A 144179-nucleotide genomic window follows, 5' to 3' on the forward strand; every position below is an offset into this window, starting at 1 on the left:
TCATATGGTAGTTTACTATTAGCTATTCTTATGAATCAAAAAAAAATTACAGGATCAAATCCACTAACCATTCCTTATGCATCTCATGCTGGCTTCTCAAGCTCCTCTAAGTCTTGATTATTGTCAAACAATGACCATGGATATACTACCCTTTGGTCAACCATCAAATAGTTCGGTAACGTGGTGATATCTTGGTCAAGAATTTAGCTTAACTTCTTAGAACTAAAAATTATTTTAGATTTTTGAGTCAGTCTTTATAATTTGATCCGGTTAGACTTTTAGTTTCAAAAATACAAGCTAGAGGGTTAAAAGCTGATATTTTATTCTTACAGAAAGTAAAGATTCTAGTTAGATTTTTATATTTATTTTAAAATATTTATTTTAAAATTATTTTTATAAATAAATATACCTTTCATTATTTTTTCTAATCTCTTACACTCCTCGAATAGAGAAACGAAAATCTTTCATGACTAGAATTTCAAGTAAGTATTGCAGTCCCACCAATTTGAGTATTACCTCACCTAACAGTTATTGATGATACATAAATCAATAAGTGGATAACTCTTGTCTAATATTTCTCAAGCAAGTTACAGCCATGTTCGGTATCTAAGTCATGTAGGTCTTATCTGATAGTTATTAGCCTAATTTCTTAGTTAAGTCAGACCCACCATTCAAACGCATAGGCAAAGCCATCATTTGATCCCTCATCTAATAGTTATTAAGTCCAACCTCATCTTTACCCTGTAGCATCTCATGCTAATACAGTGGTTGCATCTTTTTGATGTAACTAAACTATTGTGATCAGTCAAGAACAATCAACACCAATAGGATACCTACACATCTACAATGATGGAAGACTGCTCAACTTAATATATTTTGAAAAATTTTAATTCAGATATCAAATCATGATTATTTACATCTAATGTAAATAAAATCTATAAATATAAATATTAAAATCAGTGATGATCACGAATGCATGGGATTCAAGCTTGAGCCACTGAGCCGAATCGAGATCTATGGGTCAAAGATACAAGCACAAGCACATCAACTGATTTGATCGTCTTCAACTCTTTGAATCGATCTGAAGCACATCCTTAATCTCATCACGATCAACACCTTGATCTAGCCTCAACCAATTGCTCGACTCGACCTGTGTTTATTGTATGCTTTAGGCTTGCAATTGATCAACCATTGACATGCAACCAATTACATGACACAATCCATAAAATACATACCATGAAAAATTAATTAATTACAATCTTTGATTATATGAGATATGCAGATCTCCAAATTACATAAATCTGATGATGCTCACAGACACCAAAAAATAAATAATTTTACATAAACAAGATCCACAAACATGATATATCATAGAGACAAGAAAAAGGGTCACAATCCTATGATCATCACCATATGTATCTTATACATAAAATAGAAAATTTCAGATTTAGGTATTACGCTGATCATTTAATATTAATTCAAATAGATATCATATGATCTCATCATAACAATTGTTTGATCTTATCGACCATCGATATTAGCTAATCAAATCAGCCAACAAGATCAGATTTATGCTATCTGAATCTCGTTAAATGATCCATAAATCATCACATTCATGATCTTGTCTATTTGTGATCAATCATTACCAAAAGATTTTATGATAACAGCAATGAAGTAGGATCTATAATACCCAAATGAGCAATCTAATCTTAAAACATATGAGGGTGGCTTTGATACCATGGTCAGAAACTAGGGATTGATTAATATGCATAGTGGAAGCATAAAATAAAATTTTCAATTAATCATGAAGTGGAATAAAAATTAATTTTTAGATCGATTATGATGCGAGATCTCATCTCGAATCAACCCCGAATACCTCATAGTTATTCAGATTAAGATTAAGATAAAGGAAGATCAAATCTTCACCTTTGCGTGGATAGTTATTCACTATAATTTGATGACTGTGAATATCTTTATAGTTCTTTAAAGGCATACAAGTATCCAACCTCTACAGATATCCACACGAGATCGTCATCTGATCAGAGTATCTAATCTCACGATGGTGCTAACTCTCTCGTAGAAATTCTCTTTGATGATGGATTTATTTTTTTCTCTTTGCTGAAAATTCTTCTCAAGAATTTCAGCATTTTCTATTCACAGATCATGCTTCCCACGCAAATAGATCAAGAATCTTTCTTAATCATTTTTTGATTTTCTTCTCAAGAAAATTCAGCACCTCAGTCTTCTTGATTTTCTTCTCAAGAAAATCAACATGCCTCTCTATCTCTTTTCTTTCTTGCATGTGGCCAACTCTTGGGCATGGAACTCTTTTCACGTGTGAAAAGATGGCGCATCCAACTCCCTTGAACATGCAAAACCCTCTTCACCCAACTCTTGGAGCATGAAACCCTTGGCACCCAATTCTCAAGCATGAACTCTTTTATGTGAGAAGCCTTGGGACGTGAAACCACTTTCAAGAGAAGGAGAGAGAGATTAAGGGCGTGAGAGCCTTTTATGCATGCAACCCCTTGGGCGTTAGATATCTCAACATGATCTCATCAAGAGGTGCATCCCTAGGTTTGTCTACATTAAAACTCCTTTGAATGTGAGGAAGTGGCGCATGAAAGACTAGAGATGTTAGGTTCCTTCTTAGATAAGGATTCTACACTTTAACATGATCAAAGAGAGGCATGAGGAATTATTGGCATGAAAACAAGAAGGCATGGGATAAGAGTCTTGAGAGAGAAGGACTCTCTCTTGGACGCATGCCCTCTTGCCTTTTAGCATGAGAAAAATATGCGGGGCACCATCTCATGAGAGAAGAGTCCTTCTGCTTGTTAATCACCTTAAGGGATAGAATCCTAAAGGGCTAGGACTTTGACCAAATCAAAATCTTTATCTCATAAGGAATAAACTTTGATCAAATCAAAATTCTTATCTCATAAGGAGTCCCATTGTCTTTGGATTCGATCATATCAACTCTTTGATATGTCAAATTAAATCCAACCATCTGATTAGACATAACCTCTTATGTGTAATCCTATAGATTCTAGTCGTCTAATAATGAAAAATATTGTGATCTCTATCAACAATATCATTGAAACTCTTTTCAATAGATTGAAACAATTTCAACTCACTCAATGAGAATTATTGATCATCAAAATAATTCTCATAAGTCTCATAATCCACCAGTGACATCTAGTAGCATATAGTAGCATTCTAGTAGAATGGAATGGATAAACCTCTACATGCAGTTATTGTATGATACAATCTTTCTATCGCGAGTCTTGATAAGATGGAGGTTTATAAAATTTTTCATCAAACTTCATCATCTGTCATATGTCAAAAATATTCAATTTAAGTTCCTAATGTGAAAACTATGAAAACTCTTTTCCATCATTCACACTATCCTGACCAAGACTTTCTAAACTCGATCTCATAAATCACACAAGACTAACATCCTTATCTATCAAGAAAGATAGATTCCATCTAGGTACACATTCTACCGCTACAATGAATCTATTGCAGCCATCATGCACCGTAAGGACCAATATGGCTAGGGACCAAGTGTATAAATAGTCAAACTATAGCAACCTCATTATGATTAGCCAAGGCACCACAAGTCAAAGGATTAGTCATACTACTGCAACATCAAGCAAGTCATTGATGAGTGGGTAGATATCCAAATGACTTCTTATGCTGGTCGTGCTCAGTACTCTTATTCTCTAATAATTTTATGCATTCTCACTTTAATGTCCTCACACTATAGACTCAAGACTCATCTATCCTAAAAAAGAAGCGATCCGTATACCAATCTATCTGAATCAATCACCATTCCTGTGATGAACCATTGATCAGAAGCATTTAAAAATTAATCACCAATGATGCATACATTAAATTTTCAACTCTTCAAAATATATGTTATCATTTTATTAATTCCTTAAATGATTCATGGACACATAAACAACATGAATAGAATAAATAATCTAGTTATGAAAATATTAAATATAAAATTATCTTAGAATAAATATATATGTCAGTCTGATTGGCTTCTCGGACATACATCTAACATGCATAACTTCTAGTCCAGTCAAAGTGTTTTCCACAATGCTTCGTCCAAGGACGAAAGCTCCTTGTTTAGTCAATACCAAGGATGGAAGTATAGGCTTCAATCTATTTACCAAAAATTTGGCCATAGTTTTATAAATTTATTGCACAAACTGATAGATCGAAAATCACTTACACCAACTACATTAATTTTCTTAGTGATCAAGGAGACAAAAGTTTCCTTCCAACATCTTGGCATGCATTCTTGATTGAAAACATACTTGATTGCCTCTACCACCTCCTTGTGTACAATGTGCCAAAAATTATGAAGAAAAAAAGCTTGAAATCCATCCAGACCTGAAGCTTTATCTAAGTGCATTTCCTTCACTATTTCATTAATCTCTTCATTCGTCACAAGTCTTGTAAGATTTTCATTTTATGTAGCTGTAACTACGACCAAAGCTAGAGGTGAATCCTCTACTTCAACCTCAAACTAGCTTTGCCATTTATGTTGAAAGTGGGTCAACAAAATGGTCCTTATATTTTCCTCTTCCCATACTAGAGTGTCACAAGGGTCCATAATCTTAGAAACTCTATTTTGCCTTCTTCTTAATGTGGTGGAGCGATGAAAGAATTTAGTATTTGCATCCCCACGCTTTAGCCAAGCTATCCTAGATCTTTTTCCTCCAAAACATTTTTTGGATGTATAAGTTCTTGTGATATTGCCTTAGCAAAAACAATAATTGACTATGTTCCTATTCAGATAGCCCGTTTAATCTCTTCTTTCATTTAAAACTGATATTTGTCCTCATTCAACTTCTGGCCCAATGGAAATATGTTTCCAAGAGATTTTTTCCAACTCTTAAGTGCTACCTTTGTTTTGTGAAGTAGTTTGGATAGCCTAACCATCGGAGAACCAGACAAATGGCCCCGCCATGCCTCCGCCATCTTTTGCCAAATACCATCACAACATAACCACATTTTTTTCAAATTTAAATGGGATTTGTCCTTGTTTTCGATCCACTAAGATACATAATAGCAAAGGACAATGATCAGAGGTGAATCAGGTTAGTGTTGTAGTTTGGACTCTAGGTATAGATCAATCCAACTTTGAGTTGCAAATTGCCAATCCAACATTTTCCACTCTTGCTCTTCCCTGCCTGTTATTACACCAGGTAAAGGAAGGCTCAAAGAACCTCAAATCCATTAACCCTATTTATCAGAGGAAATTATAGAACTCTCTAATCTCCTGATCCACTTGAAAAGGCTTACCTCTTTTTTGTCTTCCACATTTAGAATGCATTTAAAATCACCAATTCAAATTAAAGGCAGTCCCAACAAAATAGCAAATATCATTTGGCCCCATACACATCTACACTTCAACCCACAGGTACTAGAATGTATAACTTCCATTATTGTCTATAAGAGGTTGATATGATGCCAAAAGCAACCTATCTGTTTGTATGAACAAACTCAGCCTACCCTAAAGCAATTCCCCAAGCGATGACTAATCCCCTAGAAAAGACGACTAGTCGAGATCATATATACACCCCATGCCAATCCCATCATTGACCGAATATGACCAGAGGCTTCCATAGATAGCCTTATTTCTAGGAAGCAGCAAATATCTGGTTGATACTATCGCATCATATTCTTAGTGTAGTTAACAAAGGGAGGCTTAGCTGCCCCCCTACAATTCCACACCAGTGCCTTCATTGTAATATAGGTGGAAAGATAGACCCCCCTCATCATCCGAGGAAAAGCCTATTAGTTGCATTAATTTACTAGTACCTTAACAAGAGAAGATACACAACCTGCCTCTTGCTTCTGACTTGAAGAACTCCCCCATTAGATGTGTGTTCTAGTATGATCCTTAACTAAGATACATGGGTACGATGTTTACCTATTTTCCCACCATAGTTTAGGAGTAGCACCTTTCTTGTTGATGACTGTGTACATTCCATGTTGAGCTTTGTCTCCTGTTGCACCATAGCTAACCCCCCAATAGGTCTCCAGACCTCCCTAACACTTGATGAATTCTTAGCTTGCTTTGGGGAATAAATCACTATTTGCATTCCAAAGTCTTTCAGCTGAGATCCTTTCTCACAAACTATCACCTTTGATTGTGAAGGGGACTCAGATCTAGGAGAGCTTCCTTTATAAGAGGTCTTGGTTGGCAACCATTTTCGCTTTCCTTTCACTGCTTCAAACCCAGATAATTCAACTTTTGTAAAGGAAGACAAACTCAGTTTTATCGGTTGTGTAGTAGACTCACCCTCCTCATGCATTAAAGCAGCAAAACAGGATCCAATTTCATGGCCAGCATTATTAGATGGTTTAGATTTGACCGATGATACATGCTTAGATTGTTTTCCCTACTTCATCCATGAGCTTGGATTTTGCCTGCCCTATTTTGGTGGAGTCAGTGATCTCTTAGAATCTTCTAGTATCTAAGTGGTCACCAGCATCTTGGATGCTCTAATCCAAGGTCCATACACTGGTTTTGACCAAAGATGCTCATATTTATCAAGGCACCCACAAGTCTTAGAGTCTTGTACAATTTTGCCCCAAGTGCAGCAGATCTCAAGTAAATCTTCATGTACAAATTTTTGCCATAAAACTTCCTTATTGACCATCACTTTGGCACCCAGACAGATGACTTGGGAGGTATCAATGAGGACACATATGCAAGTGAAGCCCATGCATAAGGGTGATTTTGTCTACTCATCAAGGAACAAGGGTTTACCAACAACAATAACTATCCTTAAGATGTTGTCTTTCTCTCAAAGTTCTATATGTAGATCTAGCATCCTAATCCAAACCCTAGCCTATCGGATCCCATCCTAGCTAGGTCTGAAATTAGGTCGCCATCCTTCCAAAGCCATAAGTTTTCTGGCTAAAGAACAAGGCCCTTTCTCTAGCACCTAGTCCTTATCCTCCTCTGATGGTAATCTGAACAATAGGATGCCCTCAAAAAGAGTGGAGACATGAAACTCCCCACTTAGATTCCACCTGAGTTTAAGCTCTTTTTGGACAAATTTCAAAGAAAAGCTTCTCCCCAAAAATCTACTTAGAAGAGCATATTTCAATTTTGAGCAAGCTTAATTGACCTCATCCAGTGAAAACATGATGACACGGGAGAACCTTTCCTCTGGTATTGTGATGTCCTCCTCTATAGCATGTGACATTTTTCAACAAAAATGCCATGAGCCATGCACTACTTGTGCCCAAGATTGATCGACGTCAGCATTAGAGCCTCCTCTGCCTATTGATCCAAAAGTCAATGCTTGATTCTGCTCCATATCTTGCCATTTAGACTGGCCAAACAACTCTCCATGGAGGCATTGTTGCTCTACATCAATCCCCACTCCCCCTGGCCCCCTCTCCCCCCACCCCAATAAGGCTTTAGGGAAAACCCAAGCTATGTTTTTCCCCTTTCGCACTCATTTCAACCTTATATATCTTGACATTTTTCAACAAAAATGCCATGAGCCATGCACTACTTGTGCCCAAGATTGATCGACGTCAGCATTAGAGCCTCCTCTGCCTATTGATCCAAAAGTCAATGCTTGATTCTGCTCCATATCTTGCCATTTAGACTGGCCAAACAACTCTCCATGGAGGCATTGTTGCTCTACATCAATCCCCACTCCCCCTGGCCCCCTCTCCCCCCACCCCAATAAGGCTTTAGGGAAAACCCAAGCTATGTTTTTCCCCTTTCGCACTCATTTCAACCTTATATATCTCCTTTAGTGATCATTACTATGAAGAACAACTACTAGAAAAGATTATTAGTGTAGAGACTGAGAACACAAATCATATGGGCGAGCACTAGAGAAAAACTTATGGGACAAATCATATTTTGCCATGTTTCTTCTAACACCAACCTTAAAGAAAAAACCTAAAGTTAAAGACTCATCTTACTAATCGAGTCAATGGTCTCATAATTAAAAATAAAAAAGCATAGTATTCACTTTCTTTCTCATTTCCCTAATATGCTTTTTATGGATACATACTATATGGCCAAGTAATATACACTAAGCAAATTAATATCAAGCAAGTCATATATATCTTCAGATAAATTAATATATAATTAGAATATAGAGTTCATCAATACATAATATATAACCAGTTGACATACACTTAACAAATTAGTCATCTAGCAATCTAATATACACCCCAATCAAATTGAAACACTATTTTTAGAATATTATGTTCATCAATATATACTACATGATATGGTGATACACACTCATCAACTTTCTAATACATACTATAAATTTCTTTAGTACACACTTAGCGGTAATCCAATATATACCTTTAGATAAATTAATATACAATTTCTAGAATATGGAGTTCACGAATATATAGTACATGGCCATGTAATACATACTTGACAAATTAGTCATCTAGTAATCAAATACATATTCCCAAGCAAATTAATACATAGTTCTCAGAATATTATATTCATCAGCACATACTATATTATATGATAATATAGTTACTCATCGACTTTCTAATACATATTGTAAGCTTTTTTGATACATACTAAGTCATGATTTAATATACATCTCTAGATAAATCGGTACATAATTTTTAGAACATGATTTTTACCTCAGCTATGTATTAGACACATGTATGTATCAAAGAAACTTATAATATATAGCAGACAATCAATGAATTATATCACCAGATCATGTAGTATATACTAGTGAATATAATATTCTAGAAATTATGTATTAATTTGCTTGGAGGTGTATATTGGTTGCTAAACAACTAATTTTCTAAGTATACATTATTTGATTGTATACTGTATATTAGTAAACTTCAAACTCTAGAAACTGCATATCGATTTATTTGAAGGTGTGTATTGACTTGCTTAATGACCAATTTGTTTAGTATATATTACATTTACTAATAGTAGCTCATATCTTTTGGAATGCATGCTTGCAATTTTCATTTTTCATGATTTCCTACCATATCTTTTGAAGGGTTGTTATAACATCATGAAGGCTTGGCCATTCCAGTGATTTCAAAGGAGGTCCAATATATCATACGCTAGAGCCTAGCACCTTTATTTTTTAAATAATGAAATTTATATAATAAATCCTAGAGAAAGAATGCAAATCTTCAAATGCTCCAATTTATCCGGGATGGAAAATATAGAGGACACTGTGATGGAAAATGAGGGGTCAAGAAACATGGAAGAAAACACGCAAACAAAGTAGAATAAAAGTCACAGGCACGTTAGATAAATATGGGGCTGACATCCTATTTTGACACATGTCCTCTAATGTCCATCTCAAAGCAAAAGCTCAAAAGTGAATAAGTCCCAACAGAGTTGTGATTAAGAAAAAAATGATATTATCTTTCTTTCTTATTTTTCAAAACATATTTTTCAGAAGCATATACCACATGACCAAGTAAGACACATTAAACAAATTAATTATTAAATAAATCAATATATATTTCTAGATAAATCAATATATACGTTCCAAAATATAGAGTTTACTGGTACTCAATATATGGTCAGATGATATATACTTAACAAATTAGTTATCTAACAATATAATGTACATTCTTCAAGTAGAATGATATATAGTTTCTAAAATATTATATTTATCGGTACACACTATATGATCAGATGATACATAATTGTCAACTTTCTAATACATACTACAAATTTTTTTGATATAATTAAACAGTGATCTAAGACACCTCCGAATAAAAAGCATGTGATGAAAACTGTAAATCGATTTACTTGAAGGTATATATTGTTAGGTATATATCAAAGTATATCAAGAAGTCAACAAGTATATATCTCCTAATTATGTACTATAAATTAGTGAACATGATTTTATAGAAATTATATATTAATTTATTTGGGGTATATATTTGATTGCTAAATAATTAATTTACTAAATATGTATCACTTGAACATATATTATATACTTGTGAATACCATATTTTAGATACTATACATCTATTTCTCTAGATATATGTATTAACTTGCTAGATGAATAATTTACTTCATATGGATTATCTAACCATATAGTATGTATTGATAAAAAGCATATTTTGGAAATGAAGAAGAGAAAAAATACCACATATGTTTTTTTTTTATATATACTTTTTTTATCATGGGATTAATGATTCGATTAATAGAAAAAAAAATTTAATTTTGGGCTTTTGCTTTAAAATGGGCACCAAAAGAAACATGACAAAATAGAATGTCCACCTCAAATTTCCCCATATGATTCTTGTTCCCTCGAGCACAGACACACTAAGGGAGTGAGAATAGAATAGATATTAATGACAAGTACTCGTATAACAGCCATCATTTGGCCTCTTTTTTTTCCCAATATGATGGACATTAAGGGAAATAACAAGTAGGACTGAAACCAAAATAGATATAGATCGAATATCATCATACCTATATTTATATTTATTTTATCTAATAAATATAAATATTGATATAAATATTATTTAAATATAAAAATTTATATCTATATTTATTTTTAACGGATATAGATACATCTCGAATACTGAAAGTATAGATATAATTATAAATATTACTTAAATAATTAAACTTCATGATTACAAAATCAAAGATATTACTAGATAGATGATAAATCAAATTAATAATATATTTATATAATTATATATTTATTTTAAAAATTAATAATTATTATATAAAATTATATAAAATTATATATATATTTGAATATTCGGATACAGATCGAATGGTTGTCTATACATACCTATATTCATATCTATTTTTCTTTGATGGATATAAATACAGATATGAATAGTAATCAGATTCTCAAATTTTTATCCATATTCAAATTGATATAAATATAAAAATGGATCCAAATAGATAATGTCCATATCATTTTTATCCCTAATAATAAGTGTTATTTAGCACCAGTCCCTAATCCTTACATAAAATAACTTTGCTTGAAATTCAAATTTTTATACCAACCTTTTACCCTGAAAAAGTGTGACGTGTCAAAAGAATCATTTCTTATTGATTAAAAAGTTAATTTAGACGACAACAACATCACCCTTACAATTTTGTGATTGTCGGAGGTTTTCAATTGTAGCATCTTGTGACGCCATCATGGTAAACTTTATCTGAATACTTAAACAATTCCGAATAAGGAAGGTGGGGCAAACAACAACTGATATAACCGTAACGTCGGTCAAGGCTCAGAAAGGATCCGTTGGAATGTAAGGAACTTGGGAAAGGTGATAAGGTGCTTAGCTGCATGCATGACTATGGCTGGCAAGATTTTAAATTTCATAAGATGAGACTTTCAATTTTTTTCATGAAATGGAACACATCATCATCCCACCCCATCTTGATATTTAGGATAAAAAATATCCCAACATATTTTGATCGAGATAGTAAAATACTAATAAGATGTCCTGACACATGAAATGATACTCTATCCTAATATCCTGCGGAACATCCAACTTGAATCCTTGATGACTAATATGTTTGGAATAAAATCTAAAGGGCTTTCCCGACGGACAATAGATGCATGCACACAAGGGCACAACATGAACAAGATTATCAATAAAGTAATCCAGCACTGACTAATGGCTATGAAACGGCACAAACCAGTATCATGCAAACTATGCATCATTCATCATTAATTCAGACAGACGGGGAGAGGGAGAGAGAGAGAGAGAGCTGATTCCTGATTGAAAGATATCGGATTTTGAGATCCCGTTTCCTCCATGTTGTTAACCAAATTAACATTTTTAAAAATTGATATAAATTTGATGAGCGTTGTTTCGAATACTCTCAAAACAACCATGAAATGCACTTATAAAATGAATTAGAACAATATACACAGGCAGCAAATAAAGTGTGATCTAATGCACCGTAAATTACATCAGATCATTGACAAGGCTGGGCAAAGGTTAATTTATTACACCAACACTAGAAAGTCGATGTACCCCAAAAATCCAATTGAACATGAAGAATGTTCACCAACCAAACAATTCCAACGTACAATGATAAACTTAATATAAGTTCATGCTACCTGTCAACAAATGTGGAATAAATGATAAAATCCTGAACCGAACATTTTCTCTGTTGGTTGTCAGTGCCTTGATCTGAAAAGACGGGGCCGATTGGTGAACACGCGACCATTGGCTCTCACAAACGCTGCTACACCAAAACTCAGGCCAGCCCAAAAAAGTGAGAACACTAAATGGCGAACATCATTTCGTGCTGCAAAAGAAATAGACAACATCAGATAATTCTCAGGTAGCTTGATCACGTAAAACCTAAACCAGAAAGAGTTCCACCCAACTACTTCAAAGTTCTCAAAGACATTATAAACTGAAAAAGTTACTTGAAAACTCCTTATCGTTGACCTTGTTGATCACGTGAACTCCAGAGCCATAACCACACCCTATGTGAAGCACAAAAAATTGATCTTATAAACTAACATGTCTAACTGCTAATATCAGTTTTGCACTAGGAAGCCGTTAGCAACCATTCAGAATTAAGTGTACTTTTGATTATCCCTATGGCCGCAAACAGGTTGTGTCAGACTAGGGCATGCTTAACCCCAAACTGTGATTTTTTTTTTCCCTAGAACAGATGGATTAGATCCATTGATTATAAGTCCAGCCAACCAAATCAGAAAATAAAGAGTGTTAAAAAGGAGGTGTCGCCTCACAATCAGACCAAAGAGCTCTGCCTGAATGATTCGATGTAGGGCATCATCTAGTCTGTCAGTCGGTTCATCTCCTTATAATTATGTGAAGCATTGGAGACAAATAAAATAGAAAGGAACCATACGTGTGTAAGCAATAGAAGCCTCACACTAATTGAACTCTGATTCAAGATCCAACCCACCACTGTTGTTGAATCACCTTCTGAGAGAATACTACTAGCTCTCAATACCAACCTCACATACATAAGATCCTCCCACACTCTCTCAGTCCAGCCCCTGAAATTGTGATATCAAATAACTATGTGCCACCAGCAGCTACTAAGTTAGAGTCTGGTCCCCCTGATAACAAATGCTCCGACACCACAAGTGCCTCCATCAATCACACTACCATCAAAGTCAACCATGAGGAAACTAGGGGATGGGGGCTCCCAAGAGATGGAAACTGCACGGGGAACATCTGCCGTTGAAAGAGAGTCCCAGTAGTCTCTAGCTGTCCAGGCATGTTTAGTGGTTTGCAATTTAATAATTTCCCTAACCCTTTCTAAAACAGATCTTGAAGACAAGTTCTGATTTTCAACAACGCGACCATTGCATGCTCACCATATATTATGAGATATAAGCTAACTAAATGCACATGATTCTTCCATTCTACTTCTGCTTTCTTTCAAAAACTTAGAAAAAAAGTCAATGGCTTGTTTTCATATTCAAGTTATGATTACGGACTCATATCCAACCCATTAGCTGATAGGGTCAAGTCAGGTGGATCCATGGAAAGGATTTTAGACCAAGTGGGTCATCTGATTCAGGTTGGGGTCAAGTATGACCTAGTCGCAACCCAAAGTGTTCACGTTTGGTTTATAACGGATCAGGATTAAGATTCAGACTCTTGTATAGCTAAAATATATAATTAAATATAAAATCACTAAAAATTTATCAATAAACCTAAAAAAAGGCAACTTAAACTTGAATTTTCATTCAAAGTTTTAAATTTCATCCAAGTAATTGATCATTCTTAAGTTTACAAAATACAATTTTTAATATACCCACACACACCCACACAACACACACACACACACACACACGTAATATATTGATATGCTTAAGGACATTATAAATAAGAATCCATCAAGACAAAAAGTAGAATACAAATGGTTACATATATAACTAGGTGAAAATACATGAGAAGAGATGTGGTTGTTGAGATGGAAAGAAATTAGTTTAAATTAGAGTTCATTCAATGAAATAGAAATGATATTTAGAGTCAAGGACAAGGAGGTTTATATAATTTGGGTTTTTGGATCAGGCCAATCAGGTTCTGGTCGGGACGGACCCATCTTTTGTTGACTCAAATTAGACTCAGATGATATACCGATGTGGTCAGGATAGATCGAGTCAGTTGGAAAAATACAAAATCTGACCCAACCCAAACTTTGGATCAGGTCCAGTTGTTGAACCCAACCCAATCCATGGGCCTTCAAATATGGATCGGATTGGGTCTAATATGGTCAGGATTGGGTCAGGTCATAGGTCAACTCAACCCATTTATAGTTCTAATCATCCGAGAAATTTTGCATATAAACCATTGCTTTCTCCCTTATATGCATATAAATCCTTCCCTTACTGCTATTCACAATTCACATGCACTATTAATATTATACTAGTTACCCTATACATCCTTACCCTCAACTGTGACCAAAAAGAGCGACACAGACAAATAGAGTAACCACTTTTCCTTGATAAATTATAAGGCTGTATTTGGTTGTACAACAATCCAAGTTAGTTCAATTAAATGGAGTAAGCTGGAGGGGGGAACAGGAGGGTTAAATTATTCCACGTTTTCATTTGGAGTTATTCGAGCGAGGTAAAAGGGTTAGGAATAGAAAAAGTAGAGCATCTAGTGTAACAATTTTTTTTTAAATATCCATTCCATCATCCTAGAAAAGTAGTTCATCCAAGATCCACAAAACCGGTACCAGGACCCATACTAGTCAGCAGTCGGTTCGACCTAATATGGAATGAATGAAGCAGTTTGGTCCGATTCAGCAAACCGAGTCACATCATTTTTAAATAAAAGTAATAAACAACCTAAAACTCACCTAACAAAACAACTTGCTAAAAATGCATACCTTCTCTCCACTCTTCCTCAAAATTTTTCTTTCTTATTTTTTCCCAAATTCTCATCCCCTAAAACCTTAGAACAACAATGGGCTCTGATCCCGCTTCCACTTGGATCAGTTGACTCTGCAAAAGTTTCGCATAAAAATTATGAATCATCCGGATCAGCTCTCTTGGACTAGATCTCTACGAGATTCTTTTACCTCTAGTTCCCGAACAAACACAAACCTCTTCCAGCAGGGCAGAGCTAGGCTGTGGGTTACATGTCCTCTCTCATCTTATCATATTTGGATGGCATGCAGGGGCTAACAGTGTGAGAAAGAAGATCATCCGAACTTGATGACATTAGCAGGAGGAGAGGACGATACACGAGATAGAAGATTAGGTGGGTGTTTGATAGCATCAAAGGAGCTAAAGAAAGGGATGAATGGGAGAAGAGCTCCCGATGCCACATGTATTTAGATTTTGTTAAATCCTTGATTGGATCCAAGTTAAAGGAGATGTGCCCCCTTGACTAGGGGGAGGAAATCAAGTCAGGTCAGACTAGATACAGATCGGTCAGCAAAAATCTATCCACCCAAATCAAACTTTTTATTAAACAGATGAAAAATCCAAATTTGTCAAAAAGGTAACCTAACCCGATCCACAATAGTTGAATCAAGTTAAAAGGGTTTAATGGATAATAGAAAGGTCAAAAAATCTGTCAACCCGAACTAACCTTTTTATTAGGAGGTCAAAATCCAAATTTTATTAAGCAGGTAACCTAAAGTGATCTATGATAAAATGAATCAAGTTAAATGGGTTATATGAGTTGAGCATTGCCACTCCTACCTCTAACCCCGTCTCATCATGTCATTGTGCTTTTCAAAACCATGAGGTGGATTGGATGGCCTTGATGTTCTTTTGCACAAAAGATCTAACCTGAACCCTTTGACAATGGGCCATGGCATAACAAATACCAGCAAAAGCGGCCAAGTGGTGGATGTGGGAGAAAGAGGTGACTTTGAAGACCTTACCACGGAAGAGTCCAAAATGTTGAGATTCCCATCCAAGAAAAAAGCACTATAGCAAGAAGGATCATTCGTCATGCCTAAAGGATGGCCATATAAGTCAATTTGCGGTTGAGATGCCATCATAGCACTTTTAGAGGTGCAGGAGAAATAGGTTACATAAAGCAAAGGGTTATAGTAAGGAGGATATAGAGCTGGCTAAGAATGCAAAGATTTGTTCTCAAGTAGATCCACCATAAGAGAGGAGGTTTTAGTGGAAGGAGCGAGAGGTTTTAGTGCAAAAGAATCAATATTCTTGAAATGTATAGTATCAAGTGATTGAAGTTGACAGGAAGGGGTAAACCATATATCACTAGTATTATAATGAACATTTATGTTACAAAAGGCAAAAAAGGTAGGATTTATATGTAATAATGGAAAATCATGGGGTTATATACAAAAAGACCAAGAAACTAAACAAAGTTTAAAATCGAAAGATGCACTTGAATTATAATATGCATCATAAAATCTTTCGCATCTATCACCCATTTAAGTTTCATATATAAATTTGTTGTAGCCATAACTTCTCAAAAAATTGAACAAAAGAACCATTAAATGCTAGATATACTATGAGGAGAAAGAAAAGGTAGAAAACTGCTCAAATGATTGTATTTCTAGAAAGCAAGGTTGCCAAATTGACCCAAATCACCCGGCTTAGGGTGTACGATCAAACCAGTGCGGAACTGGCCCAAGATGGTTGTTTGGGTTGGTAAATGTCCTGATCCAACCCAAACCAAGCAAAACCACCTAGTTGCACGGGAGGCCTTCTCTCTTTTCTGCAAAAAGAGAGCTTTATGGTAGGTTCTGTGAGGAAAATCAGGGAAGAAGAATAATCTGTCATTTTTTAGCTTAAATCCAAGCTAAATCAGGCACAATCTGCTCCCTGCTCTTCATTCTCATCTTTTTTTTTTTTAAATTTTTATGCCTAAAATAGGCTAAAAATTGTTCAAATCATGGAATTTTCGCATGATTTCATGATATATTGTGGACTCGAGGGTGATTGAGACATTGAAGAAGAAATCATGATTTTTTATTGATTGTGTAATTTTTATTAAAAATATAGTTTTGGATTAAAAGCAAGATTTTAAATCCCGTGAGACGGGGCTATCCCGATTTTTTCATGGAATGAGATGTGCCGCCGTCCCGCCCCATCCCGACACTTGAGACAAAGAATGTCCCAAGGCATCCCGATCGGGATACTGGGACACTAACGGGATGGCTCTTTCCTGACACGGAATGGTATCCTGGCCCGGCATCCTGCAGAATATCCCGCTGGGACCTAAATCCTTGATTAAAAGAAATAAAATAATGCTAAAAAATTTATAAAAATGGTAGCAATATAAATTACCTTCTAAATTTATGTTTGATTGCAATATAAATTGTTGTTTTAGAATATGTTATTCACATGTTTTTTAAAAAAAAAATTATCACAATCACATTCAACTAAATGTGCTTAATAATCTACAAATGTCCCTCACCAGATGACTAACTTTTACATTGTACGTGCAAACTCCATACACTTTCCTTCCAAACTTATCTGATTTATACAAAGTTCTCCAAAATGCTTGAAGCATATTTTGTTGGCAAGTGGAAGTAGGCCATGGACCAATAAGGAGATACAAAGATCTACCGTGCTTGGAGTCAAACTTTAAGAGCTAGTGTGTCTAAATATGCATAATACCATCAAGGGCCTAATGTATTGCAGTTAGAATACACTAAACCATATCATACATTTAAATCTAAACCTTAGTGATAAGCCTTAATGCATCACATAGGGAAAGGCATAGCTGGTATTCTTTCGTTGGGGGCAAACTACACAATGACATCCCTAAATTTTAACTTATAGAGTCAAGCAATCACTTTCTAGACAAATAAGTTTGATATAAATTTTATATAAATTTGATTCATTTCGGATAATGTCTCGAAACATGACACTTGAAATCAGCTGACTAAGAAGCACATGGACAATATTAGATTTTACAGAAATGACAAGCCTGAGAAAGACCAATGTTGTTTTATGGGGTAAGGAAGATGAGTTGATGGGTTTTTCTTGCAGTCATTTTCAAGTAGAGAAGTAGAGAGGAAGTCTACAAAGCCAAAAAGAAGGATCTATTTTAGCTCTTTTCTCTTGATAGCTGGTAGTATTATATCATTTTCTGAGATTTTCTAAAGCGGAAGGCTAGAAACTTTGGATGATGGATAGGAGCAGCGTATATAAGGTAGTAATTGGGATAAGGTGTGATAAAGGAAACAAAAAAAAAAGATCTCTAAGGAAGGTGGTTCTGGTAATGTGCCAAGGGAATGATATCTAGGTGGAATGGAAGTCTTCATTCAACCACATCACATTCCCCATTGGTATATCTTAGGTTGGGGATATGCAGTTCGCCACTAGGCCTGTTCAAGTTCATTTGGCTCCACCGTTGCATGCGAGTTAACCTAATAAAGATTAGAGTGTAGGCAAAGACTCAAGTCTTCAGAAGATAGTTCAAAATGATGAAGTAGAATTGGGGTCAAGAGGTATCTGTTCACTTAGTAAGGTATCTAGGTTATACTAGTGTTGGGTTGGTAGTTGTTTTTGTATGGAAAGACAGCTAAGATGTACTATGATCAATATTGAAAAAATAGACAAGATAGAACAAAGCAGGCCAATAAAAAATAATCACACATATAGCAGACATAAGAAATTGCATGGTTCACTTAAGCCGGGTCACATAAATGATCCAAAGAGGTGAAGAAATTCAATTAAATTAATTCCTTGAATCAAATCAATCCACTTCCTTGGAAGAACCAACTTTTCTTTTAGTAAAGATTATGGATAACACAAGATATTCCTGTTAGAGTAATGGAGAAGAATGACACTTCTTGGTATACACCAATCCACCCTTTCTCCAAGCCCACCTGCTCTCTATCCTCCACAAAACCATAAACCTGGGCTTCTTTTGTATTTCCCAATTAGAGGTGGACTAGGAACTGGTTGACTAGACTTCAGGGTGGATCAATCAAGTGAAATCAAAAAATGGGTCCAAGAAAGGCAGAACCAGGACCTATGCCAGTCAGCTGGCGGTACGAGATGGTACGGATCCATACCTGACCAGACCGGCGGGAATAGACAGAGGAGAAAGGAACTGAGGAAAATAAAGAAACAAAGAGATAGAGAAGGGGGAAGAAAAAAAAAGAAGGGAGAGGAAGCTGTCTAAGAGGCCACCAAAGGGCCTCTGGCTGGCTGCGAAACAACACAATCAATGCCTGCGGCACCGCGCACGGGATTTTTTTTAAAAAAAATCCGAATTATGGTGAAGCCAACAAACCCATTGCTGGCTTCACTATTTTTAACTTTTTTAAAAAAAATTCTCAAACAATGAAGCCAACAATGAATTTGCCGACTCAAGTTATTCATCGGCATTTTTAAAAAAACACGATGAGGGAATAGGGGCAGTCACTTCTGTTCCACGGCCGCAGTTTTCCGCCGCTCGGTGACCACGATGGCTATCCGATGCCCTCTGATAGCCTCTTCGCCGGCTGCACAACCCTCCGATACCATCGGTCCCCCCTCTCTCTCGTTTAAATGCCATATGACACCGAGCTGCAGAGGCCTCCATGGCTCTTTAGCGGCCTCGACGGGCCATCACCGGCCTTCAACGACGGCATCCCATCTTCCCCTCCTCTCTCTCCCTTCCTCTCAAGGTTTTAAATCCCGTGGGATAGGGCTTATCCTGCTTTTTCCATGGAACGGGACGCGTCGCCGTCCCGTCCCGACACTTGGGACAGAGGATGTCCCAAGGCATTCCAATCGGAATGCTGAGATGCGAGCGGGACAGCCTGTCCCAACACAAGGGATAGTACCCCATCCCGATGTCCCACAGGACATCCCAGGATGTCTCGCTGGGATCTAAATCTCTGTTTCCTCTCTTTCCCTCTTCGTTGTCCGATGTTTCGATTTACCTATCCGAATTGTCCTGATTTGTCGCCAATACGGCTCAAAACACCCTGAACCGTCCAATTCAGGACGATTCGACGAACCTTGGATGGATCCTTAGACATTGATGTGATCAACCTCCTCTAAATTGCTTACAAACCAAAAATCATGTGCTTTGGAGACCCCTTATCTGATGCATCAAGTGGTTAAAAAAGGAAAATTTGAATAATGCTCATTTTTTTACCACTTGATGCACATGCTAGGGGTCTCCAAATAAATTATTTTTTAGTCCTTAAGCAGTTTAGAAGAAGAGGTATTGAAGCTCCATCTTGTGATTTTAATTGACCGGATCTTTGTTGAAATGTAGTCAACTGGATCCTACTCAACCACTCTCTTTTTATTTGTTGGACAAGTGGTGGTTGCATCTATTACTAATCTATGTCAACGTCATTATCATCATCAAGGTTTGCAGTCTCAATAATGGACTGCACGCCAATAGGTGACCAGTATGGTATAGTACTCATACCACATCAAACTACACTGGTATACCAACATACATAAATACTATATATTTTATTTATAATATATATGTGTATATGTGTGTGTGCGTGTGTGTGCGCGCGCGCGCGTGTGTATATATATGTATGTATGTATGTATGTATATGTATGTGTATACACACACACACACAAATAATATATGCTTCCCTTATTTAGTTTTGAGTGGAAAATAGGGTTTTGTGAGTTTGTTTTGATTATTAAATGAAATATACCTTTTTTTGGTTACATCTCTAAAAGGATGGCATAACTATATAATACACGTTAAATTTATTAAGTATAACATTGAAAATATAAAATATATACATTAAAATAGGAAAAAGTATATTTTCTCAACCAATATTAAGCACTAAATCTCTAATTAATCTAGGAGTTGCTTCAAAGTTGGCCTTTTATTCAAGAAGCAATTAATATGCCAAAAATTAATCAAACTGCTGAGAGAAAAATAACAGACAGCATGCTAAACCCCAAGAATGATACTAATTTTTGGAATCTAGCATTTCCATTATTTTTTCTATTAATTTTTTATCAAAAAATATGTTTTGTTATGAAAACAACAGACACCATGCTAAACCCCAAGAATGATACTAACTTTTGGAATCTAACATTTCCATTATTTTTTCTATTAATTTTTTATTCAAAAATATATTTCAAATAACAAAATATCAAAAAAAAAAACAAAAAAAGCCACACCATTGCATAGATATGACTAAGATCCATGATATATCATGAAATCATGCCAAAATACAAAATTTTGGCATAATTTCCCCATATTTTTTCAATTTCCACCATAGGATGTAACAGAAAAAGAAATGGAAGATGGAATCTAGGAAACACCTTGCTAAACATTGGATCTGCCCACTCTGCTTACCTTTCCACTTGCCCTGTCTTTCTCCTCTCTTGCAATGCTCATGGGTGAAATTGAGGAAGAAAAGAGCATGGTTACCTTATCTCTTTCAATTACTACGAAAGAGGTGCTAATTGAGCCCATACTAGAGCCTTACTAGGCCAAATTGCTCAAAATTGAGTGACTCTAGGCGATTCAGCACAATAAGTACCAATCCACACCAGTTCGAGCCCTATTTCATGCCAAGACCACAAATCATCCTGGTTTGTGGTTGGTACAGGATGGTGCATCAATCCTTGATCATCACTAATTGTGATGTCTTTGGTATTTCCTCCATTATTATGACTACATCAGCAAGCATTTCGATATGATCTAGGTCCTCTCACATACTTTCTTGGAGCAGCCTCTATCTTCTTCAATTGTCATCATTCGGACAACTAAATGGGATCAAATGCTTGATGCAAAACATCTTCATACACCTGTGGAACTTGAACCAAACTATCATGATTTGATGGCTTCCCTCTTTCAAATGACACTCACACCAATCAACTTCACAACGACCTACAATAATAACATGACTGCAGATCACATTTGTCATTTATCAAGTTTCTTTATGTATGCATTGACCCACTATACATTTCAAGGCCATCAAATGCCTTCTTTGTTATATGAGAGGCACATTTTTTGTTTTGGTCTGACTAAATTTCACATGTGAGAAGTAACATAAATAAGTTCAAGGGCAGCAACAAATTAAGTAAATCACTGCATTTATCATGACCAACTGGAACTTTGGAATGATAAAAGTGGCATGTTCAACTATGACCAGCCAGGGTTGAACATGGTTTACTATGATTAAGCTCATCTAGTAATGGCATATCACAATCAATTAATGGTAAGAAACAAAGATAAAAGTTTGAAGATGATCGCTCTAATTTTTGGGTAATTGGCTTCAATTTTTCCAAAGCAAAGCCCTTACTTGATATAGAAGAAACATATGCATCTCAGTCACATTAGTTGCTTGGGTCCAACTTTGTAGATTGACTACTTAAGATACATGACTTCCCTTGTCAACTGGTTAAGCTACAATTTTTTTTTATGAGCAACATATTAATTATCTGGTACGAGCACACTAGGTGTATGAAAACACAAACAACAATTGATTTCTTGATGAAGTGCTCTAGTTCCTGGACAAAATTGCCCCTTATACACTTAAATTATTTTTAAAAAAAATTGAGGAAAAGAGGATGTAATTTCTTTCACACACATTCTATCAGTAATTGATCAACCACAGTAAGTAAAACGTATTCAGTAGGCAAATAAGCTGAATATTTTATTGGTACAGATATCTTATGACGAGACAACTAATTAATATGCAACATTAAACAGGAGTAAAGTTATGGTCATCTCACCTTGTCTAAGTGACATCATTGCAAACATAAGTCCAGCCAAAACCAGTGCGAAAGCCAGTCGGAAGGACTGCAAATGAGAAAATCATAATCTAAAGTAGTTTAGCTGAATAACGAAAAACAAATATTACCTAGAATTTCAAGCTTCCAATCCAGGAATAAAAAGACCACATTGATAGGCATAGATGTTGAGAAAAGCAAAACACGAAAGACAAATACGAGATCAATAGATGCAACTTCTCCTGCTTGTCTGTCATGCCAAAAGAAGCGAGCTGAAAATAAATGTCATTTTACTCGAAACAAAAGAAAAGCAGCGAACAGGAAAAAAAAGAAAAAGGCATACAATATCCAATTTCTTTAACATTCATTTAGAAGAATAGAAATGAGAGATGAAGCATCAACATTCTTAAGAAGGGAGTGGGTGGATGAGAAACAGCAGAAATACAGACTAACAAGGTGGTTGGAACAAGGAAAAAGGGGTAAAGATATGAAGAGCCAGCAAGCCGCAGAGAGAGAGAGAGAGAGAGAGAGAGAGAGATGTCGAAGATATTAATTTTCATTATAAAAACTGGAATTCCATAGTGCCATATAGAAAAGCACTAACCTGCTTGACGACTTAATCCTAATGACACTAAGGGTCTGCTTACACAATCTCAATAAGTTAGACTTGCCTTACGGAGATTTACACAGCTCTTTTGTGATCACTTCTACATTTGTTACTTAACAACAAGCAAAATATGCAAAACTAAAATCAAAATAGTAAATCCAGAATTTCCATCCATGTGCATTACTTCTTTAGTTAAAGAAACACATCCTTGAGGTTAGGAGCTTAAACAGTTCAATCTGCCTTCTGCCTTGTATACACTTTATCTAAATGATGCAACTTTGTGAAATATTTTGTTAATGTAATCTTGACTGGATTGGCATGGCTAAGTTATTTAGACAATGTTTCATTCTAAATATAAAGTTTCTCTATGATGATACATACTGGCTCTAGTACCAGCATGCTACAACTTATTTACAATTTTGCTAGTAATTTTGAACGCATCATGTAAAAATGTATTTTGGGCTTTAATGGACTGATATGTAATAAATCATCTCAATGGGTCTTGCTCATTTTAATTTAGTATATTCATGTTAAAACTTTGTAGATCCCAACAATTAACAGTAACGACAAAGTTGTCGAATGCCTCAATAAAGCAAAAAACAGTAGTTTGTCAATAGCTGGTGTGCCAAAACCTGCCCCATCCTTCTTTCTTGTATTTGTTCTTTTTGTGTCTTTTGATGACATTTAACCAAATGTAAACCTGATTTTCCCAGCTTTCGGTGTGTGTGTAATTGACATATCCCAATACACTTATCTAGGATCAAATATACAGCAAAGAATCTACACATTGAGCATTGTGAAGTATCAGAATGCTCTTTATTTGAAAGTTAGTAACATAACACGAATGTTTTCAGCATTTTTCACTACAGTTTGAATTTTGAAACATGTTTGTACTATGATTAAATTTTAAATTTAGTTCTCTCTCTTTCTCTCTGTTTTCTTCTTATTCTTTTTTTTTTTTTGTTGCCAAGATCTACAACACATCCATTTTAAGATCTCTTCTTCTAGTTAGACTTCTCTTTAAAATGCCCAAAGCAGAGAGAAATGAGACTGCTGTTGATGTATGACCATCCAAGGATGTCACTGTATGCCTGAAGGTATAAGGGATATCTTCATTTGGTTATTCTTGACCCCAGAACCTTCCTTTCAAAGCATGATAAATATATTACCATAGGATAGGGCTCTAATGGTGTTTCTATACCCTAACATGGCTCATTTAGAGTTTTTCAATCAAAATTAAGAAAATATGTTCACGGATGTCTGCTGATCTTTTTGTATCCATGGATCCAAATCTATCTTAATATCTTGCATATATCACAATTCCTAAGTATCAATGACTGCAAGAATTTGCTTGCCATTGGCTACCAATTCAATGTTTCTAGAGTAACAGGAAAGAGAATTACTATTTCAGAGTTTATAACCTCCTAAAGTAGACTAATAAGTTTATAACCATGATGAATGGGTCAAAAAGCAATTTCAATGCTACTGGCTTGATAAGCTTTGTCCACATGTATCAATAGATAATGCCCCAGACACAATGGATCATGGTTCGCCGAACCAGCCTGAACCGGATGGTTTGGAGGCATACCAAACCGTACCGGCGGCTACCCAGTGCGGTTTGGATGTCCGATTCAGAATGCCAGCGAAAACAAAACGAGAGAGGAAAAAAAGGAAGAGAGAGAGGAGAGGGAAGGAGAGGGTAAGGCCAGCGGTGGCTCACCGAGACTAGTAGATCTTTGTGGTCCTCCATTAGAGACTGAGAAGAGAAAGAGAGGGAGAAGGGAGGGGAGAGGAGGGAGGGGAAGGCGACGGATAGGCCATCGGAGGGCCGTTGAGGACGCTGGACAGCCCAAAACCCTACCTAAAAAAATCCGACAAAATAGTGAAGCCGGCAATGAGTTACGAAACAGGGACGAAATCCTATACTTCGAACCCATAGTGCCCGAGGGGGTTTGGGCCACCCGACAGCCATGGCAGGCACCCGATGGCCCTTCGTCGACCTCCCCGCCGCCCTCTCCTCTCCCCTCTCTATCTCTCTTCTCAGTTTCTCTCGCGGAGGACTGCAGAGCCAAGAGACCTCGGCAATCCTCCGGCTGCCTATGCAGCCCTCCGCTGGCCACCGTATGTGTCTCCGCTAGCCACCCATTCTCTCCCTCTCTCCCTCCCCGCTCTCTTTATCTCTCTTTTCCTCCCCGATTCATCTCCATTTCCATATCGATTCGGATCCTACACAATCCAATACGGGGGCATACCGACTCGTACCATTGACCAACCGACATAAGGTACGGTTCCAGATCGGTGATCCTTGCTATGGATAAATATAGAAACTTGGATTGTGGGGTTAAATGATTACATTCCCAATAGTGTATCTAATAGGACTCTCAAACAAATCCCACCATAATAGCATTGGAAACAGGCTTATGTTATGGAGCTTAATTAAATATGGAGGTACTAAAAGCTTTAAAGGATGTTTGACAATCCTGTAGGATTGGGCCAATTTGAGTCTGCACAATGAACAAGTTTAACATACTCTAGCAAACTCCACAACACTTCCCTCTTGCTATTTTGAAGCATAAAACAATAACATGCTACTTCCTTCAGTAGCATCCATTTCTATCATTCTTAACAATAATCTCCATCACTTACAATTAAGAATAGCAATTAATAATCTAATATTTTGCAATTTAGACATGTGAACATATTTTAAAAGCTACCAATTTTTAGCATTACTCCCCTCAACATACATTTCAAAGAAGACGCAAATAATTTCACATTTGATATCAAAAAACACATCACCATGAACACATGACTCAATACTAAAAAAGGTTAGCACTTAAGCACAAAAGTAGTTTTGCAATTTATATAAGAGAGAAAACCTTTAACTGTTAATTTTTTTATATTTTCCATTCCAAAAAATATTTTTTTTTGCTGATATAAACTTGATTAGTTTTTCCCTATATGTCCAAGCATATCATTAGTGTTCTGAATTAATATTAGATGCATATGCCTCATGCTAGCAGTTCATAGTGATGCCAGAACAAAAGGAACAAAAAAGAAAGTCGTTTCTTTGATGGTTGTGATGGTTGGCCACCCAATAGTTTCCTAGTATGTGTGCAGGACAGTGGATTGTCAAGACAAAACATCTGCTACCCCCGAGTGTTGAGATTCAGGGCAGTCCTGTTCCATGGAAAAACCAAGACAAGCCCATCTCATGGTATTTAAAATCTTGGTACTCTTGGCTAATCTTTCCACATTCCCTTGCTTGTAATGGGTCCTAACATAAGAAGGTAGGGGTGCCACACCCACCTTAATTATTTTCTCTTATATAACACCAGCACTGTAACCCTACAAAAGGTAGGAGTGTCACTCCGACTTGTAATCCCCATTCCCAACTGGCATCCAAACTACACCCTAATCAAGGTTTTAAATCCTATGAGACAGGGCTGTCTCGGTTTTCCTATGGAATAGGATGCATCGCCGTCCCACTCCATCCTTACACTTGGAATAGAGGATGTCCCAAGGCATCTCGATCGGGACGCTGGGACGCTAGCGGAACTGTCCTGTCCCAACACATGGGATGGTACCCCATCCCGGTGTCTCGCTGGGACCTGAATCCCTGACCCTAACCAATTGATGAATGGATCAGGTGTAGGTATGAAGTTAGATCCATTGAAAATTTCAAGTCAGATCTGAGTTTCATGTTTTTATGCTCGACCCAACCCAGTCCCAACTAATTACATAGTTTATACATATAATATTAGTTTTATTTATATACCCTCCAATTTCTAAACTCGTCGTGTACGGAACTTCATTCCATAGATCAAGAATCACAAGAATAGGATGGTACTGCTAGCGCCAAGGTCTATCATACTCATTCATACCGTCCTAATATCGTATCATATTGATAAAGTCCCATTACGATACTGCATTTGGTTCAGTATATGAGCCGAACCAATTCGTAACAGTCTGAACTGAGCATAATCACCCCATACCAACTGCTATCATGGTTGGGACTTGGGAGAAAGAAAAAGTCTTGAGAGCCTATCTCAATACCATGCATACCCTAACACACCGTCCATACCATACCAAACTAGTAACATACTGATGTTGTTTCTAGTATTGGTTTTGCAGATCTTGGCCAGTACTGTAATGTTCCAATGCAAAACCAACACCTATACAGGTACCAGAATGCTAAAACCACCGGTATGGCTGATATGGTGTGAACCGATCGTATTTTATCGACAGAAATGATCAATATCCACAGTTTTTTATTCCTTCAATGTTTTCAATTTTGGTACATACCATTGGTATAAAATACCAGTACTTTACAATACCATAATGTTTTGATGCAAAATTCAGTAATGGTATTTAGAACCTCTGGTTCTGTACTTTAATGGGGTAAAGAGAAGATTAATCATATGTTACAATGTTTTCAGTTGTTCATACTTGACTTACTGTATCATTTTAATTTTTGGCTAATGATTTTTATATGACTGACAATCAATCAAGTGTTGGTCATAATTTATTTTTTAAAGCATATAATTGGATGTTTTATTGATAAACTTCTTAAAGCATGGAGAGTTTTAGCTTGATTAATTGTTCACTATGTATAGTCCGTTACCAGATAGGAACCAAGATCTACACAAACTCAACCCAAAGATTTAATGGGTTTCATGATATTCTAATCAAGGTTTTAAATCCCGTGGGATGGGGCTATTCCAATTTTTTCATGGAATGAGATGCACTGCCGTCCCGCCTCATCCCGACACTTGGGATAGAGGATATCCCAAGACGTCCCAATCGGAACGGTGGGACGCTAGTAGGACGGCCCTATCCAGATATATGGGATGGTTTCCCATCCCGGTGTCCCGCGGGACGTCCCATTGGAACCTGAATCCTTGATTCTAGTTACCCCAAATAGACCCTAACCTGATTTTTCATTAAGCCTAGCATGGAGCAAAATTTAGACCCACAGCCCCAAATGGGTCTGGGTTTGTTCTAAAAACCAGACCCTATCTGACCCGATAACACCCACAAAAATGGAAACTTGGTTTTGGACTTAGCTCGTAAATTGAGATCATCAAAACCTAGATTAGAGGCTTAGGATTTCATAGAGGTGAGGAGCCACTAAGCATTATCCATTTCTTATCCCCTTTCCTACTTTTGGTACTGTTTTTTCTCCTTAGGTTTTGAATCAACATCTTCCTGTCTAGCCTTATTGTTAATTTGAATCTCTAACTTGAGTTCCATGCCCATCTCTATTATCAAAAATTTAACTTTTGCACTGTTGATATTTCAGGGAATCCCATGATGACCACAACATCACCCAAAATGGCCACCAGAAGGTGAAATTTGGGTTCCTTAGCCCAACGTACATACCCAAGCCCCTCTCTAATGCACAAATATAGAGACACATCAACTGATCCTCACATGCTCCTCCCATTAAAACCTGGTTCCTTCACCATGAAGGGGTCCAATCACAAATCACACACCACAACCAGCCTGTAATCAGACCTAAACTGGCTCATGCTGTAGTATCCCTGGTCGATATGTGGGCCATAAGCTTGATCTGCTCTGCCACCATTTGCATCGACCTACAACCTTTACTGAAAAAGGCTGGCCAAAAGGGGTAATCTGGAGTCCTTGGCCTTTCTTAAGTACCCAAGTCCTCCCCAACACAACCAATCTGGGTCTAGACGCATGACCATGCAGACCCTCACTAAAAAACTGTAAAATTAGTAAATCAGCCCTATCCATCTTCATTTTAAACCCCAAATAGAATTTCTCTAGGTTATCCTGTGTCACATAGTTTGTATTATTTCTAGTAAAACCAACTTCAAATAACCAATAATCAGCATATTAATGCACTTTCTAAGAGATTTAGTAATTAAAAACATAATTCACAATTCAATGGTAAGGTTTTCGTGAATTTTAAGCAAACAACATTGTGTATACGCACCGCGTAGCTCTCCAAGCCAGCTGCTTTGGTTGCAGGAGCCATATCTCGACTAAGAGAAACAATGTAATGCCCTTGTAGTAGATCAATAGCGTCCTTACGACCCATGCAACAATAAACAAAATCTTATAAAGGTAATAGTTGAATTATTCCATGGGTACATGCAGTTACAGAATGAGATCTTGTAAGAACATTCATTATTTTTGTTGGAAACAAATGAAAGATTCATAATGTTTTGCAGACAAGAAATTCCAAGAGGATAAATCATTTTTGAAAAGTATGCAACTTACGTGTTCTTATAAATGAAGATAACATGTAAATGAAAGAAATACTTTGTTGATGAACAACCAGATTCCACTTACATGTATCCTTCTAATAAATATACATGCTGATGTTTAGTTTCTCACTTACAAATTAACAAATATTTTTCTTGATCCTTTCTTCCCTTTGATAAGGACAAGTGGTACTTACTTTTAAGTTTTCCCCAATAAAAGAATGTAAAAAATTTACATGTTTTTGAGATTGTTTTCTTTATAAGAAACAGTTTTCAACAAATAGTTTCTGCCTTTATGGCAAGGTGTATCTTTTGCCTCAGATTATAAGGGAACCTTATGTAAGAATATGTGATCTTATATGAATTATTTGAACTCTTTTCTAGAATTACGTGTTTCGGTCCACTTATGGTATCTCATTTCTTATTGGGAACTCTAACTCTGTTATTCCAGTAAGAAAAATGTTTCATGCGTGAATTTTCGAATAATGAGATGATTCACATGTAATGCTTTAAGGTCATTCATTTTAAATGGAAACTTAAATTAACTTAACCATCATAAAGTTACTTATTGATTTGTGCAGTTCATTCCTCATATTATAAACCTATTCAGAATCACTAGCCATTGATAGACTATGCCTCTTTAAAAGAAAGGCATCAGTGATTTAAAGGCTGCTTTAGTTCAAATGATTGTTAAAGTAAAATTGAAAATATAACAGTTCTGTTCTGTTTGAATGTATGGTTTTATGTCCAATAGACCATGCTTGGACAAGATTTATTTAAGATTCTTTTGCACAAAACACTCCCATTGCAGAAATAATCACACACAAAGTCCTCTCTTCTACGTATTTCAGGATGAGAAACCCCCTTTCCTAGAAATTCCCTGATAAGACCCTGCAGTAACTTTCCTTTAGACATAATGAAATACATATAATTTTTTACTCCATTACTCCTATCACTCAGCCCTTTGAAGCATTTAGCTAGTAGACTATATTACTCCTGAACACTATCATCTTCAAATTGGAGAGAGAATCATGGCATTTATTATAAGAATAGTGCCAGCAAGGAGCCTAAATTTGACAAAGATGACACTGAGAAGCACAAGTTGCTCGCTAGCTACAAGCTTCAAAGGACCAAGTGATGCAAGAAGTGGGAAAATGAAATAAATATTCCACTATGGCTTGTGAACAGCTAACTTGGGGTTCTATCAAGGAACTTCTAGGGTAAGAGAGGAACTGACCTACAAATATATTAAAGATACAAGTAAGTTAATCCTCAAATGGAGTTGTTACAAGTAAATTAACACATGAGTTGAGACTTATGGTTCGTGATACACTTGTAGTTGTTCTGTTCAAACATGTCGTTCATCCAAGAATGGTTCAAATGCTAATGTTGCTTTAGTACCCATATTGGGTCAAGTACAATGGCACACCCTTCGAGGTGTGACAATATCCCTATTGTTGCCTAACACAATGGCATGTTTCAAGGCTCCTCTCCAATATTGGACATGCAAAGATACCCAGACAAGCATCTCACACAATTATATTAATAGAGACAACATTCAAGCCAATCTCAAAAGATGGAAAAAAATGATTAACAATTAGCATTAGGATTGACTAAAGCGCAGAGTTAGAGCAAAAAAAGGGGGTTTAATCAATTCGCCAATATTATTGCAAAAGAAACAACAATTTTGTGTTCTAGTCCACTATCAATTCGTAAAACAACCAATTAGAAATGAGCAACAAAATAATGATATAGCTACATAAAGCCATATGCTCCAATATGACGTAGAAACATTTGCGTTCTAAATAGTGTAGATTACAAAACTTACTGCTGCCCAAATAATCAAAAACTTTTAACCACACAATGGAAATTCAAGAAGTAGAACTGCACCCAAGTAAAAGCCTCTGGACTATAACACTCCCCAAACATCTTACAAATTAGTAAAATGAATTACGAAATTCTGATCATGTGAAAAAGCAGAACTGTAAGGCTGGAAAGAATGAAAGATCTTTACAACTATAGTAAACAATATGACATCAATACATATAAACTATAGTTGGATTGCGAAATTATATAAAACATAACTAGCTATACACCTGTTTGGTCCCATCAACAAAGTTGTTCAAGTAATATCGAGCTAGAGCATTCCATCCATCTTTTATAATACCTTGAACTGTACGCTTTCCATGCCTTGCATGCCAAAATAAAGTAAAAAAATGAATAATTACGGTAATATCTATAATAGAAAGAACAAAATATTAACTTATCAAGTGGAAAAGTTTGATTAAATTTTGTCTTATTTAGTGGAATCTGATACACACATATGATGCATGTACATACACATGCATGCATGCACACATTCGTGCGCAGACATATATACTGTCTAAAATCTGAATGTTTATAAATAAAGCGGAAGATGTATATTATCTGAATCAAGGTTTTAAATACCGGTACCAGACCCATGTCGGTTGCCAATCGATATGGTACCGTACGGTACCATACTGTACCATATGGTAACGTACCGACAATAAAAAAATCAAAAAAAATCCCACCCATCAGCACAAAAAGAAAAAAAAAAAAAAAAGAGGAAACTTGGCCGGTTCGGCCTTGTACCGTACCAAACCGGACTGAACCAATCCGAATCGCGTGGTTTCGGTCGGTTTGGCCTTGAAACGTCGGTTCAGTATGGTTCAGAGTGTTTTTCGAAAAAATTAGCCGGAACCGGACCGGTTTCCTATCGGTACGGTATGGTATGAGATGTACCGACTGGTTCGAGCCGGTACGGAATACTATAATCTGAATGATCACATCATGTTAAACAAGCATACCAGTAGAGTAGGATACATATTATTAGAAGATCCACAATGTTGCTATGAAATTGATAGTGTTCATATATACTGAAGCCTGATTTGCCTTGTGAAAAACACCCAGTGAAATGGAACTGCTTATACATGTACAAGCACAAGTTAACAGTTGATTCCCAATGAGAGAGCAGTATGCTTTATCCAATTGGCATTATCACTAAAATCCATATATGGTTATACACATTCTAAGAATCTCAGTCTTTATGATAGACTGCACCTTATAAAATTTACCATCTAATTACACCTAAATTTGGTTTAGTTTTGTAAGATACTCTAGCATAATCATGAATGCTAATAGTACAATGGTTACAAAATAGTAGATGAAGTTGAAATGCCAGGAAAGGATGCACCGACAGTAGTTAACTTGGGCAAACTCCTTTTATGGCATCTTCAAGAAAACAATGTTCTTGCTTAAAGTTAATAAAGATGATCATCACTAAACCTTCTAAGAAAAAAGTTACCTAACAAAATCTCCTTTCAAGGCAGGAGTCCCAGAGTATTGGATGCTTATATCATCACCATGATTAGCCCACACTGGAATGAAGAACTTCATTACAATAAATTTAAGGCCATCTAATAGCAAAACTATGAAAACAAATAGAGTACAATATTATGCTTAACCCAATTTATAGCTGATAACGATTTCTGTCATGAAAATTATTTCTTTAAAAATACTCACAAATCTTAAAGCTTGCATCAAAAAAAGGATATGCATTTATAGCGTCATCAGCACCAAAAATCCCTATTCGTTTGAGTTGGCTTTCCAACATCTTTCTCCCAATCATGCTCTGTGGATCACAAACTTATGAGACCAATAATAGAATTTTATTATGAACCAAAATCTCCCTAATATATAAGAAAAATGGTAACTACTTGTTAAAGAATGACAATGGTGACAATTATAAAAAACAAGGATGTACTTTTAAGGGAAAATAAAATTGTGAAGCATAAACAATAAGGAATATCATTACAAGAAAGATAAGATGTAGAATTTGTACAAAGAAAATATATTACAAACACCCGTCCTACAGAAAACTAAAGAAGGTGAGGTAATCAGACGTAAAATCATTCCCGCAACTGTTGCTAGGACACCAGTCTTGATATATATAAGATAATTATATAAGGTTGCCTAAATAAAGAAAATTGCTTCATGTGTAGTTCCCCAATCAAATAAGCTATCATAACTGTAAACATCAAGATATATATAGAAGAAGCCCATTTTATATAATAAGTCCTTCGTACATCTTCTCCAAAACATTGGCAAAGCAAGAAGCAATAATAAGGAATTCCTTATATTCTTTAGTATTAAGCCTCCTTATTTTCCAAATCGTAAAAATGCTTAGCTCTCAAGTAATGGAACTACTCAAAATCTCTTCATAACTTCAAACCATGCTATTTTAATTTTTCATCTATTCTTTCCTAACCCTTGAAAAAGAAGGAACTCCAAGCCAAGGTATGCCATAGTACCGAGCCGGACAGTACCGTATCGGTTCAATACCGGTACACAATACGGGGGGTGCATTGACACTTAGTACATGGAACCAGCACTCATACCGGGTGTACCGACACAGTGACAAGATGGCACTAGTAAAGGGATTGGTACCAAGACTGTACCTTGCTTCAAACACCACTTTACATTCGTTTCTCTTGAGATCTCCAATACATGCCAATACCACCTGAATTGATTCTCCATTACTTTGTCGTCAATAGGTACAGAACTTGTGCATCCTTTAATGGACTAATTCCCCCCTTTATCCTTCTCAAGCTTACCACAAACTCAACATTCTTATCTTCGTCATAGTTAGTTCACTTTCTTCAACCCTTCGTATAGACTATTATTCCATGTTACATAAGTTGCAACTTGTTTCTATTCTATAAAAACTTGCCTTAAAGTCACCAAAGTATGCATTTCATATGACACGTCAGAAGCACCTCCCAACTTTGTACAATCAGCTTTAATTCTATTATGTGTCCCCATCACTCTCACATCTATTAAAGGAGGCAAAGGACAGAGAGCTGCAACTTCATAAAGGCTAAGTACTTATCGAATTCTAAATATCTAAAATTGAAAAAAGAGTCACATTTTTAAGAGCAGAAGTAGAAGATAGATGAATGATATAAGATTCAATTTATCAGTTTAAACTTTTGAATTTCCACTTGTAAGTCAGCTGCTTAAAGAAAGATAAGGTTTATTGAAAAGCCACTAGAGTGGGAAATTGATATGCAAGACACTAAATACTCATTTTCACTTCTAGTTGTCTAACTTTAATAAAGATGTCAGCTGCAATCACTGGCAAGACGATTTAGTCAAAGAGACACCTCTCTCCTGTAGCAATGGAAAGGGGTCACACCCAGAAGAAATTTATTTTTCAGCAGATATTAAACTGTACTCAATAAGTATTCAGAGGCTTCAATAATTCCATATCAACCAACAAATCACATCCAGCTGCTACTTTAATATGTGACTGAGAGGTTCTGACATGTCCCCTCTCTTCTTTCAAAAGGTAACATTGGTTCACTTGTAAGTAGTTGTTCCTCTACCATTAAGGTTGTACATGTTACAAGACAATTATAATAGCTAGTTTATGCTGCAGGCTTGAACCTATTATCCTTCAAGATATCTTCTTTATTAATATCCCGTAACAAACAAACAATATCTCAATCATAATAATGTTCAAGTTTATTAACGGTTCGTTTGGCTGGAAGTAGTGTAACATAGAAAAACAAATCCCATATCAAATTACCATGTCTGGTACAAAAAAAGGAGATGAGAGAGATGGTAAAATAAATGGTGGGTCCCATGCTTATTTTATTAAGAGAGAAGGTAAAAGAAATACCACTAGGAAGGTGGCTTTTTCCCCATCTTAAATTACCAAGTAAAGATAATCTGAAATCGTCATTACTTGATGGAAATGCCCCAACTTTTTTTTTTTTGTTGAAACCCATAAATGAATATTCGGTGAGGTTATGTTTAAATATATTTACTTAATAAGAAATTGCAAATACTAAAACTCCTTTATAATAAGAAATATATTTTCTAATATATAATTAGTTTAAAAATATCTATTAACTCATCTAAATATCACTCAATATTCAAAATGGTCTATATTGAAAGTCTTCATGTAAGTGAGCCATAAATGGCCAACAAATAGATTGAACAAAAACAATGTCATGGGTCAAATTGTTTATTCAAGAGTACTATTGGAAATTTTGCAATATTCCCATATAAAATTATCTCCAACCAAACATGGTAATATTTTCCCAGTCATATTTTCCAAAGTACTTTTTCCACCAACCAAACATGGTAAAATTTATCTTTCCCCACAATCATTTTCCCAGATAAATGACTCCTAAGAATTGTCAAATTACCCCATAATCTAACATATCCCAACCAAACAAACCCTATAAGGGAGAACCAGCAAAGTCTAAATATGTATTTAATCAAATTATGAAAATAAAATTACTACATGTAGGAAAAGATTAGACCTTTAATAAGAAAGTATGATGACCTGCACCAAGATTTGTGGCTGGGAGAACTTGAGGTGTAGGTCTAATATGAGAGTAAAATGTCTTTAATGCTTCATTTCATAAACATTAATTGAATATCTGAGCAGATTTAACGTTTTAACTTTTTGTCTTAATTAACTTTTATAATATCTGAGAATGCCTTTTTCCTTCAAAATTAGCAATAAATATAAGAAATTTATATTCTAGTGTGATCTCATCAGTTTAACTTAATACCAGAGTGCCAAGAAATGGTGTACATGATGTATTTAAAGTAAAATGATCTCATCAGTTTTAATTTTTTTTATACCTGTGAACTACAGTTCATAGAAATATTGAAACTACTGTTAGCCCGCCACAATTTGATTTTCGGCACTTTTGCAAAACCATTTAAAGGGCATAAGGACATAAACTGTCACTTGATATTAATGATTGTTCTCTGTCATCCTACCTCTGAGCTTCTTTCACTTAATGAAATGGAACTAAATTAATTTTACATGAAGCATTACAAAAACACAATGTATAAGATGAACATTCACACTAAATAAAATTATGTCATAACTATAAACCATTACCTGTGTAACATTTGTTCGGTCTAAACAATCAATACAATTGGTTCTCACAACTCCAGTCTGCTCCTCAACTTTCTCACCTTTCTCATTTAATATAAAGTATCTACAGAATTTAACAAGAAAATAAAAATATGATAAGCTTAAAAACTTACGATGCAAAATTTACTAAATATATTATATAATCAGAGACCATAGAAGAATCAAAAATTTCATGTAACAGTAAACCAACTTCAAAGAAGAAAACACAAATTTGTGAAAGCCTATCTAAAAGTTACGAAGCCTAGGAAAATGGTATGGAACCAAAATAGTGTCATACCAAAGAAAAGTTAAGGCCAATGGTACTACTGGAGAAGGGTTTAGCAACATGGGCAGCTCAAGGCTGTGAATGCTCATACAACAGGCATTCACACAGTTAAGTATTACAAAAGAAAGCAGCACCAGAAAAAGTTGCTCTTTAGCTCACACATTTGTATTAACGGGCACTAGGTTCAAAAGCAGAACTGCAAATTATTGTGGTTTTGTACAGACTCTCGAGGTAGTAACAATTGAACTGCTGGTAATTCCATATAATCAACACATCTTGGAGAACTTGAGGGAAAATACTTGGTGGGAACCAGCATAATAAAATATGCCAACCTTCTTCATTTCAATGCTTACAAGACAATTTATAATTCTGGAAAAAATTTCATAGGTATTTTTCCTCCTCTCTTCTTCCCCTTCTTCACCTAAACCATACCCCAAAAATAGATTTTAGGTCAACACCAACCCTGCTTTTCAGTCTGGAAATCATATAATATTCTTTCTAACACCAAACCTTATTCCCTAAAGCCTAGGGCAAATATAGAAAGGATCTATCTTACCTTAAATCCCCAACATTGCTCTCTTCCATCTAGTTTTCTGCAAAAGAATGGCAAACCCCAAAAGAGGGAAAACCTCTAACCTCCTAACAAATTAGGTCCACCAACAGAAAAACAGACATCTCCACAAGGTCCTGCATCATGGAGTTCTCAAAAAAACAGCCATTTTGAGAAAAGATCATTGTTTGGTGATAAGGAATCAATCTAATAAATATGAGCCTTCCAGACTTCTAGGAAGGAATAAAAAAGGGCGTCCCATTGCAAAAGGCTCTCGCCACTAAGGGCTCTTGGAAGGGTCAGACATATGCAGAGACACCCCCACATGCGAAGAGGTTGTATCCATGTTTCCAACCCGTGACACCCAGATCACAATTGAAGCAACCTTACCATTGCACCAAGAACTTCTAAAAAGGAACAAAACTGATGACAAGCAAAAATGATGACAATGCAGAGAAAATGCATCAAGAATTTTATAGACCAACGCAATCACCTTTAATTGCAAGCTAACCTCATGGCTAAAGGGGTTCAATTTAGACTCTAGTCATGCATCAAATGTTAAAGCCCCAGGCTATACCTACAAAGCACAAGCAACTGAAAAGCAAAGCCAATAAAATATCCAAGGATAAGAATCAAATAGAAGGTATATGCCCAAAATGAAGAAATTTCATAGAGGAAAGCAAGGTACATAAAAAGGATGCTAGAACTTTGGCCAGATAGTCATGCTAATTGTAATTGCAAAGGTAAATTCCCATGCAATGCTTGATGCACATATATTAATCAAAACAAGATTGTTGATTGCAAATATGAATTTTCATGGTCAATTATAAGATAAGTATAAACAACATAGTAACAAGAGTTCAATAATAACTGCCCCCAATGATGCTACTTAAATGTCACAAGGTGGGAGACTATTCTCTTCTCACATGAATGGGATGGATGAATTGCTTCAATAACTTAATAAGATTTGAATATTTGCTTCTAGCAACATAAGCGTCCCTGATTTTGTTTATTGGGGAGCTAGGTCAGGACATGTAAGTTAGGAACCCAGGATCAAATGACTAGATTAATAAAAGAAGGCAATCTAGGATATAACTAAAATTACATATCATACCTAGACTAAAAGCTATTTTGAAAACCTTTCACATAAGTAAATTAAAATGGATTACCCAAAATTGGCCAATCCAATATAATGGCCTAATGCATATCAAAGGCAACAAAATAACCTTGTTATTTTATCAAATTTGCTGATGATCCTTGTTTCTAGTCCACCTTCCTACATAAAAAGCAGTGGCTTCACTATAGAAGTATAATGTTGGGGTGGAAAACAAATTGCATAAAATTATTAAATAACTCCAAACAGATTGAGGTTGTGAGTGACATCTAGATTTTGCACTTAGGATAAGTTCACAAATTAAAAGAGTTCACAATACCAGATGAAATACCCATACATGTGAGCTAAATGTATTTTAGCAACTATTGAAATCAGTGAGTAGGATCATCATGGAAATGAATCTTTTCCATGGTAATTATATTTAGTAAAGACTCCAACTGAGTGACTAATAAGACCCTAGATATGAATTAAGAAAAATTCAAGGACCAAATTGCTAATGCTACAGAATTATGGCCACCTCATGCTTTCCTAATGAGCTGCAACCTCATCCTTTTTTTAGGCAGATGCCACCTCATGCCTCTGGCTGCCTCATAATTCTTTATTTCAGCCATGCCTCGTGCTTAATAAAAATCACCTCATGCTTGAACTGCCACAGCAGGCTATTAAAGAATTGCCAGCTCGTGCTAATTTTCTTTAAGTTGCCACCACATACTTCTTGCACCGCATGCTAAATACTAATAAAACAGCCATCTCATGCTAGAAATTCAGCTATTCAGCTGCCACCATTGGTTATTGTCTGTTACAGCTGGACACCTCATGCTTACAAAGAACCTATATATAGAAGGATGCAGCCCTCAATCTATCATTCCCCAACAAATTCAGTCACCTATAAATTAGGAACTAGTGAGGGAAGGGAGAGAAAATAAAACCAAAAGAAGGTAGAACGCCAAGCAATCGGCAAGAATAAAAGGAAGATTTTTGTGTGAGTTTGAGACACGCATTAGTAAGTAAACTGACAGTTAACTTACAGTAGTTATTCACTATTCTCTACGTATTCTCTTTGTACTCAATTTATTATAAAGTGCATGTAGTTCATGAAATTCAAAAATATTTTCCAAAGTATGATGCCAGATTAGGTTTCTGATACCTGATTTTACAAACAAATTTCTGATTTAAGATTTCCCTTAGCTAATCAAAGGTGAGATTCAGGTTTCAACATAACAAATAAATGTTATTTGGTCTTTATTCGAGAATTCACAGTTCACTCTCCACTTTCATGATTTCTTTGATATTGAACAAATTTTTGTTAAAAATGTTCGCAAATCATCATACTGCCTACAAGTAAAGGCTTTCAGTTTTATGGATTTAAATTAAACTTCTACTTGGTTAGTGAAACCCTAACCAGCAGGTATGATAACTGGTTCAATGACCCCTTAACCACTAGGTATAATGGTTTGCTTCAGTGAACCCCTAACTAATGGGTGAAATAGTTGGTTATCAATGAACTCTAGCCAATGAGTATGATAGATCACATCGGCAAACCCCTAATTAGTAAATCCAGTAGTTGGCTTAAGTAAGCACTCAGCTAATGGACATCTTGATCAATGAACCCATGACCAATAGGTATAATAGTTGGTTACTAACGAATTTGGTATTGAAATTACTGTAATAACTGGGTTAAAGTTTCGGTCTATTCAAGTATTTTCAAGTGCATCACAACGTTTTCAAAAATAATTACTTTCAATGATACCTTTCAAGACAACTATCTTTATTATACTAATTGTTAAATGTGATATTGTCGAAATAAAGTATAAACTATAATGGTAAATGCACTTATTTTGATAAATTTCATAAAACATTGTTCCATTGTTGTTCAAGTTTTAAGAAACATTAATCCTCATTCTTTAATCCTTTTATCATTCTTTTTTTCTTAGTTTTGTATTTTCAGCTACGTTTGGCCATTTGTGAGCTTTGTAGCTCATCTATTTATTTATTATATTTCAGTGTGAAAGCCCTATTGGCTTAAACTACTAAAAGATTTAAAATACTTTTGGGGTATATTGTGAGTCTGCTACTTCTAAGGAGGGATTTAGAGATATTTTGTGTATCTTACAATAAGATCTGTAGTTGTAAAAGTGGCTGTGTTAATAGTATGAAAGAGCATTTTAACATGCCAATCTTGAAGGATGTAAATGTGTTTCCATAATGAACTGGTTTTGTATTATAAGATGACCAAATGAAGTGATCCTTGTCATGATTTCAGGCTATGAGCTGCAAAATTTAAATTTGGGTGAGGCTTAGCTTGCTACATATAACTGACTGACCACTAATTTATAATTACATAATTTGAGGTTTAAAATGAAAATTATATGCTTCCACATCAATTAGTTTCATTGAAATCAGTCCCTCGTTTCACTGTAATTGTTGTCACACATGGGACTTGGGCAAAGCTCGGTCCTGGGTTGTGATAGGTGTAGACTTATAGTCATAAGGACTTGGCAGAGCCGGATCTTGGGTCGTGACACCATGCGCTACCATGTCTAAGCATGTAGCAAATAGATGCAACTGCACAACCAGTGCCTTATGGACATGGTGACATCAGTAATAACCCATTCCAAAAATAACTTTGTCATCATGGTAGATATGTTGCTTGTCACTAATGTGTGATTTGAGAAATGCTACTCTATCCATTCCCATAACTCTTCGAACCAACAGGAAACCAGAGCTGCGACATGCATCCTTTAGATCCATAAATCTTATTTTTACACCAGAAATAATTGTTGGCAAGTCAAACAAAAGTGTTGCTAAGTTCACATTCAAAAGTTTAGCCTTGTGGATGAGGGTGGTCAAATTGAGTTGGCAAAGATTGGGCCTCACAATGTTGAAAAATGTACAAGTTACTGGGAATCTAAGAAATTACATGATTTGACATTTCTATGACTTCCAATAACATTATAAGTACTAAAACAGCAATTAAACAAAATGAAAGCAAACACAAATTGAGACTGGAGACACAGAGAATGTGGTCAAAACCTAAAGCATTTCTTTGACTGAGGAAGAATATACCCATTTACATAATAAGTGTAGTTCTTGCAAACAAGTCATAGAATCACCAACTGTGTTAAACAAATTGCTGCTATGTACAATAGCCGTTACTATATGCAACAATGATGTCTGAGAACCTTTGTCAACTTGCATCTATACTAGGAGGCCTCATGAATCAAATGTCTAACAACTAAGAGTCTAAGACCCTTCACAAATTCAAGTTTTAGCAGGCAACGAAAGGCTTAAGTCAAATTACAGGGTAGACTATAAGAAGACTTTAATCACTTTATCACCTTTAATGGAGCTCATTTGAGTCTACTTTTATTCTCTCATTGCACACATGCTAAAGTTTTCCAACTAGATGTGGAAATTGCTAGATTTCAACCAAGGAATGCAATATCATATGGAACCGACTGGCTTGGCTAGTGTCATACTGTACTGACCACAAATCAGGATGGTTCATGGACTTAGTATGGGACCTAGCGCAAACCACTGCAAACCAATCCTTATGGGCCCACTCAAAACTACTTATATTTGAGTGGTTCCACCTGGTAAGGGCCACAAACCGGTTCTGAACCTCAATAACTGGCAGAGCAAGGGATTTAGCACCCTCTTCTCCTCTTTTTCAAGGTAAGAGAGAAGGAGAGGAGAAAGAGAGGAGGAGAGTGGAAGGGTAAGCTATTACTCTGATCCCAGTATCTCCCTCTTCCTTTTTCTTTATTTTGTTACATCCCATAAATGGGAAGAGATTGAAATAACAATGGGAAATCATGCCAAAACTAAATATAGAAAGCTTCAAGACCTTGAAAACAAAAAAACATAAAAATAAAAAGTATATTTTATGGTGTACTGATACGATACTGATACAATACCATACCAGTTTCCTACAGTTTTGCAAACCAGTATCAGAACTGCAAACCTTGGTTTTAAAATTCCTAGACAACATGAAGATATGTAAGCTGAGAAATCCATTTGCATTCCTCAAACACATGATGTCAATCTTCTGAAAATCTTCATGAGGACATGGAAGAAATTTTCTCCAAAAGGTTGTATGCTGGTATAATTCAGCCATGCGTCAGTGCCTGCTAGTATAATTCAGCCATGCAACAGTGCCAATCCTAACTCTGGAATGCCAATGAGCATACTTGCACATCTTAGCATGAAAATATCAGAATACCAAAAGAAACAAACCCCGACTTTTCTAACTTATGATATCCAAATCAATCACAATGACAAAATCCAAAAGCATCAACTCCAAAGAAGTACAAGGGGAACATCCAATAATATATAAATGCTTAATAGCCTATTGATGATATAAAGGTATCAAAAATTTTATGTTGTAAGGAGTGCATCAGATTATATTCTCATATAACATCGAAGAACACAAACAAAGGACATCTGTTTGGACAAAACACGATTAACATACCCATGCTTCTTGAGGTAGTCCTCAATTTGATCGTAAAGAAGAGAGAGGCGTTCGAAATGGATATGGCCACAAATCCGATGAAAATCAAATTGCACATATCTATAATGGATATAACAAAAGTTAGCTGAATGAATGATTTTAATATTATATACTAAACCAAGGACACAAGTGATATACCGTATATCTTCACTAAGAATAGGCTGCATAGCATTTGCAAATCTTTCACTCAAGCGTCCCTCACTACCATGCTAGTAAGTACAATAAGAAAAAAGAAGAGAGAATGACATAAAAAGAATCATCAAAAAACATATATGCTTTCACATAAATAGATGAATAAGCATAAATTTATGTACAAACAAAACCATAAAACTAAGCATGACCATTAATACCTACACCAACCATAGTTATGGAGTTCATGAAAGTTTTGCAAAATTCATGAATTATTTGTCATTAATAGTCTTACCAAATAACTCTGTGAATAATTCATCAGTTCACAAATGCATCATGCATATTGCAAAATCCATGATATTTAAGAATAAAGCTTAAATTCCTTCCATTAGATGTGAGAGGAACAGGAGTACAAGTCAGTGGGTAACTGCTTCAACCTTAGGAAGACCACTGGTTTGATAGTGCTTAATTGGTTGATCACTATTTTACAGCCTATTGAATGTTGATAAGCTGATCCACTCTTAATTTGCAAATTCAAACAAGAAAAGATTATACACTAGAATTGAAGAGGTTAATGATCTAGTATATGTGCAGACTAATTCATAGACAAAAGAATGACAAAGCAAAATGGGGAGAGACACTATGATGAGGAGTACAAAGGCTATGCCAAGGAGTGCATTACTCTGGATGAGAAAGAGGTCTTCCCTAGAATAGGTTTAACATCAAGTATGGGTTCATTAGTTTCAAGAATGGTGCAGCCTTGCAGCCAAGGAGCCTTAGACTCTGGCAAGGTCTAGCATACCAACCCGTCCCAACTGTTTAGTACTGTGCCACTAACGTATGGGTACAATATGGAGATCTAGTTCGATATATGAGCTGAACCAGTCTGTACCAATGTGAACCAAGCGGAACCAACCGGTACTACCCCATACCATCTGAATTCAGGCGGTACCATGATTGGAAGTGAGAAAAGTGTAGGGAGCTTGTGTCACTACTGGATGTCTACCATAACATAATGAACCGATAATGTACCAAATACTGATATGGTTTCTGGTGCCAGTTTTGCATACCTTGCCCACTAGTGCCAGTAGACCTTGCCCGCTAGTGCCAGTCATGTGTTTGCTTCCAGATCTAGAGTTGGACATATTGATGAATATTTAGCCAAATTTGATGCGGAGAAAGAGAAGGAGGGTTACGAGGAGTTTGATACATGATTCTAGTGATGATGAGTCATTATCTGAAAAGTCATTTATGCAGAAGAGTGACCATTGATTTTAGAGTGTCTTTCATCATTAGCACTTTAAGTATCATATGTTTTGTCATATTTGTTCATTAAGTATGGACTTCAAGGTTTAGACTTAGCTTTGGACCCTTATTTTATAACTTTTCTTTGAATTATTACATCAATGTATAAAATTTGTTCTAGAATTCTAGCAACTGTTTGTTGCAACTTATAGTTTACTCTTTGTTGCAAATTTGAGCATCATTTATACTTTATAGGATGATACTAGCGTTTTGTTAGGTTAGCATGTCATGTTATGTTAAAATATGCACTTGACATAGTGTTAAAGTACATATTAAATGTTTATTTTGGAACCATTTATACAATATGTGTTTACATATTTTTATTTTTAAATTATTTAAAAAAATACAAACCATGTTCATGCTATTTGGAGATTGAATGCCTACATAATGCTTCTGCTTTTTCAAATAGTAGTTGCCTTCATATCTTTAGGCTAATGATTGTCAAGATTTTGTCACCTCTACTTGGGAGTTTCCTCCACACATCCCATCTATCAACGTACCCCTTTGCTAAGAACTTTCTTTTCTTCTTAGACCCTGTATCCTTGGGCCTTGGTGCCTTGTAGTTATCTTCATCTTGATTGACCAGTGACCACCAATTCTTCAAGCTTATATGGTCATCTCATAATATCTACCAAGTTCACTCCCAAATTTTGTTGCTAAAGCTTCTGGATTCAATGGAATTCTTGCATTATATTTTTCCACCATCTTGTTTGCTGCGCTTTATGCTCCTTCAATGCCCCTTCTAGACAAGCAATGTAGCTATTACAAATAATTGAATTCTTACAGCTTCCTAATTCCAAAGAGAGATAAAGAACTTCAAATTTTTTACCAAATATCTCAAGATCACCCAAGAAAGCTTCAAGGCCTCCAGAAAGCGCTTTTTGTCCTCTAAAAACAATTGCAAATGGACCTAAGCCCTTAAAAAATCATTCCTACAACTATAGATCACAAAATGGATCCTTCTACTCTATTTAATTGCCACTTAGAAAAGCTACAACTGTTGTAAAGAGTTTTATGATGTTACATTAATAAAGATAAATTATTCCATACTATGGTGATCCCCAACACGTACCATCTTAGGAGAGAGAAATGGAATCATCTTCAGTTGAAAGAGATTTCCAGTATGATAAGAAATTTGTTTCTTCCTCAACAAGAATTAGAATAGAAGAAAAGTTGATAACATACTATAGTCCATATAAAATCCAAGTTCACATGTAAACAAAATGTTATATGTTGAAATATGCATATCTATACAGTTGTTGGAACTAAGGTTTGTCGTATCGGTCAGTACCACACCGTACCGGGCATACCATACCATACTGGTACCAAACGATATGTAGTCTCACACCACACTAACACTTGGTATGCCTCTCCATATCGTACCATACCGCATCGTGACACTATAATAAGATGGCACCGGTATGGTGTCTGGTATCGAAACGGCAAACTATGGTTGGAAGTTGGAACGTTAAGTACTTAGGAAAGTTCATATTGCAGTGCAAATTACCTTGTTGACCAGGTCAACAGCTAAGACAGAACCATACTTATTAACCAAATCCACAAAGTGCCGTTCAGCTACACGAGGCTGCAAAAGGAGAACCAATATATCAATCAGTTCAGATTACTTCATGAAAGTTTCAGTCACAAATTTGACGCACACCATATGACAAAAGAGAGTTCAAAATAAAAATCTCGAACCACGCACCGCCTCCTCAGGTTTAACAAGATCAAAGCTGGGTTTGTAACTCAAATCAACAATCTGCTCCCATAATAATGGTATAGATCCTCGAACCTACAAAAAAAGGAAATATATTATATGCTTTTTAGAAAATTTCTTACGTACGAACGTTCAGAACATGAAGAATATAATATAAAGGCGTATGCTAGCAGAAAATCTATTACAGACACGGACGAATCATATTAGCAAAGTGTTGAACTCTAAGAACTCTAAATATAAGAAGTGATTAAGTGAAAGATGTCACCCTTACCCTTAATTTTGCCAAACAAACCAAGTAAAGAATTTTTACCAAAAATACACGAACCACGAGCATATATGTAATCAAAGTAGATTGCAATCTTACTTTGTGCAAATTATGAGACATAAATAACACGAATAAACATTTTCACGAGGAATTATTGTTTCTTGAATCAAAGATTAACCCCAATCATCTTATCAGGAAACAGATCACGAAGTAATCGTGCCAACTGTAACACTTTCTGTGTTAGTAACGCGGGCATACCATATCATGATGACAAGTTACCATCATGGTATGAGAACCTTTGCAAGCAGCATGTGTTTATTCCCATATTAGCTGTGCATTGGAAACATCTTGTGTATTTAAGTAGAGCTCATGACCCCAAATTGTAACCTTCTAGGTATCCTTTTCTGAATAAGATCCTGAGCTATTACAAATGGTATCAAAGATGGCCCAGCCCACAGCTCATTTGTAACTAGGGGAGACTAACAACAGCCCTTCTGTGTTTGAGCAAGAGTCACGTGTTGCGATTACAGTTGGACCCTTCCCTGACAAGGGTGTTAGGGCTTAAACAAGAGGCATGTGCAAGGACTTGTACAGGTGTGTTTAGTCCTACATCCATTATGCCTTGGAATGGTCTTAGGTATTTAAGTAAGATCGAGGATCCCGAAGCCAGCCTTTTTTGATGAGGAAATTACTTACAGAACACGATACCAAGACTTAAAACCTTGGTTTGGTGTCTTTGGGCACTTCAAATGAACATCATTCTTCTATAAAACAGTTAACAAATCAAGCATTGCTTCATGATTTTTTATAAGCCTCTTCCTAAAGCCACGCCAAGTTCCAAAACATCAAGCTAATGTAAGAGAGGATCCATTTTTCGAGTGCAAAGTTGTTATGCCCATGTTGTGTCATGTCCAAGAGTCCTGGGTGCAAGGTACATCGTCTCAACACTAGGCCCTGTAGTGGTGCCATGTTATCACTGCATCCATACACAGAGTATGAGGCTAATTCGGCATACCAAGTGTCGGTATCCCCCTAATACTGTGTACCAATGCTACACCAATATGGTACGATACGTCTCGTACCACCCAGTTTGGTATGGTATGGCATACCTTGCTTCTGCATGCCCATGCACTAGATCTCATGCCAAGTTCCAAAAGATCAAGCTAATGTGAGAGCCTCCATCTTCGGAGTTGTCATGTCTGAGCATCTTGGGTGCAAAAACTGTGCATACTAGATACAATGTGCAATCATGCTCAACCAATATATGCAATTATCACATAGATCCTAAAGCACTTACTCAAGGATCACCGACTTGAAACCGAACCACGTGCCGGCGGACGATACAAGTCGATACGCTCCGTACCAGATCCGAACTGACATGGAGATGGAGGATGAACCGAGGGCAAGAGACAGAAAGAGAAAGGGGGGAAGGAGGGAGAGATAGAAAGAACGAGAAACTGGGAAGATGCCTGCGGTGGCCATCGAAGGACCACGAAGGCCACCGGAGGGCCGCCAACGCCTCCTGAGCTCCGCAGTCCTCCGCAAGAGAAATTGAGAAGAGAGAGTGAAGGGAAGAGAGGAGAGAGGGAGAGGAAGGTGATAGGGAGGCCGTTGTGGCCGCTACTGGGCTGCCCAAAAACCACCCACGGCCACCACGGGTTCAAAACAAAGGCTTTGGCCCTATTTCATCGGATTTTTTAAAAAATCCGACACTGTGAAGCCAGCAATGGGTTTGTCGGCTTCATTATTTCATTGGATTTTTTCCAGCTTCTCTTAAGTGAAACCACCAAACCCATTGCCACTACACTATGTCAGAATTTTTAAAAAACTCAATGAAATAAGGGTGAAGCCTCGATTTCAAACTCGCGACAGCTGCAAGGAGTTTTGGACTACCCGACAGCCTCCCCACCGCCTTCCCCTCCCTCCTCTCTCTCTATCTCTCTCTTCTCAGTTTCTCTCACAGAGGACCACAGAGATCCAAAGTCTCAATGGCCCTTTGGTGGCCTCGACGAGCCACCGTCGGCCTTCCCCTCTCCTTCTCTCCCCTCCTCTCTCCCTCTCTTCCTTCTTTCCTTCTCCTTCACTTCGATTTCGTTGGCATTCCGAATCAGATGTCCGTACCACATCGATTAGCCACCGATATGGTTTGGCACGCCCTGATCCATCCGGTTAGGCGAACCATGTACTTACCATTAGTTTGGCTTTAAAACTATTTTCTTTATATGTCATTTAATGAAACTTTTAAAAAACCAATGAACTAGATGGAGCCAAACTCTAAATTTATGAGTGGAAAGAAAGAAACAAGGGTTGATTCCTCCACCATCCCTCTTGTCCACTATCACTGGAGACCACTGGCACTGTTGAGGCACCAACTATGATCTCTAAACTCTGTAGTTGCTACCCTCCTCCACTCCACTTGCAACACCATCGCTATCACCATCACCCAACGCTCTTGAATATGCTCTCTCTTTCATGTTGGATGGCCTCATATTGAAGAGCTTCAGTAACCTACTTCATAATGTGTCTGACTAGCTCAAAGAAAGCACTACATTCAAACAATCCCCTCCCATGATGAAGAAGCATAAATGCTTAAAAGCATTTACAATTGCTTGGTGAAAATCTCCATCGAGTTTGATGACAATCCAAGATCCAAAAATGCTGCCCCAAGAAAAATAAAGGGAAAAAAATCATTAATGATCCTTAAAACTGCTTGACATAGCCTACATGGATACTTTTCTCAAAAGTAGGTTGTATTGGCCACAATTAGAATAAAATCAAGGGAAAAAGTATCAAATGTAACAATCCATGGACCAAAACAAGGTTGAAACATCTCTCAAGTTAGAGACTATTTCTTGAACTTCTTAATGTTAGGGATGTAATTAAAGACTTTATTTAACTTCTAAATCAATGTAAACAAGCATACTACTTAGTAGCTGTTATCACTAGAGAAAGGGACAAATGACTGGTGAAGTCAAATCATTAGCAATGCTAGCATGGCTACCAGTGACAGGAAACAGCAAGGGAAGGTGATAGGCTCCCTAGTTTCTTCTGTCCCCACCAATCTTGAGTCCAGCCCTAGACTCAGCTAATCTAAAGAGAGAAGCTACCACCATCACCATCTTGGTGGTAGCTGACTGGCCGCTGTTGACAATGGATGATAGACAGGAAACAACGGACTGCCTTTTCTTTTCTTTTCTTTTCTTTTCTCCCAATTATGCTTCATTCCAAGTTCATCAAGCTTTTTATTTTTTCCCTCTTTTAGCACAAATAGCCAAACAACATAGAGTTAATTTGGAACTACAAATACTTTAGGATCTGTGCAATAATTGGATGCATCACCCATGATTAGCTGCACACTAGATCTATCTTGCATAGCCACATACCCAAGACTAATCCCTCAAAGCATTTGAACACCAAAATTTCAAAAACTTAAGTATCCAGGTAATATTCATCCCTAGAAATTTAAAAAAAAAAAAAATATTACGCGCCATAATTAATTAGAAAACCAAAATAACACTAATTGCGCAATTACAAGTTGCCATAGAAACCTATAAATTGATAGTAAAGGCCTAGACAATAAAATTTTGAAACCACAGAAAACTACAAGATAAGCTCCTCATATAGTAAATGGCAGCTGGAGTTTTTCATCAATAAGTCTATTTCCATTTGTAGATTCTGGCCTTCTTATGCCACCAATCTTTGGATTTATGAACTAATTACTAAATACAACACATCATGAGACAAGCATTTTCAAAAGAATTATTAGGTACAAGAGAGATGCATACATGTATGTAAAAGATCAGGGTTGAAAGGCACATGCATTGATTCCATATTTTCACATGAGGCATGGTATGTCCCCCATATCTGTTCAAGGTCCCATATCAATAAGGTTCGACATGCTGCACCATACAGAGTCAAAACAGGGTAAAGATGGTGCGGTAGGCTCAAGATTCCAAACCTTTAAATATACACAAATGCACGTGTATGTACATACATACACATGCACATATGCATACATGTATCAATGCCACAAAAACACACAAAGGCACAAGCATCGCTGTGCACATACACAACACACAATCATCATAGAATGCAATATACAAACACATGACACACTTTCAGCCACCCATATTGACATACACAACATGCACCGTCACAAAGGTTCACCTATTTCGCACCTTATTATTTCAATAAGGTGTACATAAGGCATGCATTTTAGTGCCCAATGAAGCTCCCTCAGATTGAAGCAAGCATTGCACTGAGGTTACACCAAGGTCTGCCTTGTGCTTTAAGCATACATTTAACAATATAGTTTTCAACATTTGCAGGAAAACAATAGGATCATAGGATTGAAATTGCCTGTGGACCATGTTGTATTAATGAAGAACTGTAAAGCCCAAAGCTGATATAGCATTTGTCCTTCATTAGGAATATAATGAGATAAGTCGAATTAATGATACAATTTAAGTCCTCTCATTTAATAGAAAGTAGCTAAATAGAAAGTGAGGTATATAAGGAAGTCCTTCTCTGAACAAATTTCACCAAATATAAAACATTTCAAGGACAACAAGAATTTTATCTATATGCTATATGTAGCTAGCGGTATGCAAAGCCCACATATTTCATAAATAATAACAGTTAACCATCCATGGCATGATGAGAAATATATAGGGCATGCCAAAGCCCATGCATGTTACCAATATATCAGTTAACCAGTCAAAATGTGATGAATAAGTCTGAGCATTGGATGCCCAGGACAGCAAGCCATTCATAGCTGGTGGATGTTTAACTTTAACATCTGATGTTTCCAATTAGCATTTTCAGCCATGGAAGAGTATTATTCCACTTTGAAAAGTGTTTTTGCTTCTCCTTGTTGTACATGGTAACTGTTGCACATCTACAAGCCCCAGAGAGCATGTTGTCCCTGACTTTAACAAGTCAACCCTATAAGGATCTAACCTAGCACGGAGGAGGAAGAAGACCGAAAAAAGCAAAGATAAGAAAAAAAAACTTACTTGGATGAAAGATGCTGTAAATCCACTTGCTTGCAGTATCTGTTCAGTTTCGACAAAATTTGCCACATAGCCATCTCTATCAGCACCTCTTCGCCACATCCGAGTACCTTTTGAGATGAATAGTTTCCCTTCTCTTTATTAGTTATATAAAGTAATTGAGAAAATAAGTAGCAGCCTAAAACGAGAAACTTCAATAAAACTAAAAATACATAAACTATTTTCTCCAATAATTAAAATGTGTGGAGAAAGCAAAATCTATAGAGATAACATCCACATTTCATGAGCAACGACAACCTGTCCTCCTTGTGCATCTACGTGCAATCAAAGTGACATCAACGATATTTGTTCCAATAGCTGCTTGAAAATGCTGGTAACCTGATATGCAGTTAAGGTATGACGAGAAAGAAGATATAGTAAGATACAAAACTTAGCATAAAGAAATTAAGGATATTTCCCTGGATGACAGGTAGCAAGTATTGATTCAGCTGCACAATGAAATATCAACAATCAACATTGCATAAAAGACATTAATTGCAGAAGGAATTGAGGTGCAGTATTGAAGAAGAGGAAACCAAGAAACATTTCTCACATTGCTATCGATCAGTGGTTCCAACATGTAATTATTCCACAGAAATCTAGGTTCTGCCTGTTGAAGAACAATGTTTTGAAGCAACAGAAATCAGAATTTTTATTAGTAAACAACACTAGTCTTGTTCCTAGCAAAGCTTCTTGATAAGATAGAATTAGCATTGACATTCATGAGCAAGAGAATGAAAGGCAAATATAAAAAGGAAAACCGAATGCGCAGACCTCAGATATCAACCATAGTACTGTATAACAAACAAGAGATTATGTTTCCTTGTCAATTAAATTCAAAATATACTTGAATAGTAGAACTTCAGTAAATAACAGCAATATAAAATATAACAAGAAACCTTTTTTAGTCTTCATTCCTCATGAAGTGGATATCTTTCAATTTATATCCATGCCTAAGAACTAGCCATCCAAGACAACCAATCAAAAAAAAAGAAATAAATCAATAAAGAAAGAAAGAAAGGACATGAGTTGAAGCTTGTAAAATGCATATGACTGATTCAGCATGGTGACAGCCGTGATATTAACTGAATCTGAATATTATATTCAGCAAATGCAGTGCAGATTGACAAAGTTGAGGGATGACTATTTGATGGGGTTATGATTTCATCAACCAGTAGGATACTTAATGAACAGCTCTAATAGACCAGTGACAATGTTATGTTTGAGATTTCTTCCATGTATGTGCACTGCTAAACATACTCCACTTTTGGGCCACAATTTTTACAGAATACAAATAAGAGAAAGGACAAAAAGGGCAAACACAGAGGGATTACATATAAATTATTACTTAATATAGAAACTAGTGATTCCCCATGAGATAGAGTTTAAATATGGACAGCTCCCATTATACTCATTTTCCCACAAAAACAGAGAAATGGTGCACCTAGCTGGGAGTCCATAGACCCACCAGCTAGCACATAAACAGGGTGGGACTAAGCAAATTGAAAAAATCGAGGGTTATCTGCCTCTACCATCAAGTGTGAAGAAGACTATCATGAGAAAGATTACTTATAAATTATAATAGTTACCCAACACTAACAGCAAACCTTGAGAAAATTAATAGGAATATGCAATGCAAAAAAAGCCTTTCAAGAGATGATAGTGAACTCATCGCTCTCTCGGTCTTGGCGGCATTGATTTGAGAGACATTTTTACATATTGTAAATTTATCAGCAACAACAACTTCAGTGATTCTTCAGCACTATAACACCACAAAAGAGAGACTGATTTATTACCTGCTAAGGGTATTAAAGATACTGAAAGAATATATGATCAAATACAATTTGCTTGGCCAGCTTCAGTATTTCCAGCAGAAAATTTGTGATTATATAGAATGTGCCAAATATACAAAGTATATTGTTTGAGGCAGATTTGTCTTGCCAAGTGGACAGAAACACTTCCAAACAAAGTTCGCCATCTTGGTACTAGACCCCGTACCAATAAAATCCTACTGTAATGTCGGTATGCTCCAAAATGGCATACCAAGACGAGAGCGGTACGGTATGGTATGGCCCATACTGGGCGGTGTGGCATTCCATGCTTCCAAAGATAGCTGGTTAGGGCTCCCAATAAATTCAACCAAGAGATAGATGAACGAATGGTTTTTTTGCTTGGGGCCCAGGAGGGGGGGGGTTGAGAAATGAAAGAACATGGCAAAATAGATGGCACCACCACTCATCATTATAACCACTTCCAATCCCCATCTCCACAGCCAAATGCCCCAAGCTCCACAGGCCATTTTTGTGCACTAACCCAAGAGAATGGGGAGTATGAGATCACAAGACTTCAGTAAGATAGCACAAATCTTGGGCAGTCCCTGTCAATTGCTTAACATAATGTGGTTCTGTTGCCAGAATGACTTAAGTACCACAGTAGGGATGAAGGGCTATGCTGTTGGGTTGAGGGCCCCTTACGGCCTTAATTTTCAAGGAAGGATAGAGGGTACCAGCAGGAATTATTTCTCCTTTAAACAACGAACTTCTAAGCCAAGTCATACTGTAGTAATCCTCTAACTGTCGAGCTTAACCTGACAAATTTTTGAGACAATCATCATTCAGGCTCTAATCTACCAATTGATATTATTGACCCTGAGCCATCTATAAACATAAAGAATTATCTAAATTCAAAATTATCTTAGAATTTTCTACCTTATAAAAATAATAACAAATAGTGAGACCCAAAAAAAAAAAAAATCTGTCATGCATCTTGTTTTAGTTTTTAAGTAGCTAATAAATATCCAAATATGCATGCGGACCTAATTCTCACATCAATGCCCATGTAGTTGGAAGACTATTTTAGCAAAGCAAATTTATGTCAATATTGAACTTCTATAAATATGCATCCTATCTACATCGAAAGAGAACAGCAATCAGTTTAACTTACTCAAACAGAAAGAGAATGCTCAGAGCATGGAGTGTAATAACAGTGTTTTAGAAATTAGTATAGCATGGAAAGCGATACCATCCCAAACTGTCCGATTCGCAGCAAACTAAACCATACCCACGATTGACCGCCATGGTTCCTCCCCTCGGTTCGAGAAACTGGCAAGCAAGGTTTTCCATACCGTGCCGAACCAGCCGGTACACCCCGTATCATACCGAACCGGCGGAGAACCGGCACGACTCAGCCGGTAAATTCGGTACACGGGTGGTACAAAAAGAAAAAAGAGAAAAAGTGAGAAAGAGAGGAGAGGGAGGGAGGTGGGAGCCACCAGAGGCCGGCAATGGCCGGCTGCGGCCGTCGGAGGGCTTCCAAACCCCGTATCGCCCGATAGGACTTTCAAGAGAGCGAGAAAGAGAAAGAGAGCACTCGGAGGGAGAGCGAGGGACCTACCGAACGGACGGCACCTCCGTCGCGAGACCTCCGATGGCCGACGAACCGACGCCGACGGCCTGAGGGCGATCGACCGGGCGGAGCCCCTCCGCCCCCTTCTTTTTCGAAACAGACAACCGTCTGTTTCGATTTTTTGTTTTTTTTTTTTTTGTTTTAAACTTATGAAGTCGGCAACCTAGTTGCGGACTTAAAGGATTAAAAAAAAACACAAAAATCGTGAAGCCTGCAAACTATTTGCCAGCTTCACTTAAAACTAGATTTTTAAAAAAAATTTGCGAAACAGGGGTGACACCCCTGTTTCAAGCTTGCGGTGGAGCACGCGTGGACTGCACCCTCCGACGACCACGGCGACCAACCAGAGGCCATCCGATGGCCCCACCGGCTCCTTCCCCTCTCTTTTTCTTTCTTCCTCTTTCTCTCTCTCTATTTCTCTCTCTTTCTCTCTTTTTTTCTTCCGGTTCGGATCCGCTTGCCTTCATCCATTCGGTACGGTATGAAACCGTACCAAACCGTACCGTCGGTCGGTCGATACGGCCGGTGGTACCGGTTCAGCATACCTTGCTGGCAAGAGAGGGGGACAGAGAAAAGGAAAGAGAGGAAGAGAGAGAGAGAGGAAGGGAGAGTGAGGGCTTTTGAGTCTCCTCTCCTCCAGCTATGGCATAAGAGGGGTAGAGCCCTTGTTATTCAACGACTTCAAACTTTACTTTAAAAAAATGAATTGGATCCACCCAGATTCAATCAATAATGGGATTTTTGGCTGGAGAAAGTTCTGTGATATGGACGCCCAGTCCAACACAGTCGATTGGTTAGCCCACCTAACAGATGATGATATTCTCGATCAATTTGATCAAATTTTGAAAAGTCTTTCTCACTATTCAGAAAAGTAAAGCTTTCGATCAAGATTCTCATCTCACATGTTCAGGCTCTCGCTCGAATCAAAACCTTATGCATTGGTAGGCTTTCAACTAAATTTAATAGCCTAGCTATCGAGTGCCAATAAAAAAAATTCAAATTGTCACAAGGGCTCATCATTTGATGCAGAACCGATCCAAGAGGGATAAAAAAAATGGGAGAAGCGAGGATTGATAGCTTTCAAGAACTAGTGGTAAGGAAAGAAAGATCAATGCCAATTTAGGCCAAAAACTTCTCCGTAGGTCGTGGACTAGGGTTTTGGTTATGGTGAACTACTCATTTCACCTAATGCTTAGCGCTCCATTCAGCATCCTAATGAAAGCCATCACCTGTTAATGAATGTACAAAAAGAAAGATATGCACTCTATTTTAACAAGAAATAAATGGCGAGCAGGTGGTATCGATATGGTATTGCATGTGACTCCTTTGTCAATGAATGTTCGTTTATTGTACTTCATCTATATGATAGGGCATTAGTATCGCATAGATCGATATTCATGCTTGCCTAGCTCATGGGCAAAGGAGGTAATGTCAATTGTAGCACTACCAGAGTCAACTTCACACATACTCAAGGGCATCCCCAAACCCTTTTCTTCGGACCAAGTCATAGAGTTCCCAAAGGAAACCCATACCTAAAGAGAATGCTCTCCTTAGGATGCTTCTTGCAGTCCCTCATAACAACCGGTAGCTCGAACAGATCCTAAAGTTTCGGGTCTATGTCTACGATGACCATGTGGTAGCAATGAACATACCTTAACCAGTCCATCCAATTATAGAATAAAGTCCTTTCAATGATCCATATTTCCCAAAAACATGAGATTGTCCAGAGGGAGAGTGAAATCCTTCACCTGCTAGCTAACACTGATATCCATTCTCGATGCATATTCCTTATTTAGAATCTTTTCCTGACTAGGCCAAGCTTTGCATTAATGATGGAATCAGTCATCGGCAACTTTTCTGTCTTTTAGTTATCTTATCCTGCCTCCAAGTATTTCCTCATGCACAAGCCTCTCTGGGCTTAAGCAAGCCCATGTTTTGTTCCGAAATCAACTCCCTACTATTACACCACAACTAGAGGAGAGAGGACTCGAAAGCCATCTCCCTCCCACTCCCTCTCTCCCTCCCTCCCTCTCTCTCTTCCTCTCTTTTGTTATGCCCCACTCTCCCACCTCCCTCTTCCTTTCTCCCTCCCTCTCTCTCTCATTTCCTCTCTTTCCTTGTCCCTCTCCCCTTCCCTCTCCAGCTCCCCTTTGTCAGTATGCTGCAAGTCGGCACGGTGACATACCGTACCACATTGATTCCATAGGCCTTGGCTCTCAGCATTGCCATTAGGTATTATATGCAATGCTCAAAAATATTAACTATTAGTTGATAACTTGATATCATTATTAGTTTTATTGTTTTTGTTAATATTATTTTTTATAATTATCATATTTATGTATTACTTTAACTTTAAATACTAAAAAATTATCAATCACATATATGCGTGCATACAGCATTTGTGCTACATGGCCCTTAAGCATTAGCATATTGCAACCACCTTTGAGAACCTTGTCATACATCTTTGAAATTTTACACTAATTGAATTGTATCTCTTATTTATACCTTAGTTCTTTGACGCATGATAAGTCAAATACTAAAAGTCCTCTTCAACTTTTGATTTGTATTTTTCCTTCCTTTGACTTGTTTCATATTGGGAGCTCTTCCCCACACATTAACAAAATTATTCAGAGTTAGGCACTTGATCAATTGCAGAAAGGATTCATGTCTAAATTTTCATCTTTCATTCTATATTAGTCAAAATTAAGGATTTAAATACCAGGGGGATGGGATGTGCTCGCAACTAGCATACCAACTAGCATCCAACATGGTTATTATGTCATGCCAAGCTGAAACAAACATATCAATAAATAACGTAAATATAGACAATGGAACTAGGGATTTAAATGGATCAGACTTGGCTTGGACCCCAAGCTGTATCCACGCATCCAAACTCAATAAGAAAAATTGAGTTCGGATTTGGGTTGAGATCTGTCTATATGAGTACTCCCCAAACCTGTATCCAAACTCAATTAATAATCAGATCAAGTTCAGATTCGAGATTTTTTTGGTTCAATCAGCACAGGATTTTAGTGGGCCAAAAAGCCAAGGGTTAGCAATTCCTTAAACTGAAAGGAGCTATCGTAGTCATTCTCTATGTATAGTGAATCTATGGCATATTCGATAGGAAAGGAGCATGATATAAGAAATGAATGATTGATTAGAAAAAATTCAACCACTTTCAGAACCTTTCAATTTCAGTTAATGAGTAGTTTGACCGAAACATAAACAATGTCTAAGTTTTAGTTGGGATTTTGGAACTAGAATGACAGCCAATGACTGCTAAGGGTAGCATGTGTCAGAAAAAAGCGCAAACCCAAACATGAAGAAATGAAATAGCACAAGTCATTAGTCAATTCTCCTTATTCTTATATTTATATATACTACATGTATAGTTTCTATATATATATTCGAGTTATTGGGTTTTTGAATTGAAATATGGTTAAACCCGAGGTTGATCTGAGTAGAAATTGGATTCTATACAAAACAATGCAAAAATTGGATCCTATATATAGATCTGATTTCAATTCCATAAGATCGTCCAAAATTTAGTTTGGATCCATATCTAGTTACTATAAAATAATCTAGTTGAGTTATCAGGTTTTTGGGTGTCATTTTGTAATACCCAGGCCCTTTAGGGCCTGATCTTGGACTAGGCCTGGTCCATTTGGCCGGACTACAAATGTGGACCAGCCCAAGATTAACCTAGCAAAAAAAGGGAAAGCACATGTACCACACATGCTGAGCAATAGACAGACTCTAATGAGACTCGTCTTCTTCCCCAGATCTCATCAGGAGTCCAACACATTGAAGGACTCCTATGCCCCCCTTTCCGACCCTATTTAAGTTCACCGGCCTTCGCCTCAACCTACACCACCCATGCTTGGTCCCTTAGGTCAGAGAATTGGTGGCATTTCTTCCTCTCCCCATTCCAAACTTCGTTCACTGCCACCAGACACTAGTCCAAACATCACTTGAAATCAAGGTAAACACAATTTAATTCTCTTAAGTAATGTTGTTTCCTATTTTCTCCAACCTTGAGATCATGGATTCCGGTTGGATTATCGATGGATTTCATCAAGAAAAGGGTTTCGATTGTAGATCCCTTGCTTTTAGATCTGAAAAATCGGCCTTCTGTCTTCTTTCCAACCTTCACCGTCATTGGCATTTGTTGCCAGAGATCGGGACTGGTTCTCCCCATCAAGTCATGGCCGTTGCCGAAGCCTAGCCACTGGCAAACTTTGGATAAGAGCTGAATCCCTATTTTTGTTCTGCTTATTTTTCTATTGTTGGCTGCCCTGTCACCACTACAATTGGCCTCTATCGAATCCTATGGCCATTGATTATTAGTGGATTTCATCAAGAAAAGGGTTCCGATTGTAGATCCCCTATTTTTAGATCAGAAAAATTGGCCTTCTTTCTTCTTTCCAACCTTCACTATCGCTGGTGTTTGTCGATAGAGATCGGGACTAGTCTCCGCATCGGGTCATGGCCGTCGTCGAAGCCTAGCCACCGGCAAACTTTGGATAAGAGCCGAATCCCTGTTTTTGTTCTGCTTATTTTTCTGTTGCTGGCTGCCTTGTCACCACTACCATTGGCCTCTATTGCCAACCCTCTAGCTGTTGACCACCACTCCAGCCACCTACTTATAATACTCCTCTTCTTCCTCTTCGTGTTCCTTTTCTTGTTCCTTATTCTTTTCTTCTTCTTCTTCTCTATTCTTATCTCCCATTTGATCCCTTTCTCTCACTTCTCCAATTTTCGCTTTGAAAAAAATAGAGAAAACACAATTGGCCCTATTCTGTTTCTCTTTTCCACCTCTAACCACATGCCGGCTATGATGTCAAGCACCACCATAGACCAATCCTCCAACCAGCACCTATAGCCACCTCAAGACACCCCTCCCTATGATTTTCAATCAAATACCCCAGCTTCACCCCATGCATGCCCTGTTTTGATCCTTGCTTTGGCCCTATCGCTCAAATCCTCTATTGCTAGCCATCGATCTCACTCCGCCATCAATGGTGCCCACTAACCTTGACCTTCGACCATCTTCATCTAGCACTCGAAACCCCTCTCTCTAAGGCTGACAAAATATTACCCGACCTATCAACCCAACGCATATTTAACTTGCCATAAGAAAGTTTGGGTTTTGCTAAACGAGTTCGAATCTGTTGAGAATATGTTAAATTAGATAGTATATTATATGAATCTTCCCTATATAATCCTAAATAGGATATATATCAAATCTGTATAATCCTAAACAGGAAATATATCAAATCCTATTTAGGAAATATATCATTAGGAGATCAATAGATTCATTGTACCTAGACCTTTATTGCTCTATATATAGAACCTCTTGTAACATAAAACAAATACAAGTCATTCTTTCACAAAATCCCTCTTCTTCTTCTCTATTTTTCATGGTATCAAAGCAAATTAACCAAAAATCTTGATTGTTCTGTCACTTTTATGGCTGACTCTGTTATTGTGCAGGGCTGGGGTACGGGAAAGACGATTGGAACAGGACATGAGTCACAAGGACTATATCACCTCTCTAATCCAAGTTCACCAGTTGCTTTCACTTCCGCTGCTTTCATTGATCTTCTTCATAGCCGTCTGGGTCATCCGAGTCTCACCAAACTTCAGAAATTAGTACATAATCTTTCTACATTGTCTTCTTTAAAGTGTGAGTCATGTCAACTTGGGAAACAAACTCGAGCTTCCTTTCCCAAGCGAGTCAACAATAGGGCCACATCTACGTTTGATATTGTTCACTCAGACATATGGGGTCCAAGTCGTATCAATTCAACTTTGGGATTTCATTATTTTGTTACTTTTATTGATGATTATTCCCGTTGCACTTGGGTATTTTTAATGAAGAATCGTTCTGAATTATTCTCTATATTTCAAAATTTCTGTGCTGAGATTCGTAATCAATTTGGTGTTTCAATTAAGACATTACACAGTGATAATGCAAGAGAATATTTATCTTTTCCCTTTACCAATTTCATATCTTCTCAAGGAATCACTCATCAGACCATTTGTGCATATACCCCTCAGCAAAACGGAGTTGCCAAATGTAAAAATCGATATCTCATAGAAACTGCCCGTACCTTATACACCATCATGTTCCTCTCCGTTTTTTGGGGGATGCTATTCTCACCACTTGTTATTTAATTAACCGAATGCCTTCTTCTGTGTTGCAGCATCAAAGTCCTCACTCAATTCTATTTTCAAAACAAAAGCCCCATCATCTTTCATTGCATGTGTTTAACAATATTTGTTTTGTTCATGATCACACATCTGGAAAAGACAAAATCTAGCCCAAATCAGTCAAGTATGTCTTTTTACGATACTTCCGTCTTCAGAAAGGTTACAAATGCTATGATCCAACAACAAACAAATATTTAATCTCAGCAGATGTAACCTTCTTTGAAACATCTCCATATTTTTCACCAAACATCGCAAACATAAATCTCATTTCTCAAGCACTATCAGTTCCTATTCTTCCTCCATCACAAGTCAGTCCTCCTCTTCGAGTCTACTCACATCGTTCTCACCCTCCTACTAACACCAATGATACTTCTCTCCATGTACTATGGCAGCTCCTAGTGACTCTTCTCCTGTTCCTCCATCACCTACTCCGATCATGCCTTCAGCAGAAGCGGCAACTCCACCCATTGCCCTTCAAAAAGGTATTCGTTCATCTCGCAACCCACATCCCCTTTATAATTTTCTGAGTTACCATCATTTATCTCCATCCTATTATGCCTTTGTTTCTACCTTCTCTAATGTTCCCATACCAAAGACTGTTAGAGAAGCATTGGCACATCCAAGGTGGCGAGATGTAATGATAAAGGAAATGACCACTCTTCGTAAAAATGGCACGTGGGAGTTGGTTCCACTACCACAAGGCAAATCTGCTATTGGGTGTCGCTGGGTGTATATCGTGAAGGTAGGTCCTAATGGTGAAATTGATCGGCTAAAAGCTCGTCTTGTTGCCAAAGGATGCACTTAGATTTATGGACTTGATTATAGTGATACATTCGCTCCAGTAGCTAAAATTGCATCAGTCCGTCTTCTTATCTCTTTGGCAGCAATGCACCACTAGACACTTCATGAGCTGGATGTTAAGAAAGCCTTTTTACATGGGGAGCTAGCCGAAGAGGTGTATATAGAGCAACCATCAGGATTTGTTGCTCAGGGGGAGTCTGGCTTGGTATGCCACCTATGACGGTCACTCTATGGTCTAAAGCAGTCTCCAAGAGCATGGTTTGGACGGTTCAATGCTATGGTCCAACAGTTTGAAATGTCTCAAAGTGAAGCTAATCATTTAGTGTTCTTCAGTCATGATGGTCACGATAAATGCATTTATCTGATGGTCTATGTTGATGACATTGTCATAACAGGCAATGATCATGACGGGATTTCTCGACTCAAGCAGCATTTGTTCAGCCACTTTCAGACCAAAGATTTGGAAAAATTAAAATACTTTCTAGGGATTAAGGTAGCACAGACGAAAACAGGCATTGCTATCTCGCAAAGAAAGTATGCTTTAGACATACTAGAGGAAGCAGGCATGTTAGATTGCAAACATGTAGACACTCCGATAGATCCGAATGTCAAACTTGTTCCTAAACGGAGGGAGCCATTGGAAGACCCTAGTAGATATCGGAGACTGGTTGGGAACCTAAATTATCTTACAATCACACGACCAGATATTTCATTTGCTGTAAGTGTGGTTAGTCAGTTTCTTCAAGCTCCGTGTAGTAGTCATTGGGAGCAGTAATCCACATTCTTAGATATATCAAAAGAGCTACAGGACAAGGTCTATTATATGAAGACAAGGGTCATAAATTATTGGGTACTCTGATGCAGACTGGGTAGGTTTTCCCTCAGATAAACGATCTACTTCAAGATAGTGTGTCATTAATGGAGGGAATATAATTTCTTGGAAGAGTAAAAGGCAAGATGTAGTTGCTAGATCAAGTGCAGAAGCAGAATATCAAGCTATGGCTCTTGCAACATGTGAGCTTATCTGGTTAAAGCAACTTCTTCAAGAATTGGGGTGTGATGAAGTTAAACAAATGAAGTTGATAAGTGACAATCAAGCTGCCCTTCATATTGCCTCAAATCCGATTTTTCACGAAAGAACAAAACATATAGAAGTGGATTGTCATTTTATTAGACAGAAAATTGAATCAGGATGTATTGCCACCAATTTCGTCAATTTAAATGATCAGTTAGCAGATGTTTTCACTAAATCCCTTAGAGGCTCTTAGATTGAATACATTTGTAACAAGCTTAGAGCATATGACATCTACGCTCCAGCTTGAGGGGGAGTGTTGAGAATATGTTAAATTAGATAGCATATTATGTGAATATTCCTTGTATAATCCTAAATAGGATATATATCAAATCTGTATAATTCTAAACATGAAATATATCAAATCCTGTTTAGGAAATATAACATTAGGAAATCAATAGGTTCGATGTACCTAGATCTTTATTGCTATATATATAGAATCTCTTGTAACATGAAACAAATACAAGTCATTCTTTCACAAAATCCCTCTTCTTCTTCTCTATTTTTTAGAATCTAAATAAAGCCATCCGTTTAACCTGTTTAATATTTAGGTTGGATTCGAATTTCAGACATCTGACCTATTTAATCCATTTACTATTTAAATCGGAGTTGAATCAAGAAACCCATTTAAGACATGTTTAACCTATTTAAAACCTATTTGGCTTGTTTCTATCCTGTTTAACCCGACCCACTTAACAAGTTTAACCCATTAAAAAACCACTTAACCTTTTTAACCTAGTTACACTGACTTGATCCATTTAATAAATTAGTTATGTAGGTCGAATTGAATTACCTATTTAATAGACATATCAAATTTAGATTTGAATTTTTGACCTATTTAATAAATAGGTCGGATTCCAGTTGATAATTTTTTGACACCACCTGTATCCATCCTGACCAAACCCAAATGTCATCCTTACCTTTCTCTCTCTAGCAACTCTCTCTCTCTGCTATTGATAAAGAATGGACCCCAGAAGATCTTACTGTTGAGTTTTGGCATCTCGAAATTTGACCCACAGCAGAAAAGCTCACAACAGCGAAGCCCAAGATAGAGGAGACCCACTAGCCGCGCACAGGCCCGCAGGCTGAGCCTGCGAGCGCCTAGGCACGCCTCGCAGCGCGCAAGCCTGCCCACAGAGCGCAGCCCAAGACGAGTGGTCCACCGGGCAGTCCAAGGCACGCCCGCACATGAGGCACACGGTGCACGGACCATTTCGCACGGTTTACACACGATCCACACGTGAGAAGGTGCGATCCAACGATTGAGGACGCTGATCGGATGCTGTTTTGCGCAATTGAACGGTTAGGAATGCAAGCAGGCCTGATCCAACGGTCAAAAGGGGTTTTTGAGTGCAAACAAAAGTATAAATGCGATTGGGACTCGATTTGGACATTTTAAAAGGAGTCTGACGGTCTGTGGAAACAAAGAGCGAGCCTAAGGGTCTTGGTGAGCGACTAAAGATTTTCCTTGAGATTTTTTGAGAGCTTTGTAAGGGAGGATCAAGAGCTTCTTGTTGAGAGAGAGAGAGATTGATGTATGAGCATTAAAAGGATGTGATCTTCTCTTGTATTTGTTCTTTCTTTCATAGTGAAGCTTGCATGCTCCGTGGAGATAAGCCTTAGGCTGATCCACATATTTAATTATCCTTTTCTTATCTCTTCTTCCTATTATGGTATCGACATCGTCATCTGGATTAGCAATCTTGGACGAGAGATCCGTATTTCGCACTCATGAGGGATCCTTCCCAACAAGTAGATCAGAGTATGTAGTTGTCCAGATTACGGTAATGTTGATCGAGGTTGAAGAAGATGGAGAAGACAGGCTCAATCAAGATGGAGATCAATCGGTATGATGAGAAGAACAATTTCTTCTTATAACAAGCGAGGATGAAGGATGTACTCATCCAACAAGGGTTGATTGATGCTCTCTTGTGCGAGGAGAAACCGACTACCATGGAGTAGAAGGATTGGAGGTGGTTCCATATGCAGACAGTGAGTACGATTCGCTTATATCGAACGGATAATGTGATGATCCATGCGCTTAGCGAGACCTCCGACAGCGATGTGGATGAAGCTCGAGGAGATCTATACAGCAAAGTCACTCACCAATACTCTCTTCCTCTAAAATCAATTCTACTAGTTGTAGATGAGCGAAAGGCAAAGCGTGCAAGAACATCTCAGCAACTTTCAGAAGATCCTCACTGCTCTCCTCAACGTTGGTGAGAAGATTGAAGAGAAGACCAGAGCGTTGGTCATACTTTTATCACTTCCTCCTTTTGAATCTTTGGTGACTGCTCTTCTTGTGGAAAAAAGCATCATCAAGATAGATGAGGTCATTTCTATACTTCTCCAGAAGAAAATTTTCCGATGAGAGAATCGAGCTTCAAGTTCAACTAGCAACTCAGCTAGGGTGGTGACTAGAGGTGGTGGTAGAGGACGAAAGGGCTGAAGATCATAAGGTGGGCGATCCAGATCCAAGTCCAAGTCCAAGTCGAGGGACTACAGCAAGATCAGATGTTACAGGTGTGATGAATTGGAACATCGAGTCAGAGATTGTGCCCAGCTCAGAGATCGAATGAGGGCTACTGTGGCGGCGATCCAAGATAGCGATACAGAAGAAAGTGATGATATTCTTTTGGTTACTGATGAAGTATCTATTTCTCCATAGTAGATTTTAGATTCTGCATGTTCGCATCATGTTTGTTGCAAAGAAGAACTGTTTGACTTCCTAGAGAGCAGTGAGGGCACTATTCATCTATCGGATAAATCGAACTATACGATCAAAGACATTGAGACTGTCAGCTTACAGACTCACGAAGCAATGAAGAAATTGGACAAGATCCCATACATACCCTATTTCAGAAGTAATCTAATTTCACTGAGCAGACTAGATTTAAGCAACTGTAGGTGGAGAGCTAATGATGGAATTCTGAAGATTTTGCGTGGCAGTAAAGTTGTGATGAAAGGGAAGAGGTGTAGAGGATATTACCTTTTGGTCGGGAGCACAGCGCGAGATGGAGTTTCAGGAGCCAATAAGAGCTCAGAACGAGGTGAAACTCTAGGTACATGTAGATTAGACACGAGACAAAAGACTCAGGAGGATGACAAGTGACGTCTCACAGTGAAGTTCCTATTGCCGCAAGAGGCTATCCCGAGTAGATCTCAGATCAAGCAGGTCACAACATATGACGAAGATAGGATCAAACGACCTAGCTCGACTCCCATGCTTGTCCAGCAAAGAGCAGTCAGGCATATGCCCAAGGGCATGAGGGCGAGATTATAGAAGCTCTCAAAATTATGTGGAAGCCGAATGTCGAGTCGAGGTGGAGATTGTTGAGTTTTGGCACCTCGAAATTCAACCCACAGCAGAAAAGCCCACGATAACGAAGCCTAAGATGGAGACCCATAGGCACAGCAAACAGCCACACACAGGCCTACAAGCTCAACCTGCTGGCGCTAGACACGTAGCGCGCAGGCCCGCAGCGTGCGGGCCCACCTGCAGCGTGCGGGCCAAGACATGCGGTCCACCGCATAGTCCAAGGTGCACCCGCGCGCGATGCACGCGGTGCACGCATGGTCCACGAACGGTGCACGCACAATCCATGGCATGAAAATGCACCCAGGTGTTTCGCGCGGTCCACATGTAGGAAGGCGCGATCTGATGGCTGAGGGCGCTGATCGAATGCTGTTTTGCGCGATCGAATGATCAGAAACACGAGCGAACCCAATCCAATAGTCAAAAGGGGTTTTTGAGTGCAAACAGGAGTATAGATGCAATTTGGATTCGATTGGACTCTTTAAAAGGAGCCTGATAGCCTATGGAAACAAAGAGCGAGCCTAAGGGTCTAGGTGAGCGACAGAGGATTTTCCTTGGGATTTTTTGAGAGTTTTGTAAGGAAAGATCGAGAGCTTTTTATTGAGAGAGAGAGAGATTGATGTATAAGAGTTGAGAGGGTGTGACCTCTTATATTTGTTCTTTCTTTCACAGTAAATTTTGCATACCCCATGAAGGTAAGCTTTGGACTAATCCACATATTTGATTGTCTTTTTTTATCTCTCTTCTTCCTTCCTATGACAGTATCGACATCGGCATCTGAATTAGCGATCTTGAGCAGAGGATCCGTATTTCGCACTCGTGAGGGATCCTTCCCAAAACCTACCCCTATTATCTATGATGATATGGGAAGGAGTCCTGACCCTTTGGCCATTAGGCAGCATGACAACCCCAACCCAACCCAGCCCATGCCAAGCACCGCTTGATTCCACCATCAATAATTTCTAGTGTTATATATACCCTAACAATATTCTTGTTTGATGTTTAAACTAGTTAGGTTGTCCAAGATCGGACAAACTAGGACGTCGAGCACTGCCGCCTAATCAGTGGACATGGGCACTGGGCCGAGCCGGCCCACTAATTAAATTGTCCAAGATCGGATCAACTAGGACGTCGAGCACTGCCGCCTAATCAGTAGACATGGCCATTAGGCTGTGCCTAGCATGGCTCGGCCTAGGCCCACCAAGCTAGACTCCAAACGGGCGGTGCCAGGCACGGCTCGTCTGGTAAACGGACCGTGCCTGGCACGGCCCATTTATCTCGAACCCTGGCCTGGCACGACCCTAGGCCCAGGGTCTGGCAAGCCGTGCCTGGCCCGTCAAGCCCACGAGCTTGATGGGCGGCACACGGGCCCGATGGGCGGCCCATTTTTCCTCTTCTTTTTTTTTGAAAAAGCAGCCTAAATAAGTCGTACCTGACACGGCCTGTTGGCACAGCTTGTAAAGGCTAATTCTTTTTTTTTATTTTTTGGATTGGGTAATGGCTATTTTTTGATTTTTTACCAGTTTACCCCCTAATAGCCATAAAACGGCTAATTTTAGGGGTATTTTGAGAAAATGAAAGTTTTAGGACTCCTACAAATACCCCTCCTCTTATATTTTCACCACACCAAATCAATTCTTCTCTCCTTCTCTACTACTCTTCTAGCAATATTTAGCAAGTATTCAATATTTAGCAATTAGCAAGTATTTAAGTGCTACACAGTTGGATTAGTCCACCAATTGGAGCCTTGGAGCTTGGAGGTCCTTGTTGAGATCCTGAGAAGCACAAGAAGAAGCTCACAAATCTTCGCCGGCCTACGTCTACTCAATTTCTCTATTTGGTATTTTGGTTAATTTTTATTATTTGCATAACTCATATTTAGATATGGCATCTTTTGATGAGTCATTTTGGCATTCTCCAAATTTCTGAGAGAGAAGAAACTACTGTTCCTGCTCCCTCTGAAACTAATATCGAAAGTCAAAGCTCTGCCTCTTCTTTCCATAAGAGGACTAATGCTGTATGAAATAATTTTGAAAGAATTACGATGGATAGAGTTTTAAAAGCAAAATATAAAAAATGTGCCAAATCATATAATTGTACTAATAATGGAGGAACTAGCCATTTGAAAAGACATCAAGAGAGCCATATGATGAGTGATGCTCGTCTTAAATGCACCCTTAATATACAAGAGGATAGTCTTGTAGATAATTTTGCATATAATCATGAAAATCAAAGGAAAGCACTGGTAAAATGGATAGTTAAGGATGAATTACCTTTTAGTTTATGTGAGTCTTTTAATTTTGAAGAGTATGTTCAATTAGCCCTACAACCCGCTTATAAAAGAACTAGTAGACGTACATTTAGAAGAGTAGCTATAACTAATTTTTTAGCAATGAAACAAAATTTAATTAGAACTCTTTCTGTCTTAATTTCAAAAGTATTATTAACTTCTAATATTTGGACCACATCTATTGATAATTATTATTTTATTGCTGTTACTGCTCATTATATTGATAATGATTTATTAAATAAACGTATTCTTCCTTTCGTGCTTTTGATTTTCCACATTCTGAGCAACAAATTTCTAATACTATTTATCAAACTGCATGTACATATGATATTAATGATAAAATTATGTCTATTACTTTTGATAATGCATCTAATAATAATTCTGCTATCAAATTATTGAAAGACTCATTGCATCCCATTCTAAATGAAAATCTATTGCATATTAGATGTACATGTCATAATTTAAATCTCTCTGTTCAATCTGGCATGGATATGATTCAAGATGTTATTATAAAAATTAGAAATGCAGTTTCTTTTATTCATGCTTCAAGAGCAAGACTTCAAGAATTTAAGCAAATGTGTATAGATCATGATAAATGTTTTAAAAAATTTAAACTTGATGTAGTTACTCGCTGGGACTTAACACATACCATGATACATGATGCCTATCCATATAAAAATTTATTAAGTGCATATATTAATGATCGTGGATAGGTTTAAAATTGACTGAAACTGATTGGAACAAAAGTAAAATTTTGAAAGAATTTTTGGTTGGTTTTTATAATACTACTGAAATTCTTTCTAGTGTTTATTATCCAACCTCTTGCTCATTTTCACAACAAGCATATTTTATTAGCCAAAAATTTGCACAACATAGATATGATGATATTTTAGAATCTATTATTTATAAAATGGAGTCTAAATGGAATGAGTATTGGGACAGAATTTGTCCTATGCATAACTTAGCTGCTGTATTTGATCCACGTGTTAAATTAATTGGTGTGTTAATTTTACTTGATGCATATTGTGAAAACATGAATCAGGATTCCGAATCCGCTAAAACTGAGATAAATCAACTTCTTCATGATATTTATGCTTTATATGATGAAAAGGTTCATGGATGTAGTACTTCTCGTTCACAAACCTGTGCCTCTTCTTCTAGTACTTCTCGTTCATCATCTATTTTCTCATTTATTACACATAGGAGACATACACATACTTCTTCAAGTTTATCTACATCTTCATCTTTAAGTAATGAACTTGAATTTTATTTACGAAATGATCTTCAATCTGCATATGATAAAAATCAAATAGAGAATCTTGATGTGTTAGCCTGGTGGAAAAGTGTTAAAAATCAATATCTTGTACTGTCCGCCATTGTACGTGATATCTTAGCTGCGTCGATGTCCACAATAGCATTGAAATTTGCTTTTAGTGCAGGTCAACGTGTTCTGGACGAAAAGAAAAGTAAGATGACCGACGAAGCAATTGAGATATTGCTTTGCTTCAAAAATTGATTGGATGCTGAGACAAGACTTCAAGATAAAAATGGATATAATACAACATTCGATGACGACAACGACAAACACTACCAACGATGCATGACGAACTGACAATCAGTAAGATTTTTATCTATTAATGTTAGATATTTGTAACTTTTTAATTTTTATCTTTTAATTATTGAGATGAGTCACCTCAATTTCTTCTTTTCCTCATTGCATTTGGAGGTCAAGCCTAGCCCCCCTCCCTCTCTTGTACCATTTCGATTATTATTATAAATCGGTAGGGGTCCACGCCAAACCCCCCACTATTACAAGATGATCTTTTATTTTTACAAAAAAAAAAATCTCACATCTATATTTAATTTTACTCCTTAACCCTTTTTTAATTTATAAAAAAATTTATATTTTTTAAATTCAAAAAAAGGGTTGGGCCACTACGCACGCGGGCCGTGCCGAACTTGGACCGGGCCTGGACCGTGTCAGGCTGTGCCTAGCCCACAAACTGTGACAACCCAGGCCCTTATGGGCCGTGCCGGGCCTGGGCCGCGAGCCGCAATCCCACAGCCCAGCCCGACCCCTTTTAATGGGCCATGCTTGGCACGGTTGTTTCATGTCGGGCCGGGCCATGTAATGGACGGCTCGGCCCGTTGTCCGCATCTACTAATCAACCCTATTCCACCCTTTTAGTTTGTCTTCTCTTCATAACTCATGGGCCCCACTAATCAGACCCTCCATAGCATAAGTCAACCCTAGTAAAAAAAACTAAACTGTCTTAGTGGCTAGACAATATATCATCTCAACATAGCCCTTGCCGAACCCTACTAGATTTGGCCATCCTCAATTTGAGTGACCAACCTATATCCTAATTTGACCTTTGATGAGATAAAATTACACCAACTGATTGATTCGGGCCATTGGGCTCCACCTTACTAGCCTATCCTTGATCTATTTTGATTCAAGCATGAAGCCACAGCCTAGTCATGCCCCTAGCTGGTTTATTCCACTCACTAAACCTTTTTACGTTCTTCAGGGTTTCTCATTTGTTGGGCTTCGAAGACATTGACTAAAAAATTAATCAAATTCCAGTGACCTTGAATAGATGTATCTGACCTGCTTGATTAAAGTAGGAATTTGAAGCGATAAGAGGTAAGGAACCTAAAGCTTCAAAGCGTATTTTCTAATGACCTATCAAAAATTACTATTAGTTTATTAAATTTGATTGTGATCTCTATTTTATATTTGACTAAGTGGATCAAGAATGCTATTATCATGGTCATAACTGTTTTGAAATATGTTATGTGGTTTGATATTCTTGTAAGATAAATTTTGGAAAATTTAAATAATTGATTTATGAAATTTGTTTTATATAATATATATATATTCTCAACATGGCTATGATCTGGCCCCACCAATGGGAATTATATGTTGATCCTATTGATTTATAATCTGATGGCGCACTATCCTAGATGTCAAGAGAGGTTGTCTTGGGAAAAATGAGACAACCTCATCCCACATGATTTAGATCATAGTATACTTAATGTCCGCAATGATTGGCGCATCTGTGATGAGTCTTCTTGAAAAAAAAAAAGAAATGATTTAAAATACCTAAATTCCCAATTTCCCTTGAAGAATCTCGAAGCTAGGGGTGAAAACTAACCAAGCTGTTAACGAGCAGCTCAGGCTTGGCTCACTAAGAGCTCATTTGAGGTCAGTTCAGCCAAGAAACGAGCTGGGCTCAAACACATTTTAGAGGCAAACCTCAATACTTGTAATGTTTGAATGTAGTGGGAAAGCTCGACCCGGCTTGACTAAAGCTCCACTCTAAGCTTAGTTGAACCGATCTTGAGCAGGTTATGTTATGCTTGGCTCAAGTTCAAGCCCAGCATGAGCAGCTTGTTTAGATGACGAGTCGAGCCTGCGCAACCTGGTACTTGGCTCAACTTGGCTCATTTGCACCCCTGCCTGAAGCAATTACTCAGCTCCAAGTTAAACCATAATAATCATATACTCATTGTAACAGAAAATCAGCTGAGATATCAAGAACGATGTAATTCACTTAAGAAATCATTAATCTGCAAGAACAACAAATTATAAGGGGAACAATAACATTTGCAATGGTTCAAGAATAAGTTCCATGATATTCATCAAAGAAAAAGAATTACGTGATAAAACTAAACAGCAGCATTATGATTCTGATATAGATTTATAAGAAATGTATGGATGTTGATCGCAAAATAAGAACCTGTCTCCAAAGAGGAAGAAGTTTTGTTTCACTGCCCATATCATGCAACCTCTGCATGCTGCAACAATATCAAACATCAGAAAAGATACACTGACAAATCACAAATATCTTATCAAAGATAGATCATAAATCAAAAAAGTTAAAGATGAATTGGAGATAAAAGTGAATGTTAGGCTTCTGTGACAGCATCACAAAAGTTACCAAAGCTGAAACTATAAAACAAAGACATTCAACCAAGCAAGTCTAGAAGTTGTTTTGAGAGGAGGTACTGTTAAATATGCATATAGTGAGTTAGAGTCCTTAGAATGCAAATTGGTGACACAGTATTTGATTTAACATTGTGCTGCAAGCTACCCTTAAGGTATACAAAGATGATCAATAAGTAGACCTCCATGGCTTTGAGGATCTTGATGACTGTCACCTGGTCACTTATAATGTTAGGTTCTTGGACATGTCAGATGCTTCAATGCCTCATGACACTCCGAGGCACTTCATACCATCATACATGATGACATCGTCATTATGTGTCTACCATTGCAACTGCTATATGAAAGTTATCAAGCCTAACGTAACAAGATAGCAAGCAATTATCAAATTTGATGAACCTGAGGAGCATGGGTGTCACTTCTTATTCTTCATAGGCATACAGTGATATACATTTACACAAACATATATACTATCAGGACATGTGTCAATTTTTTGGAGATTCCCATATTTGATGCTTCTAGACACTTGGGCACCTTGACAGTTTGACAGTCATGTCTCATGTCCAAGCACATTGCTTGATGATGTTCAAGGTATCACTTCCACTTGCAGAATAAATAGGTTCTTTGTTTACTTTGCATTGCTTTTTTTAATACAAAAGGTGATCAATAAAATAGAAACCCATCCATGGTACAAGCATTTGCCATTTATTCGGTGAGTGAAAACAAAACAACAGACTGATAGCAGTATCAAAATACATTAAATTACGGCATAAGTTGAGAGTCAAGAGTTAACAGAAGTGTGTTTCCTGGTGCTTCAGTATCCTTTAAACAAGGCTTCATGAGGATTCAGTAATGTACCCATAAGAGTAACAGATGTAATTCAAAAGCGATTCTTTTGAATGAAATCACCTAGTTAGGCCACCCCCTAAATGCAATACAGTGGACCACTAGAAGTTCAAGTTTTCCCACAAGAGAAACTTGTTTTTCAAAAAGTGAACCAAAAAAGTGGGGTACATATGTGTGGCTATTTTTTCTTCCTTTGTTTTGCTTGGGTCAGGTTCTTTCCCACTTTATTTTATAAATTTGTATTCCACTAACTTAACAATGTAGTGCATTGACGATATTGCATTCTTTAATTATCTAACTAAAATCTCAAGTTTCAAATGGCCCTTAAAAATTTTATATACGAGTTCAGCATAACAATCATGAAATTGCATTACAAATTAAAGACATCTTATCGCCCATAAGAACCTCAATGCCTGTTTGTAAGAGCAAAGATTCTGAATGCTAGAATTAGTAGCAAAGAGATACAGAAAACAGCAAGCATAACTCATTGAATAGATCATGAAACTGTTGCTATAGATATTTCCTTTAGGGAAAGAACCATTGTTAAAGATATACTTCTGTTGGAAATACAGATGCCAAGGAAGCAACAAGAAATTCTATCATGGTAAGCCGAATGTCAAGTGGTTAAATCAAGACCAGGCAAAACTGTGCATTTCCTATGATTCAGAATCTCTGATGTTATAGATAAAGAGATCCTGTCCGATGTAAATATGTTAAACCAGTTGAACTCTCCCAAGTAACAGGAGCAGCCCACAGGAATGGCTAACAAATATAGGAGGCAAAGTCAACTAACAATTAGGATGCAATTTAAACCGGAACAAGAGCACAGTGACATTTACTTGGTAATAAAATAGGATCTCATCACAGACAGAAACAAGTAATGGTAGTTTTGTAAAAGTTGCACAAATTGGTCCTTTACATTTTCTTAAATAGGAATAAACATAAGCACTTCACCCTTTATCTCATGTCTATCATTGTTCCTCAGTATTTATCATATGGTTGAATAGAATCCGCAACCAAAAAAGGTACCAGGACGCCTGTTCCAACTAAATAAGAAAGAGAGATATCTTAAGATAAGAAAGATGATAGAGGAGAAACTCAAGCCATGATGGCATTTACATGGGCTAGCACATTGAGCATTATCAGGCCCTCCATTATCTGCAAACTGCTGACATTAGCAAGCTGTATCCAAATCATTTTTTTTTTTTTGGTACATGACCAGTCAAGGGTTTCAGTTGTTATGGTTTCCCTATATATGTGTGCATCAAACAGCTCTTGAGTAGTCTGACTAAAGGACAAAATGCAATACAGATAACAATTAATTAAAAAGCACTCACCAAAGTGTTAAGTTTACATCATAGGAGAAGAACAGACCAGAAGTCCTCTCTGCAGCATTTAGAAGGACAGAAAATTCTGCTTCCATCTTTTTCTGTCAAAATATAGTAAAATGACCAAAGTTTGATGTAAATGGAAAATACTAAATATAAAATACAATTGAAAACACTTTGGACCTGTTCAACTGGGGAATTGCTTAGAGAATGATTGCATGGAAGAATTCGCAGGGTTGATACTCGAAAAATAGGATGGCCTAAGTAAGATCCAACACGTTCATGCTGTGTTATCACTAATAGATAAGACCCTGTTGTGCATCAAGGAGAAGGTGGTGAGCATGATCAAAATGGATTTGAGTGGCAACATATTTAACCAAGGAAGAGGCAGTGGCCCTCAATACAGATGGTCAAAACTGCTTAAAAAAAATCATCACCGCCTCAAACAGCATACAGGCTAAATTTGAAAAGATCTAAACATAATTCCACCAAAATGACGAACAGTAATGATAGAGACATGGATCTCATCATCTTCAATCATATAATGGACATCAAGTGTTGGAGGGTCCCAAGAAACTCATGTGGTATAAACAATGACAGAATTGCAATTCATTGAACAAGAACAATGCTATTACTGAACAATCATGAGATCTAAGTCCAATTCATGACTATGGGTTGATTACCAATGAATCTTTCTATTAGCACCATATTGGATCAGAATTCAGATGTTCTCAAAATTAAGATATAAGATATAATTACCGCACTTTTGAGCTTAACAATGTTTGAATATCATAGAATTTCTGAGCTCTTGAAGATGTGAGAAATACAAAACCATATAACATCACTATCTTGACCTGATCCTTATAATCAGAATCTCAGTTCCCAAGCTAGGAAGTCAACTCTTTATTTTATGGAATTCAAATTCTTTAAATATTTTTTGTTGAATTCAAATAGAAATCAGTTCCATACTTGCATGTAACATCATATGTAGGAGGAAATAAAAAGAATAAGCGGACATTTACGATCAACAGACAGACAATCGTTTCAGCTAGCAGTGTATACTACCGCCACAGTGCCACTAATGATCATTTAAACTAGCAGACATCCAATCTCATCCAACAGAAAACATCTTGATCTATCCTTCATATGCAACTATATTTACCTAAATACTAGATTTAAGATAAATAAAGTATTCAAAATAGGTAAATTAAGGAAATAAGGAACTCTTAAATCATTAAGCTCCACTTCCTTTACTTTTGTTACCATTCTGCATATCACTATACTTCAATCATGAAGAACAATTATACATTGACGCGATAGATAAAAAAGGTCAAACCTACCAGGTTACTCTTAAACAGTACAGGAATACCCACATAAATTTGTTCATCACATATATTAAGGATCTTAATTCTCCATTAAGTGAGTACTTTCCATTTATCCGAACCAAACCATCATTTGCAACAAGCAAGAATTCTAATTATTCTTAACTTATTTGTACAACTAGCTGGCACTGCTTGGTGAATTGTGAGACAAATTAAATTTTTGAATCACAAAGAAAAGATACAGGACATAATAGTTCACTTGCCCACTAAAAGCTTCAGCATTCCAATAATCCCAAACACACTGCAAACATTTGGAGACTGCACAGGACCACATTGTGGAAGCTCTCCTGTCCAAAAGAAATAGTGAATGTGGTAAACCACCTTGACTGCTGAAATGAAAACTAAGAAACAATAATACTCGTCCAAGAATTAATCAATTCCAAACAAACAAAGAATTCATGCAAAACTCTAATATTCACTACTTTATAATGGAATGTGAATAGTGGAATAGATGAATCTACAAGATGGGGGTGTAACGATTTCTGTGATGTGCACGCGTGCACGCACGTGTGTGTGAGAGAGGAGCAGAGAGAGAGAGATTGTGCATGTACTTAAAAATAAATACACAATATTAAGACAACAATATGGAAAAAAGAATATTGGTATACAGATACTTAAAAAGTATAAACAAAGTTAGTGTAACAGCTGGATATGTTTAGAAAAAATCCATAGCAAAAAAATGATAAAGAAATTAAGAAAAAAGAAAGAATATAAGAGTATGTAACTATATATGAAGGTCTGCTGAACCATGCCAAACTAATGGGGCGTGCCAAACCAGACAAGTCAATTACTAGCATGGTTCACTACCTTGGTTCGAAATGGAGGGCGAGGGGAGAGAGAGAGGGAGACGAGGAGGGGTGAGGGGGAAGAGAAGCTGAGAGAGATGGAGGGAGGGTTTGGAAGCCATTGTCGAAATAGGGATCCCTTGTTTCATTTTGAAACAGGGGATCCCTTTTTTATTTTGTTGATTTCGAACTGAAATAAATAAGTAATCCCCTATTTCGAAACGAAACCAAGGATCCCTATTTTGACAATGGCTTCCAAACCCTCCCTCCCTCCCTCCTTCCCTTCTTCACTCTCCCTCCCTCCCTGCCTCTCCCTTTTCCTCACTCTCCTTCTCCATCTCCCCCTTCATCTTCAGCTCTCCCTTTGTCAGTACCCACCGGAATGGCACTGTGCCAAACTGGTTGCCAACTAGGACACCCTTTGATACTAGTTTGGCAAACCATGTATAACCATGTACATATAAACCATAGAAAATTACCAAAAGTTTAAAAAAATTTGAAGCACAAAGGTGATAAAGAAATTGAATAACAAAAAAAGAATATAAGGTTATGCATATATGCATATATATCCAAATGAAAACAAGCATGCGAGAGGCGAAAACAACAAATGGACAGCAACATCAACAACAATATATAGCATTAACAATTTGTAACTCAAAAAAGATTTCATGAATATTTGTGAACAATTCATGAAAAAAATTAAATCTGTGGATAATATGGTTAAAAAAAAGAAAGCTGTTTGTTAATAGAGAAATTCAAAAAAGGCCAAGGAAACATAAAGAATACTTGCAAAATATTAGAGTACTTGTACTATGGTATCAGCTATGTTAAGATGCAAAGTTATTAACAATGTGATATTTTGCAGTGATGTAATACTAAAGAGGAATCACATCATGGGCATTGTGGATGGTGTGAAGTAGCCATACCATGAAAATAGGTGTTTATGATGCATAGATATGGATATGACACGATACAGATAACCGATATGGCAAATCTTGAAAAAGTAGGATAAAATACCACAAAGACACATCTATATGTATGTGTTTATTTATATATATGTATGCATAGTTATATCTATGTATGTATACATATATATGTAAGTATAAATAGGGACATATATGTGCACATATATTTATATATACATACATTAAGATACATGCATGTCCATATTTATACTTATATGATTGTATATGTATATATGTATATATGTATGTGTATGTGTGTGTGTGTGTATATATTTATATATACATACATTAAGATACATGCATGTCCATATTTATACTTATATGATTGTATATGTATATATGTATATATGTATGTGTATGTGTGTGTGTGTGTACACACACACACATATACATATATACACACACATATATATATATACATACGTATACATATATATACACATATGTGTGTGTGTGTGTGCATATATATGTATGTATAAGTACATATATGTATATATATATGCATCTACATACATACATACATATATGTGTGTGTGTGTGTACATATATGTACGTACATGTATATACACACACACACACATATACATACATGTATATATATATATATGTATATATACGTAAATATATATATCTGTATGTACACATATATACATATATATGTATATATATGTACATATATATGTATACATATATGTGTATATATGTATACATAAATATATGTACATATATACATATATGTATACATATATATGTACATATATATATGTACATATGTATACATATGTATACATATATATACATATATACATGGTTTGCCAAACCGGACCGAACCGTCCAATTCAACCCATACCGAGCTGAATCGGTTCGGTTCGGTTCAGCCTATACCAAGCCGAATCGGTGTAAAAACGGTCCGATTCGGCCCTATTTTTTGAATCAGGGCCGAAACGGCCCAAACCAGGCTGAACCACCCAGTTCGGTATGATTCGGGGCCAAACCAACCGATTCCGCCCTGTTTTCGTTTTTTTGTGTCCGTGGGTGGGATTTTTTTTTTGATTTTTTTTATTGTCGGTACAGCATGGTACAGTACAATACCATACCACCCGGCTACTGGCACACCGACCGGTACCGATTCAGACTTCCTTACATATATATAGATATATATGTGTGTGTGTGTGTGTGTGTTCTACATGTACATATATATGTACATATATGTTGATATGTATAAATTTGTCAATGTATGTATATAATATAGATATATATATATATATATATATATGTATATGTATATACATGTATATATATGTATATGTATATGTATATACATGTATATATATATGTATATGTATATACATGTGTGTGTGTGTAGGGTATATATATATATATAGGGTATATATATGTATGTGTGTGTGTATCTGTGTGTGTGAGTGTGTATGTAGATACATACATACATACATACATACATATGTATATACATATATATACATTTATATATATACATATATATACATTTATATATATACATATACATATATATATATATGTATATCAACATATACATATAGATATATGTATATCTACATAGATATATATGTATATGTACATGTACATGTACATGTACATATAGATGTATATGTACATGTACATGTACATATAGATGTATATGTACATGTACATGTAAATATATATGTATATGTACATATACATGTACATATATAGATATACATGTACATATATAGATATATATGTACATATATATATATATATGTATATATATATATATGTATGTATGTATGTATATGTATATGTATGTATGTATGTATATGTATATGTATGTATGTATATACATACATACATATCTATATATATATATATATATATATATATATATATATATATATATATATATGTATGTATGTATGTATGTATATGTATGTATATATAATATATATGTGTGTGTGTGTGTACATACATACATACATACATACAGCATGCATGCATGCATCATGCATGCATGCATCATGCATGCATGCATGTATGTATGTATATGTACATGTATATATATGTATATATATATGTATATATATATATATACATATATATATAGGGTATATATATGTATGTGTGTGTGTATCTCTGTGTGTGAGTGTGTGTGTGTATCTATATATGTATATACATTTATATATGTATCCATATGTATTTATATGTATATATTTGTATATATGCGTGTACAAATATATACTTCCATACATATACACAAATATGTGCACGTATATATATGTGCATGTGTATTAAAAACATCTAAAGTGTTCGTTCTTCGATTTTGAAAAGTATGATACCTAGCCTAAGTATCAAACACATATGTGAGAAGTATCTGATAAACATCTGTATCCACTACGAATATGATACAGACACAGCATGTGATCTGAAGTATTTGTGCTTCCTAGAAAGATGTCATGTGTACCAAAGCAAACTTACAAGCACTATCCAAGGAGAAACAAGTAAATTTTCAGATGCACAAGATTACAAGCACCCATAGTTATGGAGAAACAAGTGAATTTTCAGACTCTCTAAGATTACACCAAAGGCCATCGCAAGCATATTTGTTTACGATGGTCAACTATGAACTTATTGCCGATTTTGAGGAAGGTACACCATTATACATGTTATGCACCCATGAATAGTAACAATGGTTAATGAAATATGACATGGTTAAACTAGAAATATGGATGAAAGCCTATAAAAGTTTAAAAGCAATATGATGACATTTGAAAGCCTCAAAACCTATGTAGTTTCAATGGCAGTAGCAATGAAAACAAGGTGGATGGCCAGATGACGCCATAATTGTTGCCTATTCTTCAATCAATTATACAAATGAATAAGAGATTGATGAAGTCATAACTAACAACATCAAAGGTGGTTGGGGGATGAAGTGGATAGGTGCTTTTGATTATTATGGAAACTATTTACAATGCTGCAGTATGGCCACTGTTGTTGTATAGTTCAAACTTCAAAGTGTTACATCATAAAATATCAAAAAAAAAAAAAAAAACAAAGAAAAGTGGCAGTTATGAGAATGTTGAGAACTTGTGTGTGATAAATTTGGGAAAATAGTGCAAGCTATGGTTATGCCAGGGAAAGCATGAGTGGCACCAGTTAGAGAAAAAGAAATTATATCACATATTCAAATGGTACAAGCATGCGCAACAAAGATCTATGTAGGCCCTTATGAGAGATAAAATGTTTGAATATATGTCAAAGGGTATTGAAAGAGAAGGGCAGAACCTAAGCAACATGAGTAAAAGCAATGATGGCCGCAAACTCACAATTATCATTATGTTCTAATTACTCCAAGCCAACCGAGTCAGTTATGGTAAAGCTTGACACTTGACAGTAACAGTTATTTTCTAATCCATTTCGAGTCTAGATACTACAACTATCAACTTTAGTAATAAGCTTGCAAACAAGCATCTAGTGCTTATTGTTTAATTTCTGAATTATTTAAAAGGTAAGTTTTAGAGAGAGATTAGAAACTCTAGGTTGGTTGCTTGTAGCCCTGGTTAGAAGTCAAAGAACATTATACCAAAGCTATACGTTGTTTCCAAGTCATTTTTGAGTCATTGTGTTATGAAAGTCCTAGTGTCACCTCAAGTAGGTTGAGTCACCATAGGGATTTGAAACGTGTATGAGTATAGTTTGCTGTCTTTACAAATGGATCTACATATGAGGTGAATCTACATGAACATACAAGCTGCTTCAAGCATTATATTTTCCTTAGTGTTGGACTACATATCTATGTCCTTGTCCTTCTTCCCTTGTCTCCTTTGTTTTATCATTTTCGAGTTCTAACACAGTTTATCCTTCTCATGTTTTAACACTCATGCCCATACACACAATACTGCCCAATAATTTGCATCAAACTCAAACCGAAACCTTTTGTTCTTTTCCTCCTTCAAGAGCACCTCATATTTGTCCCTTGAAGCCAAGAAAAAAGCCAAAGCTCCAAATAAACCAAGCAACAGCAAAATAAATTCACATGTTTAAGGGGTCCATGTATAGAATTTATGCTGACATTATCTGGTTTTTGTTTCTTTTTACAATCTACAAAACCTCCATTTTCATAGTAGTAAGAAAAGTTGATTCAAGTGACGTGGTCTACCATTCATCTGATGTATGAAACCATGCTTTCAAATGATTACAAATACAAAAAGAAAAGACATGAGTGTCAAACAAGCAAATTACATTTTGTGTCTGTAAAGTGAATTGCATTAAAATGTTTTTATCATATGCCTATAACAGGTTAACCGTCATATATCAAGATAAGGTGTTGTATACTTGGAGGGAACTGTGGGAAAAATGAATAATAGACAATGACTTCAAAATCAAATTAGCCATCAGGTAATGGTACATATAACACAATTATAACTTGAACAAAAATGAAAATTATGGTCCAATCAAAATAAGCTCCATAAGACACTACAGTACAAACATTCCCGCAAATTATGTCAATTGTCAAAAAAAAATGGATTAATAGATACTAGATGCATCAAATAATACTTAAGCTTGGTAAGAAAAATGGATCGGCAAGCAATAGAAGAATTCAAATATTAAAATGTGTCACAGAATTATCATCAGTTAATTGGCATAATTTGTCAAATAAATATCTCATAAAGAAATACTTTCCTTGTATAAACATGTAGAAAAAAATTATAAAACATTGCCAGCCACTTGTAAAATGCACCCATCCAAAATGTGGGCAAGCAGGTATGTTAAGCACTTTGTCACCGCACCATACATTTTGCATAGTCTTGTTAACCTTTTAAAATTGCTCCCAATGTGCATGCCCCTTACATTTTGCATAGTCTTGTTAACCTTTGAAATTGCTCATAACGAGAATCCTCATGCGGCTGAGGAGCAGCCATCACATATGCTGGTCAGTCATTAGCCAGCCAGTTGTGGCACATTTGTGGTTCATGCCAGCAGACACTTGGCATCAAAATTTGATTTGAGAACCAAGTGAAAGTCAAGCTAGAGTCCACTTGATGTCGTGTTCCTCAAAGTTTGACTCACTGATTGCACGAGCTAAAAACTAGGGCACTTATAATTTATACATGCCAAGTGGAGATGGGCATGGCCCTCCAGCTCATCTGTTGTCTTAAGATCCAGTATACAAAGCCATATGCTACAGTACCCACATGTGAGAGGTGGTGCAAAGCAAATCCCGATACAACAATGACGATTTAGTTAGCACAAGAGCATAGGAAACTATAATAGTACAATGCTTCCTGAAGACCAGATTCATTACGTTTCAGCTGAACGTACACTTTGTGAATTTACAACTCCAAATAAAATACTCAAACAATTGCTTATAGTTTTTCACTTTATTTGTCTTACTACCTGAATAGTTTTTTCATGTTATAAACTAATGAAACTTGTATATTTCACATTCAAAACACCACCATAGCCAGTTAACAATTTTTATACCTACTCTCTAGTTTTAGTTAGAAGATGTGAAAGGCTTGTGAAAATAATTAGGTGATCACTTGTGGAATGAAAGATTATTTTCCTAATATTTAAGCATATTAGATTGGTGGGAATCAAACCCTCATCAATTGTTGTAAACTTGTATCTTTCCATCACTTTATATCGCATCTCTATTAACAATAACCATCAAGCCTTGTCCCAAGTATTTGTTATTAGCTTAAAGAAACTCCATCTACCAAATATTTGTATTTTAGCTGACCTCTAATGCTACTGCAAGCTTTTCCATTTCCGTTTGCACAACTTCCACTTATGTTAACTTAGGTCTTCCACTTGTCTTCCCAAGTCCTTTGTCAAATTAAAATACCCCTCCTTAAAAATTCCTCCTATCATATTTGTCATGCATGCTGATCCATCTTTATTGGTTAAACATCACCTTATCTTTAGTTGGTGCATACCACTCCTTCACTTATTTATCATCCTAGACTTGCACAAGTTGCCACAAGTCCATCCTAATATTCCCTCTGAGAGTTAACATGCTTTGTCTAGGGCTCCGTTTGTTTCCCAACATTCTAGGTCATACAAAATTGCAGGAATTCTTTCCATTCTGTAAACCTCTTCCCTAAATCACCAATATATGCATCAATTATCATGCAAGCAACAACTCAATGTTCCATACATCATCCATCTCCAATTCTATTATATAGATCTCCATTTCTTTTGTATGGCAGAGACTAGATAACGAAGTTGATCACTTTCTAATATCCCCAGTCCTTCAAGTCTGATTGAAACATCATCTCCATTTTCATTTTCTATCATATCTCTGGATCATCTTTTTTTTTTTTCAATGACCAAGCCAAGCATTTCATAAAGAGTGAAAATGTATGAAAAAAAATATCCTGCCTTAGGGCAAATGCAAAACAATCAGAATTCAGAATAGCTATGTAAACTACCTAGGCAAAGCCAACAAAAGTCAACTAGCTAGATTACAGAAGTTTTAGAAGCTTAGTAGCAGGAATCTTCCCTTTGGAGTGAACATCGGCTTCCCAAGCTTCTTGGTAACTCGTCCCTACACCTACTTCCTAAGCAATTTCTTACTATTTTTTTTTCTAAAGAGACGCATTTCTGCACACCTGCACCCACACATATCTGATAATTAAGTTTAGAAGTAGTAGTTTTACCAATATCCACATTAATCACTCAACTCAAGAAGTTAATGTTATAAACAATGCCTTAAGAAGATGAGGCCTTCTTGATACAAAAACATGTTATTCCTTGCATAAAGCCTTCTATATACCATATAGTACATGAAAACTTTCTGATATTTAACAGATATTTGAAGTGCGGCAAAATTAGTTTTGTCAATGGGCATCACAAAAGTGGACAGCTTACCATTCAAGTTGGTAAGGGCACATTGCATGAACCTTTGATTTTTCCTCCTCATGTTCTCACCTCCTCAGTAGGAATTTTGTTTATTAACACCAAAAACACATCAATAATTTGATATTCCCAGCAACAAGACCATGAACCCTTGGCAAATAGAGAAAAATACCCCAAAATCAATAAACATATAGCAACCAATGGCATCTCATCTCCAACCCAAATCTCTCAATTAGAAATCTGAAAATAAAAGAACAGGTCAAGGAGTAACACAAAGTTCCTATTATTCTCCTCATCAATATTCCTCCGAAATTAAGCAGCTACAAATGTGCATTGATAATAAAATCCAGATAAGAAACCACCAAAATATTCTTATGATGTTATCCCAATAAATAAAGAGCAAATCAAGGAACCAGTCTTGTACAGCAAATTTGCAAATTACAAACTGTTCACAGTTGGATACTCCAACTTCTACCAAGGCTAAAATTGATTCTACAATTTTTTTTCCTTTTTGCATCCCACCTCAAGCTGAAACCAATATAAAAATGTCTTTATCGACATAACATTTTCTTTTTTGTGTTTAAATCTTATTTGGAGTAAAGAACATCCAAAACTTTACAAAACTCCACCACTTCCAAACTAGAACCAAATTCACTAATCTAAAGTCTTGATGCCTGCATAACTCTCCACCCAGCAAATACAGTTCCACTTTGTCAAACAGGATCCATGCCCAACTTTTCTCTTAAAAATTCCAAAAGAAGGCTTTGCTTACACAGAGTATCCTCAAAACCAAGGAATGTCGTACCAGACTGAACTGTCCGATACGGGGCGTGGAACCGAATCGGCGGCCAACCGATCCGGTTCGGCCCTTTTTTTCGAAAAATCATCCGAACCGCACTAAACTGGACGGTTCGGCACGGTTCGGAGCCATACCGCCCAAAATCGGGCGGTATGGCTCAGTTCGGTATGGTTCGGCATTGAACCGAATTGTACCGACATATCACATGGGGGGTGGGAGGGTGTGGTGGGACCTGGGTTGTCATTTAGTGGCAGCCAGGATTCCTTCTTTGATAGAAACCCGAGAGCTCTCTCAGAACTCCCGAGAGACACTTTCAGGCTTTCGACGACACGAAGCCTTTCGAAAAAATTAGAAAAAAGAGGAAAATTCTGCCAAATTGCAGCACTTCTTCAAGCAGACGATGATTTTCGATCGGGAGTAAGGTAATGTATTATTTTTTTAATAAATATTTTATTTTTTATATTCTTGTGGCTGAAAAAAAAGATAAGAACGAAGAAGTAAGAAAATAAGAGAAAATCATATCAAAATTTTATGATTTTGGTATGATTTGATCATATATGATAGATTTTTGGAAGATCTACATGATGACACTAAAATCATTGATTTTCATTAATTATATATTTTTTAAATATATATATATTTATTTATAAAAAATTATTAAAAAAATAAATTCAAAAAAATATAAAATCAAAGATTCTGAATCATGTTTAAAATGGTTCGAGCTACTTGAATCTAATCTCGAAATTTCTTTGAAATTTTTGAAATTAAAAATATTTTTATAATTATTTAAATAATAAAAATATATAATCAAATAAAAAATATGTAAAATTAGTACTATATTTTAGCTAATTCAAAAATATTATTTGAAGCATATAACATTTTTTTTGAATTTATAAGTTTTAAAATTATTATTGAATTTTTTTTTGAATTTATATATAATATTTTTTTAATAATTATTAAACTACCGTATTTTGTTATACTTACGTAAATAAGTAAGAAGAAAGATTCAAAACGTGACATTGATTGGGATCATGGCTAGATGCTCTCGGCTCGGCATCATTAGAAATGCAAATGGTACAACACAGAATTTAAGAAAGGAGGGTGATTAGATTGAAGCAGCATCTGGCTGGTGGTTATCCTGATGTCCATGTGTCGAAAATATCCGCAAGAGATCCGACAATTGATGAAAAAGCACTTTGCTGATTCGAAAGCAGCGAAGGAAAGGACAAAGCAAAAAAAGACAGAAGTGGACCGTCGAACTGCAGAGCCACCTTCTTATCACTTCAGAGAGTCAAAAGAGGCTTCCGCTCCAGATGATGAGGCACAGATTGAGGCTGTCATTCAAGCAAACTTGGCTGATCAGTACCGACAGGAGGAGATGGCCCGGTATAGAGAGCGATTTGGATCATCATGCTACGAATCCGGGTCAGAATCAGCGATCGATGAGGAAGAATTCGAGTTCAAGAGAACTACATCAGTCAGAAAGCCCGATGGTAGAGGGAGCAGACACAGCATGTCATCTTTGTTGGGAGCTTTTGACAGTAGGAGGAGGTCCTCTAGAGATATTCCAACAGGAGCCACCATCCATGATTTGGATCCACATGCTTTGCCCAGCAAGGATTCAAAGCAGCAGAGGATTAACACTATGGTGAAAAAAATAAGAAGGATATGTGGCGAGCTGTTGGATCATGATTTCATTTCAGCAATATTCCAGCAAATGTAGCAGCCAATCCTTACTATCGATCTACCATTTCAGCTATAGAGGCTGTCGGTCAAGGTGTAGATCCGTCAGGACCTAAGGACATCTATGGTCAGCTTCTTGACAGTAACAAGGAGGATCTGCAGAAATGGATTGCTTCTTACCAAAATAAATGACCTACATACGGACTGACAGTGATGTGTGATGATTGGACCGATCCTACTAGACGGAGCATCATTAATTTTTTAACTTACTATGATGGAAAAATATTTTTTCACAAATCAATTGATGCTTCAGATAAGATGCACGATGCCACATATATCCTTGCTCTGATAGAGGAGGTGATTGATTCAGTAGGTGAGCAGTATGTCGTGCAGATCATCACAGATAATGGACCACAATATAAGGTTGTCGGAGAGTTGCTGATGGAGCAGCGACTGCAGATATACTGGACCCCATGTGCTGCACATTGCATTGATCTTATATTGATGGATACTGAGAAGATTCGTAAGGTGCAGCAGGTAGTAGAGATTGTCCAGACTATTACTAGATTTATCTACAATCACATATGGATCCTTTCTTGATACGGACGTATACTGGAAGGGAGATCTTGAAACCGAATGTCATACGATTTGCTACCAACTACATGGCACTTGATGATCTTCTTCAGAAGAAAGCCGTCTTACGTCAAATGTTTGTCAATGTCGAGTGGCAGGAGAGCAGATATGCGAGGGCCAGCACTGATGGAAGTCATGTGGAGAACTTGATGACGAGTCAGTCATTCTGACAGCAGACTGAGAAAATAATGAAGGCTATTAAGCCATTATACGAGGTGCTTCGCACCGTGGATAGTGAAAGATACCCCCAGATGGGCTTCTTATATTACATGATGGAGAGGATAAAAAAACAGATCGGTGAGAATGATCCGAAGCATACTCAGAAATTCATTATCATTGAGCGCCGTTGGGACTATCAGATGGATAGAGATTTGCATGTAGTCGGTAAGCACAGATTTGCATCTGATTTCTATGTGGATTTTGAAATACCTCAATTTATATACGAGTTTTCCTTGGTTTGCATCGTTATATCTATATTGTAGAGCTATAAGTTTGACTCTATCTATAAATATCATATTGTTAATTAGCATTTATATCAAGTGCATATTTAGCTTCTGCAACCTAATTTCTTTGACTGTGTCTTGATTACTTACTAGGCTATTAGCTCATTATTGTAATTCCTATGTTTTTACAGAGTCCAAAGCATGATGAGGATAGGTCGAGATTGAAATGTGAGATTAGAGAGAGGATCTAGTAGCCATCTCAGATCAACCTTCCAAATTTTGTAGAACCCTCCCTATACTACCTTTTGTATAAATATGTAAATTATGTGACTAAAGTTAGCTATATATGATAGTTGCGAAGGTTTTGTTTTAAAATTTGAGCTAATAGCTCTTAAATTGTGAGTATCGCTTTGTTAGTTGAGTGTGTTATTGACAGGTTGGATGTCTTGTATGCCTATAGGGACAATTCTCTATAGGTATACAACAGCTGTTCACGTCCCTAATTTCTAATTCAGGATCGGGGCATGACAAAGGGAAAGGAAAGAAAGCTGCAAGTTGACGAGGATCTCATTCATTCAAATTTCGAGACAGTAAGCCCTCAGACCATCAATTGCCTAGATCATCTCACGATACGAGAGATGATGTTAACGATAGTCTAAGCAATTATGCATCTGATGGCCATGGAGGTAGCAGTGGATATGGCAGCATGTATACAACTTACAGCCACATGTTCTAGGTCCATTCATTGATGATTCTCATTTTGCTTGTACCTCAAAAAATGTGAATCATGGTACAAGTAAAGCTTGCAACAATATGATAACATACGAGATGCAAGCCTCTCAAGATGGTTGATCCGACACCGTTGCAAACGATGATATAGCATATAGATTAGGGTCTCTAAACATCTTTGGATCCTCATCATATATCGTACAACCTACATATCCTTACTTTAAGACATCATATTCGAACAACTACTCCCCTTTATGATCTCAGTCAAATTATGGGCCAGATTTCACTACAGTGACCTTCCCTTAGGTGGGATGGCCACCATTGTATCAAACAGAGAATTAGTACCAAGATAGCTATCCAAAAGGACCGGATTATCATTTGTAGGGGTGGACACAATACTTAGGTTGGAGTCACATCAAAGGTCCTGACTAAGAACGAGATCTCAACATCTACGAACGATATAGATACATCACGAGGAACTAAATGTTGGTATGTATTTTATAATTCAAATATATTTTCATATATATTTTCAAAACAAGATTTAAAAACTCATGGGATGGTGTGTACTTGGTTTTTCATGGGATGTACCACCTTCCTACCCTCTCCCAACACATGGGATGAGAGATGCTGCAAGACAAACTATTTGGGCTACTAGGATAATGGCTAAATGGTCTCAACCTGACGCTTGGGATGAAACCCCATCCCAACATCTCACCGGACATCCTACCGAGATCTAAAACCATGTTTCAAGCTAAAAATTATGCATTATCTATTTTTATTTATTAAGATCTATCAAGCAATCATACGGTCTTGGGACCAATATGAAATAAAATAACGACACAGAAACCTTAAAATCATATTTTGAAGATCCCTACACCTTGAAATAACCAAAACAACCAAAAATTGAAAAAAAAATATTTAAAAAAAAAAAAGCTTACTGATACTATACCTATGCTTCTACATACCAAGTGTCAATACAATATTCCTCAGAAACATACCATACTAGTACCAAAAAGGTATGATACACAATATCCAGATTGCAAACCTTGAATTGTACTAATATGGACTTGACAAACAGCTCTCCAAAATGAGATGACCCAAAATGATTGGTCTACCTCTCCAACATCATAAAGCTCCACCAAAATGGAATAGAAATTGTCAATTTATCAAAGTAAAGACAGCTTTCTCAAACTAAAAGATTTTGGGACATGAGAAGAGCAATACCCCAAACCATTTGGAGCATAGCCAAAGCCAATATTGGGAAGAGCAAAGTGCATGGCCAAAAGGAACCTGGCAGTGAGGTCCAGGAAAATCAAAAACTTGTTCAGCTTTGGAAGGCTAGCATCCTTAGGACCATTAGATTAGGCGAAAACACCCACTGCTAAGACAAACATCAAGCAACATGAGATCCTAGAGAAGTTGCTGACACCCTCCATATTTTTATAACCTTCTCTTCTTTCATCAGAGAGAACCCAATGGCACTAAAAATGACGATGCTGTCCAAGGCCTCTAAAACTCGAAAAAGATACCTTTCAATTCCTCCCAAAATTAAGCCCTCAAAACATGGTCTGAATTTTACTAGACATTAGTAAGTATTAAAAGGAAAAAAAAAAACACTAATTTGGCTGTTAAATTTGATAGAGAAACACCCACTCTACTAAACATGAGCTGAAAGATTAAGGTTACAATCTACCAATAAATTCCCTTATAGAATATCCTCGTATACTTGTGTCAAACGACACCTATAATAGATCTGTATTACAAACCTAAAATAGACTTTAACTTAGTTATGGAAAAATAAAAAAACATTAATGCTTCAATTTGGCCCTTATGGTAATTTCCATGACAGAAGTAACATAACAGTGATCAACAAACACCAACCAGAAAAGGCAAATCAACATATAGTGGACAGATAGTCCATGCTGTCCCCATGAACAGACCCTGCCCTTAGGCACCATGCAGCATGCTTCTAGTTCAATGCAGTCAACACAAATACAAGAGCAGCACCTGTAAGAATTTCTTTTAGGGTCAAGCCACTTCTGTTTCAAGGAGATTTGCCCTTCAGAAGGAAATCTCTTAATGAGTATTAATAAAATTATATAAATATACATGGAAGCTAGAGTAGTAACAAGAGCAGCAGAGAGAGAGAGAGAGAGCAGGAATGACAAATGCATCTAAATGAAAGAAATGTTAAGTCTAAACCAATCATAGTTTAAAACAGCACAAAAAGGGAAGCAAGAGAGGAAGCGTAAGTTGGTGAATTTTGAATACCATGATTTAAAATCTCTACTTCCAAGATACACACACACACACATACATATGACATCTATGATACATATCAATCATATCTACATAATACTATGCGTGTATTTATATGTTAACCCCATGCCCTTCCCTTTGCCTTGAGCATCCCTAGTCTCATCCCTGAGAAGTTATTAAAGAATCTCAGCATAGAAATTTGACATAAGACATTGTAAAGAAAGGACAAACCGATCAAGTTCATTGATCCATCAGCACGGCTGACTGACAAATATGAATCAGCAACAGTATCAACAGGCTCAAAGATGTACTTGTCCGGAAATTCCCATAATCTCAGCCTTGAATATAGCTTTATCTCAGAATGTGACTTCTCCATCCCATCCATATTTGGATTTTCTGAGGAAAAATGGAAAATCATCAAGACTGCTTACAATCTGATACTCATAAACTATATAACAGGGGGATTGGCCAATCCAAAGAACTCAAACATGAGTAAAACAACAACAGGAGAAGAAAATGCAATATGGAAATAAAACCATTTTGCCATTGTAATTTTAAAAAAAGTGGTGAATATTGCAGCAAGGTTACATCGGATAGTAAACACTCAGGTAGCTTTCAGTATAAGGTCATAACTAACTAAAAGAATACAGAATTTTTCAAACTGAAAATACAATAAACATCACAAAAAGACCAAACCAAAAAGAAGAAGAAGAAGAAGAAGAGTGTCATGAATTTAACTCTGTGAACATAGCTCACAGAAAAAAAGCAAGAAAATAATATAAACATGAATTAGTGTATACAGTGAAGGTTTCAAAATTCAAATTTCAAAGTTCACTTAACATCGGCGCATTTAATACTAATTCCGACGGCTTAAAATCCACATACGATCTCATCAGCAAACAAAAGGTTCGAACAAGAGACCAATCTCAGAATTCCAAACCACATTCAAGAATTTAATGCACATCTATAACCGAAAAATACCATGCAACCAAATCCAAGTCATACCTTGATCAGAGAGAGCATTAAGCCCATCAAGAATCCCCGTGATTTCCCCACAAAACCCAAATCGGGTTCCCCAAAGAAGAAACCGTAAGATTCAAAAAAAAAAAAGACGGTAAGCCCATCAAGAATCCCGTGATTTCCCCACAAAACCCAAAGAAGAAACAGTCAAATTCAAAAAAGACGGTAAGCCTATCAAGAATCCCCCGAGACTTCTCAAAAAACGCGCGATCCCGAAATAAGAAACCCTAGGAGACAGAGAGATGTAGAGAGAGAGAGATGGAGGGAGAGAAAGGGAGGGAGGAGAAGCGGCTTTACCTTTGGCGAGAGGAGGCGGGGGGCGGTGAAGAGGGCGTCGCCGGAGAGAAAGTCGAAGGAGGCGTGGGCGATGAAGCGAAGCGGCGAAGCGAGGAGGAAGCAGGTGGGTATAAATAGGGGAAGAGAGGAGGGGGACGAGAACGAGGGATCTGGGGGTCCGGGGATCGCGGGGAGAGTGGCCAGCGAAGCAGGGCCGGGCGATGGAGAGCATGCACCGCCACCGCAGTGCAGCAGACCGGGCTTATAGCTCTCAATACCTTTGCTTGAGAAGAGAGATCAAAGCAAAGCGTGAAACGAGATCGGGCGAAGTGGCAACGGAGAAGGGATAGGAGGACATAGAAGAAGTTTTCCGGTCGTGTACCATTTTTTTTTCTGCGATGTTCTTCCTGGATTCACTTTTTTCTTTTTTTTTTTTTTTTTTTTGGGTAAAGTTCTTGGATTCGCTTTAGATGCGAGTGTGTTCAGAGTTAATGATGCGAGGAACATTCAGTGGAGCAGACCGGACAAAAGATCTGATTATTAGATGGACCAGCCGCGTGTACCACTCCAATTAATAGATGGACCTCATGGATCAGCCTAATAATTACCCACTATATTATTTATTTATTTAAATAATAATTAATTATATTTTTAATCCACGAAGTTTCAAATCAAAAAAATTAAAAAATAAAATATTTTGAAGACATCCCAAAATAATATCTCCTGCAGTCCAAAATATTTCTCTAGTATACTCAATTATAAAAGATGCCACCCCATTAACTATGCAGTTCACCCTACAAAAGACATATCTGATGGTAAATGCAGTACATCCTTCCAACAACCTCACGACATCATATAAAAGGGGATGGGTGATACCGTCCTGAGTACTACTCTGTAGCCACGAGACCATCGTAGTTAAATCTCCCTCTACAAGCAGGTGGGTCACCCCCAAAATAAGCTTGATGAAATTGATCCCCATCTAGACAGCCCAAAGCTCCGTCTCTGGAACTGAGGGTTCTAGGAGGTGGTGCCCACCAGCCACCACAAAGATAGAACCGGATCCCTGAATGACAAAACCAGCCCTACCATACTTGCCTCTGATGCTCCCATCGAAGTTGGCCTTCAGGTGGAGCAGAGGAAGGGGCTCCCAGGAGATAATTAAATACCCAATCAGTCGCTATGCACGTAGAGTGGGAGCTCCAGATCTTTGAGGGCCTAATTGTCACATCAATGATCTCCACTACCATAACCAAAACTCTCTCAAAAATAATCTTCGTCAAAGACTGTCTAGACTCAAAGACCAGACTGTTGTTGGCCAGCCAAATGTCAAGAGCTAAATAGGCCACAAGAAGTGCTACCACCCTGGTTTGGTCACCTTCGATACTATGCTGCAAAAACTCCAAAAAACCCTGAGTAGGGTCCTCTACTTGAGCAACCTGCAGGTTCAACCCAACCAAGGTCCCAACCACCATCACCCTTGGATACTTAAAAAGGGTGTGCTCCATGGTCTCCTTCTCAACCTGACAGCAAGGGCACACCAACAGGATATCCATGCCTCAGCCTCAAAGGCGGAATCTGGTAAGAAGTCGATGCCAAGCCATCTTTTAAAGAAATAAGCTCACCCTTGGGTGCATTCCTATCCTCCAAATCTACCCAAGATCCCTGTGTCAACTAGCCTCACTCCAATACATCTGATAGAGATCAGCCGCCACAACTCTTGGAGTATAAAAGCAACCCCAAACCCTAACATCCAAACTACTGAAGATGGGAATCACGAGGGACAACACCCACTCTCCCAGCTACCCACCAAATAGTCGAAGCACCATCGCCAAATCCCACCCCCCACCATCAGTGCGGCGAAGATCAGCTACTCTTATAGTATCCATCATCTCTACACTAAAAAAGGTCGGCCACTGGCATAATGCAAGATCACCAATCCAAGTATCATGAAGGACCCTGATAGTATGTCCATCTCCCAACAACCATCTCATCTGGGGGAGGACATCAGGTGCATGGGTGCAAATCTCACACCATAAAAAGGAGGCACCACGCCTTGGAGAAGCCTCACTCCTATCAGACAGTGGGCCGTACCTAGCCAGCATAATAGAGCTCCATATAGAATCCAATCTCAGAAGAAGTCGAGCTGCATGCCTCGCAATCAAAGCTTCCCTCCTTATAGCTAAGGAGGGAATACCCAGTCCACCCTCCTACTGGGGTTGGCAGATCACATCCCAAACAAGCAAGTGAAGCCCTCCCCCTCCTCTCGGACGGGAACCCCATAAGAATCTATGAAATTATTGCTCCAACCTCACCATCATGGTTCTAGGAACAACAGTGTGTGAAAGCAAGTAAACAGGAATAGAACTCAGAATGACCCTGACTAGGGTAACTTGCCCCATCATAGACAGTGCACGGGCTTGCCATCCTTCTAGCTGCTCCCGAATCATCCGGTCCACATCCACACACTCCACCCCCCTCAACCTGCGTTCGATGATAGGGATGCTCAAGTAAACCAAAGTCCTCTTATGCTCGTCAATCCCAAAGATATCCTTGATCACAAGCCATAGCCGGGCCAGTATCTTTGGACTAAACAACACCACCGATTTAAGAAGGTTGACTCTCTGGCCCAACATCACACAATATTCCTCCAAAATCCTCCGAAAGTCACTCGCATTCCAGGCAGAAGCTTGGCCAAGCAGCAAGCAATTATCCACGAAGAGGTGCGAGATCGACTAGGCTGTCGAAGTTGAGAGATAGGGATCTAAGACTAGCCCATGAGCTGCAGCACGAAGTGCTTGCAAAAGAATGTCAGCACAAATAATAAATAGATAGAGGGATAGAGGACAACCTTGGTGCAGCCCAACTATAGAATAGAAGAAATTTGAAGGCGTCCTATTGCATAAGATGGCAAAGGAAGGACCTCGAATGCATGCCAATATCCAACCGATCTCGATGGGGTGGAAGCAAAAATCCCTCAAGGTTCTCTTTAGAAAATCCCAACTCATACGATCATAAGCTCATGACGATCAAGTTTGGCATTTTTTTAAAAAAATAATTTTTGAAATTCAAAAATTTAAAATTTGATCCCTCTAATTTTGAAATATTTTAGTATAGTCTTGCTCCTGATAATTCTCTCATCAAAACTTCTAGCCAATAATAACCAGTATTTACATAGCAAAAAAAAAATACTTATATGGAAAAAATCGTCTGAACAAAGATAATATGGCATTAACCAAGATAAAATGGTATAGATGACGTAATATATAGACAATGATAAAGCATAACAAATGAAGATTTTTATTTTGATGATGTAGCATACATAATGATGTGGCATATGGATGATAGTTGGCATATGCTGTAGAATTTTCTACCTAAAGCATCCAATTACCGAATGCCATATCGTTATCCACATGCCACATCATCACCCATGTGTCATGTTATCACCAATGTATCTTAAATTATGTTTTTGGTCCTCTAAGTTTCACGCATGTTTTACATGATCCTTATAGTTTAAATTTCTAATTATGTCCTTAATTTTTAAATATAATTTAATTTAATCTTCCAGTTTGGTGGTAGAGTAAGAGATGATTTTGATGCAAGATAAGTTAGTGGACGCATTTAAAAAGCTGAACATGGCGATGGTGTTTGAAATAGAGAGATTGGGTCTGAACTCATAAATGGTCCTGAAGCTTATCAGGTTTGAAGATATGAAGATTACCACCATACTTATGGTGGCAATAGTTAGTTTCTCCTAAAAAAGAATAATAAGTCAGCAATTATGGATCTCAGGCACTTGCTCCGATTAGAGTAGAATGAGCAAGCCAAGTCTTATATATATTTGTTCTTGTTCTGCAAATTTTATTATTAAAATGAATAATTCTTCTATTTATCATAATATTTTTTATGCTATGGTAGATAAATATTATATTGTTGATGCAGAATATCTAAACATGAAAAGGTACTTGGCACCTTATAAAGAAGAAAGATCGCATGTTCCTTAATTTTGATGCAGCAATTAACTAATACGAGGTCCAAATGAGTTATGCAATCAAGCTCACACATGACACTGAAATATTATAGAGTATACATTTAGAGTCCAGAAAAATAGATGGGCTATACTTAGTTAAATGCCTACATATAAGCTGGATGATCAAACAAGAATTATTATTGTTAGCATGGCAATCCATAATTATATTATGAAGCATACAAAGTATGATGAGGAGTTTGATAAGATGGATAATAATGATGACTATATGCCATTTGTTGTGGGAAATCTTAGCCATGATGATAGTATATATGAGCCCCTACCAAATATTGTAGCACAAGATGATAAGTTTATGGCTCAAGTACATGATAGAATATGTGATGTTAATATATAGATAGATACTAGAGTATTTTAGTAAAATCTTTTTTTGATTAAACATGCTTAATTATTATTTATATTATTTTATTTTATTTTTAATATTAGTTGAATGTAAAAAAAACTATGTTATAAAATTTTTATTAAAGTTATTTACATCATGGTATTTCTTTGTCTTATATTTAAAAAAAATAAAAATCATTTAGGCCATTTGTCTTTTTTGATCATTTTGTTATACAAAATCAGCTCTTAGATTTGTCAACCAAATATAACAAACCATTTTTATAGCTTCAGAATTGCTTTTAGATTTTGATAAGCAACTAGTTTCTAGCAAAAAAAATTGCTTTATCTCAAAATAGCTTTTGGTCTCAAAATGTGGCTTTCAGTAAAAATTATTTTTTAACCAAAAACTATAGCATCTCTGAACAAAGCCTTCATGAGTATGGGTATTTGATGAGGATAAATGCTTTGGGCTTGTCGAAATGTTATGCGTGAAATTGATCACACATCAAATGAGCAAGAGCTTATGTCAGTTACGTGCTAATGCAGGGTTCGCATGCTATCACAGCATGGCCTATAAAGATAATGTGCAGCAGTGATGAAGAAAGAATCAATAGAGATAATTTCTTTAGCACACTAAAAAGAATAAGACAATTAGCAAAATAAAGTCTTAATTCATAGAGAAAGAAAATGATTTTAGATTATCCTACTCTCATAAATTTTAATAATATATATATGGTATAGACTTTGACATTCAAACATGAGTTCCAAGACTCAACTTTAAATAGATATTAACTAAAATATGTTTCAAGATAGCTAGCATTAAGAAAAAGAGATTTTTAAGAAAATTATTAATCAGCCCATGCCAACAAAACATCACTTGGTCACTGCAGCATTACCCCCAGCTAGAAAAGGACTCGTCCACCAATCAAAACTTTCTTCTCCAAAGTAGGATGTTAAATCTCGAACATTGAAAATAGGGTGAGTCTAAATATCTTTAGGAAGCTCTATCTTATATACGTTATCATTGATCTTCTTTAGAATTCTACATGGACCAATCTTCTTTTCCTCGAGTTTGTTGTAAGAACCAATTGGAAATGGTTCTTTTCTCAAGTATATCCAAACAAGATAATCCTCATTGAAAGTTTTGAAGTGACAATGAACATTTGCAGTAGCTTGACATTTTTTATTACTCTCTTTGAGTTTCTTCCTAACTTCTTCATGAATTCTTGCTATGATAGAAATAAAATCTTCAGCTTTCTTACTAGACAATTGAGCACTTGGAACTAGTGCAAGTTCAAGATAATGCCTAGGAGCATGATCATAAATTATCTGAAATAGACCCTTAATAGTAGAATGATTTATCAAGAGTTATAGGCAAATTCAGCTTGTGAAAGCACCAAATCCCACTGTTTAGGCTTTTTGGAGGCAAAGCTTCGCAACAAATTCCCTAAGGTCCAATTTACCACTTCAGTTTGTCTATTAGTTTGTGGATGATGGCACTACTGTAGCACAAGCTGGTTCCAATTCTTCACTATGAGTGTCTTCAAAAATGGCTGACAAGCTTAATATCTCGATCGAAAGTAATTAACCTAGGAATATCATGATATTTTTTTGGTAGAAGAATACCATGATGTTTGACCACTTTGTTAAAATAAAGATTAGAAAGCATCCATGATCTTTCTACAAGGAATAAAATGAGCCATTTTAGAATACCGATCAACAATAACAAAAATAGAATCGAAACCTCTTTGGGACCTTGGCAATTCAACCACAAAATCCATACTAACATCTTCCCAAGGAGCTTTAGGAATTGGTAATGAAGTATAAGTACCAATATTTTGAGTTTGTCCTTCGCAAATTTGACATACCCTGCACCTCTTTATAAAATGAGTTACGTGGCCAAAAGTATCTCTCCTTTACAAGTAATATAGTTTTATCTCTTCCAAAATGACAACCGAAGCCCCCTGAATGCAACTCTTTGATAATGTATTCTCTAAGGGAACATCTTGGAATGCATCAATAAGCCCTCTTAAAGAGAAAATCATCTTGAAGCACATTGTGTTCAATGTTTCCTTATTTACAAATTTTTGACAAATTTTTGACTGAATCAAAGACTTCTAGCTGCATGCTTATAGTATTTAAAAGAACAACACGCCTACTAAGAGTATCTATAACTTGATTACACTGTCCTTGTTTGTGTTTTAACCAAAAGAAATACTCCTACAAAAAGAAAATCGAACTAACATGTCTTTTATTCAGACTAGCTTGATTATTAATATGCTTCAGTATTGTTAGATGTATGTCCTAGAAGCCAATTGTTGGTGGATATATTTTTATTCTATGACATATATTTATGCTAAAACTATTGATTTAATCAACAAAGGATAAATTTTTATTTTTCATTCAAGTATTATGTGTCCTTGAATCATCTTTGGAATTGATGTTACAATATATATTCTCAAGTATTAAGAATTAGAGGCATGTATGATCGATTCTTAAATTACTTTTGATCATAGGATAGTCATGGAGATGGTGATTCATCCAAATAGACTGGTGCACGATTCGCTTCTGTTAGGATAGATAAGTCTCTATTCTGCAGTGTAGAGATACTGGGTAAAAAGTGTGGATAATTGTTAGAGAATAATTTATACTGAGCGTGACCATATGAGAGATCATATGGATTTCTATTTGATCGTCAGTGATTATCTTGATGCTGTAGTTATCTGATTGGTCCTTTGATTTGTGATGTCACAGTTGCTCACAATAAGACTGCTGTAGTTTGACTACACATAAACATTAACTTGATCATAAATTTTTGTAGTGGATGTTGACTTCAGTTGGTTTAGCTGTATGAGCAACATATGCATTTATATGGGATCTATTGACCTTAATAGAGAGTAGTCTTATGAGATTTGAGAAGCTAAGTCTACAAATCTATGACCATAGCAGTATGATTGATGAAAAAAAAATTTTATTTAAAATCACTATTGGACTTGAGCTGATCGGATCTATCATATGGCTGATGATGAGATTTAACGATTTATTCATGATCTGCCATCTAGTCGGAACTCATAATAGAATGACTATATCATATATTAACTACACCTAGATGTTATATTTTGATTCTGTTGGGTTACTACTACATATTGTTAGATGTCACTGGTAGATTGTGAGGGCTTAATAGGATCATTTTGGATCAATAATCTTTATCGAGTTAAAGTGAATTATTCTGATCCACTGAAAGGGGTTTCAGTGATACCTATGATAGAGATTATGGTATGTCTCACTACCAGATAGAATTAAACCTATGGGATCACACATAAAGGGAGAAGAGCTAGATTGGTTAATAATTAGGCTTATGAAGTATCAATTTATATAGATTTAGAGAAATCCTATTAGCATCTGGGTGAACTCAATTCTTTTTGTAGTTGGTTTGCTTATATGATAAGCATTAACCAATTCTTATACTTGATTCGAACCTAATTAAATTTAATTCAATAAGATCTAATAGTTGGATGTTTAATTTATGGCTTAGATTAAATAAAAAAAGAGTTTCTTGATTTTATTTATTAAGAATCTTTGAAGTGAATTTATGAAACCATGTGGGTTGTTTTGAACTTTTTATTGGATCCTATATGATAGGACACCTAGCATTGGGTGTAAGTATGGGTGAGTTTTGGATGGCACCCCATTTATTTGGTCTAAATATATTTAAGCTAGGACTTCTAATATGATTAGGAGGAGAGATCCTAATTTGATTAGGATACCCTTATGTTGTCTATATAAAGGACTCTAACCTTACTTCTCTCATCACTTCACTTCCTCTCATCTTTGCTGCCACCCTTACTATGCCCATGCCCCCTCCTCTCTTTCTCTCTCTAGCCTATGCCCTCTCTCTAGGCATCTTCTTATTGGAGCTAGAAAAGAGATGGGCGGCATCTCTCTTTGGTGTCAATTGGTTGGTGCCAAATTGTTGTTAGATGGCTTTTTCTTCCTCTCAAGTTGTTGGGAGTTAGTTACAACCATTTTTTGATTGTTGTTTTTCTTGATTAGTTGAGGGATCAAAAAAGATTCTTGATTTCTTCAAGAATTAAGAAAGAAAGAACAAAAAGAATTCAAGGGTTAATCCTTATCTAGGCTTGGTTTAAGCATATTCAGGTTTTAAGTTTAAGTGAGTTGTATCAAGAGAAACTTATCTAGATCGGTCCTGTGGATACCCATAGAGGTAGGATGCTTGTGTTGCTAATTCAGAATCTGATCAATCCTAAATCTAGGGATTGACTTGGATTCAACCCCCGTTATAAGTTTGAAGCAAAAGGAAAGCGATTCAGGTATGTGAATTGATTACAAGCTTTCATTTATTTATCCTAAAATCAGTTTATATTAATTTCAGCATATGAATTAGATCCATAGATACTTTCATATGATGAATGCATGCTCAGATTAAAAGTATTTTAATCTAATTTTTTTGCTATATTTTAGATTTAGACAAATTTTGAAATCCACATGCACTAATACCTGTAGAAAATCCAACAGTGGTATCAGAGCCACTTGTTCATATGTATGAAAGTAGCATGAAGTTTTTAAAAATTATTTTTTAAATTTTAATTTTAGTTTATACATGAGAAATATATGTTTATGTTCAGATCTAAAAAATATTTTAGATCTAAATTTTATTCATATATGTGATATATAAAAGCATGTATATGTTAGAAATTAAATTTTTGTGATTTAAATTTTTCATATATGTAATATATGATAGTATGTTTAGATTTGAAATTAATTTTTAAAAAATCTAAAATTATTCATATATATGTTATATGATTGCATGCATATTCTGAAAGTATTTTAAGAACTAAAAACTTACTTTTTATGCAATAAATTTAGATTTGAAATTTATTTTAATGATCTAAAATTAGTGATTGCATGAATTGTTGGGCATGGGTAGTTTTGCATTAGGTCAATGAATTACATCTTAGTTTAAAATTGAATCATATTGGGTTGAAATCAATGTAGCTATTGATCAAATCGAGTCAAGTATAGATTTGGGTTAGATCAATTGGGCTTATGATTCTACAAGTGATGTAGATTGAATTGATTAAACTCCAAATGTAGAATCAAGTCAACCTAAGGACCTAATCTGACTTTATGGCTTGAATCCGATTCACCTAAGCTAATTAAAACCAATAAGTCATTTGGTGTCTAAGACAAGTCTCGATCGATGATTTTTAATTGGGAGGTTACTCATCTAGATAATTTTGCCTACAGTAAGTTAATAGCGTATCCTCCCATCGGTCTCACTTATCTGGCCAATTGGATGATTGGGTTCATTAGTTACTAAGATGTTTTGGTTTAGTCCATGCCAATTAGATTGGTCATGTGATGACTGATTAGACAAGACCTAATCTAAATCTCTCTAATTAATATTAAGCCTTATGGTCTTCTACTGTTGTAGAAGTGCAGGTGTGGTACTGATGTTGATTGTTCTTGACTGGTTATAGTGGTTCAGTTGCATCGAGAACATGCAACCACTCTACTAGCAAAGAGTTATTCCAGGATGAAGATAGAGTTGGGCCTAATATGTGTTATCTGAGGGACTTAATGATGGCTTCACACCTACTTGTGAATGATGGGTCAGGTTTAACTAAAGAGCGGGGCAATATGTATTATCTGAGCTCTCATGACTTAGAGAAGTATCTGAACAAAGAATTACCTACGCATCATGTGTATGTCATCAATAACTATTAGGTGAAGTGCACAGCATCGATGAGACCGTAGCACCCATTAGAAATCTTACATTGGTTGTGTCGGATTTTCGCTTTTCATCCGGAGAGTGTCGGAATCTAAAAAAATAGTAGGAGTCTATTTACATCTAAAAGTTTCTAGAGCACATATAAATTTTAAGTATAAATATCTAATTAGAATCTTTACTCTCACAGATAAACAATGTCGGCCTCTGACCCATTAACCCGCATCCTTGAAACTAACCGATTGACTGGTATAAATTATAAGGACTGGCTCAGAAACCTCAGGATATTCCTGACATTTGAAAAGATTGGGTATGTACTCGATCAGGACACCTCAGCCTTATCAGTCCATCCTACGACAGAGTAAAGAGCTACTCTCGATAAGTGGACGGATGATGACCTTAGGGTGAAGTGCTATATTTTGGCGTCAATGTCAAATGAGTTACAAAGCCAGCATGAGCATATCCCCACAGTCCGTGCCATGATCACTCACCTGCAAGAGTTGTATGGTGAGCAGAGTCAGACTGCATGCTTCGAATTATCCAAGTGATTATTCAATATGAAAATACGCGACCGACAGTCAGTCCACGATCATTGCATGACAATGATCAAGGACCTAGAGGAGCTTGAGAAGCTCAGGCTTAATATACAGAGAAAATTAAAGGTCGATTTGATTCTTCAATCCTTGATCAGTTCGTTTGGATAGTTTCTTATAAACTACCATATGAACAAATTGGACTGTAACTTATCCGAGTTGGTCAATATGCTGGTCATTGCTGAGGGTATCTTAAAAAGTTCAAGGGGCTCTGTTCTTGCTGTTGGACGGGCACTTTCTAAGAGAAAGTCTCAAAGAAAGAAAAAGAATAAGCCTGCAAAGAAGTAGAAGAAGAAGAGCAAGTTTAAAAAGGATACTCCAAAGAAAGCTATGGAGAAAAGAAAGTATTTCCACTGTAACTCCAACGGCCACTGGAGGAGAAACTGTCCGTCTTACCTGGAGAGCCTAAAGATGAAAAAAAGTGATCAACCTTCTGAAGATATGCTTATAATAGAATCTAATCTAATAATTTTTTTTACTTCTAGTTGGATGTTGGACTCTGATTCTAGTATTCATATATGTACTTCAATGTAGAGTCTAATAGGAAGTAGAAGATTGAGGGAATATGACATAACCCTTCGGATCGATAATGGAGCAAAAATTACTACAGAAGCTATTGAAACTGATCTTGTTCAATTACTGTCAGGTTTTAGATTAGTTTTAAAAGAATGTTATTTTGTTTCTATAGCTAGTCGAAATTTAATTTCGATCTTTGGAATAGCACAGGATAGATTTATTTTTCAATTTAATAAAGACTTTTATTCTATTTATTTATGAAATAAATTGGTTGTATTTGATCTTTTGATTAACAGTCTTTATCACTTACATGTTGATGCTAATGTGAACTTAAATAAGCAAATAGTGAGTGCCGTAGGCCAAAAAAGATCCAAAGATGAGTTTAACCATAAGTACTTGTGGCACCATAGACTTAGCCATATTGGAGAGCACAGGATAAATAGACTGAAAAAGAATGGGATCCTTGACTTAGTTAAATCTGAGTCGATTCTGGCCTATGAATCATGTTTTCGAAGAAAAATGGCTAGGTTATCCTTTGTGGGATAAGAAAAAAAGACCACTGAGTTACTAGCTCTGATACACACCGATATGTATGGCCCATTTGATGTGTAGATCAGAGATGGTTATAGCTACTTCATTACCTTTACTGATGATCTATCGTGATATGAGTATGTGTTTCTTATGAAACATAAGTCTGAAGCCTTTAAAAGGTTTAGAAAATTCAGACAAGAGGTAGAAAAGCAAATAGGTAAATCCATCAAAGTCCTACAATCCAATCGAGAAAAAAAATATCTAAGTGCTGAATTTTTGAAATATCTTAAGAAGAATGGCATAGTCTCTTAATGGATTCCTCCCAGCATGCCTTAACTCAATGGAATATCCGAAAAGAGAAATAAGATCCTATTAAATATGGTCCGATCCATAATGAGCTTCACTGATTTATCCATATATCTTTGGGGACATGCCTTACTTATCGCGATGCATATTTTAAATAGGATTCCTTCTAAATTTGTTTCTACTACATCATATAAGATATGGTATTATAAGAAGTCGAGTTTGAGTTACCTTAAGACTTGAGGATATCCAGCCTATGTTAAAAATTAGAAAGCTGACAAGTTAGAGAATAGATCAGTTGTAGCTTGATTTATAGGGTATCCCAAGAAATCCATTGGGTACTACTTTTACTTTCTACATGACTGTAATATGATTATGTCGCAAAGTCTCATTCCTAAAAAATAGCTTATCCAGGATGGTGGTAGTGAGAGGTTAATTGAGTTTGATGAAAATATCTCTGAAAAGTGATGAGCTATAGATCCTCAAGAAACCATCAATAATGAGTCAGTAGTTAATGTTCTACTTCTACCTCATAGATTAGATAGAATCTTCCATCATCTTGAAAGATACATGGGTATACTGAAAGAGGATGTAGAAAAAATATTTTTTATGAGAGATGGGGGTCATAGTGATGATCCTAGTACTTTTGATGAGACGATGTCTGATATCGATTTTGAAAAATAGTTAAATACAATGAAGTCAGAAATTAACTCAGTATACTCAAATCAGGTATGGTCCTTAATGGACCCATCGGAGAGAATTGTTCTCATTGGATGTAAATAGATCTATAAAAAAAAAAATAGGTACTGATGGTAAGGTAGAGACTTATAAAGCAAGGTTGGTGGTGAAGGATTATAGCCAGCGTGAAGATATTAACTATCATGATACTTTTTCATCTATAGCCATGCTGAAATTCATCCACATATTACTTACTGTTGCAGCTTACTATGATTATAAAATCTGACAGATGGATATAAAAACTACTTTTCTGAATAGATATCTTAAAGAAGATATCTATATGGAGCAGTCTCTAGATTTCACATCTGGTGATAATGATCACCGAGTCCGCAAGCTGCAAAAATTCATCTATGGACTAAAGCAGGCTTCTCAGAGTTGGAATCTTCATTTCAATGATGCGATCAAATCGTTTGGTTTCATCAAAAATAAAGAAGAATCTTGTGTTTATAAAAAGATCAGTAGGAGCGCACTTGTCTTTCTCGTACTATACGTCGAGGATATTCTCCTTATCGAAAATAATATTCCCATGCTGACTTCGATCAAGGCTTAGTTGTCTAAAGAATTATCCATGAAAGATCTTGAACAAGCATCATATATCCTTGAGATAAAGGTCTGTAGAGATAGATCTAGAAGAATGCTAGGCCAGTCACAAAAGCTGTACATAGAAAAGGTGCTGAAACGGTTCAGTATGAAAAACTCTAAAAGAGATTTGCTACCCCTTAGATATAGTATTCGACTCTCCAAGACAATGTATCTTAATACTTCTGAGGAGATCGAGCGTATGAGTAGGATCCCTTATGCTTCGGCAATTGAGAGTCTCATGTATATGCCATGTTATGTACTCGATCTGATATTATCTTTGTTGTAAGTGTCACGAACAGGTATCAGTCGAATTCAGACGAAGAGTACTGGATATCTATGAAGAACATCCTTAAGTACTTATGAAGGACTAAAGATTTGTTCTTGATCTTTGGAGGAGCACTTGAATTGCAGATTGAGGGTTATACAGATTTGGAGTTCATATCAGATTCTGATGATAAAAAATCTACATTGGGATATGTATTCGTATATAATAGTGGTGTAGTCAACTGGAAGTGTTCCAAGCAGAGCATCATCGTAGATTCGACCACAGAGTCTGAGTATGTCGCTATTTCGGATGCTACAAAAGAAGGCTTTTGGTTCAAAAAATTTACTGTGAAAGTGGTGTAATGACGTTGGATGCCATACCACTGTACTGTGATAATAATGGAGCCATAGCACTTGCTAAGGAGCCTCGATCTCATAAAAAATCAAAACATATCGAATGGCGGTTCTATATCATACGCAACTACCTTAAGAAGCAATATGTCAATGTACGAAGAGTAGACTCTACAGATAATATGACAGATCTACTGATAAAGCAGTTGAGCCAGCCCAAAATGGAAGTCCACCTTGAGAAGATGGGTCTTAGATTAATGACCAATTGGCTTTAGTCCAAGTGAAAGATTATTAGATGTATGTTCTAGAAGTCAATTGTTGGCTAACATATTTTTATTCTATGACACATATTTGTGCTTAAACTATTGATTCAATCAATAAAGGGCAAATGTTGATTTTTCATTTAAGTGTTATGTATCCTTGAATCATCATTGAAATTAATGTTATGATACATATTTTCAAATATTGAGAATTAGAGGTATGTATGATCGATTCCTAAATTGCTTTCGATCATAGGATAGTAAGGAGGATGGTGATTCATCCAGATAAACTGACACACAGTTTATTTTTTTTGAATAGATAAGTCTCTAGTCTACAGTGTAGAGATACTGAGCAGAAAGTATGGATAATTATTAGAGAAAAATTTATACTGAGTGTGATCACACAAAAGATCATATAGATTTCTATTCAATCGTTAGTGATTATCACGATGCTGTTGTTGTGTGATTGATCCTTCAATCTGTAGTGTCACAGTTGCTCACAATAAGACTGCTGTAATTTGACTACATATAAATATTAACTCGATCATGAGTTTTTATAGTAAATATTAGCTTCAGTTAGTTGAGCTGTGTGAGCAACATGTGTATTTATTTGGGATCTATCGATCTTGATAGAGAGGAGTAGTCTTATGAGATTTAAAAAACTGAGTCCACAAGTCTATAGCCATAGTAGTGTAATTGATGGAAAAAGATTTTCATTTAGAATCACTATTGGACTTGAATTGATCGGATCTATTATATAACTGCTGATGAGGTTTGAGGATTTATCCATGATCTGTCATCTAGTCAGGATTCACGATAGAGGAACTGTATCATATATTAACTACACCTGAAGGTTCTATTTCGATTCTTTTGGATTTTCACTACATATTGCTAGATGTCATTGGTGGATTGTGAGAGCTCAATAGGATCGTTTTAGATTAATAATCTTTATTGAGTTAGAGTGAATTATTCTGACTCACTGAAAGGGATTTCAGTGATACTTATGATAGACATCATGGTATATCTTACTATTAGACAAAATTGAATCTATAGGGTCACACATAAAGGGAGAAGATCTAGATCGGTTAATAATTGACTTATGAAGTACCAATTTATATGATTTAGAGAAATTATATTGGATTTATATTAATTTTGCTAGTACCTGGGTGAATAATTCTTCTTGTAGTTGGTTTGCTTATATGATAAGTATTAACCAATTCCTACACTTGATTTAAATCTAATTGAATTTGATTTAATAAGATTCAATTGTTGGATGTTTAATTTATGGCTTGGATTCAATCAAGAAAGAGTTTCTTGATTTTATTTATTAAAAAATTTTGAAGTGAATTTATGAAACCATGTGGGTTGATTTGAGACTTTTTATTGGATCCCATATGATGGGACGTCTAGCATTGGGTGTGAGTATGGGTGAGTTTTGGGTGGTGCCCCATTTATTTGATCCAAATATATTTAAGTTAGGACTTCTAATATGATTAAGAGGAGGGATCATAATTTGATTAGGACATTCTTATGTTGTCTATATAAAAGACTCTAGCCTTACATCTCTTATCACCTTACTTCCTCTCATCTTTGCTGCCATCCTTACTGTGCCCACGCCCCCTCCTCTCTTTCTCTCTCTAGCCCATGCCCTCTCTCTCTAGGCATCCCCTTGTTGGAGCTAGAAGAGAGATGGGCTGCATCTCTCTTTGGTGTTAATTGGTTGGCATCAAGTTGTTGTTAGATGGTTTCTTCTTTCTCTCAAGTTGTTGGGAGTTAGTTGTAACCACTTCTTAGTTGTTGTTCTTCTTGATTAGTTGAGAGATTAAGAAAGGTTCTTGGTTTCTTCAAAAATCAAAAAAGAAAGATAAAAAAAGATTTAAGGATTGATCCCTATCCAGGCTTGGTTCAAGCCTATTCAGGCTTTAAGTTCAAGTGAGTTGTATCGAGAGGAGCTTATCTAGATCAGTCATATGGATATCCATAGAGGTAGGACGTTTGTGCTGCTGATTCAGAGCCTGATTAACCCTAGATTCAGGGATTGAATTGGATTCAACTCTAGTTACAGGTTTGAAGCAAAGAGAAAGTGATTTAAGTATGTGAATTGATTACAAACTTTCATTTATTCATCCTAAAATCAGTTTATATTAATTTCAGTATATGAACTAAATTCATAAGTGCTTTCATATGATGAATGCATGTTTAGATTAAAACTATTTTAATCTAATTTTTTCACTGTGTTTTGAATTTAGAAAAATTTTGAAATCTACATGCACTAGTACCTGCAGAAAGTCCAACAAGTGCTTCATCAGCTGAATTTAAGATAAACTCCCTTTGCAAAAGATAAGAGCACCAATATCAAAGTGCTTGAATAATGGCATAGAGTTCTACATCATTAGTATTTTTTACTGACTTCTTTAAGCTTTTCATTTAAAAAAGTAATCGGATGTTCTTCTTGGCTAAGCACTTCTCCAATGCCCACATGAGAGGCATCACTGTCCACTTTAGAGATCTTCTCAAAATTAGGTAAAGTTAACACCAATGCATTGGTCAGCCTTTCTTTAAGGAGTCGGAAGTTTTTCTTAACTTCAAAGGTCCCCTTGAACTCTTTTCTTTTCATACAGTCAGTAAGTGGAGCTGTAATAGTGCTGAAATTCCTTATGAATCGATGATAAAAGGATGCCAATCCATGGAAGCTTCTTACCTCTTGCAGGCTCTTAGGGGTTGGCCATTCTTGAATAGCTTTGATCTTCTCATCATCAACTTTTATTCCTGTAAGAGTCAAAATAAAGTCTAGAAAGATTAGGCTATTGGTCATGAAAGAGTATTTTTCAAGATTTACATAGAGTTTCTCACCTCTCAAAGTAGTTAGTATAATTCTTAAATGATTCAATTATGGTCATTCTTCTCTTTACCACGTACAAGAATATCATCAAAATAAACAATAATAAATTTTTCGATAAACGGATGAAGGACTTCATTCATTACTTTCATGAATATGCTTGGAGCATTGAAGAGACTAAATGGCATGACAAGCTATTCATATAAGTCTTCACGAGTCATGAAAGTAGTTTTCCATTCATCCCCAAGTCTAATTTAAATTTGGTGATAGCCACTTCAAAGGTCAATTTTGAAGAACACTGGAGCACCAGCCAGCATATCAAACATGTCATCAACTCTTGGAATTGAGAATCTATACTTGATGGTGATTCGTTTAATTGCTTGACTATCAATGCACATCTGCCACAATCCATCCTTTTTAGGGGTGAGAAGTGCTGGAACATCATAAGGATTTAAACTCTCCTTAATATAACCCTTGTCCATCCGCTCCATGATTTATCTCTTCAATTCTTCATGCTCTTTAGGATATGTGATAATGAGCTTTGTTTGGCAAGTTGGACCTCGATATCAGTTCTATCTAATATTGTATGTCCCTAAGAGGAAGGAGACTACTAGGTAAATCATGGGGCATAACATCCTCAAACTCCTTAAAGAGTGGTTCTAACTCTTTAGATATTTTTGCTGCTTCTTTTTTTTGTTTGACAACTAGCATATAAAAAATACCACTCTCTTCTATTTCTTTCACAAACTTGGACAAAGTAAAGAAATTATAAACCCCACCCTTTGAAGATACAACTGCAACTTCATCTTTTCTTGGTAAAAGCACTATTTCTACTTTTTCAATTCTAAAGATGTAGGTATTTTTATGGCTATCATAAATAACACCCCTATCAAATTGACAGTACATGGCTATGGCCATCATGAATAATACCCCCATCAATTTGCCATAGTCTATCCAACAGTATATGGCTAACATCCATAGGAACAATGTCACACCAAACCTCATCTCCATAATTCTTTTCTATAGAAAAATAAATAAGACAACGTCTAGTAACCATTACCTTATTTTTTTTTAAGCCATGCAATTTTGTATGGTTTGGGATGAGATTCAGCCTTCAAGTTAAGCTTGTTCACCATCTCATGAGAAACTATATTTATATAGCTCTCACTGTCAACAATAAGAGAACATATCTTACCATGACACTTACATCTTGACTTGAAGATATTGCTCCAAAGCCAATCTTGGTTTGGATTTTGCTTAGGTGATGCAAGTGTTCTTTGGATTACCAAACATTCTCCTTCTTTCGGTTCAATTTCTTCATATTGCAATTCACCATCTTCATCATAAATAGGTTCAAAAGAACTTTTAGGATACTTTTCAACTGAATTTTTATTTGCAAGATTCACTCGTCATTTTGGACAAGAGTTAGTTAGGGTGACCAACCTGTTCACATTTGAAATAGGTAACTGGTTGGTTAACACGAGTATTTTGAATGATAGTTTATCTTGTTGGATTTAGCTTGGCATCATCTTTTACAGAATTTCAAGATTTAGGATTGGCAGCATGTGAAGTTTCACACTTTGGAAGGGTAAGAAGCTTTGTACATCCATAAACTTATTTGATCCTCTTCGACCAATCTAGCCTCCACTTTTAATGCTAACTAATAAGCATCATTCAATATAAAGATTTAATACATCTCCACTTCATCTCAAATGAAAATTCTCAGCCCACTGATATATCTTGCTATTAACTGATTTTCAGTCTCTTGGATATCATTACGAGCCATTAGAATGTAAAACTCTCCAATGTAGTCGGTCACACTCTTGTCTTCCTGCAATAGATTGTTAAATCAGACAAAAATACTTTAAGCAAAATCCACAAAAAGAAATTTTTCCTTAAGTCTTGACTTCATCTTTTTTCAATCTATAATCTTTAATTTTTCTTTACGAAGATGCATCTCTTGGACTTTATCCCATCAAACAGAAGCATAACCATGCAACATTGTACTACTAATTTTATTTTCTTATCTTCTAGTATCTCTTTGTAATCAAAGAGCTTTTTGACAATAGTAAGCCAATCAAGGAACTCTTCAGGTTGGAGGCAACCATGAAATTCTGAAAGATCAACTTTGATACCATTCGAAGAGCAGAAATACTTTTTACCACCACTCTTTCATAGATTCGACATGTAGAAAATGGATTCACATCATCCAAATCACGACCAATATATCCCAAACTTGAGCCACAATCATTATGAGCTTGTTGTTGCTGAAGTTACATAGTTAATCGCTCAACTTGCCTTCGAAGTGCTTGAATTTCTTTATCCCTATTATCTCTCATTTTATCCCTTTGATTATCACGACGTCCTCTACCTCTCCTAGCTACCATCTTAAGAATTTCAAAATGAATTCAAGCCAAGAGCGCCATAGAGGCTCTGATACCAAATGATAAAGAAAGAATCAATAGAGATAATTTCTTTAGCACACTAAAAGGAAGGAGACAACCTGCAAAATAAAAATAGAAAAAATTTTGCGCACGAAATCTTAATTCATAGAGAAAAAAAATGGTTATAGGATGTCCTACTCCCACAGATTTAACAATATATATGTGGCTTGAACTTTGATAGTCAAACATGAGTTCCAAGACTCAACTTTAAATAGATATTAATTAAAACATATTTGAAGCTAGCTAGCATTAAAAAAAAAAGATTTTCATGAAAGTTATAATCAGTCCATGCCAGCAAAATATCACTTAGTCACTGCATCAGGTGGGCACCAATATGGATCTACACCCATGTCTTATGCACTAACACAAATAGTTGCCACTTTAGATATAATTTATTTATAATTAAAGCCTATTGTGTCGATGAGCTTTTATAATATTAGTCTTTGTCTCTTTCACTTCTAATATTTTGTTTAGCTATACTTTATTTGCAGTGTCTCCCGATAGTATTTATGTAATACTCTATTCATATATTTTTATCTGACGGCCTAGAGTTTCAATTGAAAAAAAAGGAAGCAAACTATAAGTTGGATTTCAGAACTAATACAAATATTTCTAACAAAAAATGAATTAGTTTCTAAATTAGTATTTTCCATGAGTGACCGAAAAGGAAAGATGAGGGTTTCATCTGAACCCTCCTTGGGGAGCTTTCTGACATCAATGAGAGCCATCATGGACCTTGATCCAGTATCATTTCATGACGTTTTACCGAATCAGTCGATGGAGGAAGTGAAGTAGATGGGCAAGGATGTTGAATCACCGCCCCTTCACCCAATTGGAGCACGATTGTCTCATGCCAACTTAAAAATAGAGTTGGAGGCCATATCCTTGCAAAAGACTTCGGGTCCGGTATGAAGCACCAGGGATTCATCGAGCCGGCTAATGCAGGAGGCTAAAGGGAAGGAGAAAGAGCCAAATCTCTCATCGCCTCATTCAACTGATGCTAATCTTTCCTAGCTAGGGTAACCTCCTTACCTCGCAATCCTATAGATGCCATGAAGCTGTCTGTTGTTGAAGAAGAATGCACCTGATCCCAGGTAGTTCAGGATACTAGGCGATTCAAATGAGAAATGGAGAGGACCACAGAGATGGATATCAAGATTTTGTAGGAGAAATTCACCAACATGGTCATCTTCTCAGATAAGAAACTTTAAAGAACATCCCACAGATGTAAATCGGTACTTGTAAGTAAATTTTTGGATAAAGGTTGCTCTACTGACTTTGTTCAAAAATAAATAAGGATAAGATGAAATGTGGAAGGTGACTTCCGGGTCACTCCATTGTCCAAAGGTATTTTGTTATTCTCTTTCCCATTAGAGAGGGCAAAATCTAAGGTTCTAGAGTGAGAGCCATAGTCACTAGCTGGTCAGCTCTTAGTCTTAGATTGTTGATAGCCCACATTCAAGCCAACTAAGGATACCATCAGGTATGTCAATGTCTGGTTGAGACTGCCAGATCTGCCACTAGTAGTGTGGGACAAGGAGATGATAATGAAGATTGTAGCCATGGTGGGTACATCAAAATTCTTGGATGATGGCACTACATCTTCCATGCATCTTGGCTTCGCTAGGGTGTGTGTTAAGTTGGACCTCACCAAAAATATTTATCTAGGTACCCGGCTTTCCATCCAAAATGAAACTCTTTGGCAAGAATTTATATATGAAGACCTACCCAATATTTGCTATGGGTGAGGGGCCATTGGTCTTACTTAGAGGGCTACTTTAAGTTCAAAAGAAATTGGGATTTATCTATCAAGCATCTTTTTGGATCTTGAATACGTGCGACTTGGGTTCCTATCTCCATGGGGGTAGGGAACATCGATCGCACACTTTCTAAATCCATAGAAGCTAATCAATCCACCACTTCGGACTGGCTCTTTTTAAAGAAGACAGCTTTGAAAAGAACTATGGCTCCCCCTAAGAATCCTACAAATCATCAAGGTCAAGTTGCAACTGGTTCCAAATTTGCATCCCTTGGTACTAATGATGCCTTGGACCTAGTTGCAGCTTCTCCAATGAAAGTTCTACAATCAGAACCGCAGTATCGGCCAGGGCCAGAAGGGGGTCTTACTAAGGAAAAGCGGAAGTGCTCTCCACTCAAACCATGTAATTCTAAATCCTCTGGATCACAATCCCCACCTCAAGCGAAGGAGATTGTTAGGGAGGAGCCTAATAGTTTTTTCAAAAAGATCTACTAGAAAGGAGGTTTGGAGAGCAAAAAGGACCAACCTTGGATCCACCTTGGGCTAACAGGAAGGGCCTCTCATTGCTACCCCTCCAAATTAGCAACAGATTCCTTTAATCTCCAATGCAAAGTCTCTTCATCACCCAACATAAGAAATGCAGCAATCACTTCCTTCAGTCTCTAGTACACATCACTGTACTCATTTATATCTTTTTAATCAATTGCAATCTGTGTTAAGATCTGAAGGTCCCTTGAGTTTGGACACTCCAAATGAGTCTATTGGTGTCTTACAACTTAAGACCATTCATCGAGTCCAACCACATGTCCAACATAGTCATGCTTTAGCCAGTGGGGAAGAAATAATCCCTACCGTCACTCAAGCTCCATGAAACTCTTAATGTGGAATGCCGGGGGGCTGCCAAGCCCTCTTTCTTGAAATACTCCATGTCCTTAGTTCATTCTTTTGGACTGGATATATGTTGTTTTGTTGAAATCAGGTTGGGTGTGCTCTCTTTTGCTTGCATCTAATGCTCAATGGGTCTCGGTGGGATCATTACGTGCTTTCTGCTAAGGGCCGATCAGATGGTATTGTTATTATTTGGTGAGAAGGAGTGGGACAACTCACTTTTACATATCAAGATCATCAGATGTGCTTTAGGCTTTTCTCGCCATCGAGTGGGCCAGCTTGGATTTTGGGAGTTATCTACGCCAGTACTAGTGGTATTAGCCGTAGATTGCTGTGGTATTCCATTATTCAGGTCTTCTCTTTGGAGTTACCTCTTCCATTACTTAGTGACTTTAACTGTCTTTTTCAATCTCGAGATAGGAAAGAGGGTCTATCCTTTTAGGTGGATAGAGATATCAAAGAATTTCGAGCTTGTATCCGGAGTTCTGGGTTAATAGATTTTGGTTTCAAAGGTCCTCATTTTACTTAGTATAACAATCAATAAGGTCTTGCTAGTGTGTGGAGGAAACTTGATTGGATCTTTGCCTCCAAAGGTTGGCTTAACCTCTATGCTAAATTTAGAGTAAAGCACCTAACTAGATTTGCATCAGACCATTGTCCTATCCTTCGCATGGCTCATCGATCTCAATGCAATTGGCATCGTCCCTTTAGATTTGAAAAATTCTGAAATTTGGATGATGGGGTCCAACATGTTATTGTCAAAGCATGGAGGGGCCATGACTATCTTCAGCTGGATGCTCAATTAACTACCCTTCTTGATAAGGTCAAACATGAGGTGGTCAAATGGAATAAGTATAAAGTGAGGAATATTTTCAAGTAAGGGATTAGATATATCAATAAATCCTTGCCTTGCAAACTTTAAAGGCTCAATTAGGGGGTCTCGATGACCAAGCTCATTTGACCCTACTTCAATTGCACAGGAACCTAAAGTTGCAAGAAACTTATTGGAGACAAAAATCGAGAATTACTTAGCTTCGGGAGAGTGATTCTAATACATGGTTCTTTCACCGATTAACTCTCCTTAGAAGGTGGTATAATCGTATCTTTAGCATTAAAGATGATTCTAGAAATTGGATTGAGGGAGAGGAGGAGATGAAGGAAGTAGTGCTTTCACACTTTCGTCGGCGATGGGACCAAGTGCAACACATTTAAGACATTTGGCTCTCTCAAGCTCAAAATATTGTCACTGAAGTTCAAAATGCCAATCTTATCTCTTCAGCGATAGAGGAGAAAATTATCCAAGCCACCACAGTTGCACCCCGACAAGGCCCGTAGTCCTGATAGGTACCCACCATTCTTCTTTTAAAAGTACTGGACTATCATTAGTAAGAAAGTTGTAAATACTGTTTAGTTTTTCTTTTACATTGGCACCATGCACCCATCATGAAAATATACTTATCTTGCCCTAATTTTGAGAACCAGCAACCCCTTCACCTCTACTGATTTTGATCCAATAAGCTTGTGCAATACTATTTATAAGCTGGTAGTCTCTATACTAATGCTCCGGCTGAAACTTTTGATGGTGGATCTAATTTTTCAAGAATAAGGAGCTTTTGTCTCTGATCGAAATATTATGGATAATATTATAACTACCCAAGAGCTTATGTACTCTCTTCACATTGCTTTAGGCTCAAGAGCCTACATGATAATAAAGGTAGATATGGAAAAGACTTTTGATGAGATCCAATGGCATTATCTTCTTCGACTTTTACACAACTTCAACTTCCACCCTTAATTCATAAAATAGATTGAGACCTGTGTGACCCACCTTGAGTTTAGCCTTCTTCTAAATTGTCAGCCTTTGTCTTGATTTCCAGCTAAATACGGTCTTCGACAAGGGTGCCTTCTATTTCCATATTTATTTATTATGTACTCTGAATACTCTCTCTCTTTACGTGCGGCAGTACAAACCAAGCTTCTAAGAGTCTATCAGCTATGTGCTTGTGGCCCTCAAATTTCTCATATTTTGTTTGCAGATGATTGCGTTCTCATGGCTCGTGCCTCTATTCGTAATGCTTTAAGTTTGAAACTAATTTTTGATGCATATTGTTATTACTCTGGTCAAAAGATCAACAACTCTAAGTCGTATCTTATCTTTAGCCCATCCACACCTACACATATTAAAGATACTATCACTTCTCTCTTTCACATGTGACAACGAAGGGGAGTTTGGGCTTACTTGGGAGTTTCCATTGTTGGAACTCGATTTCGTGCAGTAGCCTTTAACTTTCTTGTTGACAAATTGATGGCAAAGATGTCGGGATGGAAGTGGAAAGCTCTCTCCCTCATAGGACGAGCAACCCTTCTTCACTCATGCTAATGTCTATTCCTGTTTACTCAATATCTTGCCTTCATATTCTTATTACTGTTATTAATGTGCTTAAGCAAGAATTTCGAGCTTTGTTATGGGGCCACACTTTATTTCCAAAAGGTGTCCACTTCGTATCTTGGGAGGTTCTTTGCTCTCCAAAATCTACTGGTAGTCTGAATCTTCGATCACTTCAACTCAACGTAGCATATTCTCTTAGCTAAAATAGCTACCAATCTACTTCTCAAGCCCTCCTCTTTGTGGGCACAGCTGATCTCAGCTAAGTACCAATTTCCTAGTACTTGGGTATGTTGGGAATAATGTTCCAAAGCCAATCGTCAGCCTGTTGACGGTTGTGCTCCTTTTTGTATTAGTACATGAATTATAAATAAATAAAAGTTATTTTGATATTTTTTCATCACAAATATTTCATCTTCTAATGAACTCCTGTGTTGTGGTGAAGTCCTTAGGACTATTTAGACTCGACAAAGGAGGATTTGTCGCTTAGTCCTTAAACATGTTCGCGATCAAATGATACGTTGTTACCAAGGACGACAACGTTTATCGAGCATAGGTCGTTGTGTGCCATATGGATTGGTTGTCCTCATAACCAAAGAGTGTGGAGACACTGGTATGGCATACAGGTGAGATGTAATGGTACATCTGCACTGAACGTGACCAACTTCGGAGCTATTTCTGCTGTCAAGATTTGCTCCGATGGGATATGGGTATAAATGTCCCTCCGACCTGAGACCGCCATGGTGACTTGCAAGCAACTCACTGCACTTAGGCACTGGACTACCTGAATTTCTAATTCAGTGACGGAAGGTTGCTGGGTGTAGTCAAGTACTTGACTTGCCGGTGCGTGTGTCAAGATGGGATTGACCACTCCAGTTTAGGAGCTGTGTACAGTCGTGTTTCAATTTAGCAAAACCTTGGCCATGGTAGTCCTAGTGAGGAGTCACAGGACTAATTGAGTTGAGCACGATTCGGATGATATCATCAGGGTTGACAGTTTAACCCTGAGTCGTCCTAAACACAAGGGTCAAAAGGGATGAATTATACGGTAACCATATTCACGTAGGTTCTGAATGTTGCGATTGCGATTATTCGACCTATCCGGTCGTCGGGTACCATTGCTAGATGGTCACTTCGATAAGTACAGAAATTAGTTCCTGTGCTACCGGCTTAGGTTCGAACCTGCGGGGTCACACACATTAGAGGTTCCTTTCTGATCTGATGGCTGATTATGAGTCTTATCTATCTGGGACTCTATGATTGAGAATTAGGATTCTCTAATCATGAGTTCCACATATTTTGGGTACCGGGGTCAAAATTTTGAATTTCAAATTTTGAATTTGAAATTTGAACTCTTTGATCAGGGTTTCATATCGATGGTCTCTGATGCCTGATTGCCCATCGGATTTGGACTCAATATTTATGAGAGGTTTAATTAGTGATTTAATCACTAATTAACTCAATTTGATTGAGTAATTATTTTTGGATCAAGTCCAATTGAATTGGATTCAGTTTGGATTGACCCGATTAGGTTAAATATTGACCTAATCGCTAAGGTGGTTTAGTCCCTGATTTGATCAGGGGTTAGGTTTAGTTAATTCCTGATTTGATTAGGATTTTATTGAGCCTAATTAAGCCTAATTATGTTGGGTTTAATCTGGTCTAATTGTGCTTAACCTATTTTAAACTAGGTTGGCTCAATTTGAATCAAACCACCTTGTTTTAAATTCCCTGCGACACCCAACTTCCTTGCACCCATTTGAATTCACGAGAAGAAACTTCTCGTGAAATTTTTCTCACGCAAAACCCTTCCCCACGCCCTCATTTGTGCGCCATATGGATGGATAAAATAATTAGTTAGCCATTCAAATTCAAAGCATGTTTGAATTTGAATGGATAACTTATCACTTGCCCTTTCATCCTTATCCATTTTGTGCGCCACATTACTTACACGAGAAAAAGGTTTCTCGTGAAACTTTTTCCACGCACAAAGACCCACGCCCCTTCTCTTCTCACACCCAAAAGGATAGGGATAAGTTGGTTTTCGTTTGAATTCAAATTTGATTTGAATTCAAATGTGTAACCTCTTGTCTTTATCCTCTCACGCGGATAAGACACGTTCGACGTTGTTTTAAAAAGAGGAGAAAGGTGGGACGTACGTAAAAAATTTAAGAGAGAAACTTTGGGGCGTGAGGAAGGCTTCTGCGCAAGGTGAAGGTCCAAAACCTTCCGAGAGAAAAAGAAAGAAAAGAGAGAAAATTGGGCGCAGGGTTTTTGGTGTGTACCCTAGGGTTTCTACCTAGGGTTCGGGAAGTGAGATTGGTGTGCCACGAGTGTCGTGAGTCCACTAAATTTCAGAGAGAGATCCATCAGCCTCTCAAGCAACTGTGCAGATGATCCAGAGCATCCGAAAAGTCGGCACACATCGATCGAAGGAGTTCGATCAACATCTGCCATCAAAAGGGTGAAATCCCGAACTAGCATTCGTGAGAAACTGATCAGACGGGAGCTTCGTGTGGATGATCCGCAGAGGCCAGACATTTGGATGGCTGCGACGTGACGATCAGAGCCCCCCGACGATGATCAGATTGCAGTGATCGACTACCCGCAAAAGGTGATGTGTTCTGAACACAGTACTGTAAAACGTTTAATGATTCAAATTTGAATTTCAAATTTAAATGCATGCTGTTGTATCATATTTAGATCTTAGTGTAGGGTTAATTAATATTAATTAATGAGATTAATTAATAATTCCGCTGTAAAATAGTAATTTTGAAAAAGTTTTAAAATTACCATTTTGCCCCTGCACTAAATTTTCGCTTCAGGGTATGCTATAAGACCCCAAAAACCTGTTCTCCTATATGGAGGAAAATTTGTCTCGAGGGGAAAAGAATTCAACACCATTTCATATGGCTTATTGGAAATGGTCATTCAATTAATGTTTGGTTTGACCCCTACATCACTAACATTCCTCTCAATCAATGGCCTTTTTATGTGGTAGCTTCACATAATCTTTCTCAATATAAAGCTGCTCATTTCATGACACCAGAGAACTATTGGAATTATGAACTGCTATCTAAATTCTTCATTACTGAAATGATGATCTTGATTTCTAATTTTCCCTCGTGCAAGGACAATGGTCTGATCAGCTTGACCGGGGTTTCATTCACTCCTCTTCAATTTCAATGAAGGATCTTCTTCATATCTTCCAAGGTCTTACCTCTTCTATGGCTTCAACTAATTTCTTTTGGATATGGAACTTATTAGTGCCCATAAGAATCAAATTTTTCTGTTGGAAATTACAATGGTCAAGACTTCCTTGCAAGGAATTCCGGAACTCTTGATGTATTCTTCATCAATCATCCCCTATGTGGGACCTTTGTCCTCATTATCTTGAGGACTGTCAACATGCTATTGTTCTTTGTATCTTTGCCTATGAATGCTAGAATCGTTTTGCAGCTAAGATCACTAGCTTCAAACCTCGCTCTTTGCCGGACCTACAAAATTATTTAGCTGATATCAAGTCTACAAAAATGGCTAGAGCTCTAACTGCCTATATTGCTGCTCAAATATGGGATTTTCGGAACATGCGCATCTTTAGGCTTGAACAAAGATCTCTTGACGATCTACTTTGGCAATGTATATACTTTCATCATTATAATTTCAGATAAATTCCATCTAATTCTTTTATTCACCATGCCACTCAGTCAAGAAACTAGGGTACTTTCTAGCTAAATCATCAACTTCCTTCATCTCCAAAACTCATCTTTTGGGTACCTCCTCCCCTTGGGGTTTTATGTTTGAAAAAGAAGACAAAAATTGACAACTCATCAATCTAGGAGACTTTGGCCACATTATCACCATGACAAGGCCTAGCATACTATATTTAGCCCCTAATAAGGTCCTAGTGAATCACCACTGAAATTCTTGTATTTGATGATCTTGATGATTCTAGAATCTATTCTCACACTTTTGTAGTTCGAGGGCAAGCTAACAAGAATCGGCTTCAAGCATTAGATTAAGATAGTATGTCGTTTCAAAATAAAATTTTGAAAGCATATTTCTTGTATCATTGAGTGGATACTTATCATTACAATTGATATTTGGTTGGAGGAAGAAATGCAAAAAATAATATTCACATAGTGTGTGTGTTATGAATATATACACAGATATATTATATACTATTATATATTACATATATTTATATAAAAATATATAATAATATCTATACATTATTATATGAATATTATTATATATAGTAACATAACATCATATATTATATTATATTTTAAATTTTAGGAATAAAATAAGAAATTTATTTTATTGGCTAATGGGAAGCTCCATGGATAAGATTTTCTCTATATTTCATGGATAAGTACTAACCATAGAAAAATAACTTATCTATCTAGAGAAGGATGAAAATATAAATAAATTGATCAATGAAAAAGTTGACTAACCTTTTTTGATATTTATTCACCAACTTCCTACTGCACATTCCAGTAAATCCGCTATTAATTCAGTCTATATGTTTGACTGTAGAAATATGACTAGCAACTATCAAAATATGCTGTGCAAACAGGTTCAAGTCTTAAACAGTGTTACCTCTCAAGATTTTGCCTCAAATACGTGTGGAAATTCTCCCATCTCAGACCAACCCAGGAACTTATCCGCAGGTAGACTCTCTCTCTCTCTCTCTCTCTCTCTCTCTTATATATATATATATATATATATATATATATATATATATATGCCAGCAATTACAAAACTTGGGCAACACATGGTATAAATGGTTAGTGTATCCATATTTGGTCTCTCTCACCAGCATTTCAAAGAGTGCGACCTATATAACATTGGGAAGGAAAGACGAACAGAAATGAGTCCGAGATGGTTTACGGGAGAGAGAAACACGACAAAACTCAAAAGTGAAAAGAACAGTGGAAGTTCCAAAATCCATTTGAAAAACAGCTCCTAATATGGTAGTTAGTATCACAACAAAAGAGTCCCCACGCATCGCCTCAAGACCACAATATCTTTTGTTTCTATAAAAAAAATTGTCTACCTCACAAGGGTAGCCAACATTACCACATTGCACCCGCGGAGGGCCGGAGGCAAGGAAGCTCAAGATAACTGCAGTAAATATCAGCAACCAAAGCACCGGTAAGTATAAACAATATGAAGTACCTTCTTTTTTTTTTTTTTTGGGTAAACAGATAAAGTAGCCTTTAAAAGCACTCTTCCAGGAATGTGCATGGCATATTGTTATTACATTATTATATCAAAAGTACGATAAGTAGACCCATGTGTCGCTGAGATTAACATCATTTTCTATGTGAATCCCACAATCCCTTCTCTATATTACACTCACTCAAGACCAGTTGCTGCCCATACTGCATCACCTCACATGCATGGTTTCACATTGAGACGAGTTGCTATCTTCTGCCCCAGAGACTTGTCACACTGCATCCATAGAAAACTTTAATCAGAATGATAGCATTTCATTAAAGCAAAAAGCTAATAAACTTAGCGCAGAGAATTCATCATCTGGGAGAACTTCCATGAAAGCATGTCAGGATGTAGAAATAGCATGGACGAATATGAATAGCAGGAGATGGGAGGATGACTAACCTGAGACCAGTAGGAGATCCAAATGCTCTGGATCTCATGGGTGACCCTAGGGTCAGACAGTGCCTCGACCCACCGGCGGATGAAACGCTCTTGCCTGGAAAGAAACAATACACTCACTCATGAGCACAGTGTATTAGGTACGCATGCATCGTTGAGGATTAATTGTCATCTAAGATTGCAAACCTGTTAGGATCCCAAGAGCGGTATCTCTCTCCAGGCTGCTTGAAGTTGTTCTCCTTGTGAATTACACACTGCAATTACCAATAGAGAATAACATTAGTTAACTCTCTTAAGCACCAGGGAAACATCAAACACGGTTACTTTTTGTTAAACTTAATAAAATCTACTGAAACACTGCACACCCTTTCGACAAGTTTAGTTCTTTTCTTTGGGCATAACTGAAGAAAAGAGGAATGCTTCATACTTTAGCATGAATCGAAGGAAAGAGACATCCTTCTTTCCAAGGTGCTATCCATCTTAAAATTCTGTCAGACAACGACACTCGGACTTAATAGCAAAAGTGTGTTCTTTTTTGGACAGTTAATAACTTAATATTGAAATATCATTCATTTCAAGTTAATAAAGCATAGTTATTTCTGGATGCAGTTTGAATAGCTTGCTTGTGTATAGAAGCAGTACTTAAAGTTTTATAGCAGTGTGACAGTTTATTATCTTAGGAAAAATGATAAAAGCATAAGGTCCTGGACGATCTATCGACGGGCACATACTTTCTCACGCCTTCCAGTAAGAATGCGAGATGGTATCGGGAACCTCTCAGCATGTCGAACAGGATCATACCTCGAAGGGAAGTAATTCACCTGGAAAACAACACGGAAACAAGAACATGAAAGGGTATAGTAGTGGATCTAAGGCCACCAAACAGAAATTAAAGACTACCTCCTCATCCCTGTGCATGAAGTTCATGAACCCATCATGGTGGTTGTTGTGATGAGCACACTTGGGAGCATTAGCAGGAAGCATCAGGTAGTTTGGCCCCAGACGGTGTCTCTGAGTATCGGCATAAGAGAAAATCCTTGTCTGAAGCAGTTTATCATCCGAATAATAGATTCCAGGCACCACAATTGCTGGGCAGAATGCAAGCTGTTCATTCTCCGCAAAGAAGTTATCGATGTTCTTGTTCAAGACCATGCGCCCAACTGGCTGGAGAGGCAAGATGTCTTCTGGCCATGTCTTAGTGACATCAAGTGGGTCAAAATCAAACTTATCCTCATGATCGGGATCGATGGTCTGAATGTAAAGCTTCCACTCTGGATAGTTTCCAGCAGCAATTGAATCGTAAAGATCCTTGGTGGCATGGCTGTGGTTGTTGCCTCCAACAATCACAGCCTCATCTTCCAACAGACACTTCACCCCACATGTTGGTCTCCAGTGGAACTTAACATAGTGAGCTTTTCCTTCCTTGTTGATAAGAGTGTAGGTATTGACACCTGAACCATCCATGTGCCTGTAGTCTGCTGGCACACCAACATCATCAAACAGAAAGGTGAACATGTGCAAGCTCTCAGGATGATGGGAGAAGAAGTCCAGAATCCTCCAATTCTCCTGGATGTGAGACTTTGGGTTCGGTTTGAGAGAATGGACCATATCAGGAAACTTTATTCCATCACGGACGAAGAACACAGGGAAGTTATTCCCGACAAGATCAAAGTTACCCTGAGGCCAATAAACAATAGCACAACAATTTTAAGTGCAACTTCGATTTCAAAATCACTAGTTTCAATTCTCCAAAAAAAAAAAAAAACAAAAAACAAATCAAATTTGCTAGTTCATCCTCCAATACAATACAAATTAAAAATGTTGGAATCACAAACATCCTCAGGGAAAGCTTTAAATAATTTCCATCCTACAAAAACTGAGCACAAGGAAAAGGTTATCATTATTTTAATAAATGCATAAGTGCTTTCATATGAATACGTATTTTGAATTTCTTTATGAGGAAAAGGAGAACAGTTGCACCTCTATTAAGTTAAGAGGGAAAGAAGTCATCATTTGAAACTCAAAGCTGCTTACAGAAAAAATGCATATAGATATCTTACTGCAAAATAGCAAGCATGTAATTTGCCATATTACTATGATTAACATATGATAGAGATCATTAACAAAGTATGCACACCAAGCACCCTTTTCCTTCCATGATAGTAAGATCTTACAGTGATCATTCCATGAATAAAACCAGCAATATAGTAATGCTAGTGTGGAGACCATTTAGTTACTTGAATAGTTTTGAAAGAAGTACTACACTAAGCAAGATGGAATTTGGTTCTAACATAATCAGTTCTGAAATGCATGGTAACACAAAATTAAGTATCAAATGCAGCAGAAAAAGGACACTGAGATTTAGAACAAGCTCAACAACAAGAAGTTCAGTACTGGAAACATTTTCATGAATTTGCAGCTAAAGCAACATTACCTCTCTGGTGTAGAACTTCACAGCAAATCCTCGCGGGTCTCTCAAGGTTTCAGGACTCCCACGCTCATGAATCACAGTTGAAAAGCGAACGATGACTGGGGTCTGAACCCCTGGAGCACGGAGAAAATCAGCACATGTGAGGTGAGAAACATCATGAGTGACCTCAAAGAAACCCTTGGCACTAGCTCCTCTTGCATGAACAACACGTTCTGGAATGCGCTCTCTATCAAACTGAGCGAGCTTTTCAATGACATGATAATCCTCAAGGAGAATAGGTCCTGCAAATGAAAACAATGTCAATAACACTGAACCACACTATCACCAAGAAATTACAAAGTATAACATAACAGAAGTGACTGTATATATATATATATATATATATATATATATATATATATATATATATATATGGAAACCTTGAGAAAATTCAGTGATACCAACCATTACTGATCAAGTTTGGTGTATTGATCATGGTTCTACAAGTCTGAAGTAATTTTGGTGTAACTTTTGAATTATATCAATACACAAACATACATACATACATATATATATGTGCGCGCGCGCGCGCGCGCGTGTATCTTTGTATGTATGTATATCAATATAGAAACGACAGCCAAAAAAACAATCTTGCATTCTAACACACAGACACTCTACGAACATTGAATCATCATCAAAAGTTGGAAAACAGTGAAGGTGAGGCAGTTGTCCTGTTATATTAAGTGTTGAGAAATATTGGACATCCAATGACCTTAATCTAAACTATAACTGTTGAAAAAAATGTTGAGAAACATATGAACTCCCGAGATTCATTGATCTCAATTTTCTATTAACATATACATCTAGGCTCATTGATCTTGTGTCATACAAAGTCCGCTGCATTTAAAAATGACTCCTGCCTTTGTATTCATCAAAAGTTGGAAAACAGTGAAGGTGAGGCAGTTGCCCTGTTATATTAAGTGTTGAGAAAATATTGGACATCCAATGACCATAATCTAAACTATAATTGTTGAAAAAAAATGTTGAGAAACAATATTAATTCCTGAGATTCATTGATCTTAATTTTCTATTTTCATATACATTTAGGCTTATTGATCTTCTCATACAAAGTCTGCCGCATTTAAAAATGACTCCTGCCTTCGTATTAATCACCACTAGACTTTCGACCCTTCTTTAGTCCCAGATTCTTAGTGATTTTGTGTTTATATATGGTTACAATAGCACAGTTGAACGAAGACATATCTGAAAATGGAGACACAGAATTTTGATTCTTTTATTATTCAAAGATATAACAAGTTGATGCCTCCACCATACTTGATGACTCTGGTTTTCCATTTAGAATAGCATCTTTTCGTTTACATGGTAGTAAGAAACACTATAACCATTATTACAATGATTGAAAGAATATGATGATTAGCTACACAAGTAACTTTTTACAACCTATACCCTCACGAAAGTGCCTAGATTAAAATACTTAAACAGAAATTCTTATCATTTCTTGGAATTCCTCCACACCTTTTCTTTGCACCTAGGATATCATGGTATTGATGCAAGAGGCAAAGTAAATACCATGAATGGAAATGAAACGACATTTGGAATTGCTTTAACTGCAATCACATCACTAATTTTTTGATGTTTTTAATCAGAGAAGAGAAAGGTTCTCATCTTTGGTACCAAAGATAAATCGGCAGAACAAAAACTTTTATTTCGTACAAGCATTTCATCACTATCTCTGAACACAAATTTATGTAAACCTCCACCAGTTTTCTCAACGCACAAAGCTCATTCACCTCACTCAAACTTCAATTTAACACTACATAAGCCATCAGATTGCTAAGTTCCCCATACAAACTGCCAATTTTAAGCCACCCTATAAGAAGAAAAAGAAAATGATAAAATAAATCCCAAATTCTGCCCAAGAAAACCAACAGATATCCCCAGCTACAACATTATTTTTGACGTCATGGCAAGGAAACAACAAAAGCTCACAAACCAAGATGGAAAAAGTCTAATATTTTTTTATTACCTCGGATTCCAACGGTGAGCGAGGAGTTGTTGTTCCAAACGGGGGCACCAGAGTTGGTGGTCCAGAAGGGAGAGTTGTAGGCGCTTGAAGGGCGGTACTGCAATAAACCAAAATAAAATAAGCCCAACACAGAGGAACTGAATCGTGATTAAAGAAACAACATAAGATAAGACCAAAAATCCAAAGTTTCCGACCAATAAAAACTAAAAGTTCAAAAAAGTATACAATAGATCCATAAAAAAGACATATAATAGATAAATCAAAAAAACTCTCGAAGAAAGGAAAGGATTATAATGAAAACAAAATCTGCCCATCAAATTTAAAAAAAAAAAAATCAAATCTTTGGAGGTGATAAATTGGCCAAAATAGCAAAACTCATTATTCATTACCGCTACAAACATCAGAAATCTTTTACCAAAAAAGAACATCAGAAATCATGAGACATGTTCCAACTTTTAAGAAAAGATTTCAAGAATGACAATAAAAGAATAAAAGAAACAAACAACGAAAGAAACAAAGAGAATCCACCATCATCATCCTGTGACGAGACAATCTTCCCAGAATATTAGAAACCAAAGCAAACCAGGCAAATAATCTCCTCCAAAATCTTTCCAGAATATTGGAAAAAAGAGAAAAACAAGTTATAATACCTTGTAAGGATCCATGGAGGAAAAGCCGATTAGATTCTGTCTCTCTTGGGGGATAAGAAGGAGCTTCCCGTGGTCCACGGTTTCGTCGGCGAGCTTCTCGCACCCGGAGGAGGATTTATGCTGAGCGGGGAAGGGCGGGTAATTACTAGGACGGGGCCCACCAGAAAAGATTGGGTACGTGGCAGCTGTTGAGCATCTGACGGACGTCCTCGTCGTCCAATGATACCCCGCACGAGGAACACGCAACACTTGGTACATTTCCGATAAATTGCCGAGATCTCGCAAGTTTCTAGAATTGGCTTCCCATGGAGCACTCGGATTTGACTGATCCGGTCATCACCTGCCATATACCGAATCTTTTCCGAAATAATGTCTGTTTAAAAATAAATTATCAAAATATTATTACGTTCAAATTATTTACGAAAGTAATATTCACTCACAAAATCACCCTATAACAAAATTTATTGACTCAGCAATTCAATACTAACTAAGATGTAGAGATGGATATCATATAAAATCGTCCTATCATAAAGAGACTATATGAGTTGTCCTGAGATAAGGTGATTCTATGGGTTGCTCTATGGTAGGACGATCACTTATATGATCTCTAAGACCCAAGAGCACCCGAGACCTCCAACCTCCCTCATCTCCTCATTGTCTCGAGTTCTCCAGTCGCCCCGAGTCTCACTCCTCTTTCTCTTTCTCATGCAGGCAACCTCCCTCCTTCCCCTCTCTCTCTATCCGGAGACCTCTGACCTCCCTTTCCTCCTCTCTCGCTACCTCGAGTTCTCTAGCCGCCATAAGTCCCGCTCCTCTTTCTCTTTCTTGTGCATGCGGGCGGATGGCTCCCTCAGCTCCTCTCTGATTTATTAGAAGGTATGATCTATATCCACATTGATCATTTATTTGGTTATTTTTGCTCTATGTTCTGTTTATTTCATCCTTTTTCGGAGATATGTGAGGAAGGAGAGAACTTGATGGAGATCGGAAGGGTTTATTAGGTTTTGGTTGGAGTTTTCTCTCAAGGCATTTGGTGCTTATTAGTTCCTTGAGGTTTTGAGAGCTTAATCTTGCTAGAAACATGGGTTCTATTCTCATGATAGTATGAATAACACCAAATCTATGGTGTGAGACTTGCACTAGGTTCTTTTGTTTACAAAAATTTTCAATTTATGGGTTCTGTTCTCATGATAATATGAATGATATCAAATTTATGGTGTGAGACTTGTACTAAGTTTTTAGGGTCAGACTACATTCTACATTTGCTTTTCAAGCTTAGAGACTCAAGGAAGGAGCCCTTCATTGCTGAAGGTCTACTTGTTAAACTAAGGAACTCAAGTTTGAAATGTAACTGTATTTCAAACTTAGAGATTTATTTAAAAAAAAAATGTGAGATGATGTCATTGTATGAGTCTAGAAATAGTACTTTACAATTTTGTTATTTTTATGCAATTAGTTATCATAATATTTTTTAAAAAATGGATCCAAGACTTGTCATTATTATCTTCCATTAGGATGGAAGAATCAATCACGATGCTAACAGTGCATATTATGATGATGGAAGGATCTGGATGGTCATAGTGGACCATAATGCAACATATGAAGAACTGGTGCAAGTCTGCTGTGCTGTCACCAAATGGAACTCCAATCAATGTGGAGTTTTCCTAATGTATAGATTTTCGATTCATACGGCTGGACAGTATTTGGCTGTACATATTGAAGATGATCAAACAATGTATATCATCTTTGGCATCCATTATAGGGGGGTTTTCTGATAGTTGAAATTTTTGTTGAGTTGGCAGTGATGGAGTTTTGGATGGTGGTGAATAGCATGTGAGTATGTCTCAGCCTGTATCTACCCCACTTGGGCAGTTGGATATGGAGGGATCTCTGCTGGATGCACCTTCAATGATCGATGAAGCTGGGTATGAGTATGATGGCACCCCTATATGTACGGTTTATGGACCAGCAGTATCCATAACTGATAGTTCTCAAATATGGTAGGGGCAGAGGCTACATATCAGTATGAGATTCACGCTGCCTTTGATGATGTCGGGGCCGATCCTAATTATGTGGCAGCTACCATGGAGAATATGGAGCATGAATGTGACGACCCTGTACCACTTAGTCAGCCACATTGATACCATGCCCGGATTGGAGGATTGGAAACCACCGATACAATTTTATTAAAAAATGAAGCTGCTATTAGTAATAATCCTAATCTGACTGATGATGAAGATGAGGATGATGATGCAGAGTTTGATGGCAGTGATAGTGGGGAGTCTAGTGCGGAAGAGGATCTTCCACCACATGAGGCATCCCTTGTTCCTCAATTTGGGCTGGTTGATGCATCCAACGATGATGAAGCCGCATCCCATGGAGCTTTGCTAGAGCATCCATTCTTTGGTGTGAATGAAGAGTTAAGAAAGAAAATAATATTTGGGTCGAAAGAATAGATCTAACATGCTGTAAAACAGTACGCCATCTGCACTCACCATCATTTCAAAGTCATCGAGTCAGAAAAGATTAAATGGAGCATTGTGTATAAACAGTTCGATAATTATAGCTGGCATCCCATGCATACTGTCGAACAAAGATACAATGATGAAAGATTACAGTATATAAAGGGCCACACACGTGCTTGAATATAGAGATGATACAGGATCATCCACAGTTTGATTCACGCATGATTGCCGATATCATTAGAGGATCAGTTAGGACAGAGATGTCCATATCCATATCAACTTACCAAGCTTATGTACATGATACATGAGAGCAGTGGGAGGATTTGATTGTGGCTGATCCATCCATGCTCCTCACGATGGATTATTATGATCCATATCTAGAGTGGTATAGGAGCATCACTAGATAATTCATCCTGCCATTGATGAATGAGCGATTCGAGATGAGGTTCTATCCTTTGAGCAACATGATGGATGTTGTGGTAAGTATATTTTACTTTTAATCTTATTTTATTATTGTTATACTTATAAATAATATTTATTTTTTTTTGATACTGATAGTTTCAGAGGATCACATCGCTATACTACTGGATAAGGAGCAGCTTCTATTCGATCACTGTTGGGTGCAAGGATCGAGTATATACTGATGTTATGGATGACCTTGTCGATACTATACGAGTCATCTCTGAGGATAGATGACTTTATACTGCACCATTGACGGATGATCTAAGTACTTGATTATATGCCCAGCACACCTCATATCCTGATTTTTTGGACTTCGACCTCTCCATAGATGATGCTTCTATATCTTAGAGGATGAGTGAGCCGGAAGACATGTTGCATGGATCCGATGAGCAGCACGTCGATCATACACATGGAAAGGCTAGAAATAGGGTAGACTGAGCATCTTTCGAGGTAGATGTCAAATATATATTGATAGGCCGAGGATGCCAGCACCTCCCTCTCCACCGATCGATATTGTGCCTGAGCCATCCCGACGCAGCCAGAGGTGACACGCATCTATGAGAGATGGATGCAGAGGAGGCTCCAGTATCTTAGTATATACATCTCTCGATAGTTGTAATACTTGTACATATTTTTTTTTGCTAACAAACTTTATAAAGATCAACTATTGGTTTACATTATTTTAAAATTAATGTTATAAGTTTCTTTTTAATCTGAATGCATATGCTAGAATTGTTGTTAGTTATGCAAAAAAAAATTGTTGAGCTTGATACAGGTTATATGATTGGGGTTTGAGATTGTACATTATTTTTTAGATATCCTACCATATTAATTATAAATATGGTTAGAGAAGCTTGAATTTATATCTCAGAAAAGTCAAGAATTTTTTAATAGAGAAAGATACTTGGAGAAGGCCGAAGTGGTAAATTCATCAAGTTGGAGAAGCAAACAATATTTTTTGAAAGTTTTAGAAATTAAAATTGAGAGAAAATCAATTTTGGATGGGGTGTTGGCACGGACGTTTTAGGGTTGGCACACAAAAGGGGACAACCCATGGAACGACCCCTATATCGGGGGGTGAACCATGGGTCGATCTTTGCTGTACCTATAAAAATAAGCTTTTTATTTTGGTTTATGGCACAGCAAAGGTCGACCTATGCCAAGTCGTAGCTGTGCCATAGGCTAAAGCAGAAAGATTTGTGAAGGACATTTCAAAGTCGCCCTATAGTAGGACAACTTATAGAATCGTCCTACCATCTGGTGATCAATATAGGCGCCCTATGGTAGGATGACTCATATTGTCGGCCACCTGTTCCCCAGCTGGCGGTAAGAAATGAGTCAACACAAAAAGTTGTCCTATGATAGGACGACTTTATTTTGGATAGTATTTTGGTAAATAGTTTTGAAAAGACATTATTTTGATTTTTTTAAAAAATTAGCATTATTTCGGTAAAAAACTCTGTCGTATACAGATTTGATATTAGTACATTCATATCTACATATATTTTATTTGATAAATATTATTAGATGTAAAAGTTTATATCTATATTTATTTTAAATAGATATAGATATAAATTAGATATTAAAAATATGGATATGAATATGAATATATATCGAATAATTAAATTTTATGACTATAAAATCAGGGATATTACTAAGTGGATGATAAATCAAATTAATAGCATGTTAACATAGTCGTTTATTTTACTTAAAAGTTCATAAGTATTACATAAAATTAAAGGGGATTATATATATAATTGGATATGAAGATATAGATCGGATAGTTATTTATCCATATCTATATTTATTATTCATTAATGGATATAGATATGAATATAGATACGGATATTAATTGGAGGCTTAAGTTTCTATCCATATCTAAGCAGAGTCGGAAATAAAAATAAATTCATTTGGATAGTTTTTTATTCATATCCATATTTATTTTTTTTGATAGATATGGATACAGATAAAAATATTAATTAGATGATCTAATTTTTATCCATATTCAAATAGACTCAGATACAAAAATGGATTCAAATATATATTATTTGATCTATTTTTATCCTTAGGTGATGTCTAATTGAGCCATAGATGGTATTTGATGGATAAAATTTGATTGCTTGAATATATTAGATCCTTGCTTCAAAATTTTTATTAAACATCTTAAAATCATCCAAAAAAATTTCTGACCTCCAAAAAATATGTTTTAGAGGGCTAAAAGGTTTGCTGAATCACCAAATTACTAAAAGTTCTTGGATCATATGCCTCCTTTTCTTTGTTCAATAATTTTCTATTGTTCTCCAACACTTAAGCTAATCAGTAACTATTTAATTCTCTATAAATTTTATGAAATGGTTACATATTTCTAAGACTTAGATATAATGGAGATTTGGATGAATATTGGAGTGAGGGCAAATTCCATTCTAAGTGCCATGTCGATAATAACAAACTTAGCCAATTAAGCCAACTTGGAGAGGGTGGACAGAAAAAGAAAATTTTTAAATCAAATATTTTCCTTAACAAAGAACAAATACTTAAAGAGGAATCTTAATCAATATTAGTCAATTAAATTTTTACCAAAAAAATATTAGTCAATTAAATCACAATTATTTATCAATTAATTCTTACTTTACAAATAAGTGGAACTACGTTAGACTATCAATAACTTTACTATCTCTTATGCACATTTTCCTTACCGATTATACGTGATATTTTTTTCTTTCATTTTCATCACAATTATTCTTTCCATGATCAAGTGCTTTCCTAATTATTATTTATGTTGTCTCATATTTTGCATTTTGTTCCATATTATTTTTTCTAAATGATAACAAAGTTTTTTTTTTCTTCAATATATGTGTATGCATACATATGCACAAGATTTTAAATCTCTCGAGATAAGAGTGTCCGGGTTTCTTCAAAAATTTCACTATCCCGTTCACTGCAACGGCCATCCTAATTGAGCATCCTAAAAAGTACTCTCTTACATTCTTTTATTTTTTTATTTCTTTCTTTTATTTCTTTTGGTTCTTTATTGTTTCTTTTCTTTCTTTTTTTTTTCTTTTTTCTTTTTTTTCTTCATTTTTTGTCATTTCTTTCTTTTCTTTTTTTCTTTTCCTTTTCTTCCATTCTTTTTTTTTTATTTTTTTTTTTTTTTATTTTCTTCCTTCTTCTCTCTCTTTCCTTTTTTTTTCTTTTTTTATATGTTCTTCTTTCATTTCTTCCTCTCCTTTTTTTTTTTCTTTCCTTCGTTTCATTTTTTTTTTCTTATCATTTTCTTTCTTTATTTTTTTCTCTTTCTTCTCTTTTTTTTTTGCACAAAATAGGTATAAGATGGCTTTTCCATTTGACGATCGTAATGCTAAAGTGAAGGAAGAAGATTTTGTGGGGCATGCATCTTTTAAAGAGAGCTGCACAAATATCTTATACCAGTATATTGTACGGATAAAGACCCCTCAAAACTATATCACGCATGCCATCATTTTAAATCTTGGAATGAAAGTAATGGATTGGTTCTTTTAGATCAAAGTAAGGGTCTCATGGATTGTTGGGGCTCCACCATTTGGATTGTATCCCTCAAAAGGATGATTGCGTTTATTTTCTGATAGTATTTTGCATGAATCTCAAAGAATGATTACTCTTATTCATCTTTCTACAGAGATCTTGAAGCAACCACTATATCATCTAATTGTGGATTCATGTGTGAAAGATACAACCTTGATCCACCCTCTCTAACGGCAGATGCTGGTAGATCTCACCATCTAGTCTACTTAGGATCTATTTTTTGGAGTATAAAAAATTAATCAAAAATTTATATTTTTTTAGATAAATATTTTTCAAACAATGTTTAGATAGACAAATAATTTATCTATATTCTTTTAAGTAGTGAAAAGTAACATTAAAATCTATTGCTTCATTTGTATTACTATTTGGATAAGTTGCTAAAATCTATTCATATTTTTCATAATATCTTTTATTATATAAATATTATTATATATAATAATATATTATATATGTTATATTATGTCATATAAAATATAATATATAGTAATATATAATGATATTTAATATATTATAATATAATATATAATAATATATATTATATTATTATATAATAATTATATTATATTAGAATATGATATATTATTAAAATAATATATCTTATTATAATAATAACATATTATCATATTACATTATATTATATCATATCATATTATGTATAACATAATATATGATAATATATAACATAATATATTATAATATATAGTATATATTATATTATAGGATTAGGGTTATATCAGGAAAAAATAAAAATATTATTTTTTGATTAATGAAAAAATAAATTATCCACTTTCTAGGTGGATAAGATTTTATCTTCATTTCATAAATAAATACTATCTATGAGAAATATATAAGTTGGTTAAAGAAAAGTTAACTAACTTACTCATGATGTTTACCTATTATAGGGCATTTGGTATAGTGTGATCATCCCAAGATTGAGGGTAATGTAGATGGAAATGATAAGATCATCGTATTTGATTGCACCATAGAGATCCAATATGGTAATAATCCTAGGTCACCTTAATTTCTCAAATCCTAGGGTAGTGATCTTGGACTAAAATTTGAGGACAAAAATCTTCTTTAATATAATAAAAAAATTTATATATCAATATGCCATAAATATATTATATCAATAATACATATGATATGATATTATATTAATATTATATATACTTCATTTATAATTTATATTATATTGTAATATATTATTAATTATATTATCATCATATTATTATTCAATAATAAATTTAAATTATAGTATAAATATATGATTGTACTTTATATTTATACAATAAAATTATTTAATAAATATTAGTACTTCTATTTGATTTAATTTTCTAATCAAAATAAATATTACTATTAAAAATAATATGTTATAAGTATAAATAAAAATATTAATTTTGTAATAATAATTAATATATCTTTATAGAATAATAATTTATAGAACTTTTAATATATTTTTATGGAATATATTAGTAATTAATATAATAATAAGTATATTAATATTTTATTATAATATATTTTATATAATCAATAAATATATTTTTATAAAATATACCATCCATAGTTTTGATATTATATTTATAAAATATTAAATAAATTACTTATAAATATCTAAGATCTTCAATTATCAGATCATGACTTATTGAATGTAATGATTTTAGATTATGGATATCAGATCCTTTAGATTTGAATCATCAATGGCTTTAGATCATCATGATGATGACTTCATTTGTGTCACCAACATCATCTCCAAAATGTGGAAAATAAAAAAAGATTTATGATAGATGTGTTCGTAATTATCGCGATATATTCGTGATGAATAGGATAAGGTACATAAAAAGACAAACGTCCCATGGACGTAAGTTTTATCTCTGATTCCGAATTTTTCTCTTTCAAAAATTTTCACGAACGTCAAGGGAGGAGTCATGGCCTCTTATCCCTTTTGGACTTTTCCACAACCACCTCACAGCCACTGGTGCATGCCGACGTGTCATCATCTTCTAGATGCCACGCGTCATCAAAGTTCTTGGAGTGTGTGGGCTCCCCTTGGGTTGGTGTGGAGCGAAGCTTAGGATGGGGAGTGTGGAGTGGGAACGCCAAGATGCGAAGGGAAGATAACAAGGCAGAGGAGGAAGCTCGGCCACGAAAGTAGAATTCAGACGCCACGGAAGCAATAAATTAGCCGAAAATAGAAAAGAAAATATTAGAAAAACTTATTTTTATGTGGGGATGGGTGACTCGTTGAGTTGGCAAAGTCATTTTAGTGGTGCAAAATACGTGGGATTGATTCTATCCTCATCACAGTATTTTAGCTGAGCTTTCATATATCTTAGTTCTTGAAAAGAGGAGTGAAAGAAAGAAAAAAAAATCTGGCTTTAGTTTGATCTTTTTTCTAAGAGATGGGAGGAGTCGCCTATTTATATATTTTTTAAAATAATAAAAAATATTAAGCATGCTCATTGTTGGAGTAATTCAATTTGCTTCTCTAATTCATAGTTAGCCGACCGACCATTTGTCGGTTGCAGATGATGGACCATTAAAGTTACACTACAGGAATGAATTCCGGCTCAATTGTAACACACCACCCCACTTTCAATCAGCCTAATAGACACAGATTATTGACTATAAATCGTTAAACTGACTGACAGTCGGCAACTCTCAACTAACTTTCTCGACAGATATAATTCAATTATAGTGACTTTACCGACTTCAAAATCGATGGTCAGTCGGTATGTCAGAGTCTTCAATCGATGGTCATTCAGATTTCTACAGTTATCGACATACAGTCGGTACACTCTGACTGTCGATATAAAATCAGTGTATTAAAAATTATTAGCGCAAAAAGTACATAACGGTCACACACCATGATCATTAGTAGATATTAATTGTCCATCCCACGATCATATAATACCGAAATAAATAGGACCCATGTGCCTAACTATTACAAACGGTTAGCAATAACTCATCTATAAAAGAAAGATAAATGAACAACATTGGTAAGACACTTCTGGATTGATACTTTGCCTCTTTAAAAATTCTATCTGCTGTTCATCACTACCCACTGACTTGAACATCGAAGGATCTTCACTAGATATAATTTCAGTCTGTGGACTTCTTTTGTAGGTTGCTCTTCGTCGGAGCTAACCACAATAGGGGATTGGCCACAACAGCTTGGCGCACTAGAAAGGGGGAAAGCGAAGGTTAACAAAACAAAATCATGGCAAAAATAAGAGCCCAAAATAACTCTATAAGCTCTGCAAAGATAATTTTTCTGTCGGAAAGACCTCCCTCCTCTACCTCAAATGGTAGAATCCAGTTCTTCACATTTTATAGTCATTATGGACGTCCAAATCGCTGCTTTAATGCAACAAATAAAAGTGTTGATGGAGGTAGTACACAGCCTCCAACAACAACACATACAGCAGCAGCAGCAACTGTTGACGGAGGAGCCGACGGTGCATTCAATGCCATCCAGGCACAGTCGCCGTGCTCCACATCGATCTCTCTCTCCATCTCCAGAACGATGACTGTCTTAATATTCTCATTATGTCGAGCCACCACTTTCCGACATTCCTATCGTGTCGCCCATCATTCATGATGATCTCCTCCTTCCGGTAGAATAGCATCAAGAAGGAGAAGAGGTCACATTCACCTTCCACCTCTCGATCCTCAAGTTCTTCAGGAGACTCTATCCCTGCATTTTTTCAACAACGATGGCTCGATGACTATGAGCGCAAATTTAAAGAGATCGACCGACAACTTATCTGACTCTAAGGAGATGGTCGAAGGTCCTCCAACGACCTTGGCTTCCAAATTTCTTAACCTCTCTCTCGGCGTATCTTGAATGAGTTGATCTCGTCTCGATTCAAGATGTCACAAATAGAGTTATATAACGGCTCCACCAACCTAATTGACCACCTAAAGAGCTACAAAGCTCTCTTGATGATCCAAGGGGCAACCGATGCCCTCATATGTATTGACTTTTCGGCTACCATTCGGAAGGCTGCTCAAGTTTGGTATTCTGAGCTCCAATCGAAGAGCATAAATTTTTTTGAGCAGCTTGAACATTCATTCATAGCCCATTTTAGCACCAACCAAAAAATATCACGAACGTCAGACAGTCACTTCTCCATCAAACAAGGTGAAGTAGAGACGCTGAGAGACTTTGTGGCTCATTTTAACACCGCCACACTTGATGTCATGGCCCTCAATGAAGATATGGCTATCTTGATCATGAAAAGAGGTCTGAAGAGATCCAAGTTTACTTACTCTTTAGATAAAACCCCCCATCAGATTTATACTGAACTTTTAGAGAATGCATATAAGTATATTCGCGCAGATAAAGATGCCTCTAACCGACATTAAACAGAACCAAAAGGTCAGAAAAAAATAGAAGAAAAGTGAAGTTCTGACCGAACCAAATTAGCCAACGATCAATAAGGGGGCTTCACCCCACCGATGGAGCCCAAAGTCGAATAATTATGACAGTAAGTATGACTCCTATACTCCTTTTTCTGCTCTCCGTGCGTAGATCTTAATGGAGATTGATGTTGGAGTTTTGTATCGGGGTATGCATATGTGTTTCAAAATTTTTTTCTAAACAACACAGTGGAATAAAAGATTAAAATATCTTTTTATCTTAATCATGCATGCATAAAATATAGAATACTAAGATCTACTTCATATGCTGAAATAGAACACGCTGAATTTTATGCTAAAATTGAATATGTAATCGAATCACATACTTGTTTCGTAATTTCTTTCTTCAAATCTGGATCTGAAAGAGAGTAGGTTCTTCCTTAGCTGCATAAGTACCCAACATCTATGGGTATCCACTCAAGATTAGTCTGGAACAGCTCTCTTTAGTGTTGATCTTTCTTCTCTAAGAATAATCATCTTGCGAATCTGAACGAAATCTGGATCGTGATCAGCTCTTTGATCTTTTTCTTAATCTTTTTCTTCTCTTCTTCTCTTATTTTTCTTTCTTTGATTATGAAACAATCAAAGATTAGAAACCAGCAAGCAAAAGAGACGCCCAAGGCTTGGGCATGGAGATGTTGGACACCCAACACCTTTGGGCACTGGAACCTTAGGGGAGAAGAGAGAGGGGGCGTGGGAAGGTCTTATGGGAGGCATGGGCTGCTGGAAATCAGATCTAAGGAGCCTTAGGAAAGATCCCTTTAAATAGGTAAAAGGTTTGAATTCTATTCAAAACCAAATAACCACTTAATATATGTCCTACTTGTATTAGAAATTTTTATTCTTTAGTTATTTGACCCATTTTAGGAGATCCTTTAGGCGCCAACTATTGGAGCCTTTGCATCTATATTTTTACACGTCACATGACACTCATTGGATGCCCCAATCTGATCCCACACACCCTCTTTAGTGTGGGCACGCCCAACTTGATTAAATCAAGTGGTGCCCCATCTAAATTATCAAGAAAATTGTTTAAGGATTTGATCCCGTAATTCATATGATCCAAAATTCTAGGCACCCAGTAATTGAAGTCCACTGAATCTAATTTATTTATGTTATTAGTAGGTAATTAAACTTTAATTAATCTTATCAAATAAGATATTCAAATATAAAGAAAAAATTGGGTTCAACCATATGCTAGCAAGGTTATCCTGAACCCAATAGAATTTTTCTAAATACAATTAAGACTTCATAAGCCCAATTGCTTATTTCAGATTTAATCTCTTTGTTGTGTGACCCCATAGATTCAATTCTATCTAATAGTAAGATATACAATTATCTCTATCATAGTATTATTGAAACTCTTTTCAATAGATCGAAATAATTCTATTCTAATTCATCAAGGATTGTCGATCTTGAGTAATCCTAGTGAGCTCTCACAATCCACCAATGACACCTAGCAGTATGTAGTGACAACCCAATAGAACCGAAAAAGAACTTCAAGGTATAGTTCACATATGATTCAGTCCTTCTATCATGAGTCCCGACTAGATGGTAGGTCATGGATAAATTATCAAACCTCATTATCAATCATATGATAGATCCGATTAGCTCAAGTCTAATTGTGATTCTTATGAAATTTTTTTTTCATCAATCACATTGCTGTGGCCACAGATTCTCAGATTTAGCCTCTTAAATCTCATAAAATTACTCTTCTCTATCAAGATTGATAGATTTCATTTTGATGCACACCCTACTCCTATAGTAGACCAACTGTCGCCAACATCTACTATGAGGTCTCATTGAGATCATATTTATGTGTCAGTCAAACTTTAGTAGTCTCACTGTGAGTTGTCGTACCATCATCGATCAAAAGATCACTCACATAACTACAGCATAGAGATAATTACTGACGATCGATTAGAAATCCAAGTGATCTCTCATATGATCATGCTCAGTACTAGTTGTTCTCTAACAACTACCCACACTCATCACTCAGTGTCTCTATGCTGTAGATCAGAGACTTATCTACTCCGAAAGAAGCGATCTGTACATCGATCTATCTAGATCGATCACCATCCTCATGATGATACTTTGATCGGGAGTATTTAAAAATTATATATATATATATCTTTAATTCTCAACACCTTGAGAATATGTATTTAAATATTAATTCCATGGACGATTCAAGGACACATCAAACTTGAATAAAAATTAAACTTGTCCTTTGTTAATCAAATTAATAAATTAAGCATAAAATTATGTCCTAAAAATATTACAATATATCAGCCATATTGGCTTTTAGGACATATATTTAACAATCTCCCATTTGGACTAAAGTCAATTAGCCACTAATCTAAGTCCCATCTTCTCAAGGTAGGCTTTCATATTTGGCTGGCTCAATTGCTTTGTCAGCAGATCAACTATATTATCCGTGGAGTCTACTCTTCGCACCCCGATATACTTCTTTTTGAGATAGTCACATATGATATAGTACCACTATTCGATGTGCTTTGATTTTTGATAAGATCTCGACTCCTTAAGAAGTGCTATAGCTCCACTATTGTCACAATAAAGTGGTATGGCATCCGATGTCATTACCCCAAGCTCTACTGAACTTTTTGAATCAAAAATCTTCTTTTGTAGCATCTGAAGCAGCAACATATTCAGTCTCTGTAGTCGAACTACTATGATGGTTTGCTTGGAACTCTTCCAGCTGACTGCACCATCATTGCATGTAAACATATATCGTAATACAGACTTTCTATCATCAAGATCAGACATGAAGTCTGAATCAGTATATCTCTTGACTCGTAACTCAAAACCTCCTCCAAAAATCAAGAACAAATCCTTAGTTCTTCTCAAGTATTTAAGGATGTTCTTTACAGCTATCCAATACTCTTTGTCTGGATTCGATTGATACCTGCTTGTAACATTCATAGCAAGGGCAATATCAAGTTGAGTATACAGAATGGCATATATGAGACTCTCTATGGCTGAGGCATAAGAAATTCTACTCATGCTCTAAACTTCATCAGATGTGATCGAACACATCATCTTGAAAAGACAAATACCATACCTAAGAGGTAAAATTTTTTTTTTAGAGTTTTTCATGCTGAATCTCTTCAGCACTTTTTTTATATACAGCTTTTGTGACAGGCCTAGCAACTTTTTAGATCTATCCCTATAGACCTTTATTCTAAGAATATAGGATGCTTCTTCTAGATCTTTCATAGAAAATTTTTTGAACAACCATCTTTTGACCGTAGTCAGCATGAAAATATCATTCTCAATGAGAAGAATATCATTCACGTACAATATGAAGAATGCTCTTGCATTCTTACTGATCCTTTTGTATACACAAAGTTCTTTTTCATTCTTGATGAAACCAAACGATTTGATCACATCATCAAATTGAAGATTCCAACTCCAAGAAGCTTGCTTTAATTAGTATATGGACCTTTGCAGCTTGCAGACTCTATGATCACCATCATCAAATGTGAAATCCAAAGGCTGCTCCATATAGATATCATCCTCAAGATATCCATTCAGAAAAGTAGTTTTCACATCCATCTATCAGATTTCATAATCATAATAAGCTACAACAGCAAGCAGAGTGTGGATAGATTTCAGCATGACTATGAGCGAGAAAGTTTTTTGATAGTCGATGCCCTCGTGCTGACTATAACCTTTTGCCACGAGCCTAGCTTTATAGGTCTCTATCTTACCATCGGTATATATTTTTCTTTTGTAGATCCATTTACACCCAATGGGTACTATACCCTCGGATGGATTCACTAAGGTTCATACTAGGTTCGAGTGTATCGAGTCAGTTTCTGACTTCATTGCATCTTACCATTTTTCAGAATCGATGTTAGACATTGCTTCATCAAAGATATTAGGATTATTACCATGACCCTTATCTCCCATAAAGAATATTTCTTTTACTTTCTCCATAAGCATATCCTTGTACCTTTCAGAAGATCGAGAGATTCTGTTAGATCTACAAGGTGGTAGAGGAATATCAACTACTGGCTCATGAATAATGGGTTCCTGAGGATCCATAGCTATTTGCTCTTCAGAGACCTTTTCTTCAAGCTCAACTAACCTCCCATTGCCATCATTCTGGATAAACTATTTTTTTTAGAAATATGATGTTCTAACTCACAATCACATTGTGATCTTGTAGAATGTAGAAGTAGTATCTCATTGATTCTTTTGGATATCTTATAAAATGAGCTATTATAGATCTATCTTCTAATTTATCAACCATCTATCTCTTGATATAGGCCGGATATCCCAAAGTCTTAAGATAACCTAGACTTGACTTTTTGCCATACCATATCTCATATGGTGTGGTAGGAACATATTTTGATGGAATCCTATTCAATGGTGAATTACAGTTAATAAGACATGTCTCTAAAGATATAAGGATAAATTAGTGAAAATTATCATGGATCTGACCATATCTAATAGGATCCTATTCCTTCTTTCAGATATCCCATTGAGCTGAGGTGTTCCGAGAGGAGTCTATTGAGAGATTATGCCATTGTTCTTAAGATATCTCAAAATTTTTTGACTAAGATATTCACCTCTTTGATCAGATCGAAGAATCTTAAAAGGTTTGCCTGTTTATTTTTCTACTTTATTTTTGAATTTTTTGAATCTTTCAAAAGTTTCAGACTTGTATTTCATCAGATACACATATCCGTATTGAGATAGATCATCGATAAAAGTGATGAAGTAGGTATAACCACTCCTGGTCTGTAGATCAAATGACCTACACACATCGATGTGTACCAGGATAAGTAACTCAGTGGCCTTTTTTCCATGTCGTACAAAGGATAACTTGATTATTTTTTCTCAAAGATAAGACTCATAAATCGGGTATGACTCTGAATCAAGAGAGCTAAGGATCCCATCTCTTTTCAGTTTATTTATCCTGTTCTCTCCAATATGGCCTAGTCTATGATGTCACAAGTATTTTTGGTTAATTTTATTTTTGAATTTTTTTTGACCGACGTCACTCACTATTTACTCATTTAAATTCACATTCGCATCAACATACAACTAATATAGACTATCAATTAAAAGATTACATGTAATCAATTTATTTCATAAATAAATAGAATAAATATCTTTATTAAAATTAAAATCAAAACCATCCTGTGCTAGCACAGACATGAAAATCAAATTTCGACTAGCTACAAGAATAAAATAACAATCTTTTAAATCTAATTTAAATCTCGCTGGTAATCAAAGAGGATAAGTGTCAATGACTTCTACAGTAATTTTGGCTCCATTATCGATCCAAAGGATCATATCACCTTTTCTTAACCACCTACTTTCTATTAGATCTTGCATTGAAGTAGATATATAAGCACTCGAATCAGAGTCCAATACCAAATTAGAAGTAGAAGAAATTATAAGATTAGATTCAGTTACGAGCATACCTTCTGAAGGTTTATCATCTTTTTTGGTCTTTAGGCTCTCTAGGTAGAGTGGACAGTTTCTTCTCCAGCGACCATCAATATCACAGTAAAAATATTTTCTCTTTGCTTCAGCCTTCTTT

At 36.4% G+C, this 144179-nt stretch overlaps 2 protein-coding genes across 3 annotated transcripts; both read right to left on the reverse strand.

The window, feature by feature from the left end:
• Nucleotides 1-11956: 11956 nt before the first annotated feature.
• Nucleotides 11957-92872, reverse strand: LOC105042656 (phosphoinositide phosphatase SAC6). 2 transcript variants are annotated; one of them, XM_029263867.2, is made up of 21 exons: nt 92427-92872; nt 91341-91505; nt 76159-76242; nt 74757-74884; nt 74583-74674; nt 72194-72251; nt 51904-51960; nt 51766-51799; nt 51609-51689; nt 51315-51421; nt 46023-46109; nt 45825-45902; nt 43022-43092; nt 42845-42943; nt 36409-36508; nt 33009-33117; nt 32791-32863; nt 31562-31655; nt 29195-29316; nt 22632-22698; nt 11957-12289 (listed from the first exon to the last, which is right to left on the reverse strand). In XM_029263867.2, the coding sequence occupies exons 1-20, from the start codon at nt 92635-92637 to the stop codon at nt 22647-22649; spliced, it is 1902 nt and encodes a 633-aa protein (XP_029119700.1). In that variant the 5' UTR covers nt 92638-92872; the 3' UTR covers nt 11957-12289; nt 22632-22646. The 2 variants fall into 2 exon arrangements, with proteins under 2 accessions (XP_029119700.1, XP_010918245.1); XM_010919943.4 differs by having other exon boundaries at nt 29195-29287; nt 92427-92868.
• Nucleotides 92873-122205: 29333 nt separating this feature from the next.
• LOC105042655 (catalase isozyme 1) lies at nt 122206-127858 on the reverse strand. The gene is made up of 8 exons (XM_010919942.4): nt 127701-127858; nt 127051-127147; nt 125028-125305; nt 123494-124270; nt 123325-123414; nt 122780-122847; nt 122597-122690; nt 122206-122428 (listed from the first exon to the last, which is right to left on the reverse strand). Exons 1-8 carry the CDS (start codon nt 127713-127715, stop codon nt 122369-122371), a joined length of 1479 nt encoding a protein of 492 aa, XP_010918244.1. The 5' UTR covers nt 127716-127858; the 3' UTR covers nt 122206-122368.
• Nucleotides 127859-144179: the final 16321 nt, after the last annotated feature.

This window comes from Elaeis guineensis, chromosome 4 (assembly GCF_000442705.2).
Source record: "Elaeis guineensis isolate ETL-2024a chromosome 4, EG11, whole genome shotgun sequence".
NCBI lineage: Eukaryota > Viridiplantae > Streptophyta > Magnoliopsida > Arecales > Arecaceae > Elaeis > Elaeis guineensis.

What these genes read in the sequence shown, in the direction of transcription:
- LOC105042656 (XM_010919943.4), bottom strand. Translation starts at nt 92,637, where the DNA reads ATGCTCTCCATCGCCCGGCCCTGCTTCGCTGGCCACTCTCCCCGCGAT. An exon ending in AATGCTGAAGCTTTTAGTGG is followed by an intron (nt 74,885 to 76,158) that starts GCAAGTGAACTA and finishes GATGCACAACAG; the next exon opens with GGTCTTATCTATTAGTGATA. An exon ending in TTGTTAAACCTGAGGAGGCG is followed by an intron (nt 45,903 to 46,022) that starts GTGCGTGGTTCG and finishes CTCCTTTTGCAG; the next exon opens with CCTCGTGTAGCTGAACGGCA.
- LOC105042655 (XM_010919942.4), bottom strand. An exon ending in GCTCACCGTTGGAATCCGAG is followed by an intron (nt 125,306 to 127,050) that starts GTAATAAAAAAA and finishes TTTCATTTGCAG; the next exon opens with GACCTATTCTCCTTGAGGAT. An exon ending in TTACTGGAAGGCGTGAGAAA is followed by an intron (nt 122,848 to 123,324) that starts GTATGTGCCCGT and finishes TGGTAATTGCAG; the next exon opens with TGTGTAATTCACAAGGAGAA.